We start from the raw sequence: 125,641 nt of genomic DNA, 5'->3' as shown, positions 1-125,641 counted from the left end.
GGGGGTGTCTGGCGGGGCAGCCTGATTGGATCCTGTCCAGAGCCAGGCACCTCGGCCTGACCTTAGGAGCAATGGGCGAGATGAAGGGTGTTGACCTGACCGGGCCTGGTGGACGCCCCACCAGAGGGACGGAGGGGACAGGGGCTTTGTTCTCTGTGGAGTGTCTCACATGTGGTGGCGACTATTTGGGGCCCTGGGGCAGGTTTGGAGACGTGAGGCTCAGGGCTACAACCTCTTCCTCCACTCCTGGGGTGGTGACCAGGTCCAGGGGCAGGTGGTAGACTCCCCCAGAGGGGCAGATAACAAATGCTCTCGCCCCCGCTACCTCTGCTCTCTCAGCACAAGGCCCGGAGCCCGTGTTTCTGGTCCTGGGACAGATTGAAGTCGTCCCTACCCGTGCTTGCCTCCTTCAGCTGGAGAGCACGCTCCCCGGCCTGGAGGTGGCTGGCATGAGCTTTCGTCTGAACAGGCAGCATCCCCTGCCCAGCTCGTGCCAGGCAGAACCTCCCCTGCCCCCAGCGTGCGTCTGGGGCTCCTCCCCCTGGGCCTCCCCACCTGCCTTGCCCTCTGGTTCCAGCTCCCTGGTCTTCCCTTGCCATCCATCACGACTCCTCCTCCCTGGGCCTCTGCAGCCAGGGGTCAGGGCGGCAGTGGGAGTCACAGACTCCAGCTGGGCCCTCCCCTCCCCTGCAGGCCACTAGGTCCCCGGCCCCTGCTGCCCAGGGCTTCGGCGCAGGGCAGGAGAGGCCCTCTCCTCCGGCGCTTTCCAGCTATTTGCTCCCTGCCTTTCCCAGGCCGCTGGGCTGCCTGGCTCCTGCTGAGCCAGCCGCTCGGGCTCATGGGAATTCTCAGGGCCTCTGTGAGGCCGGCTGGGGACAAGCAGCCTCCTCATTCGCACCCCTAACTCAATGCCCTCAGATGATGGGAGCCCAGCGCTGCAACTCCAAGGAGGGTGCGTGAGGGGGGAGTGGAGAGGAGGCAGGGCCACCCCCTCCCTGCTGCCCCTGGGGAATGCACACAGGCCGGAGCAGAAGCGCCTCCCCGGGTAAGCCCCCCTAGTCAGACATGGGCCCCTTAAAGCACCAGCAGGATCTGAGCAGGAGGGAGAGGAGGGCTAGCCGTTCCTGCCTGTCCGCACCGGGCTGGGGGCTGACCGAGAGGACCCAGCTGGAAGGATAGCCGCCATGCACTGAGCGCTCACGGTAGCGTCACGTGTAACCCACACAGCATCCCCGTGAGGCACGTGCCACTGGGATCCCCTTTTATAGATGATGAAACAGAGAGAGGAAGGCCACAGAGCTAGGAAGCGGCAGGCTCGGGGTTAAATGCAAGAAGGCTCCAGAAGGCCTCACACCTGGAAAGGCCATACGCAGGTGAGAAGTTCATGTGTGCAGTGCGTGAGGCGGCAGCTGGCCTGAGATGATCAGGACAGGCCTGCCCGTGGAGGGGCCCGTCCTTTGGGATGGATGAAGGGCCGCGTCCTTGGCTGAGGCACCCCCTTCCCATCACTGTTCCAGCCCAGCGTCTTGGCTCACCCACCTGGCCACGCCCATCCAGGAGCTTCCGGAGCTAGAGGAGGCATCAGACAGGACGCAGGTCAACCGAGCACGTCTCCCGTCTCGAGGCCCCTCTGACTTTCCCTGGCTGTGCGGCCACTTTCCCCATCAGAGCAGCTCCCGGGAGTCAGGGATGTCCTGGGTGACAGCTTTGGGGTCAGACAGGTCTGGGTCTGAATCCTGACTCTACCACTTAGCTGTGTGACCTTGGGCAAATGACTTCACCTCTCTCGGCCCAGCGTCCTCTGTAAAGCAGGATGACCACTGTGCTCCTTGCACGTGACTGCGGCTAGCGTGGCATCGGGTAACGCACAAGCAGAACGCCTCCTGCAGGGCCAGCCCACAGCAAGCCCTCGCTGTGTGAGTTGTGCTCATTATTTCTTGATCTCTGGGGGGCCATTAATCCCGCTACCCAGATGAGGAAGGAGAGGAAAGAGGTACCCAGGCAACTAGGCGAGCTGGAGGCTTGAAAGGGCCAGAGGTTCTGGAATCTGGCTCTTGACTTCTGCCGGAGCTGGCTGGCCCGGGGAGCTGCAGGGCTGAGGCAAGATTGCAAAAGACCAGAGGAGCCTCCTCTGAGGGCTGAGGGTCCTGGCAAGTCCCTGGCCCCCTGGGAACCCTTGCTTCCCATCAGTTAGACAGAGATGAATGAACCCTTACCAGGGAGCCCTGGCCGGTTTAGCTCAGTGGATAGAGTGTTGGCCTGTGGACCAAAGGATCCTGGGTTCGATTCTGGTCAAGGGCACATGCCCGGGTTGCAGGTTCGATCCTCAGTGGGGGGTGCAGGAGGCAGCCGATCAATGGTTCTCTCTCATCATTGATGTTTCTCTCTCTCCCTCTCTGAAATCAATAAAAATATTTTTTTTTAATTAAAAATAAAATAAACTCCTACCAGGGACATTGCTGTGCGTTCCCCATGCATACAGACGCTCTTGAGAAAGGGAACTGTGCTCGACAAATGAGAACTAAAAAGAGCTGCGTGACAGTGCTATTACCACCATCATCATCTCCTTCACCTTCTTGAAATCCATCGGCGTACAGTAACCATCACCCTCATTACCGTCTCCACTAACAGAGAGCAGTTACCACTAACCCAGTACCTGCTAGGTGTCACCCCCTGAGCTAAGCCCCTCATATGCATCCTCTCATTTGCTCCCCACAATAGGCTAAATGAGGTATGACTATTATTGTGCCCATTTTACAGATGAGGAAACTGAGGCTCAGAGCAATTAGGCTGCCTGGTCTTCCCTGCTAATCACTGGAACCAGGCTTTGTCTGAAGCAAGACCATGTGAGTAAAACATTCCTCCTGTTTGTTAAACCGCTGGACCCTACAAGCTCCTCCCAGCTCCGGGGAATGGGACAGAGCTGGGAGGGAACCTGATGTGCTGCTGTTTTCACTGTGCAGGAACCGTGGCCGGGTTTCCTCCTGGGGCTGGGGTGTGTGTGTGTGGGGGGCTGGGTCGTTTCTGCCCTCGCCTTTCCTCCTCACTGAAACCCAGTCCAGTCCTTCCCATCACATGTTGTGGCAGACAGGGCAGACAGAGTTTGGCTTGTGTGTCCCCAGAGGGACCGCATTTGCCTGTGTGTGTGTGTGTGTGTGTGTGCGCGCGCACAATCCCAGCATGTGCCCTGATTGGGAACCAAACCATAACCTGCTGGTTCATAGGCTGATGCTCAACCACTGAGCTACACCAGCCAGGCTTTGTTTGTATTTTTGAATGGAAGGATATGTGCAAAACAGGCAACACAGTCATCTATACGTGAAGGAGAGATCAGAGAGGAGGATCTAGAAATGGGACTAGACTTCTCTGAGCACCTTGCTTCCAGGGTTTGACTCTGGAACTTTGCGAAGATTTAACATAACCATTCAAGACAATTAGATGAAAATTGTGCAAAAGGGAAGGAAGTGGACAGAGATGCATTTGAACCCAGGTCTGTCCAACCAGAGTGTCTGCCCTAAGTCACATCTTTCCGTGTCTCATTATCCCTCCTACAGCGATGGAGTGGCTGGGACCGGCCTGGCCTGGCTGAGACGGGGCCTGGCCGAGGAGAGGCCGCAGGGGAGCCTGGTGGTGGTGCGGGGGCTGTGGTTTTAGTGCCTTGAGGAGTCTGTCATCAGGGGCTCTCATCATATTTCTAACAACCTGCTCCCCGGCACCCCTGAAGGGGGCTTGCTCCCAGGCACGCTGTCAGGAGAGCGGGGGCTAGGGCACCGTCTCGGGGTTCAGACAGACATGAAACTGAACCCCAGGTGTCCTTTCTAGCAGTGGGCTCTTGAACAAATGTTACATTTTTCTAACCTGGAACAATACAAGTCCCTTCTGGAGAGTGTTGCTGGACATAAATGATAGGAGCTTAGTACAGAGGCTGTTGTGATTCACAAGAGTCATTTTAAAAAAATGCAGCATCCTGCCTGGCTCAGTGGTTGAGCATCGACCTATGAACCAGGAGGTCACGGTTCATTTCCCGGTCTGGGCACATGCCCGGGTTGCGGGCTCAATCCCCTGTGTGAGGCATGCAGCAATGATTCTCTCATCATTGCTATTCCTATCTCTCCCTCTCTGAAATCAATTAAAAAGAAATATATATATATATATGTAATGCAGCACCTAGATATTGTGTCCTCTCTACCTATTGCTCCTTCAGAAGTTCAAGTCTTCCTTGCCTGGCTGACAAAGTCACCCCCTTATCCTCCCATCTAAGTACCCGCTAAGGACAGGGCTGGGTGGTGCCTCTCTTCCTGCTGCCCCAGGGCCCCTGGCGCGGCCCCTCTGCTAATCACAGCACAAGTCTGCATCGATCTCCATCGCAGGGCCACTTTGAGGATGAGCTAGTCCATCACGCGGAGACCTTTGAAAAGGGCCAACATGGCGAGGCTATTGTCAGGCAGAGCGGAAAGGGAGTTCACTGTTCTCTGTCTTCCAAGACATTCAGGCTGAGCCTGTCAGCTGGACTAACCCCCCTGAGGGCACATCTCAGCGTGTGCAGGTTGCCCTGAGCTCTGCCCACCTGCTGCGGGACCTTTTGGATCGATCTCTTTGTTTCTTTAAGGGACAGTGAGGGTGAGAAGATAAAGGGATCAGGATTCCAGACAACAGAGAGCGTCTGTTTGCGTTTCTAATAGAATTGAATACATTACACTCTCCCTCTTGGCATCAGCCTATTGACTCAAAACGCAGTTCTGAGATGATACCTTTCTGATTTTGTTGTGTGAATCTTCAAGGTCCCATGTGGGATCTCTGTAATAATAATAATAATAATAATAAACAAACACAGCAACTCATTTAGTTCATCACTGGATGTTTATTGTGCTCTTACTGTGTGTTCAGCAGTACACTAGGAGCTCAGAAGGCTCCTGAGGGAAAAAGAAACTGCCATATGTTTAGACCTACTGTATACTAGGCTCTGTGAGGCACTTCAATTGCATTGTGTCATTTAAGTCTCATGACTTGAGGAAACAGGTGAGGAAAGAGTCTCAGTTCCATAAGTTGTCCAAGGTCCTTTGTAGGAGCAGGAGTCAGAATTTCCATCCAGGGCAGTCTGACTGTACCATCTGGGTCCTTCCCACTAGATTAATGGGGAGGAGAAAAGGACACAAAGTAGCAGATTATCAAGCCTTGGCTGGTTAAGAGAGCATCAGGAGGACTTCCTGGAGGAGGCAGCCCAGAGATGCACTGTAAGGACCTGAGGCTCAGGGCTGAGGGGAAGAAGGGTCCTGGGAAGGAATGAACTGAAGGCAGATCATGGCAAACAGAAGCTGGTTTGGCACAATGGATAAAGCATCAGCCTGTGGACTGAAGGGTCCCAGGTTCGATTCTGGTCAAGGGCACATGCCCAGGTTGCAGACTTGATCCCCAGTAGGGGGCCTGCAGGAGGCAGCAAATCAATGATTCTCTCTCATCATTGATGCTTCTATCTCTCCCTCTCCCTTCCTCTCTGAAATCAATAAAAATATATTTTTTAAAAAAGATAATGGCAACAGCAGACCCTGAGGTCCATTGGGTGTGGCCTAGGGCTGAGAGGTGGGAAGCCTGGAAGAGCTGCCTGGACCTGATGCGGAGGCGGCAGCCCCCCCCCCGCCCCCCCCCACCCCGACCCCCCAATAGGAGCCAGGGTGGGATGGACGCTCAGCAATGGCTGGAGAGGATGAATCTGCAGAGCTGGCTGGAAGGAATGGGGGGGTGGCCTGGAGATAGCAGGGGCCACCCCAGGGGAGCCAAGTCCTCCTGGACGCAGAGGAGGGGGTGGCGGGGAAGCAGAGGTGGGATCTCCAGGCTGTGGTGGAGGTTGCCTTTGAGGGAGAAAGGACAGGGAAGGACGAGCTGCTTTGAAACCCTCACATCACGCCTCTGTTCACTGCTGTTCAAGGTCGTCCCTGTAGGAGTAAGTCCAAACCCCTCATCCTGTCACTTCAGGCACCTCACAATCTGGCCTCAAGCTGCCTCGCCCACTGCTCCCCGAAATAAGTCCTCTGCTCCCCACACATGGAATGACTCATTCCCTCCCAGTCTCCAAAGCGGCCCACCCCTCCACCCGGCCCGGAGCTGGTCTCCACGGGCCGCCCGCCAGCCAGACCCTCTCCGCACACGCGGGCAGGGGCCGCCTTCAGCTCTTCCAACACAGCCTGGAATCGCTCATATTTTATTGCCATTGGACTTTTGCTGTTGGTGTCTCCCTAATGGCACCGACGGTCCTGGAGGGTATTTCTTTTTACAGTTGTCCCAACTGCGGAAGTCCTCACCTGCCTGTTTCCTCATCTGCAAAATGGCGCCAATCATGTTGTCTCGTGGTGCCTGGACACAGGAACCCTCCATGATGCTTCTAGTTCTTTCCTCTAGTGTGTGCGGGGTGATGGGGCGGGGGAGTCGAGGGAAAGGAGAGGACCCCTGTAGGGATCCACCCGAGGGGCGTTTTATACATCTGCATCACACCAAGATCTTCTAAAAGGGGCGCGCGCACAAGCCACCTTTAAAAGCCACAAACAGACATCTTCAGCAAATGGAGGAATCTTGAGTTACAAATTCAGGACCGACTCCCTGGGACAGGCCACCGCCCCTCCCCACCCCCCCGCCACCGCACCTGCAGCGCAGCCCCGGCCGGCCCGTGCACAGAGCGCGGTGCTGACCTCGCATCCTTCACCACCGTTCACGACCCGAGCGCCCCCTCATCACCTCTACTTGGCAGAAGGCACCGGGGTCCTGGGAGGAGACGCGACTTTCCCGAAACGGCCAAGCTGTGGGCAGTCAGAGGCCACCGGCTGCACCCTCCAGTGGGGTCTGCACTCCTTGGGGGCGGGTGGGGGTCGGACGGGCAGGAGGGGAAGCCCGGGTCCCGGGGTTCCCTCGCTCGGCTCCGGAGCCCGGGAACGCGCGTGGGGATGGAGAGCGGATGCTCTGGGCAGCGGCCGGGGCGGGGGTACAGTCCCCCGGGGCCCTCCCATCCGCTCGGGAACCTCCCCAGGCCGCGTCCCACGGGTGCGCGCCCCTCCGCGCCCTCCCGCGCCCCGCGGGCTCTGCGGGCCTCTGCGCGCGCGCCTGGCCTGGGCTCGGGTCCCGCCCCGCCCCGCCCCGCAGCCGCTTAGCCCCGCCCACATCCCCGCCCCACCTCGCCAGGCCCCGCCCCCAGTCGGGTACCCAGGTCGGACCCGAGAGAGAGCGCCGCCGCCATCTTAGTTGGAGCCGCTGCCTCCAGCGAAGCGCTGCCTCCGAGGAGGGGAGGCGCTCGCGGCCCGAGCGCGCGGCCCAGCGTCCCGGCGGCGGCCCCCGGTCCCCGCCGCGGCTGCACGGCTCCGCGCCGCCTGAGACCCGCTCTGCGCCCCGAGCGCCTCCCTGCGCTCCCGCCGAGGGCCGGGCGCCCGAGCGATGCTGCGCCGCCCCGCGCCCGCGCCGGCCCCGGCCGCCTGGCTGCTGCTGGCCGCGCTGCTGTGCGACTGCGGCGTCTGGGCCGCGCGAGGTAAGCCGCGGAGCGGGGCGGAGCGGGGCGGGGCGGCGCGCGGGGTCGGAGTCAGGCGCGGGGCCAGCGCCGGGAGCCGGCTGGGAATGCGGGGGTCGGGGCGCGGGAGGCTGGGGGCGCGCGCTGCGGGCGCCCCCGGGAAATCGAGCTCCGTCCTGGGCGGGGCACCTGGGTCCCGCCCGCCCCCGTCGCAGCCCCGGGTGGTGGCGGCGCGGTGTGAGGGACCTGCCGCCCGGCCGGAGGGTCGGTCCACCGTGCCCGGCAGCGCCCGCTGGCTGGGCTGCGCCCCCGGGGAGATGCCGGTACGTGTGTTGTGTCTCCGATGCGCATCGGGCCGGGCGCACGCACGGGGTGGCGTGTGCTTACATAAGCGCCCACTCCTCCGCATCCCTGCCCAGGGTCCCGAGGCTGCACCGCGGACACGCATCTTCGCCCCTTTCCTCCTCCTCCTCCCCCTCCCAGGGTCCTTGCAGCGAACGAGCAGAAGCTCAGAGCCCTTGCTCCCCTCGCACCTTCCACCCAAAGGTGAGATCGTGCTGAGGTTTGGCTCAGTGCATCCTGCTCCATCCCCGACGCCTCGGTGGCACTTTAGATCGTGCAAGGGCTTCTTGGCCTCAACAGAACAAGAAAGCCCTCTGATTCCTTTAGGATCGAGATTACTTTATGGTTACTTGGCAAAAAAAAAAAAAAAAAAAAAATATTTCTTAGCTGATTATTTTGTTGTTTCAGTCTTCATCCACTTAACCTTGTCAACCTTACATGCTTTCTGATACTGACTGATCTTGCCAGCGAAAAGCTTACGCATTGCAGATCCAGGCTTCCGAGTGAGTCTTGGAATCGTAACCATTTTCCTTCGCCTTGGAACCAAGTAATCTAGGTGTAGTTTATAGGGTACTTGGATCTATTCTTCTGATTTTTTTTTTAAATAAAAATATTTGGGGCGTGGGGGAGAAGGTTGATGCAAGTCTAGGAGAAATGGTCGTATTTCAATGTAGCAAGCTTTGAAAAAATGATCATTTTCTCTTCCTTGGGACGAATACGGAGAGAACTATGGTGTTCACCATCCAAAGGGCAGAAGAGGCAGAAGCATCTTTTGTTCCACATTCTTTTCTTCACGTGGAGGATGATAAACTGCTTCTTTCATTTCATTTGTGACATTCTATTGACTATCAACTTCAGATTTTAGTATCAAATTGCTCACAGTTTGATCTTTAAAAGTTACATCAGGCTAAGTTTGAAATGTTCTTGGCCAGATTTGGGACGGAGGTCTGAAAGTCGAATATATCCAAGCAAAAATGTCAAAGTTTTGCTTCTCTTGGGACAAACACATTTTTTTAAAATATATTTTTTTATTAATTTTTTTTACAGAGAGGAAGGGAGAGAGAGAGAGTTAGACACATCGATCAGCTGCCTCCTGCACACCTCCCACTGGGGATGTGTCCGCAACCCAGGTACATGCCCCTGACGGAATGGAACCTGGGACCTTTCAGTCCACAGGCCCACGCTCTATCCACTGAGCCAAACCGGTTTCGGCAGGACAAACACATTTTTAAAATATGTGTTTGGGTTGGGTATTTGGGGAATAGTTCAAGTGCATTTAGTTTAGTCAGTGATGGCATTTCTCGTTAAAACCCATATTTTCTTTTTTGTCTTTTCACCTACATTTGCTATTCATTATTGAATCTGCAAATGGACTAGTTAAATTAGTTCTTTGGTGATATTGAGATACTTAAACAGTGTAAATTTCAGTATCAGATATCTTCATTTGAAGCACTAACAAGTCTTTTGTGAAAGATGACTTCAGACCTTTGTAACTTGCTTAACTATGTCTAAGCTTTTCTTGGTGCATTTGTAATACTTAAGAATTCTTAGTCTTCGAAGTTAAAATATTTAAACATCAGTTATTCTGCTCTGTTTGTTATTTTTTCCAGCTTGCAAGTTAGAAAATGTCTCCAGAATATTGCATGAAATGCTGATAAAACGATTTCATTTAAAAATGTTACAAATATATTTTCTATGTAAATATGCAATTCGGGGAGACATGTTCTGTGGGTTTACTTTGAAAGATAATCATTTCAAGTAATATCTGAATGTTTTACTGCTGCAAGATAGTCTGACATTAGAGACTGCTGTTGTTCATACATGGGCTACCTCTAATAAATATTAATGGGATAAAGATCCCAGAAATTGCTGGAGAGGATGTTAGGTTTTGTAATCTAAATTGCATTTTGACTATTAGTTTTATGGAGAACCCTAAATTTCACTTTAGTTGTAGTTATAGTTCTCAAAAAAACATCAAGTAAACCAAAATATTAGAAATATCTGTGGCATATCGTAGGCTGCCTTCCTTCTCTCCAGTGAGTCAATTTTGAGGAAATAGAGAAAATAGAAAGCTTCTATGAATATTTAAAAAACTCCAAATGCAAGCATGTAATGCATTTCAAAGCCAAATAAATAACATTGACTGTTATGTTCCTGTTTGTACACAGAATTCTCAGTGAGGTTTCTTCTTACTATTTGAAATGGTATCTCTCTCCCTAAACCCCTGAGCCCTCCCTTTTCTTCACAGCACTTATTCTGATGCCCTTTGTCACTTAATTTACTCTGTTTATCGTCTGCCTCATTAGAACATATGCCCCACGGTGGGAGGGAGGGTGGTCTGGTTTGTTTGCTTATGGATGTTATTTTTACCTGACAGATGAGTGTTAAATACTGAAAAAAGCATTCCAGACATAGAGTATAAAACAACTGAAATTCTGCAACGTGGATATCAGAATTCATCAGTAGATCATTTTTCAAGGACCCTTCTATTGATTGTAGTGTTGGGGATATTAGATCAAAAAAATCTGTAGCAGCTTTAGAAGGGGGGAGCTCTGTGGCTACCACTTTGAATCCATTTTTTAAAAAACCACATGCTGTAATTCTCAGCCTTTTTAGAAAATGGTTCCTTAATTTGTTACCTTGTTCTTCAGAAGGAGCTTTGAGGAAAAAGTCATTTGAATATAGACTTCAATATTATGCTTAACCTAGCATTTTTATTGCTAAATATCATTTATTCACATAGGGAACCTATAATGCTGAAAAAATAATTAGATGTTAATAATAATTCTGAATGTGTTCCAATTTAAGAGCTGTAACTGATTAACTGGAATCTTGTTAACTAGAGTCTACCCTTGGCTACATACTACTTTAAGGAGAAGCATAAAACCAAGCAGTTTCATAGGAACTCATTTTCAAAGGGAAGTTTTAGGAGCTTATATCATACATTTTCAGTTTCAGTACTATTTGATTTTTGAGCTAAAACAACACTTCAGTTTTAGATAGGAATATGACCAATACGTGAAATATTAATGAAATATGATAACATTATTTTACATTGAAATTAGAAAATCTATAATTCCATGACAGTACTTTCAGGACTTGGTTAGGTTTATTAAACCAACTTTTCATGTTTAAAATGAGGAGCCTGAGGGATGTTAAAATTTTAGGACACGAAAAAGGATTGGATTATTTTTATTATTGCTTTTTAAGGCAGGAAATGTAATTTTTAGGTGGGTTTTATTGATGAGCGTTAAAAACAAAGTAGGAGATCTGATTACCCTGGAAGGCACCCAGAGTGTAGCTCCCATGTTCTGGTTAATTGAGGTTTTAGGTCATTATGCTTTTATATAGACCTTGCTTTTTCTGTGGTCTTCGTTTGGTAAGAGCAGAGGTAATTGAAGAAATGTTATGTCTTTTTATAAATGAAATTCAGGATATTGATTTGTTATAAGATACAGAGCTTCAGGGATATGGATTCAGAAGTGGTGGGAATGATTTTATGCAATCGGTGTTCTTTTTGTGGTTGTTAATCCTCCCCCGGGGATATTTTCCATTCATTTTTTTAGAGAGAGTGAAAGGGAGGGGGAGAGGCCGAGAGAGAAACATTGATGTGAGAGAGACATCCTGCCGTAACTGGTTTGGCTCAGTGGATAGAGCGTTGGTTGCCTCTGAGGGTTGCCTCCTGCCGTAACCACCGGTTTGGCTCAGGGGATAGAGCGTCGGCCTGCGGACTGAAAGGTCCCGGGTTCGATTCCGGTCAAGGGCATGTACGTTGGTTGCGGGCACATCTCCAGTAGGGAGTGTGCAGGAGGCAGCTGATCGATGTTTCTCTCTCATCGATGTTTCTAACTCTCTATCTCTCTCCCTTCCTCTCTGTAAAAAATCAATAAAATATATTTTTTTAAAAAATGGGTTGCCTCCTGCAGGTGCCCCAACCTGGGCTGGGAATTGAGCCTGCAACCGGGGTACATGCCCTTGTCCAGAATCGAACCCAAGGCCCTTCAGTTCACTGGCCGAGGTTCTGTCCAATGAGCCACATCAGCTAGGGCTGCAATGTTGCATTCTTTTTTTCTTCTTCAATGTTGTATTCTTGCATTGTTCAAAAAACAACCCTTAAAAGTGACATTTTGACAGCAGTAGAGACTGTGCAGGCCAGAACCCTCAAACTATGACAGTTCCCTGCCCATGTGTCAGGCTGACAAACAGTGCGTAATTTTTCCATAGAGCCCCCAGCACCTAGAAATTGGAGTGTGGTGTTAACTTGTTCCTGATTTAATAGGTCCTTTCTAATGTTTTTGGAATATTTTTGTTCATTTTCTCATTTAGCTGTAGGGTGATATTATTAGATTAAATTTTTTCACTAAATCAGTTGCTAAGGTTTTTTTATTTTTAAAGTTCTAGTCAAAAGAGTCCTGGCCGGTGTGCTAAGTGGTTAGAGCATTAGCCCAGCACCGAAGGGTTGCAAGTTCGATCCATCCCCTGTCGACCTGGCCTGGTGCAGGAGGCAACCAATCGATGTGTCTCTCTCACATGGATGTTTCTCTCTCCCCCTCCATCTCTTCCTTCCTTTTATTCTCTCTCTAAAAAAAAGAAAAAAAGAAAATAAATAAAAGAAATCAATGGAAAAAATGTCCCCAGGTAAGGATTAACAAAATAATAAAAATTTCTAGGTGAAGATTCAGTAATTACAAAGTAACTGAATTTAGAACATCTTAAAAACCCATAAAACACTCTCACAGCTACCTTTCCTTCCATTCCAAAGCCCCAGTAAGAAATAGGTGGTGCGCAGCATGGTACAGGAAGAATCATGTTGTTTTAACCTTTGGTCAGGCATGAATATTATTTTACAGTCATCTGTTTTGGACCAGTTTTATTCTCTTGTGACAAGAACCTCTAGAGTCTGCTATTTTTCAATCTACCTTGATCTATAATTTCTTAAACACATTGTTTAGGACAAAAGATGTTTTTCTTTTCCTATATCTACTCTTTAAAATAAAAATTTAAACAGCTTTATTGAAACATAATTCACATACCATAAAATTCACCCTTTTAAAAATATACAATTCAGTGTGCAATCATCACCACTATCTAACTTCAGAATGTTTTCATCACCCCAAAAAGAAACCCCATAGCCCTTAACTGTCACTCTGAATTCCCCTTTCCCCCATCTCCTGGCAACTGCTAATCTGGACTTGCCTAGTCCGGACATGTCATAACACTAGAATCATACAATACACAGCCTTCTGTGGCTGGCTTCTTTCACTTGGCATGACGTTTTTAAGATTCATCCATGTTACAGCCTGGGTCAGAACTTCATTTATTTTTATGGCTGAATAATATTTGTATAGGTTTGTGTCCCTCCAAAACTTCTATGTTGAGACTGAATCCCCCTCCCTCAAGTCTTAGTACTTGGAGGTGGGGCTTTGGGGAGTTGATTAGATCATGAGGGTGGAGCCCTCCCGGATGGGATTAGTGGCCTTATAAAAGCCCCCTTGCCCTTTCCACCAAGTGAAGACACAGAGAGAAGATGGCTGTCCAAGGAACCAGAAAGTGAGCTCTCACCAGACACCACATTCCTGCACCTTGGTCTTGGGCCCAGCCTCCAGAGCGTGAGAAATAAATTTCTGTTGTTTATAAGCCATCTAGTCTGTGTTATTTTGTTACAGCAGCCCAAACAGACTAAGGCAAGGTTCCATCAGTTGGATATACAACATTTATTTTTCCATTCATCAGCTGATGAACGTTTGAGTTGTTTTCCACTCTGTGGCGTCTATGAGCAATGTTGCTGTGGACATTCGTGTACAGGTTCTTGTGTGGATATGTATTTTCAGTTCTCTCGGGTATATACCTAGGAGGGGAATTGCTGGGTCTTATGATAACTCTATGTTTAACATTTGGAGGAGCTTCCAGACTGTTTTCCACAATGGCTGCACCGTCCTAATTCAACATTTGAACTCATAATTACTCTAGGAGAGTCTTTCTAGCCAGGTACATATTTCACAGTTGTCAGAGAGTTTTTAATTCATTTTTTTCTCTAAGAGGAAGGGAGGGGGAGAGAGAAACATCGATCAGTTGCCTCCCTCACGTACCCTGACCAGGAATTGAACCTGCGACCTTTTGGTGCACCGGATGACGCTCGGCCAACCGAGCCACACCAGCCAGGGCGAGAGTTTTCTTATTAGAGGGTTAAGTCGCTGATTATTTTCCTGGTCTAGGGACAAACTGGCATTTCGTGCAACCAGCTTTTTCCTTTGCTGTTATCTTCCCTATCATTCCTTCCAGGACCTTAGACTTTGAGTTGAAGGGAGTTTTGAAAGCTCTGTCCTCTACGCGTAAGCAGCCTTCCCTGTCAGACAGACCTACCTTCCCATGTTCCTGACAGTTGATCTCTCAGCTTGGGTACTTGCTCGCACACAAAGCAACCCTTTTCTTTAAAACATTGTTTGAGCCTTTAGTCAGCTTTCCTTAGGACTAAATCTTATCAGTCCTGCGGCTCTTTGTTGTTGCCACCTGTCACTTTAAGAAAGGCCGAGCACATTAGTGGTCCACAGTCCACGCCCCCACCCAATGCTCCAACCAATGGAGCCAGCCAGCCAGGGCTGCTGCTGTGATTTTTATTTTTAATTTGCTACTTGTTACTTACCCAATCTTCACAGTATAAAACGCTTAGAAATATGTCTTTAGAATCAAAGTGAATTTTTAAAACTCAGTAAAAATGAATGTCATCTTTGTTTAATACCTGTGTAAAGTCTAACAAAGACATTCTGCGCTCTTCTTAATACTGCATAATTTTTTGTTATATAATATAGTACTTAAATTTTAAGGATCACCAAGAAAAAATTGAATGTCATAAACTTAAATTGAAGTATGTAAAATTTAAGAATGATTTGTATAAGTGGCCTTTAAAGAACATAATTCATTTCATCTTAACTGCAGAATCCAGTCACATTTAATTTTGCATATTTTAGATGTAGCTAATGATGAATGTTGGTAGCACCAGCTGCATAATACATGGGGACAAGTGCAGAATCAAAGTGCAGGGCCCCTTTGTTCAAAAATTAAGAATTTCAAAATGACAACAGCGTTGAACAAAGCATGGGGGCCCAGCACCGGGCCTGGGTGTTCACAGACTTACACTGCACAGTGTTCGCAGTCAGGATGTGGGCCTAGCCCGAGGGTCCGTCCTCTGGGCACTCTTTCCGATAAGCCAGCTGATGCACAGCCCTGGGGTCACCTCCCCGCTGGCCCCCTCCCCCCATTGGGAGAATTATTCTCTGGTGGCCTCAGGGTGGAGGCTGCACGCTCTTCTCTGTCCCTAGCCCCTGACAAAGGACAGACCACTCTGAGGTCACAGCAGACAGTGGAGGCTAATGGAGGAGCTGTCCCTTTTGATTGGGGGATTAGAGCCTTTGCCTCAAGCAGGTTATGTTTACCTTGAAAATGCCTTGACTAATTCATGCCAGTTTCCTGTTACTTACAGACTTAGTAAGAAGGATAACAGAAATAATTAAAATTCTTCAGTAATCCCTGATCTTTTTTTCTTCTTCCATGCATTTCTAATGTTTATCAGAAGAGCTAGTAAGCAACATAATGCACTGTCTTGCGTTTCATTCCTCCCCAGGCCACATTCACTTTGAGCTGCAGTGATGGAAGGAGCCGTGGGAGGACTAGAAGGTGGGCAGCAGCCCTGCGGGTATCTGAGCGCCTCAGTTACCAACGCTGTGTTAATGGCAGGCACCTGGGATACTCCCGCAGCCTGGGTGGATCTGGCTTCTGGGTTGTGTTTGTAAATATCCATTAATATCTGCCCATGATTCCTGAACAGAGCATTTTCATTTGGCAACAGTTTAAAAAGTCCATTCATAAGTGTATGGAGCCTTATTAAAAGAAGCAACTAATGAGCATTTTCTCAATATTTAAGGCCTAGGATGGAAAATTACACAAATGCTTTTTTGTATGAAATCTGACATTTTTAAACCTTTACTAACTGGAGGAACAAGTCCCAGTGAGGTAATTTCATAACATAGCTGTTCCCCCTAATGGTGACTTGTATTAATAACTGCAACATTAATATTTGATGAACTGTTTTAGATAGGTCATAAACACCAGTGATGAATACATATTTGCTTATTCAGTTGAGAAGTTTCTCAACCCCATTTTTAAAGAATTATTCTTTCTTACTATTCTTGAAAGGTTTGAGATTTTTTTACTATAAAAAAGTAATGTATGAGAAAGTATGTCTTCGGTGAATATGAATATTTTTCTTACTAAGTATATAGCATGTGGATGTCGTTTCCAGTGCTGACGGACAGAGTGGCGCCAGGGACAGTGAGAAAGCCGGTGTGGGCCATTAGGCTGGGTTTGGGTTAGGCCTGGAGGGAGAGGCCAAAAAGTTCCTGTTTGATCTAGAAACGCAGCTGAGTTGTGTAGAGGAGCAGAAAGGCATTGGGGGCAAAAGCCTTGTCTTGGAATAGAGCAGTCCTGACTGTACCTCCTCCTCTTTTGGAAACCCAAGTATAGACAGACAGGTAAACTGAGGCAAGCTGGTGCAGTGGGCAGTGGTGAACCCCGACATCTGAGAAACCCCCAGTTAGTCCCTTCTGGTCAGATCGAGAGCCTTTCTCCTGAGATGCGCAGGCACGGTTCCGTTCCCCTGCTCGGACCTGACTGCCTGGGAGGGGAGCTCACCCCGCTGAGGCTCCTTGGCCGCCTCTGCGCTGCGGCTGTTGTCTAGTGACTGTCTGTCAGCTGCCTTCACCTGGCTTTGTCTGGTGTATTGTTTCCTGGAACCCATTTCTAATTCCCAGATGACCTGAAAAAGCAATTCATATCATCTATTATGAATTCATCTTGGAACGCAAATAGTGTTCCCCTGGGAACATTGTTATAAAGTGTTTAAGCTCCAAAAGTGATTGTCAGAAACCTGTTTAACCCATAAGAAGTGAAAATTGGGCACACTTGCAGTAAACCATAGCACACATCCCGTCACAGTATTAATACTGGTGAGTATATAAACTGCCAATGAAGTGCTTGTTAACATGTGGTAAGCCTGGCTGGCATGGCGCAGTGGTTGAGCATTGACCTATGAACCAGGAGGTCACTGTTCAATTCCCTGTCCGGGCACATGCCTGGGTTGCAGGCTCGATCCCCAGTGTGGAGCTTGCAGGCTCGATCCCCAGTGTGGAGCTTGCAGGAGGCAGCTGATCAATGATTCTCTCTCATCATTGACGTTTCTCTCTCTCTCCCTTCCTCTCTGAAATCAATGATAATAATAATAAAAATGTTGTGGTAAGTAGGCCTTGAAGTAGAAGAGTGGTTTTAAAAGATTTGGGGGCATCAGCCATGGCCAGGAACTCCCTGGCTCGCACCTGGAATGGGAGGCAGTAAGAGAGAGTTTGGGGAGGAGGGTGTCAGTTGGGGAAAAAGGAGACATATGTAATACTTTAAACAATTAAAAAAGAGAGAGAGTTCAGGAAGGAAGGAGGAGTCTTGACCTGGCTTCTGAGTGACCCAGCCTGAGAGGGAAGGCGGGGAGTGGCCTGTTCATTGTGACCTTAAAAGGAAAGAAGGCCGCAGGAGGGAGGCGACCTGGGGCAGCAGGATCCTGGTGCCCAGGTGCTCGGGAGTGAGGGATGGAGGTGGTGGTGCCTGGGCAATGGGCCTTCCGAAAACTTGGGCCCCCGGCAGGCCATCCTTTCAAAGAATACTTCCTGGTGTCTTTCAAGGAATGGCTCATGGTCAAGTGTACGTAAGGTTTTTCATCAAAGAAAATTTCACTTAAGAATTGCTGTTTAAAACTGTTCATTGAGTTTCTGAAGCTCCTAAATCTGTATCACATTTGCTCCTTTGTATGGAGGTGTTTTACTAAAGCGAATGTGAGAAATGCATTTGACCCCCTCCAAAGGGTCTCGATAGGATTTCTGTGGCGTTTACTGCAAGTCACCCATGCTAATAATGGTGACCTAGGGGCTTCTAACACTCACCAGGAAGGAGCAGCGAACTGCAGGCCTCCTCTCCGAGTTGTTAGGATGCAGGGAGACGTTGCTCTCTAAGGCAGTGCTTCCCCAAGCATGTTACATGCACAGGTGTGGTTTGGTGAAAGGGGTCTGTTGGTCACCTAAGTTGAGAAATGTGTTAAACAGGTTTCATTACTGCAGGACTTGCCAGGCCGTTAGTGTATTTGTGTGGATGTTGAGGAATTGCTGAGTGGGGGTGTGGTCAACATTTAGGCAAGTAACTTGATCATGGACTCTTCCTGAGGCATCTCAGGCACCAGTGTTCCATGGGACACACTAGGAAATGCTGCTCCATGTGTCCCCCTACCTCCTTACTGTAAAAAATAAAAGTACAATTTAGAGCAAAAAGAAGTTAAGATGACCTAAAATACTGCCTCTCTCAGATATCAGTCCTAACACGTGTAAAAATCTTTCCCTTGTAAAAATTTATCTACATAGAGTTTGAAACAAAATGAATTTGTTTTATACAGAGTGTTTTATAATGTTCTCAGTGTCAGTCATTAAACATTTGTCTCGGGTATGGCGGGTATAATAATCCATTAGCGGGACGTGGTAGGATCTATAGGGTTCCCAGAGTGTTTGGTGTCGGGACCCCTGTGCTCTCAAAAGTTATTGAGGACCCTGAAGACCTTGTGTTCATGTGGGCTGGGTTAGAAATTACACTGAGAGCCTATTAAAATATTTATTATCTTATTTAAAATAGCAGTAATAAACCCATTAGATGGTAACAACATATATTTAATGAAAAATACATTTTCCAAAACAAAAAATAATTTAATAAGACTGACACTGCTTTACATTTCTACTGTTCTCTTTAACATGGGTTAGGAGAAGACAGCAGGATTCTGCATTCTACCTGTTGCTATCTGTTATTTGGTTGAAGTAGATGAAAAAAAATTGGGCCTCGCCCAGATACATGGCTGGAAAAGGGAGGGCTTTGTGAGCCCCCTAAAAGGGTCTTGTAGACCCCCAAGAGTCCTCAGACCACATCCTGATAACTGTTGCTGTTGGGCAGTAGTTGTCAGAATACAGTTGGGGGCTATATCACCCAGTGATATCATTTGCTTCTAAATGATAGCTGAAATAGCAAAGGAAAGCTTGCAAATAATTTACCTGGAAAAAAAATTAGAGTTAATTGAACTAATTCCTATATCCACGTCTGTCATTTATACTGTCACTTGCTTTCTTGAGTGAGAAGACAGGCGCGGAACAGCATGGATGGACCTAGAGATTATCACGCTGAGTGAAATAAGCCAGTCAGAAAGACAAATACCATGTGATCTCATTTAGATGTGGAATCTAATGAGCACAATAAACTGACAGACAGAATAGAAACAGAGGCATGGATGCGTGGAGCAGACGACAGATCTCAGAGGGGAGGTGTGTGTGGGGGGGACTAGATGAATGGAGGTGAAGGGATTGGCCAGAGAACATATGCATAACCCAGACACAGACACAGTGTGGTGATGGCCAGAGGGAAAGGGGCTGGGGTTTGGGGGGATGAGGGCAAAGTGGAGAGGGAATGGGGACATCTGTAGTTGTGCCAACAATAAAAATAAAGCAAAAAGAAGAAGAAGAAGACAGGCGCGGGCCTGGATTTGCTTTCAGTGTTCAGCAGACCCCTACTGCCACCAGTGAGGGCCCTAGGTGGCGGCAGTACCCTCTGTGTATGTCCGGATTATTACTTCTGGGTTCTTTTTAATTTTATTAAAGGACACATTCTTAATGGGGGAGAAGACAGGAATGGATGGAAAAGCATAAGTAGATGTTAAAATCAGGTTTATTCTTTGGTAGTATACACTTCCCATAGTAATATTTTCTGTAGCGTGAGATCTAGAAAAGAAAAAAAAAGCAAGCATGTGTATTTTTTTTTGAAAGATTACCAATTTTTTTCTTTTCTTTCCTTTTTCCCCCCGCTCAGATGATGGCCCTTTGAGACCTGGCCTGGCTGGTTTCATTGTAAAAACACTTTTTATAACTACTGCAATAAGAGAGGCCTGTACTGCCGTTCGCTTTAATTTCCTGAAAACTTGTTGGGCATTTTCTGGAATAAGTCATGCATGGGCTTGCACCTGTCCTGTTAGTCTGGGTGGGGAATGGTCGGTCGGTTTGTTTGTTTGTTTGTTTGTTTGTTTGTTTGTATCGCCCTTGTTGACCGCGGCCTAGTTCTTGGCTAGACTACATCCCACAACTCGCTTCCCCTTGCGAGGCCATCTAACCCTTTCCCTGTTTTTATGATGAAGTCCTTCCTGTGCTTGTAAAATCTGTCTTCCCACTTTTTATGATCTCTGGCTACTTATATTCATTGCATTAGAATGTTTAGCACTTTTAAACCCCTAAACTTTAAAGATCTGCTAATCTATCTTAAAAAACCAGCTTCTGAGTTATATGGCTAGCATTCTAGAAGGGATTTTATAGATCAACTAGAGGCCCGATGCACGAAATTCCTGCAAGGGGCTTGGCCCTCGCAGCTCCAGAAGGTTATTTAGCTGTCTGGTCTAATTAGCATATTATGCTTCTATTATTATAGATTGGCTCAGTAAGCCCATTTACCAGAGAGGAAAGCAATTGAAGTTGTTATTGTTGTCACTATGATATTGATATAGCTCAGAATAGGAAAAGTAGGAATACGTAGTAGAGACCAACGAGAGTGTCCTTAACCCTGTGTCTTTCTGTAATGAATAGTGTTCATCCCAGCTTCGGATCAGGGAGCTTTGGGAATCTCTAGTGCTGTTTTCTCTCTAGGGTGAGCACCGGCCTCGGCTAGCTCCTCTCTGCCAGAACCCATCCAATCAGGGGACCCCTTTCGTCTTGGAGGGCAGCATTCATTGTCAGCCGTCTGCCTCTGTGTCCCCACAGGATAAAGGCTGCGGCAGGGAGTGCAGTGGCCTGGTTAAGAACATGGACTTTGGAGCTAAACTGTCGGCACAAAGCCCAGCTCTGCTGTTAGGCAGGCTTCTTACTCTCTCCGTGCCTCAGTTTCTTCATCCTTCTTCATAAAAGGAGATTAGTACCTATCTCATAGGGTTCTTAGGGGTAAACTGATTTTGTAAGTGTTTAGAACACTATAGTAAACTGTTTGGTGTTTTATAAACTCCACTAGAGGCCCGGTGCACAAAAATTTGTGCACTGGCGGGGGGCGGGGTGTCCCTCAGCCCCACTTGTGCCCTCTCACAGTCTGGGACCCTTCGGGAGATAACAACCTGCTGGCTTAGGCCCGCTCCCAAGTGGCAGAGGGCAGGCCCAATCCCTAGGTGCAGCCCCTGGTCGGGCTCAGAGCAGGGCCGGTTGGGGAGTTGGGGCGCCGCCCCCTGTCACACTCAGGGCAGGGCTGATGGGGAGGTTGCGGCTCCACCCTGTCACACACAGAACAGGGCCCATGGGGGGGTTGGGGGACCGCACCCTGTCACACACACAGCAGGGCCGATCAGGGGGTTGGGGAGCTCCCCCCTATCAGGCACAGAGCAGGGCCGATCAGGGGGTTGGGGCGCCTTCCCCTGTCACGAACAGAGCAGGGCGGATAGGGAGGTTGTGGCCCTGCCCCCTGTCACACACAGAGCCACAGAGCAATCAGGGGGTTTGGGCGCTGATCCCGGTGCTGGGAGGCATATTATCCTTTTACTATATAGGATAGAGGCCTGGTGCACGGGTGGGGGCCGGCTGGTTTGCCCTGAAGGGTGTCCTGGATCAGGGTGGGGGTCCCGCTTGGGTGCCTGGCCAGCCTGGATGAGGGGATGATGGCTGTTCGCATCTGGTCACACCCCCTTCAGGGTGGGGGTCCCCACTGGGGTGCCTGGCCAGCCTGGATGAGGTGATGATGAATGTTTGCATCTGGTCACACCCCCTTCAGGGTGGGGGTCCTCACTGGGGTGCCTGGCCAGCCTGGGTGAGGGGCTGAGGGCCGTTTTCAGGCTGGTGGGTGACTGAAGCTCCCAACCGCTCCTTTTTTCCTTTTTTTTTTTTTTTTTATTCTTGGATTTATGGCTGTCACTGGAGCTGAGAGCCGGCTTTAGCTCAGACCTCGCTGCTGAAAGCAGGTTTCTGGCTTTGTTTACTTTCTGTATTTGAAACTTTGTTGCGACTCCAGCTCTGAGATCCCGGCTGACTGAAAACAGGTTTCTGGGGTTTTGTTTAGCTTCTATATTTGTAACAATGTTTCTTAGCAGCTCAGAGCCCAGCAGCGGCAGGCGGGGAACGTTGGAGTCCTCTGTCACTGAAGCAAGCAAGCCTCCTGTTCGTGTCAGTAGCCTGGCTGCCAGCCGCCATCTTGGCTGGCAGTTAATTTGCATATCGCCCTGATTAGCCAATGGGAAGGGTAGCGGATGTACGCTAATTACCATGTTTCTCTTTTATTAGATAGGATTCTCTGTAACTATCCCTTTTTAAAATTGAGGTAAAATTCACATTACATAAAATGAACATAAGTTTGTTGTTTTTTAAAGAATAGTTTATTGGTTTTTAAAGAGAGAAACAGTGTGAAAGCGTAACGTCGATTGGCTGCCTAGGTCTGTGTCTAGCTTCATTTTTTCCCATGTGGCTGTCCAGTTGCTCAGCACCATTTGTTGAAAGACTTTGTCCTATTGTGCTGCCTTTGCTTCTTTGTCACAGACCAGTTGACTGTATTTATGTGGGTCTATTTCCGGGCCCCCTACCAGGAATCGAGCCTGCAACGCGGGCATGTGACCTTGACCGGGAATCAAACCGGCAATCTTTGGTTCATGGGATGACACCCAACCAACTGAGCCACACCGGCCAGGCCAAAGTGAACATAGCTTTTAACAGTTCTAGGTTCATAGCAAAAAGTAGTAGAAGGTACAGAGCGATTCCCTATATCTGGTCCCCACATGCACAGGCCCCCCCACTGTTGACGTCCTGCACCATAGCGGTACGCTCATTACCACTGAGGCCCCTACCTTACAGCATCACCACCCAAAGTCCACAGTTTACACCAGGGCTCACTCTTAGTGTTGTACCTTCTGTGGGTTTGGACAGATGTATGGCATGTGTCCACCATTGTAGTATCACACAGAGCAGTTTCACTGCCCTAACAATCCTGTGCGCTCTCTGGTCATTCCTCCCTCCCCTCGAGCCCCTGCAGCCACTGATGCTTTTACTGTCTCCAGAGTGTTGTCTTGTCCAGTATGTCACGTAGTTGGAATCACAAGGTAGGTAGCTTTTCAGGTTGGCTTCATTCACTTAGTCATGTACATTAAGTTTCCTCCATGTCTTTTCATGGCTCGGTAGCTCATTTCTTTTTAGCTCTGAATAATATTCCGTTGTTTGGATGGACCACAGTTTTACCGTTCCCCCACAGAAGGGCATCTTGGTCTCTCCCAAGCTTTAGCAATATGAGTAAAGCTGCTGTACACACCCATGTGCAGGTCTTCGTGTGGGCATTTGGGTAAGTGCCAAGGAACATGCTTGCTGGGCATATGATCAGAGTGTGTTTATTTATTTATTTTTTCCTTTAATTAACCTTTAGTTTGTAAGAAACTGCTAAACTGTCCTCTAAAGTGGCTGCACCATTTTGCATTTCCACCAGCAGTGAGAGAGAGTCCCCATTGCTCCACGTCCTCACCAGCATTTGCTGTTGTCAGTGTTTTGGCTTTTGGCCATTCTCATTAGGGGTGAAATGGTATTATTATTATTGCTTTGGTTTGCATTTCCCTAATGACTTATGCTGTTGAACATCTTTCCATCTGTATATCTTCTTTGATGAAGTGTCCATATTTTTAAAATTGTGTTGGTTTTCTTATTGTTGAATTTGTATATTTTGGATGACTGTCCTTTATGCGATGTGACTTTTGCATATATTTTCTCCCAGTTTATGGCTATCTTCTCATTCTCGTGATACTGTCTTTTATAGAACATAAGTTTTAAGTTTTGATCAAGTCCATTGATTTCTTTCATAGAGTGTGCCTTTGGTGTTGTATCTACAAAGTCATTACCATATCCACGGTCATCTAGGTTTTATCCTATTAGCCTTCTTGGAATTTGGTGGTTTTGTGTTTTACACTTAGGTCTATATCCCCTTGGAGTTGATTTTTTTTTATTTTATTGATTTTTTTACAGAGAGGAAGGGAGAGGGATAGAGAGTTAGAAACATCAATGGGAGAGAAACATCGATCAGCCGCCTCCTGCACACTCCCCACTGGGAATGTGCCCGCAACCAAGGCACATGCCCTTGACCGGAATTGAACCCGGGACCCCTCACTCCACAGGCTGACGCTCTGTCCACTGAGCCAAACCGGTAAGGGCCCCTTGGAGTTGATTTTTGTGAAGGGTGCCAGGTCTGTGTCTAGCTTCATTTTTTCCCACGTGGCTGTCCAGTTGCTCAGCACCATTTGTTGAAAGACTTTGTCCTATTGTGCTGCCTTTGCTCCTTTGTCACAGACCAGTTGACTGTATTTATGCAGGTCTATTACCGAGCTCTCTGTTCTGTCCCACTGATCTGTCTGTCAGTGCCTTCACCAATGCCTTACTGTCTTGCTGGCTGTAGTTTTATATAAGTTTTGTTCTTGTCTTTCAACATGGAGCTGGCTATTCTGGGTCTTTGGCCTTCAATCCCAAAGTTTGCCAGCCTGCCTGGTTTCCTTCTCCTGTGTGCCCCCTGGTGTAGATACCACCTTTCAGATGGGCAGAGGGTTTGACAGTCAGAGTTCCACACACAGGAGCCAAGTTGGGAAGGCATGGCGCTAGCACCCCTGGTCTAAGCTTCTCGGCAGCCTCATTACACCGACGTTATTTAACGTGAACCTCCAGGTCCTCCCGTCCCATTGGTGGGGAGCCAGGCCTCTCCCCTCCTAACTTGTTGCTTCGTTCCCCATCCATCCATCCATCCATCCATCCATCCATCCATCCATCCATCCGTCTCATCCTCAGATTCAAGGTGAAGGTTGAAGAGAGTCATCCAAGTCTGAGCCTTCAAAAGGTCATCATTGATGTTTCTATCTCTCTGTCTCTCTTCCTCTCTGGAATCACTAAAGAAATATTTTAAAAAATAAAATAAAACGCCCGTCTTCTTCCCTGTCAGACCAGGTGCCGTGCGGTGCCCATTCCTTAGAGACCAGCATCTGCCAGTGGGCAGTTCTGTCTAACATTTTCCCAGGGCCTGGGGTCAGAACCCAGAGTAACTTAGGGAAGCGGGTCCTTTTCTCCTTCCTGCGGTCCTCGCAGCCCTGGATGTGGGCTCCCACGTCATCACGCCGGTTCTGCTCTCTCAAACAAACCTGCTTCCCGAGAGGCTCAGCGGCAAAGCAACAGTGAGCTCTCCTCTCCTGTGTTGATTGTAAAGACGTTACAACACTTATTTAACCACTGACATAGGGGCTCTGTGTGGAAGCAGTCGTCTTGCTGTCATTGGTATTGTAAGGATGTAGCTAGTAAAGACACAGAAACTAGCAGAGCAAGGCCAGAGTCCTGATTTTTCTGGTGCATCGTGGGTTTGTTAGACAGTCCCGTCAGCGCATGGCGGGACCTGGGTGAAGCTGTTTAGAAGTCGCACTGACGGTGAATGCCATTGAGTGCGCGTGGCCTTTCCTGACTGTGCACGATAACGCTTTCCATTGTGGGTGAAGGTCAGGAGCCCGAAAACACACAGACCTTGGAAATTACCACTGGACTATTATGTTACAGTTCAGGACAGCGCCCCGTCCTACTTCAATTCAAGACAAGTGTGACGATGATAAAGAAGAAAGGAAAGGGCAAACCTGGCCTGTATTTTCTGATAACGTTGCAAAGTGGGAAATTTCAGGAAGCCATGGCATGTATATTTTTGGCATAACTGTATTTCTGATTGACTTGCATTGTAAGAGTTAATGGATAAACAGGCGCGTACAAACCACACAGGTGCTCTGAACAGTTTCCATGCACATGATGACTGAGAGGCCTTAGAGGACTCCATTCCCAAGTGTTTTCCTTCCCCAGCTTGCAGGGCGCTGGGGTTTCTTCTCTTATTTTCTAATTTTATATTAAACTAGAGACCCGGTGCACGAAATTTGTGCATGGGGGTGTGTGTGGGGGGATGTCCTTCAGCCCAGCCTGCACCCTCTCCAATCTGGGACATCCCTCTCACAATCCAGGACTGCTGGCTCCCAACCGCTCGCCTGCCTGCCTGATCACCCCCTAACAACCCCCCTGCCAGCCTGATCACCCCCTAACCACCCCCCTGCCAGCCTGATCAACGCCTAACTGCTCTGCTGCTGGCCCAGTTGCCCCTAACTGCCCTCCCTTGTAGACCTGGTCACCCCCAACTGCCCTCCCCTGCTGGCCCAGTCACCTCTAACTTCCCTCCCTTGCCAGCCTGATCACCCCTAACTGCCTCCCCCTGCAGGCCTGGTCCCCCCCAACTGCCCTCCCCTACAGGCCTGGTTCCCCCCAACTGCTCTCCCCTGCAGGCCTGGTCGCGCCCAACTGTCCTCCCCCATCTTGTGTCCACATGGGGGCCTCTGTCTTGTGTGTTGGAGTGATGGTCAGTTTGCATATTACTCTCTTTTTTAAAAAAAATAGATTTCTTTATTGATTTCAGAGAGGAAGGGAGAAGGAGAGAGAGATAGAAACATCAATGATGAGAGAGAATCATTGATCGGCTGCCTCCTGCACACCCCCTACTGGGGATCCAGCCCACAACCCAGGCATGTGCCCTAGGCTGGAATCGAACCTGGGACCCTTCAGTCCACAGGCTGACACTCTATCCACTGAGCCAAGCCGGCTAGGGCTTTACTCTTTTATTCGATAGGATCATAGAAGTTCTTTGCAAAATGCAAGTGTGGGTACCTTAGGTCATTATCATTCTTTCTGTTGTTGTTACTCCTCACCCGAGGACATTTTTCCATTGATTTTTAGGGAGAGTGGAAGAGAGAGGGAGAGACAGAGAGAAACATTGATGTGAGAGAAACCAAGGCACGTGCCCTTGACCGAAATCAAACCCAGGACCCTTTGGTCCACAGCTGATGCTCTATCCACTGAGCCAAACTGGCTAGGGCAGATCATTATCATTCTCCCAACTCCAGTTAGGTCCTCAAAGGAGCTGGCCAGTCTTGGCAGGATTGTGGGGACCAGCAGGTGGGAGCAGGTGGTTTTGATTTGGTGCAGATGCAGAGGCCTGGCGTCTGGAGGCACGTGCTGCTGGAAGGGCAGTGGTCCTCTAGCTGAAGCTGCAGGGACCTGGAGCAGTGAGTACAGAAGGGCAGCGGAGTGACGCTGAGGATGAAGTTCGCACTTGTGAATTGCGTTAGAGAATTAATGGTCATGCATGAGATGATTTCGCTTAAGGGGGCTTCTATGCTGCAACAGAAACAAGGAGCTCATGGCCACAGCTATACCGGTTTTAAGCTGAGCTTGTGTCCTGAAGAGGGAAACCAGAGACAGGCCCCCCTGCTCTGTGGGTGCACAGAAGGCAAGGAAGCCTTGAAGAGCGACCCAAGGATGGCCGTGTCCTTACAGAGGCTTTCCAAAGGCCTCTGCTGCAGGCCCCGTGGCCGTTTGGTTTGGTCATTGCTGGCGAGGGCGGCAGATCTGAAGAATGTCCCCTCCCACCTGCCCAGCCCCAGGTCAGCCTGACCGGCTCAGACTCCAGGGTGCGGCCCAGCGGGTGGAGTTGAGGGAAGATGTCTAGAATGTCTGCCTCGCTTCCCGGTGACAGGCCACTGCTGTGGTGGGTGATGGAGGCATTCTTGGCCTCTGGTTTGGTCTTCGCTCCTCTGTTAGGATACCAGCCTGAATCACCACCTCTCCTCACCACAGAGATAAACATTCTCCATTCCATCCCTTTCTCCCCTCCCCCTTTTTACTCCTCACAAAACTGAGTTCTGAAATATGGCTCCTCAGTATTCACACATGAACAGCCACCACCTGAGGGACAGAGCTTGAGAAGCCCTCAGAGGACCCTTGGCCCTAAGCCCAGTGCCCATCCACGCTGCTCAGAGGAGATCCCCAGTTCCCCGGGATGTTGACCTGCAGACCCCATCGTTATACGCCGCCTGGGGTGCTGCAGGATTCAGGCCCAGTGCCTCTCCGTTTCCAGGGATACGGGAGCCAAGGGCAGGGTCCAGGCCCGGGCTCCAGGCAAGGCCCCGGCCAGGGAGCCAGGCTGGCTGCAGGGCATTCATGCCTGGGCCCTGAGAGAGACCCTGTGACCCCAGACCACTTCCCCCTGGCCCCTCCCAGCAGGACCCCGAACCTCAGGGAGAGTTCCTGAGTCGAAGGACTGTCTTCCTGCCCACCTCGCCTGTCACCTTTCCAAACTTCTAGAAGAGTCAGGCAGGAGCCTCTGCCATTGGAAATCTTGTAACTGGGCACGGGGCTCCCGGATCAGTGACTGCCACAGCAGTTTGTGACATTAAAGAGGAATAAATATGGGAGGTTCATGAAGCCTGGGGGACTAAAGTAGATAAGGAATACAGAAGTGACGGTTAGACGCGCCCATTATGGTTTGGGTTCATGCCTGGCCTGTTAATTTTATGGGGCAACTCTTAATATTGAGTAAAACAATTTAATTAGAAAAGTAATTGACTTCTGCACTTCACGCTGGTAAAATGTTTTCATTTGCTTACTAGAAAAGCTTGTGAAAATGATGTTAGGTTGCTTTGAAAATTAAATAACTTTTTATAAAAACCTGAGTGGTAGAAAAATGAGATAATGGTTAACTGAAGGGTAGCCTCTTTGAGTGTAAGCATTTAAGTAAGCATTTGTTTCAGACTTCTTTTAAAATTTCACATTTTTCCTGGTAATATTGAGTAAAATATGCCAACTATCCTTGATGACTTAGGATCAGGTATTAGACCTTAGACCAGTGGTTCTCAACCTTCTGGCCTTTTAAATACAGTTGCTCATGTTGTGACCCAACCATAAAATTATTTTCGTTGCTACTTCATAACTGTAATGTTGCTACTGTTATGAATCGTAACGTAAATATCTGGTATGCAGGATGGTCTTAGGCGACCCCTGTGAAAGGGTCGTTCGACCGTCAAAGGGGTCGCAACCCACAGGTTGAGAACCGCTGCCTTAGACAGTGTGTGCAGAAGTTGGTGGGTCTTCACAGCCCCTCCCGTTAGAGAACAGACCTGGGACTTGTTTAGAGAAGGAAATCCTTACGTCGTTCGTCCACCGCCCACCCAGCCATCTGTCTGTCTGTCTGTGTAGTTGCCTTTTCATCTTTCTCATAGCAGTGAAGTAAGAACGTTTGATTATGTAACCTCCTGAACAGGGTAACGGAGATGCCATCCATGAAATTAACTAGGGAGCAACCTGGAAAGCAGCCCTCTTGGAAGCGACTTTTTATTCTCAGGAAAAGCATGTGTTTCTGTCTTTCACTTGCACTTCTCCCCATTACTCAAGGGGACTCTGTCAAGTTATCTTTGTTACTTTGAAGCTTTCTGGGTCGCCAGCCTTTACAGCCCCTGGAAATGCAGCAACAATGTGGCACGTCCCACCTTCCTCCCTGGTCCGTTTCCCAGGGTGGCCAGCGGGGAAGTCTCCTCCAGGAACTGTTGAGATATCGCTGCCAACACCATGAAATACAAGTGCAACTTGAGCACCACAACGTGCAGGAAACCTAGTTTTCTAACTTGGTTCCCCGTCCCACTGAGGTGCTGGATGGAGGTGCCCGAGTTCCGAGGATCCACTGGTAGATTTCCGTGTGAAACGGTGATTTCCACCTGGACTGGTGTCCGCGGGCGTCTGAAGCCCCGAGAGGCCCCTGCCCAGTGTTTTGTGTTTTCACATGTTTTCCTGCAGAGAGGGCTCGTGGCGTTCTTTCGGTTCTCAGAGCCCAGGAAAGGTGTGCGCTTGGCTGCCGAAGGCCCTGCCCCTGCAGGCACAGACTCCGGCTGTTGTCTCAGGTTTGGGGCTGCTAGAGTTCAGCCAGCTCCCTCTCGAAAGTCACCTTTTACATTTTTAAAAGGAGTCCCATAATAGCACTTGACAAAATCTAACACCCTGATGTCGGGGATTTGTTTCAAAATAATGGAAACTGGTGGTTGGAATGGGTAAATCAAACAAGAGTGGTCCTGTTTTGATCACTGTAATGGTTGAGTCCTGGATACATGGGGTTTATTATTCTATTCTTTCTACTTTATAGCTTACATAATATAAAAAGATAAAATTGCCTGACATAAAACTTGTGTGGTCACATCCATTGGGTGGCTAATATCAAAACCCAGAAAATGACAAGTGTTGGTGAGGCTGCAGAGAAATTGGGACCCTGTGCTCTGCTGGTGGGAATGTGAAAATGGCGCAGCCGCTGTGGGAAACAATGTTGGCGGTTCCTCAAAGAATTAAAACCAGGATTACCGAATGACCCAGCAATCCCGCTTCTGGGTGCACACCCAGAAGAATTGAAACCAGGGAGGCAAACAGTGTTTGTATGCCCGTGTTCATGACATTATTCACAGTGGCCGAAAGGTACTTGGCAACCCAAGTGCCCTTGACAGATGAATGGAGAGACAAGATGTGGTCCATACATACAGTGGGGTATTATTCAGCCTTAAAAAGGTGACGCATGCTGTAGCTCGCATGGACCTTGAGGACATTATGCCAAGGACAAATACCCACTTACCAACTGTGGCTGATTAAAAGTTTCCTTTAAAAAAAAAAGCCAGGTCATTTTGTTTGCTTGCTTTTTGTTTTACACTTAACAGGATCACTGTATAACGCTACTTCTTTCTTCTGCATAAAAGAGATAAAGTTAGACCTCTCCAGGGCCTGAGCCTGTAGGGATTCCATTAGCTGTAGGTTGTATTTCGGAAGATGATGATGGGGAGGTCGTCATGGGAACGCCTCCGCAGTCTCTCTAGCTCTGGTCCTTCTGCCTTTGTGGTTTTTCCTAAAATATAGCTGCTGCTTAAGATGAACTGATCAGCACATATCTGTTGAGCATCCGTGTGGCAGGCCTAGAGTGGGCCCTTCACTCACATGACCTGCAATCCTCAAAACAGGGTTGTGCAAGGAGGTCCCGCTCCCAACGTACGATGTAGAGATAGGCACAGGTGGTTAAAGAATCTGCCCCTAATTAGAATGTCAGACACAGTTCATTTATTAACTATATCCCTGTCTTTCTTACCAGACCACACTGTTTAAAACTTTGAACAGCTTCTAACAGAATCGAGGGCGCTCGTTGGCATAGCAGAGAGGGGGTGCTCACCCCGTTGCCCTAACCACAGCTCATGCCCCTCTCCAGCTGTGCCTCCTGTGCATCAGTCATCCCAGCCTTGCTAGTCCTAGAATGAGCCACAGCCTTTTCTACCTTTGAACCTTATTTATATTTTTACTCTGTTTAAAAAACCCCCTCAACCCCCAGCTGGTTTGGCTCAGTGGATAGAGTATCGGCCTGAGGACCAAAGGGTCCCGGGTTCGATTTCAGTCAGGCACGTACCTCGGTGGCAGGCTCCTCCCCGGCCTGGGCCAGTCAAGGTACGTGCAGGAGGCAACCAATGGATGTGTTTCTCTCATATCAATGTTTTTCTCTGTCTTTCCCTATTTCTTTTCCTCTCTAAAATCACTGGGAAAATATCCTCGGGTGAGGATTAAAAATAGGTAAATACAATGCCCCCTCAGGAGACTCCTTTGAAGGATGTCCTTGGGAGGTCTCCATTGTGCTGCTGGTGGTCCCCAGGGCTGGTCTCAGATATTTCCAGCTCTCTCCTCCAGACACACACTGGAATTGCCCCTGCCCACCCTGGTGATTTGGGTGGGGCCATGGGACCCGTTCTGGCCCACGAGTTAGCAGTAAAAGTGAGTTGTATTTCATCTGTGCAGACGGGTCCGCTCCCACTAGGCACCCCTCCAGAGTGCTCAGTCTTACCCTGGCAATGGTAGGGCCACATCTGAGATGGAGGCTGCAGGTCTTACTGGCTCTGCTGACCGTCCGAGTTCCCACCGAGTGAGTTCCCGTTGCCAGTTTTTCCCACACCCCACAACCCGGTGATTATGGCCACAGCAATCCAGGCTGTGACGGCGTCGGTACGTTTGTGTTCTCTGGCAGATCGTGCCTTGCCTCCCCAGGCTCAGCACCTTGCAGTGCACTTATGCCTCGCAGATGGTCCTGGGGAAAGACTTCGGAGGGTTTTAGTGTCTGTGCAGACTTCAAGTCCATGGTGACGTGAAGCCAAAAGGACCTTTGATGTCAGGCTGGTTTTCAAGGATCAGAGATGGTCTGATCTAAATATGAATATGGGACAATGCTTAGAGAGTCCATAAGAATGGATGCCTTTTTATATTTTTATTTTGGAACTATCTGAATAATTTATGAATGTTAAAATGTTTTCTGAGGAAAATATAATCAGTTGGAGATTTTATATTTATATCATTAAAGACACTTTTCTGTGCATATTGCCTTTAACAAGGGGTCAGCTAACACATTACATTCCACTCCTTAGTGAGTCAGGAGCTAGATTTTTAAATCAAAGCCTGGCAATTTGCAGCATGCGCGCAAAGGCACCTGCCGCCACCTAGTGGCGGTGTCTCCTAATTGTATATTCTTTTGATGGACCGAGGTTAAATGTTGAATCTGCAAACAAAACATGTAACATTATCTAATATTTACTGGTGAATTGCCTACAGTCTCTTAAAACATATAGTTTTCGCATGACCGGTGTGGCTCAGTGGTTGAGCGTGGACCTATGAACCAGGAGGTCACAGTTTGGTTCCTGGTTAAGGCACATTGTGGGGCGTGTAGCAGGCAGCCGATCAGTGATTCTCTCTCATCATTGATGTTTCTATCTCTCTCTTCTCCGTTCCTCTCTGAAGTTAATTAAAAATGTTTTTAAAAAACACATATTTGTCATTATTTATTATGATGTCGTTCCTGGGTCAATACGACTAGGTGTCCTGGAATGAGAAGTGGCACGTAGCCAGTGTTTTGGGGAAGAGTGGGTTTCTCTTCGTCAATGAATTTATCAGCCGGGAGCTCTGGGGCAGGGTTGATGTCGGGGCTGCCACACACGGCTTTGCAGCCACCTTGCCGGGGATCTGTGACTTGCGTGGCCTGGACAGGGAGCCAACCTCTCTTTTGCCCACAGAGTTGGGATATACTGGGAAGGCGTAAGTTTTTATATTTAAAGTTATAAATATAAAGTTGAAGTTTATATCCTGAAGTTGACTGTTGTATTCTTTTCACTTTGGTTTTTAAATCAGTGACAATTTTATAACCACAGAAGCTAGCCAGGTCTTAGAGTAACCGTGCACACCCAGATACAGCCCACATTTACAGACGGGCTGATCGCCAGCCTTGCCATTCCCGGATGTTAATCAGTATTATGCCATTCAAAATGTCATTGGCTTTTTTATGATGTAGAATGTGAAGCCATGAATCAGGAAAAGACTTTGAGCACCGGTGACCTGTTCCTAGCCTGCTGGCTGCTAGTCTCTCCGCGTTATCTGTGGGCTCCTTTCGCATGATTACAGAAACATCAGTCACTTGTCTCCATAAATATTTTATAATGCCAATTGAATGTGATGAAATATTAAAAATATCATTTATTAAATATTTAAAAGTTCAGTCTTTGAAACTGGCCAGCTCTCTTCATTCTACTTCCAGCCTAAAGGAGCAATTTAGAAAATCTGAATTATAAAATTAGAATACTGGGAAAAATAAGAGAATTAGGAATATCACTATAAAATTATTTTTTTGCCTTGAACCATTAGTAATTTTCAGTTGCAGGCCTATCATTTAGGGTAGCAGAAATACACATTTTATGCTACTACCTTTTAATACTTTCTGCTATTTTAGATTTTCTGCACTTTGCCTAGTATTTTTACCTTCTTACTGGGTTAGAAAAATTCACTTAAAGTCTAAGGAGTTTTACGGACTCATAGATTGGAATAATCTTCAGTTTCATTTGCTTTGCTTATAATCCTATATAATAAAGAGCTAATATGCAAATAGTCATCATGCCCTCAGCCGTAACGGCTCAGACACTCAACACTGGGGAGAGAGGAATGGGGACCAGCCAGGCACAAATGAGCTCGCAAGAAAGGAATGGAGATCAGCCAGGCTGTGGCCTGGGAGAGGGACAAGCCGCCCGCTCCACGGTCCCGGGCGCCTGTGGCTGCGGCCAAGGCAAAGCCGCGTGCCCACAGTCCTCTGTGGCTGCGGCCGGCCCTGGCAACGCCGGCCCAGGTCCTGGGTGCCTGCAGCCAGCCAGAGGGAGGGAAGCCTGGGTCCCGGGTGCCTGCGACCAGCTGGAGGAGGGAATCCTGGGTTCTGGGTGCGGGGTGAGGCAGAGGCAGTTAGGGGCAATCAGGCCAGCAGGGGAGCAGTTAGGGGCGATCAGGCAGGCAGAGGTGGTTAGGGGCGATTGGGCAGGCAGGCAGGCGAGCGGTTAGGAGCCACTGGTCCCGGATTGCGAGAGGCAGTCAGACATCCCCCGAGAGGTCCCGGATTGGAGAGGGTGCAGGCCCCCCTCTCCTGTGCACAAATTTCGTGCACCGGGCCTCTAGTTTTATTAATAAAACTTGAAATATGAAAACAAATTGGAATTTACTATTGGTTTTAATGGTACATTACTAATAGTAAGTTGAATTAATAGCTTCTGTGTTTTGAAAGGAGAAATCAGTGACAAACTGGAGGTTCTTCACAATGGCCTGTTTACCTGTCACACCTGTAGCCCAGGCAGCCGTCAGCCTGCGCCGTAGCAGGTTACAGAGCAGGTTTCACGAGCTGTCTGGAGAAGTGGGAGATCCAGCCGTTAGGAGAAGCTCCAGCCGGCTGCAGAGTGGGGCTGTTTCCTGTGTTCAGAGGACCCTCCCGGGGCGAGGGCTGCCGCAGACTCGGCCTGCACAGCGTTCCCCCAGTGAGCTCGGCGCCCTCGGAGTGCTGCTGAAGGAGAAGGGCAGGTGCACCAGAACTTCTGAATTCTTCTCTCCCAAGGCTCCTGGCCCAGGGCAGCTTTTGTGTGGGGAGAGCTTTTCCAAAGGCTCCTTAAATCTCGGCCTTTCTGATCTGAGTTTGGTATTCTAGTCGGTCCCTCCATAATCTAAGCACAGCTCACCTTTCCGGACAGGTCCCTGGTTGCACGTGGATCACTAGTTTCTCTCCTCTCCTTTGCTTAGACTACCCACCTGCCAGAAACAAAAAGTAACACCTTTCAATGTTCACAACACCAAGACATACCTGCTTTTCCGTCTCAGCACCAAAACTACTTCTCTAGGAGAGAATTTCAAACCAGGACACTGACTAAAATTTTAAAAAATACAAATTTTTATTGATTTCAGAGAGGTAGGGAGAGGGAGAGAGATAGAAACCTCAATGATGAGAGAGAATCATGGATCAGCTGCCTCCTGTATGCCCCACACGGGATCGAGCCTGCAACCCGGGCATGTGCCCTGACCGGGAATTGAAACGTGACCTCCTGGTTCATAGGTCGACCATGCTGGCTGGGCCAGGACATTGATTTTATTTGTACTATATACAAGGTTCCTGACACACTCATTCATTGGCCTGGTACTTCCCGATGATGAGATGCTAGTTAGCAAACAGCAGGTCAGCCACTCCCAGAATCTGTTTTTGTCCATGTCTGAGTGGAAGAGGAGAAGGTAATGACACAGCAGCACCTTGTGGCATCGCCTTTGTCTGACACTGTCAGCCTGTCATGTGTGACGGGTTTGATCACACCGCAACCTGTGAGGTGGGTACTGTTCCTGTCCTCAGTTTACAGTTGAGGAAACAGGCCCACGGAGGCAGCCAGCTACCTGCCCCAAGGTCCCAGGCTGGCCCCGCTGCCCTCGCTGTGCCCACGGTGGCGAAGAGCAGCAGCAGAGAAGGAGACGGTGGGGCCAGAGCAGCGGGTGCTGGTGGGGCTGGACAAGGGAGCATTTGACCAGAGACCTGAAGTGAGGTGACGAGCCCTGAGACTCTGGCCGAGGACGGGAGAGGTCAAAGCTATTTTAATATCAAGACATCGACTTGCCTTCCCTCAGCCTCACGAGGGCTCGGAGGCTGCCTGGCGAGTGCGGCACGGCCGCCGGAGGCACAGCGGGGACCAGCTGGCTCCTGTGAGGCTGGACAGTGAGCGAAAGCTCGCAGGATGGAAGGGGTGCCGCTCTTCTTGGCGAGCTTTGTTTTAAAAATGCAGTTTTTATGAAAACGGTACTTATGCTAACTTATAATGGTTTTTTTAAATGCATTAATAAATATTAAAATTTATCTTGGTTTTAATTTCCAATACAGTGAATTCTGATAGGTAGGTAGTTAGATCAATTAGATAGGTAGGTAGATCCCACATAAACAAATGCTGTGAGGACCTTTTGGTGGGGCCGGTTCTCGGTGCACACATTTGAAGATACCGTTTAGATTAGATCTGTCAGGAGGGCAAGAATGCGCTTGGCCACTTGGCTCTTGTAATAAGTCCCGGTGAGAAGCATTTTGCGTGCGCAGAGTTTTAAATGCGGTAAAACGTAGAACGGATTTTCCCGTCGTAACCATTTTAAGTGTACAGTTCAGTCGTGTTAAGTATACTCGTTCATATTGTTGTGCAGCCTGTTCCAGAACTCTTCTCATCTCCCAAAACTGCAGCTCTGTACCCATTAGGCCGGTCCTGTGGGTCTGCAGTGACTGTGAAAGTGAAGCAGAGGTTTGCTGGGGCTGGACGTGGCGAGCATGAATGTTTGATGGATGCGTCATTCATTGCAGAGCTGGTAGCTTGTTTCCCTCCCACACGCCGGTCGTGCACTGCGCTGGAGGGGCTGCAGGTGAGGCCCAGGTGCTTCTCACCGGCTCGCTCTCCTGTTGCTCCATAACGGTCATCACCCGCAGCAGGAAAGCAGCATCCCCTTATGGACTGTCGTATTCGACAAAGTTAAACATTTACATTTAATTTCAGATGGTCTGGATTGATGTGCACTCACGGGACAGGGTCTGGTAGTTCATTCAACAAATAGGCACTACCTATCCTAGCTAATAAAAGAGTAATATGTAAATTAACCATCATTCCGCTACAAAGATGGTGGCGCCCATAGTGGCTGGGGCGGGACACTGGAGGCATTGCCCCGGCAACTCGAGCCCAGCATTTGTGCCCCGGCCACACAGAGGGAGGGGAGGGGCCTCGGGCCGGAGGCCAGGCTGAGGGACCCTCCCCCCCTGCACATATTTTGTGCACTGGGCCTCTAGTTGGTCATAAAGTTCCATACCCTTTTAATCAGCTCAGCTAAATTGAGGAGTTCTATGGTTAGTCATATCCTGAGATGTGATACGTTACACCTGAGATATAAGGAGAGCTGGTAACACTCAAGGTGAAAGTAGAAAGACAATGAAAGAGTTCCAGCTCTGAGGTGGAGCCCAAAATGTGCTGGTGGAGCGAGCGCTCAGGGAGGAAGTGATTGCCGTGACCCGAACAAAGCCAGGCCCAGGCAAAACAGGGGGGATCAGAACTAAAAACTGATGGAACCAGGTAAGCGCCTGCCAGACAGCACAGTTCTCCCTTAAAAACAAAAGTAGCAGTTCGGTGCCAGCCCCTCTTCCAGTTATGGCACCAACCCTCTCGGGAGGGGGCGGGGCTGGCTTACAAACTAGGAAATGAGATTGAGAGGTTACTCAAGGCCACCCAGAGGTCAGTTACACCTGCTCAAGGTCACTCAGTAAAGATAGAGGACGCTGGAATCTGATCCCACGTCAGCCTGACTCCAAAGTGGGTTATTTATTCTTAAACAGGATTATTTCAGGAATTTGCATTTTATTTTATTTTAATACCTTGGATTTATAATTTTATATTCATAAGTCTTGTCTAATTTGTGTCTTTGTAATGCTAATTTTAAATAGGTAATATATTGTCATAAAGAAATAACACTTTTCTTTGTCACTATTCTGTAATAGGCCCCAAACAGTTTGAGTTTGTCTACTGGCCATCAGTCTGTCTTCTTTAATTTGTAGAGCAGAATCTGGTTTCTTCCTGGACTCATATAGTTTCTCCATTACTCACTCTGGAATTTAGAAATTCATGACATTTGGGTCTTGATACCAAACTCTGCAACAAAAAATGCAAGTGTTGCCTTCCAGATCAATGAATCTTATTGCTCAGACATAATAGATGTGTCTTCGAAAGCAGTTGAGTTTAAAATACTCATTCTAGCCCTGGCCAGTGTGTCTCAGTGGGTTGGGTGTTGTCCTGTGCACCGGAAGGTTGCCGGCTCCATTCCTGGTCAGGGCACATGCCGGCTGTGGGCTTGATCCCCAGTAGGGGGCATGCAGGAGGAAGCCAGTCCCCATCCCCCCCTCACATCAATGTTTCTCTCGCTTCCTCCCTCGCTCTCTCAAAATCAGTTTAAAAAATCTTTTAAAAAAAAGTGATGGTGTTCTAACCTGCCTACTTCCTTTCCTTTTTAAACACAGCTAACAAGCACAAGCCCTGGCTCGAGCCCACCTATCACGGCATAGTGACAGAAAACGACAACGCGGTGCTCCTCGACCCCCCGCTGATCGCCCTGGACAAGGACGCCCCTCTGCGCTTCGCAGGTAGGAGCGCAGTTTGTTCGCTCTTGATGCACCGGGACTGGGGGCGATGCACTGGGAACGTTTCTCACCCTTTCTTAAAGTGTCCGATGGCCGAGGGTGGTTTGTGGCTCCCGGGCACCATCCTTTTTCCTGTTACTTTAAAAAGTTGGGGCACCTGACCAAAAAGCCTGTACATGTGGTTGAAAAGCACAATATTACATCACGTTATTCTAGTCCTTGTCTCGATGTCATCAGACAGATAACACCTAGGCCAGTGTGTCTCAAAAAATCGTGCACACAGCACACCGAAGGGTCGTGTTAAAATGCAGATTTGGATCCAGAGGGTCTGGGGGACCTGAGCTCCTGCCCTTCTGACCTGCTCACAGGTGCTGCGGGTCCGCCAGGGGCAAGGATCTGGGGAACTGCAGCTCAAGGTCCTCTCGCACCTCCTCGGTTTCACTTACCTGAAAAGACTTACTCGAAAACGTCAGGCAATCTTTGTAGAGGAATCCTGTGGCTCAGATTTTACTTTCAATAAATTTTTAAAGTGGAGGCATTTCATAAGGCTGTAACCTGACCACAGCGGCAGATCTGGGACCGCTTGGAGACTGGCTGTTTTGCTGACATGTAATAGCACTTTGCAGTTCAGAGCATTTCTTGCTTGAGCCGCGTGTCCATAGTAACTTCCCCGACTGACGTGAATTGTGCCGCGTCACCCTCGCCTTGCCTCAGGGTCACAGTGAATTTTAGAAGAGTAGTTGTTGCGTGGCATTTTTTTCCAGGTCCAAATTTCTCACGTTAGTGTGTGCTGTTTGCCTGGGGACCAGGAAGAAGGATTCAGTCACCTTGTATGGATCAGGGGGTGCATGGCCGTATTTCACAGTGTGTACGTTGAGGAAAGTGGATGTGTTTCTGAAGAGCTATTTAAACCAGTGGTCGCCAACCAGTGGTCCACGGACCACTGGTGGTCTGTGCGGTCCGAAAGGTTGGCGACCGCTGATTTAAACAATAAATTTGTTCTTCATTCCCTTCACGTGCCACAGCCCATGTTCGGGAAAGTAACCTGAGAACCAGCTGTGCTGTGTGTCCGCGGTGGACACAGACCTTCCCAGGAGTGTTGCTTGTTGATTGGTTTTTAGAGAGAAATCCGATTGGATGGACAGGAGAGGACGCGCTCAATGCCGTGAATCCATACACAGTGCTCGTGCAGCAGCTGAGATGATTTTCTCTGCTCCTTCCTTCCCCCAGATTTGTCATCATTTTTAGCATTGCACATCGGTGTGCTCTGGAACGAATAGATTTTGAGTGTTTGTGTGTATATACTTGTACACGCACCCCTGCAGCCACATTTAGTTATTACACATGCTCCTCTGTGTGAGTGACGGTCAGTGCTGTGTGAATAACTTGAGTAGGATTATCTAGTTTATGCTTTTGAGCAGACCTACACATTCCTGACTTTCCCTGCATCCTAAGAAGTGATTGGGCCTCTGTACTCTGCAGTGTCAGCTGTATACGGCCCTAGACCAGCGACTGGCACTAGTTGGCACTCCATAAATATTGTAGGTGGAATGACCGAGTTTGCCCAAGATCACAGCTCGTAAGTGATAGAGTCGCCTTCCCGCCAGGGGGTCCGACTCCAGCCTCCATTCGTAGGTTCACTGTGGGCTCTCACAACGTTCTCTGTAGAACATTGTAAACATCCTGGTTCGCAGTCCTACCCCATCAGGAACGTGCGGGTACCCACCAGAGATTGCTTGTCTGTCAGACTTCTGAAGTAAGTCCACGGCTGATGTTGGCACCTTAGTCACCAGAGTGCGTCGTAAATTGTCCCTCATCAGACCTTCGTATTGAATGCAGGGTCTTGCCCAGATTGTTTTCTTGGGGTGAAATAGGAGAGTAAAATCTTGGTATTTGTCAAGTAGTTCAGGAAATTAAAATAAGTTTCTTATTCAACCCCTTTTCCTTAATGTACTAAAAGCCTGAGTAGAGGCGGGTAAGAAATTGTGTTGCCCATTTTGTGTACCTGATGGGGAGCTTGAGCCCCTTACGCAGGCCACGTGGTTGCCTTTTTGACAGTGGTCCCTTCTTCACTGCCCACGTCAGAGGCTGAGTGCCCCGCCTTGTCCCCCTTTTCAGGCTCTTCCTTTCAGTAGGTGGTTTCACCCCAGCACCTTTTCCTGCTTTCCAGCCGAGTACAGAGTTTGCAAGGTTAGGCAAACAGTTGCGATAGAAATAGAATCCAAAAGAAATTTCAGGGCAAGAATGGGGATTTTATTTTTGTTGTTAGAACCAACTCAGGTGTGTGATCCTTTTCTCCATATTCTGTATACTTTATGTGACTCGTTATACTTTACGTGAGGGTGGCGATGGGGCCGACTCCTGCACTGCACTTCGCCCCCCAGCACTGCCTTTTTAACTGTGGCAGGCGATGGGCGGACGTTGTGTTTGCAGCAATGAGTTGGACATATTTGGTGAAGCCCCATGAAATTGCCATTTTTATATGTCGAAACTATCACAGTACTTGAAAAAAATGGAAAACTGGAAATAGCCTGTGGGTGAGCCTAATTACTCTAAGGCAGTAATTCGTTGAGTAGCGGATTTAAGTAAGTATCTGGATGTTAGGATGGAAACTTAAACAGTTACTGACGAGCGGGGACTCATTTTGGATACAGTTGCCTCCAGGAAAGGTTGGTATCAATAATCATTAAATATTAAGTATTTATGCCAGGTCCTTGTAGAACAAAAGAAGCATAAAAGTTGGCCCTTCTTCTCAGAGCACTGATGATTTAGGTCCCAGAAACGAGCCTGGACCAGTCACCAGAAATAAGCAGCAGCCTGGTGCCCAGCTGGAGAGTGTGGGCGCCAAGGCGGGTGGACAGGAGGGCGAGGGAGGAGGGTCAGGTTAGCAGGGATGTTGTAGTGGATGCTGCTCAGCGGGTGTCCCTTTCCCGGGGCCAGATCGGTGGGTCTTCAGTCCGTTACCCGCCTTCCCAGCCAAGTGCATGCACAGCCCAGGCGAGGCTGCCAGGCGCTCCCTCCTTGGAGAGCCACAGATGCTGAGACTGGCTGAGGTTGCGTTCCCTCTGTCCAGGCCAGATTGCTCTGGGCCTGGTCAGGCCCCCATTCCTGATCTCTCGAGCGGCCTTGGTTTCTGCTGTTTCCAGGTTCCTTTCTCTGGCTTGCAGCCAATTCTGTGAGTTCGTGACCGCTTTTCAGTGAAGCCCCTTTTGCCTGAGTCAGCTGGAATGGATTTCTGTTGCTGGCCACTAACAAAACTAACGGTTGGAGCCAGCACTCAGGGCCTCCAGGAGGAGTGCAGCATAGGCAGGTGACCTGAGAGTTGGCGGGGGGACGATGGGCTAGGCTCTGGAGACACCCTCGCTCTCAGGGCAGAAAGTGCAGTTTGGGGTTATACTCAGATTCGGAAGGAGACTCAGAAAGAATGCAAAGCCAGCCTGAAGCCCAGGTTTCTCAGAGGGACGGACGAGGAAAGTGAGGGCTGACACTGTAAACAGGATCCCTGGACGCGACTTTGGATATCAGGAAGTCAAATCTGTACCCATTGTTACAGTTTTATGTTTTGCTTTTTAAAAATTCTGCAGTAAAGTTCTTTTTGACTGTTTTAACTTTTGTTGTTGTTAATCCTCACTGGAGAATATTTTTTCATTGCTATTTTAAGAGAGTGGAAGGAAGGTAGGGGGAGAGAGAGGGAGAGAGAGAGAGAGACAGACACAGACAGAGACATTGATGAAAGAGACACATTGATTGGTTGCCTCCTGCACACACCCTGACCAGGGCTGGAGATTGAACCTGCAACCCGGGTATGCGAGTCCTTGATTGGGAATCAAACCCGAGATCCTTGGGTGTATGGTTTGATGCTCTAACAACTTAGCATACCGGCCAGGGTCCTTTTGACTGTTTGTTGTTGTTTTTAATATATCTTTCTTGATTTCAGATAGGAAGGGAGAGGGAGAGAGATAGAAACATCAGTGATGAGAGAGAATCATTGATCGGCTGCCTCCTGCACATCCCCCACCGGGGATGGAGTCCACAACCCGGGCATGTGCCCTTGACTGGAATCAAACCCGGGACCTTTCAGTCCATAGGCTGATGCTCTATCCACTGAGCCAAACCAGCTAGGGCCCTTTTGACTGTTTTAGATGATCTTAGGGGAATGAGGGGAAGAGAGATGGGAAAGGTTTGGTCCATCCAAGGCGAATATAGCTGGAAAGGTCGTCAGGAAGCCTGGTGGGGTAGGGTTTCAGGTGGACTTACCTAGCAGAGCAGGTGCACATGGTCTGAATCGAGTGGGAAAGCGCCGGACAGAAAGAGAATAGACTGATAGGTGATTCTGAGAGGCCTTCCTTGCAGAGGTTGAGCAAAGGTGAGTCTAGGAGAGAGGACCGAGAATGCAAAGGGGTGGAGATGCACCATGCTGTAACTCCGTGTAATCAATGCCAGTAACTGCATGTATGTAACTGTCCGGTTGTGTAAATAACACAACTGTGCATCAGGGATGGAGGAGAAGGGTGCCCATGACCAGGAATGGAACCTCTGACCTTCAGTGCGTGGGCCCAATAAAGCTTTGCTTACAGACACAGAAATGTGAATGTCATATTATTTTCATATAATATTTTAAAAGATAGAAACAATTGTTAGCACACAGGCTGTTCAACAATGTGGCACAGGTGGATCTGGCCCAAGGCCATGGGTTGCCTACCGCCTGGGGCAGCACATCCACATCCCTCGGCGTCTGCATTCTCCATTCGGCAGTTACTAGGCACATGCGGCTGTGGAAATGCGACCAGTACGAGGAAGAACTGAATTTTAATATTTAATTTTAACATGAATTTTAATTCAGTTTGATACAGCCCCGTGGGGCTGGTGGCTACGGCACGGGCATTGGCCAGCACAGATCTAGAGAGACACTGTGTGGATGCAGCCAGAACCACAAACAGAATTGTCCCTTATAGCTCGTTCATGAACAGCAGAAACAGGCATTGTGGTACAGTGCCCACGGGAACCAACTGGGAATAGCGAACACTGCTGGGGCCTCCTTTGTGCCAGGCTGCGTTCTGCGCACTGGACCTGGGTGTGCTCACTGGTTCCCTCTTACGCGGCAGTGAATGAATGCACCGCAGCTGGGTGTGCCCTCCTGGATGAATGGATCTTAGACCAGTGATGGCGAACCTTTTGAGCTCGGCGTGTCAGCATTTTGAAAAACCCTAACTTAACTCTGGTGCCGTGTCACATAGAGAAATTTTTTGATATTTGCAACCATAGTAAAACAAAGACATATTTTTGATATTTATTTTATATATTTAAATGCCATTTAACAAATAAAAATCAACCAAAAAATGAGTTTGCGTGTCACCTCTGACACGTGTGTCATAGGTTCGCCATCACTGTCTTAGACCCTCAGGCTGAATGAGACGGCGGGCATTCTATACCATGTGATACCATTGTTCAAACCTCAAAAACAAGCAAAATAAAACAGCACTATTCGGGGATATACAAACATATGGTACAACCATTTTTAAAAGCAAGGGGATTCAGACTGTGATGCCTTTGGGGGAGAGCAGATGCCCTGGGAGGCAACAGTGAGTGGGGGGCACAAGGCCCCTGACCTCGCTCCTGCAGTGGTCCGGGGCGAGGTAAGCAGGTATATATGGGCTGCTAGACTAGCGTTTCCCTCAGTAAAGACCGTGGCCGTTGTAGTATCACCACCGTTCATATTGAATTGGTTTCAGTTCCCACTTAAGCATATGTTCCATTCAGAGAGGTGTTTATTTGTTGCCTTAGTTGCATTAGAACAAGATTAGATTAGAAAACATTGTTATTTACTCAGCTCATAAACAAAGGATTGAACATAAAACCCATTGCTCCAGCTGACTGTTTCATTTACTCTAATGATGAACTGAATGTTATCAGACTCTACCCACAAGAACTTACATTGAAAGGGAGAAGCTGGAAACTGGAAAGAACAAATAGGTGTGCGTCTAACTGTTAGGATGTCTGACGCACCTGAAGGTGTTAGGAAGCTGTGGCTGTGCTATTTCATGGGTAATTAGTGCAATTTCAAAAATTACACAGGAGTCCCTGGTAAGTAGGATTCAAAGAGACACTTTGTTACTGAAGGTCCAGTTTTGCTCTAGCAATTTTACTGAGCTGATTGTTAAATTGTGTCAAGCTTTTCTATGTAATATGTGCATCTTTGACTTTTTTCCTTATTGTTCCGTCTTCATTCTTTCCTGTATTACTGACATGGGTTTATCTTTTCTCCCTTCAGAGAGTTTTGAGGTGACAGTCACCAAAGAAGGTGATAAAGGGTTCTTTCTATCCCTCTTTGAATATTAACCCACTAACTTTGTTTATAAAATTGGGAATCAGCCCTTAAACAGAAGAAGCTGTGATGCTTTTTTATCCCTTTTATTCTATTTTGTTTCTATTTTTAAATATATTGATGGAAACTGTATGTAACCAAACCCTTGGTTAGAAATATCTGGAAATCAGACATCCATTTGAACTATATGGATAACACTGTACATTTTTTCCTAAATTGAACTTAAGAGATTCACTTCGTAACCATTTTCTATTGGTTGTAATTTTGGAAGAGGTCCGTCTTATTTTTATGTGAAATACATTTTGTGACGTTTTACTTATACATTAGAACGTTTATATTTGTTCTCCCATGGGCAAGAATGGAAACGTAGATTTTTAACTCCTAATTAAGCTGGTAAGCCAACTTAGACGAATTTCAGTTCCCAGGCAGGCTTCCTTTTCAGGTCTGATAGGATATAGTCCGAAACAAGGGCCAGTCTCGCAGGTCTCTCCCCATGGCGGGCACTGCACCGTACTGGTAGATGCTAGCTGTTGAAATGGATGCCTGAAAAGTTGGTATTTCTACCTTTCTCATTCAGTAGTTTGCTTTGATTCCCTAATTTTAGCCAGGCTCATTGCACAGGAAGACTTGTTTCTTCTGACTTTTTTTTTTTTTACAGACTTTCTGTAATTATGGTGCTGAACCTATATCTCACGCTTCTTCCTCTCTCAACACTTGACTGTGTGTTTTAGCCTTCTCTCTGGTCCAAACCAAAATAGCTGCCCAGCTGTCCCCCGCAGCCTGGGCAGTTTCTGGTGTTATCAGGCCTTGGCAGTCTGCTAATGAGACCACTTTGCCCTGGAGCTGTCCTAAGTACTCCTGTGAAATGCCTGTCTATATTTTCTCTCTCTCTTTTGTATTCCTGCATGAATGGATGCAAAGTTAAATGAGTTGCTTGGAAAGCCAGACCTGCTTCTTTGTACTAAAGCCCAGAACTCACCCTGTCGCCAAGCACAGCGCCCTGCTTCCCCACAGACCCTCTCAACCCCTGGCTGCCATGTGGTCATGGATTTTCTTTGGCGGGGGAGGGGTCTGGCTGCAGCCGGTTTGGTTCGGTGGCAGCGATTCTAACCTGCGCTGCTTTGACTCCCCAGGTGAGATTTGTGGATTTAAAATTCACGGGCAGAATGTGCCCTTTGACGCAGTGGTGGTGGATAAGTCCACGGGCGAGGGACTGATTCGCTCAAAAGAGAAACTAGACTGTGAGCTGCAGAAAGACTACACGTTCACCATCCAGGCCTACGACTGCGGGAGGGGGCCCGATGGCAGCGCCAACGCCAAGAAGTCTCACAAGTAAGTAGCCGGGCAGGGAGCGTGAGGACAGCAGTGACCGTTACTCTCCTGCCCCAGGACTTCGGTGCTTGTGAAATAGAAGGGAGTTCCAGGTGCCCATCGGACATAGCAGTTAGAGCAGAGACCCTTGTAGACGGCTCCAGCAAGGGCCTGGACCATGGTCGTTGTAAATGAATGAATAACCTAGTAGAGAAACCAAGGCCCTACTGAGAAAACACGACAGCCCACTCTTTGCCCTAGGAAGAGGTTTGTAGGTATGTGTGTCTTTTGTCTGTAAGTTCTGAGGGCGTGAAATTCATTCGAGCTGAGGAGAGAAAGCCAGCTGGTGGGCTCTGCCCTGGGAGCGAGCATGGCCTTCCTGCCAGCCGAGGACGGCCCTCTAGTGGAGAGGGCCCTGGGCAAGACATGGAGTTAGACTCTTCTCTTCCTGGCCCCTGTGGCTCAGTGGTTGAGTGTTCCACCCAGGAACGAAGAGGTCACAGTTCAATTCCCGGTCAAGGGCATGCAGGAGGCAGCTGATCAGTGATGTTTCTATCGCTCTATCCCTATCTCTTCCGCTCTTTCTAAAAATCAATAAAAACATATAAAAATATAAAATAAAAAAAGAATCTAGTCTTTCCTCTCCACTCACCTGCCCTTGGCATTGGGCAGATTTAATGTTGTTGAGTCTCAGTTTCTGCTCAGGACGTGGATTGAGGAAAGAGGGCACGTGCTGAGGTGATGTCACATAACTGTTGTGAGGGTCAGCGTGGCGGATGGGTGGTGTAGGGGTAGAGAGGGTCTTGGTGAATAATGCGGGTGCTGACTGCAGAGCTTGTCTGGTTCAGAATATGCCCTGATCCAAAGCCCTGAGGCCCGCAGTTTTCTGCCTGGGGAGCCTGCTCTGACGATGCCTTCGTTTTCTCATCCCCAAGCTGGGGAGATGGAAGCTGGCAGCACGGGGTTCGCCAGGAAGGGCAACACTGAGGTCACCTTGAGGTCCCTCGTTTGCTAGATCAACGGCAGGTGGGGTCCCAACCACGGGTTACTAATGGTCTCTATTCCTTGGAAGCAGGACCAGCCTTGTTTTAATGCTCACCGTATCCCATCTTCCATCTGTTTCTTAGCCCTTTTTCCTTTGGCTCTAGTTGTTTCTGAATTTTGAAAAAAAAATATTTTTAACTTTGTGTTAACAGAGCTAACAGATATCTGGTATAGTTTATCTCCCTTTTGCATGCTCTGTCCCACGTCGTGAAAGAAAATCCCAGTGTTACTGCCTTTTTTGTTTTTTAAATCCTCACCCGAGGGTATGTTTTTAATGATTTTTAGAGAGAGGAAGGGGCAGAAAGAGAGAAACATCAATCGGTTGCCTCCTGTACTCACCCCGGCTGGGGATCAAACCCACAATGTTGGTATGTGTCCTGACCGGGAATCGAACCTGAAACCTTTTTGGTGTCTGGGACACTTGACCACATGAGCCGCTGGCCAGACTGTGTTGTTGCCTTCTTACCAGGTGCCTTATTCCTAGACCTGGAAGGATCAACCCAAATTCCTGTTTTAACTTTTCTGGTATCTCCAGGTTAAACTAAAAACAATGAATAGTTTACTTTTTATCTTCCTACTAGAGGCCTGATGCACAAAAATTTGTGCAAGAGTAGGCCTTCCTTCCCCCGGCTGTCGGCACCGGCTTCCCTCCGGCACTCAGACCTGGAATGACGCCCGGAAGACATCTGGTCTAATTAGCATATTACCCTTTTATTATTATAGATAAAATTGAATAAAATGTATCAGAGAAAGGAAATTTGAAAATAGGGCACAATTTGGGGGGATAATAAAACAAGCAAAGCCCACAGCTTTTCTCCTCTTCCAGAGCAACGGTCCACATTCAGGTGAACGATGTGAACGAATACGCACCTGTGTTCAAGGAGAAGTCCTACCAGGCGTCAGTCGTGGAGGGGAGGCGCTACGAGAGCATCCTGAGGGTGGAGGCTGTGGATGCCGACTGCTCCCCTCAGTTCAGCCAGATTTGCAGCTACGAAATCGTCACTCCAGACGTGCCATTCACGGTCGACAAAGATGGTGAGAACAGAGGGCAGCGTTCCTTGCCAGGGGGATGGTCCCGGCAGACTGTCCCTCCTAAGCCGATCAGCTTCAAACCCAAACTTTGTACTTCAGTGAAACTCATAGACCGGAGAGTTAGTCCATTCGGGCGGCTAGAACAAATGCCACAAAGCAGGTGGCTTAAATGACAGACATTTATGTCTCACATTCTGGAGGCTGGGGAGTCCAAGATCTAGGAGCCATTCCATTCAGGGTCTCGTGAGGGCCTGCTTCCCGGCTTACAGATGCCACCTTCTTGCTGTCCTCACTGGTGGGAGAGACAGGGCACTCTGGTCTCCTCTCTTCTCATAAGGACACTGATTCCAATATGAGGACTCCCCCCTCTGCCTCACCTAAACCTAAGCTCCTCCCAAAGGCCCCACCTCCTAACACCATGACACGGAGGGTAAGGACTTGACATGTGAACTTCGGGGAAAGAACACTCAGTCCATAGCAAAGACCTGCTGCGGGGTCTGCTTCCCAGTTAAGTTTTTACTCTGTCCCCTGGACGCCAGGTGTTCTCTGGCGGGGCCGTTCCTTTTTCAAAGTCTAATAGAAGTCCCTGCCCAGCATGTGGCTATTTTTTATCTTCTCCCTTTTCAGCCAGCGTGCATCTGAGTAAGATGGACCTTTCGTTGGGCCCAGTTTTCTGTTCTCCATTAGACTTGAATCTTCTGCCTCGTCCTGAAGGTGAAGGTTTATCCTTCATTGCCAGACTCTCAGTAACTGAACAGGTCGAGATCAGCTCATTCTAGAGTTTAACTTCTCTATGGGGTTACGGCTTCAGGGTCGTGCATGTCTCCGTCGTTAACCCGCAGGCCAGATTCTCTGCTGGAATCATGAGCACGGCAAACGCTTTGCAGACACCTGTGTTCATGGTCAAAAGCTGGCTTCTCTCGGGTGGGTGGGGTAGGAAACCTCTCTCGCTCGCTAATAATGTAAGTCTGTAACAAGTATTTAATGCAGCTTTGGTCTTGTATTTAATATTTGAAGAATCTGAATCATTTTGTCTTTTATTCTCTTATATGTAAATCTTCAAGTAAATATAAAAACAAACAAAAGTCTGTAAGAAGGGATGGAGTTGAATTGCATGGGCTCCGAGACGGTTTAGTGTAGAGCTCGGGAAGCCAGGGGAGTGTCGTGACTTTGGGTGTTTCCTGTCGGTGCTTCCGGGGCTGGGACCTCGAGTGCTGTGTGTGTCAGCAGGGTCGTGGAGGGGAGACCAGCCCGGGTGTGGGTCCTCACTGTTTCTCGCCCTGGAAGGTCACATAAAGAACACAGAGAAGCTGAAGTACGGGAAGGAGCACCAGTACAAGCTGACGGTCACAGCCTACGACTGCGGGAAGAAAAGGGCCAGCGAGGACGTGTTGGTAAAGATCAGCATCAAGCCCACCTGCACCCCCGGGTGGCAAGGTGAGCCCCATTCTCGTCTCCGCGCTCACCCCTGTTCTTAAAGTTTAGGCACAGAACCTGATGTGTGAACTTCCCCCTCTCCCTCTACCCGGCCGATGCAGGATGGGACAGCAGGGTTGAGTATGAGCCTGGCACGGGCGCCCTGGCTCTCTTCCCAAACGCCCACCTGGAGACGTGTGACGAATCGGTGGCCTCGGTGCAGGTGACAGTGGAACTGGAGACCAGCCACATAGGAAAAGGCTGTGACCGCGACACCTACTCTGAGAAGTCCCTTCACCGGCTCTGTGGTAAGGAGGCCTGCGGTCTGCAGTGAGGGCGAGAGGGACCCTACACGTGCGTGTGGGCGTGTGCGTGTGTGTGTGTGTGTGTGCGTGTGTGCGCGTGTGTGTGTGTTGCTTCACGATCATGAGCTAAAACAGACTCTAACTTTCTGACACGGCTGCTGCTGCCTCACCAGCTGATTTCCCTCCTGGTGGGCTTCAGGGGGTCCATGACCCCGTGGAAGTCTGTTCAAAACGTTATTTTATGTGCCTTTTTAAGAACCACTGATTTGAAGACAGTATTTCTCTGCCATACATAGAAAATCATCAAAATAGAAATTACACATATGTGGAGGTAGTTTTAAATGAAACGGGATGATAATTTAAGGACTGGAGAAAAAAACTACAGGTAATGCAGTAGTTTTTGGCAAACGTGAAGAAGAAAATCAAGACCAAAAGCACCCACATCTAACTACGGTCTCCACGGACCATATACCCAAGCCTGGGGTCCAGAAGTATATCCACAGATCATATACCCAGACCTGGGGTGCAGAAGTATATCCACAGATCATACACCCAGACCTGGGGTGCAGAAGTATATCCACAGATCATATACCCAGGCCTGGGGTGCAGAAGTATATCCACAGATCATATGCCCAGGCCTGGGGTGCAGAAATATATCCACAGATTATATACCCAGGCCTGGGGTGCAGAAATATATCCACAGATCATATACCCAGGCCTGGGGTGCAGAAGTATATCCACAAATCATATGCCCAGGCCTGGGGTGGAGAAGCCAGAGGCAGCAAGACTGGGGCCTGGCAGGAAGCTGGCTCCGACTCCACCGTTGGTTACGGGAAGTTTCCTGGTTTATCTCAATGGGAGGTATGGCTGCCTGTCATGGAAAATGCTGAGGAAGAAGATTTACTTGCCTGGTGAGATGATGCCAGTGACTTACATGGCCTCTTCATACCAGAAGGGTCTAGTGCAGCCGTGGGCAAACTACGGCCCGCGGGCCGGATCCGGCCCGTTTGAAATGAATAAAACTATTGAAAAAAAAGACCGTACCTTTTTATGTAATGATGTTTACTTTGAATTTATATTAGTTCACACAAACACTCCATCCATGCTTTTGTTTCGGCCCTCCGGTCCAGTTTAAGAACCCATTGTGGCCCTCGAGTCAAAAAGTTTGCCCGCCCCCAGTCTAGTGTGTTTCAGGAGCTATTCAGCATCAGCTCTGCGGGGAGCATTTTCCGTCCTCTCTCTGGCCGGCTAACAGCAGCTAGATTTAAGCAGCAGTGTTCGTGACTAACTGGAAATGGTTACATGGTGAATAAGCAAAAAGGGAAAGTGTATTGTCTGCTGGTGCACCCCAGTGATGAACATACCCAGGAGTTTTATGACTGAGTCTAAATATTCATAATCATGTACCTAATCTGTCAGTTGAGAGATCTGGAATGGGCTCTAATTTTAAACTGTGAATATTAGTATAATGTATGAAACTACCTTCTCATAGTGCCAGTTTTTATGGTATTAAATGAACACTTTCTCAGCAGGAGAGTTCAAAGGTAGGAAGAATGGTAGGGATTCCGTATCTGAGTGCTCACTGTCTGCCGGGGGTGGTATGGTTCTTACGGAGGAATTCATGGAGGTGGAGGGAGGCTCTGTCGCCCGCCCAAGGACACACTTTTAGGAGGTGGCCGACTGGGATTTGGACTGAGGTCAGTGTTACTCGAGAGACCAGGTTGTTCAGCCAGGTCACGCAGCTCCTGGGAATTGAGACGTGAGGACCAGGAGAACTTGCAAAATCTTCTGCAAATTTTTTTTTTCTTGAGCTTGGCAATACATACAATAGTTGTAAAATTTTTCATGCTTTGTTTGCTTAGTAATTCCATTTCTAGGAATTTTTTCTAAGGGAATGATCATGGAGACACGCAAAGGTGTGCATCAAGGGAAGGTTTATCCTAGGAAAACATGGGACAACCTCATCCACCAGGGAGGTCAGGTCATTGAACTAGGGCACATCCGTGCGATGACTGGGAATGTGCGCGTGCACACAGGCCTCCGTTTTTATAAAATGCACATATTCATAGAGGACTGGAAGTGCTCATATGCAAATGTTAGTTGTGGTTTACAGGTTTATTTTTCTTCCTAGCTTTTAAAAAAATATCCACGCTTAGCACTTATAAATTTTGCTTGTCATAAAAACCCTTCCTTTTGAGAAAAATGAAGTGGATCTAGCTACCGCATAGACCCTGAGACACGGGCAGTGCGTCGGTGCGGGTTGGCAAGGCGGTGCCTTTTCAGCGCTCACCCCCAGCGAACCGAGTTCCTGTGCTTTTCAGGGGCTGCGTCCGGCACTGCCGAGCTGCTCCCTTCCCCGAGCGGCTCCCTGAACTGGACCGTGGGCCTCCCCACGGACAACGGCCACGACAGCGACCAGGTCTTCGAGTTCAACGGCACTCAGGCAGTCCGCATCCCGGATGGCGTCGTCTCCGTCAACCCCAAAGAGCCCTTCACGGTGTCCGTGTGGATGAGGCACGGGCCTTTCGGCCGCAGGAAGGAGACGATTCTCTGCAGCTCCGACAAAACAGGTGAACGTGCTGGGGGGCGCGGGCCCCGTGTCCCCGCGGGGGCTGCTGGGGGGCGCGTGCTCCGTGTCCCCGCGGGGGCTGCTGGGGGGCGCGGGCCCCGTGTCCCCGCGGGGGCTGCTGGGGGAGCGCGTGCTCCGTGTCCCCGCGGGGGCTGCTGGGGGGCGCGTGCTCCGTGTCCCCGCGGGGGCTGCTGGGGGGCGCGTGCTCCGTGTCCCCGCGGGGGCTGCTGGGGGGCGCGGGCCCCGTGTCCCCGCGGGTGGGGGCCCCGTGTCCCCGCGGGGGCTGCTGGGGGAGCGCGGGCTCTGTGTCCCCGCGGGGGCTGCTGGGGGGCGCGTGCTCCGTGTCCCCGCGGGGGCTGCTGGGGGAGCGCGGGCTCCGTGTCCCCGCGGGGGCTGCTGGGGGAGCGCGGGCTCTGTGTCCCGCAGAGACTGCTGGACTCCTTCCCCCGAGGCCGGATGGTTACACCAGGGCGGCCTGTCCTAACACATCCCCCTGGCATTTGGGCATTTGATAGTAAAAACCCAAGTGTATTTGTTTCTGACCCTGCCTTAGCCCAGCTGGGGAGTTCATCGATGCTGATAAAACTGTGTCTTCAAAATCCATTAAAGAAATAGCTTTTATTTCTCCTTTGGGTCTTAAGTTGGCAATTTTACCAGTCGCATTTCTCTCTGCAGATATGAACCGGCACCATTATTCCCTCTTTGTCCACGGCTGCCGGTTTATTTTCCTTCTCCGTCAGGATCCTTCAGGAGAGAAGAAGTACAAACCTGCAGAATTCCACTGGAAGCTCACTCAGGTGAGGGAATGGGAAACGCGCCGATTCCGCTGCGGCCACCGGACCCGGGCTGGCTGCTTCCCAGCCGTGTATACTTACAGTGTTACGATTTCTGTGTCTGTGGGTCAAATCAACTCCTTTCCACTGAAAGCCTAAGTTATTTTTACATGTATGTATTTCATACATAAAACATTAATATACAAATTGTACGTGTTAAATTAAAAAAACTGTGTTATAAAGCAGCCCTTGCTAACAAATTGGGGTTGAGATCCTTGTGTTTGTTTATTCATTACTTAAGGCTTTGCCTCCCAAAAGGTGCCACGGCGCCCCAGGGCCTCAGCGGATTCAGGCGCCAAGGAACATTTAAAGTTTCCAAGGAACCAGCCATCTCCAGCTTTTCAGATGCCGCATGAACCACTAGCTTGAGGGAGTTGGCGGGTTTGCTGTCAGCTCATGTGACATTCCATTCGATAGAGTCATGCCTTTCCCAGCAGTTTCTGAGTGAGAAAGCAAGTTCAGTGGGACCTCGTCCTCGGACTTCATTCGTTCGGAGGCTGTCCAAGAAGTGATTTGTTCGAAAACCAAGCCATTTTTTTCTTTTAGAAATAATACACATGGAATTAATCCGTTCCGGACCCCCAAAAGCAAAAACACACCAAAATATTCACGGCACAATTTCTTGAGATGTTAACAGCCCGAGGTTTAATGGCAAACTGACTCACACTCACGCATCTCTCCTCTGTTTGTCGCCTGAGAGATGTATGACTGATCATACAGGTATCAGCATGAAAGGCTGTCGGGTCGAGAACTGAAGCCTTGTTCAACAGCTGAGACCTTTTTTCTGTGAACAACTTGGTTGAGAACCGAATTGCTCGAGAACCGAGGCTTGACTACTTTCAAATGCACAGTTGGTCAGCATGACCGTTGGCTAGCGTTTATCATGGTGTTAAAAATACATGCCTCGGCCCTCCGCCGTCCCAGGTCAGAAACCACTGCCTTTCTGCCCTGCTCTCGGTCAGGTCTGCGTGGTCCCCCTGTCCCCGAGGATTGCTGGGGATATTGTATGTTAAGTACAGCCTTACTCTCCGAATGCCCCAGACCCCCGCAGCACCTGTACACCGGGGTGCAGTGCTGCCATTGTGTCTGGATGAGAGGGAGGTGGACACCCAGGTGCTAACCCTCCCCCTGCCTCTCGCAGGTCTGCGATGAGGAATGGCATCACTACGTCCTCAACGTGGAAATCCCGCGGGTCACGCTCTATGTGGACGGAGTTTCCCACGAGCCCTTCTCGGTGACTGAGGAGTACCCACTTCACCCGTCCAGGATCGAGACTCAGCTCGTGGTTGGGGCTTGCTGGCAAGGTAACAGGCATGGGCACCCCCTCTCCCCAAGGCTCGGGCAGTCAGTGATTCTGTCTGCTCTGCCGGAGGAAGCAGGCTCTTCTCAGCACCTCACCCTCCTTTCCTTTATCTTTTCACCCCTTTTCCTGGGCCCAGTCTTTCTGGGGCATCACCGAGGCCGTCCACTGATGGGCGCTCCCTGCAGGTGTGCTAAGGGACACTTCCTCGGAGCCTGGGAGGGAATGTTGCACAGAGGGCGGGTGTAACTGAGGAACATTTTATAAATTCATCCGCTTGTGGAAAAGTCTATGAAAGCATGGAGGCAGCCGTCAGGCACAGAAAGGCCGTGTGCTTTGGCCGGGTGACGCTTCTGGAGCCGTTAGCGCTTGACAGCCTGGTGGGGACACCTCAAGTGCCATGTGTGAGAGAGTTCGTGGACGTCCCTGCTGGACGACCAGGGACGGCTGTGATGACAGCACCTCGGTCTGTGCTTCCTGAGTGCAGGCCGCGTGCCGATGGCTTTACATCGTCCTCTCGCTAACCCTTCCAGCGCGTCTGGTGGGAGCTGTTGGATCCCTATTTTACTGAGGAAACCGAGGCCCTGAGCAGCAGTGAGCCCGTTCCCAGCTGAGTCATCGTGGCGCTGGGGTTTGAGCCCTGAAGCCGCTGTGCCAGGGCCGAGCTCTGACCTCTGGACCAGGGGTCGCAAGCTTTCCTGTGCCTGGAGCCCTTACCGTGGCCTGGGGAAGCCTCTGGACCCTCCTCAGGTTTCCAAGGGAACCAATTAAATTGAAATGCAGTTCCCAAAGTATGAGCAGACCGGATGTGTGAAATGTTCACACTGCTGCTCCGAGACCCGGAGAGCAGCCTCCGCGGCAGCCCGATGCCCGCGTGACTTCCATTGCCGGGTTGTGGCGGTTCCTGTGGCGTCGCCGCAGTGCCACCCACCGGGAAAGAGCAGCGCTTTCTCTGGGCCAGAGTCGCCGTTGCTGCTGATACCACTGTGGTTTGTGGCTGACCATTTACAACCAAAGGAACACGGACTGTGAGAAGTTAGTGAAGAGAAGCCTGTAATTTTTCCCATTCAAGTGAGGGATCCCTCGCTCCGCCTTCGCGGTTCTTGGCCCCGATTGGCCCGTGACTCGACCGTGCGTGAGGTCCCTGCAGGCGCCTGCTAAGTGGGTCTCCTGCTTCCTCCCTCTGAAGACATTGTGCTTTGAGGTAGACATCTGTGAAAGAGCCTGATTTCTAAGACAGCTTTGTTTCTATTATGGGAATTTGAATTTCATAATTTTCCTGCAGGTCCTTTCAAATGAAAAGGAGTAAGACAGTAATGTAGCGCGAACCTCTTTGGTGAATTCCCGTATTTAATTTTGGTGACAATTTATCCATGAGGAAGTGAAACATTGAGACCAAGGAATGAGGAATAAATTATTAGGGATACGGAAATTTTTAGTTGCTGTTCTTAAATTTTCCGTTCAAATTTGCTTCCTAAAGTAAACAAAAAATTCTGAGAAATTATCTTAAAAATACAAACTCAAGGGCAAACCTAAATGTTACTTTACATTCTGGGAGCTTTGTTGGTTGGGTTAAAACATCCCCCTCATCACACCCTGCTGTCCTGGGACCCTGCTCATGTCAGTAGTTCTGCCTTCAAAATGGCCATTTTCACCTTCATCCGTTGCTTTCTACCTCGGTCCTCAACGTCCTCAGCCAGAAAAGTCTGCCTAAACTCCCAAACCAAGCACAGCTTCGTAAAGATGGAATTAATAGGGAGGAAGGTCTCCGTTGCCCCTTGCAGCGGATTTGAAACCACTTCCCTGACAAACGCCCATGGAGAGCCGGGCTGATGGCATGCCGTGGAGGAGCCACGGGAGCCCTGAGCGCTCGGGCTGTGAGCACAGGCGGCCCCACAGCCCGGCCTGGGAGCGGACGTCCTGTGCTCCGGCCCTGGGCATGCCTATCGGACCTGGACCCCTTCCAGGGGCGGTGGGTGGTCAGAGCCCAGGCCCACCGTGGGTGATGACCTGTTTCTCGGGGGAATTCCTTAACCTCTGACTCCCTCCCTGTTTGGTAAAAGTGGTTGAAAATGCCTTCTTTTCTCTGCCACTGAGAGGTTAAAGTCTAGACCGACGTGAACTTGTTTTGCGCTTTCTGAAGAGATGTACTTTTGCAAGCCCTGCGGACACCAGCCCGTGGGCGCTTATGCGGCCCTGCCGGTAGGACAGTGCGGGCCGGGGTGGTGCCGAGTCGGTGCGTCTCTGCGGTCAGTGAGCGCCTCCTTGTGGCCGCCAGCCGCCCAGGCTGAGGAGACAGCTCAGTGTACAGGCGCTTCCTCGTCTGACTTTGAATCCAACCTCCGTTTTGGCCAGGAGGGCGTGGGGAGGTGGAATAGAAGCGTACCAGGAAGCTGGGGTGGCCAATACCGCTTCTGGGAAAAGGCGACCAAGTACAGACCTGCTTCCAGGCTGAGTATGCCCCCAAGGGGGACACGGGAACTTTTCTCTCGGCATTTTGCATTCGGTAGCTTTTCAGTAGGGATTTTCAAGGTCCGCTGTGAAGAGCCTAACTGGGGTCCTCTCCTGTTTCTTTGTCTTGCTTCTCTGCAGAGTACTCAGGAGTTGAAAGTGACAATGAAACCGAGCCCGTGCCTGTGGCCCCGGCAGGTTGCTGGACTTTCCCCTCTGGTTCACTGCTTTTCATTTAAATACAGACGTCGAGTCATCGCACCTTCTGCATGAAATGCCCAATTGCATTTTGGTCCCAGTCACCATCTGAGCTGCTTTGCATTACCCCCCCCCCACCCCCACCATTGCTTCATGGGGTTCCCTTTTCTGCCTGTTCGGAGCCCAGTTACAGTGAGCAAATGACTCTAATGCAGTGCACTAATGGGATTTTTATTTTTCTCATCCAGTTTTACCCTGATGCCACTGCATGAGACTCCCTGCCGAAATCTCATAGGCCAGGTTTGGGGGTACCTCCGGGTTCTCAGGTGGCTGAACCACAAGACAGGAAAAGATTCGTTTTTAGATATTCTAACCTGACTGATACTGAATTCTGTTTTATTTTGGTTAATCCTTATCCAAGGGTATATATTGAGTGAGAGTGTAAGGGAGGGGGAGAGAAACATTGAAGTGAGAGAGATGTATCAATTGGTTGCACCCCGGTGGGCCAGAGATCGAGCTTGCAACTGAGGTATGTGCCCTTGACAGAATTCGAACCTGCCACCCTTTGGTGTGCAGGCTGATACTCTAACCACTAAGCAAACTGGCCAGGGCAATATTAAATTTTAAACATGTTTCCTAGAAATCTCAGTCCCTGGCAGTGATTTATAGTGTTGTCTAGTGTCCTTATTGGGAATGAGACCTGCTCATTGGTGTCTGAAAATTGGTGTCTTCTCTGTCAGTGGAAGAACAGGTGTAGGGGTCTGTGCTACAGTCTGTCAGGGGCCAGTTTCTGGGTTTTCGTTTTCTGTCCACCATCCTCACTTCCCAGTTATCCTCAGTAGCAGGAGACGGTCATGATGGCACTCGGCACAGCCACCTGCAAGGCCTGATCCGCGGCTTGAGTGCATCCCTTCCTCTTCCTAGTCATGCTGTGTGGGTCGCCCCCCTCAAAAAATAATGTGTATATATCCCTGAGCATGCTCAGAAAAAGCAGCCCGAGTGTGAGCCAGCTGGCTGACAAGCAGAGGCTGGAGCGAGTAGGACGTGTCACTTGTGCACCGTGGTGACAGGTGTGGGCTAGGCCACCCTTACCAGTGAGTGGCCAGATGTGTGGGACACTCATGGGGCTTCCAGGCTTCGGGTGAGGGACCCCCGAGTCCTCTTCTCTCCTGGCCACATGCATGATCACAAACGAGTTAATTTCTTCATTGCACTTCCATGTAGACTGCAAGGCTAACAGGATTTGGTCTGAACTAACCCGCATGTCCATCCATCAAGCTGCCACCACCAGTAACACTGTGTTGAGAAATGAAGCAGGGGCTCTGGGCTGCACCCCTAACCACCCGCCTTTCCCTGTGTTCCAAAGGTGGTGACCTACATATGACCCAGTTTTTCCGAGGTGACCTGGCTGGCCTGACCATCCGGTCTGGGAAGCTCACAGACAAGAAGGTGATTGACTGTCTGTACACCTGCAAAGAGGGGCTAGACCTGCAAGTCCCCGAAGACGGCGGCAGAGGCGTGAAGGTAACACTGGCATGCACCTGGCTTCTAGACCCAAGGAGGGGGCTGTTGGCAAAGGATTGATCTGTGATTGGTCTTGAGCCGTTTAAACTTGTAACATGTCTGACACAAAATGTGTGGGTTGTTCCTCTCACAACAGCCAATTCCCCAGTTCTCTGGACACCCACTCTCCTGGCGTCCAGCAACTTAATTCTGACACTTCCTGGATTTAGCTTCAGGCTTCACAGTGAGGGCTCAGCCCACTAGGCTGCCCCCACTTCAGGGCCCGTCGCAGGAATCTGCCCTTGGGTTCCCTGCACTTCTGTTGGCTGAAGTCCGGGCTTCCCACAGTCTTCACACCCTCCCCTTTTTAGGTTCAACAACTTCCTGGAACTGCTCAGAAACATAACATTTTACTTATTAGTAACAGTTTATCGTAAAGGCTACACTCAGGAAAAGCCAACCAGAAGGGATGCACACGGCAAGGAGCTTGGGCGGGCGCATGAAGCTTCCACGCCCTGCCCAGGAGTGTCGCCCTCCTGGCATCTCCCATGTTCACCAGCTGGGAGCTCCCACCCTGCTGCTCAGCGTTTTTATGGAGATTCCGTCACGTGGTTGACATTGCCCACTGGTGGGCCACTCCTTCTCCAGCCCCTCTCCTGTCCCCATAGCTCGAGGTGGGGCTGAAGTTCAACTTCTTCCGTGGTTAGCTCCTCTGGCAACCAGCCCCCATCCTGAAACCAGGGCCCCACCAAGAGTCACCTCATTAATGAAACTCTGGGGTGGTTGGGAGGGACTTGCTGTGAATAATGAAAGATTCCTGTCTCAGGAAATTCCTAGGGTCTTAGGCGCCTGTGCCAGAAACCAGGACGAAGACCAAATACGCATTCTCACACCACATACTTGTGCGCCTGAGAAGGTGCCCTGCAGGAGAGGGTCTCAGTCAGCGGAATTACAGGGTTTTTCTCTGATTTCAGCTTCTTGCAGTCAGAACCTGACTCCCCCTCTCTCCCTTTGGCACGATTTCAGGTCCAAGCCAACCCCGGCCGGTCGGTGCTGACGGTGGAGGCGGAGGACGTGGGGGAGCTGGAGAAGGCCCTGCAGCATGTGACCTACCTCAACTCGCGGCAGTTCCCCACCCCCGGCGTCCGGAGGCTCCGGCTCACCAGCACGGCCAGGTGTGTGCTGGCTTTCCCAGGGGCCTGTCTGCCCCCGGGCACTGGAGGAGAAATGTGTGCACTTCGGTTTTTAAGAACCCAGCCTCCCTCTGTAAGAAGAGACAAACCGTCCCTTGTTCCCCGAGCGTCTGAATGGCGTCTGTGGGTGACAGTTGGAAGCAGGCCTTGGGAGTGGCCGCGTCTCCTGTTCCTGTGGCAGCCCTGTGTGCCCTCCCTGTGCCTCTCAGAGCCCTGACCTTCCCTTCCCTTCCCCTCCCCTCCCCGTGCAGGTGTTTTAATGAGGCCGCCTGCGCCTTGGTCCCTCCGGTCGACGGCTCAGTGATGGTTTTGCAGCCGGAGGAGCCCAAGATCAGCCTGAGTGGCGTCCACCATTTTGCTCGAGCAGCTTCTGAATTTGAAAGCTCAGAGGGGGTTTTCCTTTTCCCTGAGCTTCGGATCATCAGCACCGTCACCAGAGAAGTGGAGCCCAACGGGGAAGGGGACGAGGACCCCACAGGTACGGCCCGTCAGCCTGGGACGGCTCATGGCCTCGTCTCAAATCTGAGCGGCCGAGACCACTGTTGGGGCCCACGCCTGGGGCCCTTGTTCTTGGGGGGTTGGGAGACTTGAATGTTTGGACGCTTCTGGACTCTGACGCGAAGGCAGAGCTCATTGCGATCTTTGGAAACCCACTTGGAAGGTCCTTTGATTTTTCTGGCTTGACGTCTGCTGGTGGGTCCCCCCTCGGGACAGGGTCCCCCATTCTGACCTTCCAGTGGCAGGTCTTCCTAACCGGACTGCTTCTGCAGTCCAAGAGTCCCTGGTGTCTGAGGAGATCGTGCACGACCTGGACACGTGTGAGGTGACCGTGGAGGGCGAGGAGCTGAACCCCGAGCAGGAGAGCCTGGAGGTGGACATGGCCCGCCTGCAGCATAAGGGCATAGAAGTGAGCCGCTCCGACCTGGGCGTGGTCTTCACAGGTGAGAGGCCCTGCCCTCCTCTCAGGGCCCCAGAGTTCCTGGAGGGCATTTCCTGGGGCAGGCAAGGGCGCGAGCACTCCCTGCCTCATGCCCCGTCCTGACTGTGGTCGAGGCCAGGCTCGTGTCACGTCCTCAGGAGGGTGACGCCCTGCACACTCTGGGTCCCCTCCCACAGTTGGAAAGCCAGTGACCGCTGGCTCAGCAGCCCGGTGCCTGGCTCCAGCCGGGCTTTGCCTGCGGCCCTGGCCCTGCCGTGCTCCCAGCTCAGCCACCGCCCTGTCTCGCTCCCCTGCAGGCGTGGACACCATGGCCAGCTACGAGGAGGCGCTGCACCTCCTGCGCTATCGGAACTGGAACTCCAGGTCCTTGCTCGACCGGAAGTTCAAGCTCGTCTGCTCCGAGCTCAATGGCCGCTACATTAGCAATGAGTTTCAGGTGGAGGTGAGTGCAGGCTCCCCTGGAGAAGGGCCCCATGCGTGGCCCTGGGGTTGGCAAATGCTGATGTTTAGAGCAACTGTGGCAGCAACTCCTGGGTCTGTCCCAGGGGTGTAGCCTTTTCCAGCCTGGAGGCTGCTGCTGGTCAGACACGCGTGGGGGCGTGGGACAGGTCATGGGGTGCCTCAGCCCGAGAGCCTGGAGCCTCTGGAGGGAGCTGGTCGAGCTGAGAGCAGGCGCAGGGAGTGGGGCCAGGGCTGTTTGAGGTGTGACCTGCGTTAGGAAGAGCAGCACCGGGAGTGAGGCTGTTTGCAGTTGGTGAGGCGCTGCTGTGAGGAGATCCTCGCTCAGGTGAGGCTGCTGGCGCGGAGCCGGCCCAGGGCCTGCTATGGTGACTCGGTAGCCAGAGGGCCTCTCCCTGCTGGGTCTCTGGGGCCTCCTCAGCTACCCTCTGTCCCTCAGGCTTCTGTGGGAAACATACTTCTGGAATCCCGCATCCACGTGACCTCCTGGCAGCAGGAGGCTAAGCTCACAGCAGACCAGTGGATGGGAGCTTTGAGCCAGAGGGTCACGCTTTAAAAGGAAATGAGCGGTTGCGACCTGCACTCTCCTGCACGCGGCTGTGGTTTCGGGGACGAGGGAGAGCCCGGCCAGCGCTTCTCAGACGCCCTGTGGCTCTTCCCCAGTCGGATTCTTCTAGAAAGTGCTGCCAGGATGAGTTACTTGAAGTGATACATTCCTGGGGGTGACAGTGTCACCTTGCCACAGAGCGTCTAAGTGTTTGCCTTGGTTTCTCCTGTCCTTTTCCCGCCTGCTCACCAGCACCGTCCGGGGAGCTTTGGGGGCCGCTGGTGTCCCCCTTTGGGGGACATGTCCGTCTGAGCGCATGTCCGTCTCGCACACTCAGCTGCCTCTGTCTGCCGCAGGTGAACGTGATCCACACGGCCAGCCCCATGGAGCACGCCAGCCACATGGCCGCCCAGCCGCAGTTCGTCCACCCTGAGCATCGCTCCTTCGTCGATCTCTCGGGTCACAACCTGGCCAACCCCCATCCGTTCGCAGGTAGGACTGTGGGCCCCTCCCCGCTCCCGCCAAGAGCCCAGCTCCTGCTCAGAGCAGCCTGGCCGCCAGGTGCTGTGGTCCAGGTCACACAAGGAGCCTGAAGCACCAACCGAGGACAGGCTCGGGCGTGGCTGTGGGCGGTGCTGAGCTTTTCCCGTTTCCTGTTGTCCCACGGGGTCCAGGGAAGCGTCCAGCGTCTGTGCGGGGGAGGTGGTGGGCACGGTGCCCCGGTGGGGTTCATGGCCAGGACCCGTCCGTCCATCCCATTGCAGTGGTCCCCAGCACGGCCACCGTGGTGATCGTGGTGTGCGTCAGCTTCCTCGTGTTCATGATCATCCTGGGCGTGTTCCGGATCCGGGCTGCACACCAGCGCACCATGCGGGACCAGGACACCGGCAAGGAGAGCGAGATGGACTGGGACGACTCCGCCCTGACCATCACCGTGAACCCCATGGAGGTGGGCGCGGCAGGCGGCCAGGGTCAGAGCGGGGCTCACCTCAGAGAGGCCTGTTTGAGGCCGTGCCACCAGCAGGAGTGGAGACCAAAGCTTTGTTTTCCATTTCGTCTTTGACGAGACGACTCCGAGCACAGCCCAGCCTGTCTGGCTGCGGAGTGTGGCGCGGAGCCTTCCTCTGCGGGGCCGGGACAGGAACAAGCTGGGTAGTTGGGCTGTGAGCTGGGGCGGAGTTGGGGACCAGACTCACTGGGCCGTCTCTTTGTCAGACGTACGAGGACCAGCACAGTGAGGAGGAGGAGGAGGAGGAAGAGGAAGAGGAGAGTGAGGATGGCGAGGAGGAGGACGACGTCACCAGCGCCGAGTCGGAGAGCAGCGAGGAGGAGGAGGAAGGGGGGGAGCACGGGGACCAGCAGCCGGCGAACAGGCAGCAGCAGCTGGAGTGGGACGACTCCACCCTCAGCTACTGAGCGCGCCCTCCTCCCGCCTCCCCGAAGTCTGCTGTCGGCTGCGCCCTGCCCAGGCCCACCGTGTACAGTCGTCCGGCCAGCAGGTCTGCAGACCCTCCCCTCGCGACCGTCACCCCCGCTTGGTGTGCAGGACCCAGGCTCCCTCCCTGCCCTCTGCCTGGACCTCTGCTGTGTGAGGAGCTGACACCCACTCCCTCCTGTCATCTCGCTCCGCGTGGCCCCTCGCGCCTCCAGAAACGCTAAACCTGGACTCGGTGACAAAGGGTTAAAACTGCTCACTCCCACTGGGTCATCCTTTTGTTCTTTTTTTTTTAATTTTTTCCAAACTAGTGCATGTACAAAATGGCCGAATGGGGGTTCATATGTAGATGAACTTTTTAATATTTTGTAAATAAATTGGGATTCCTCGTGTCCTTCGTGCTAGTATAACCCAGGGTTGGAACGCAAGGTGAGGTGTGAAACCCTGAGCGCAGGAGACCCCTCGGGATCCTGCTCCCCAGACAAGAGCGGGTCTGCCCCCTCGGGCACTGGGCACCGGACTGTCCTGCCGCAGGTCTCGCTCCTGTGTGGGCCAGGGTGGAGGGGACCCTCTGGGGGCTGGAAAGGCCAGGTTCTGTCTTTGGGAGCCCACCCGTTTCCCATGCAGCAGCAGGTGAGCGCTGGGTCCCGGCCTCTGCACACAGCTCTTTGTGCAGGAACCCGGACTCCTGTGTGCAGCCTGGGGCTCATGCTTAGCTGTTGGTTACGTACATGAGGCGTGTGGGTAATGGGAGGGGCACACCGTCTGCTCTTGGTCTGCAGACGGCAGCAGGCCCGAGTGACCCACACTCAGAGTCTGGGGACACACTCACTGACAGGCGCCCAGTGGCCGTCAGAGCGACCTCCGCGCTGCCCCCACCCCAGCGGCCTGAGCTCCGCTCTCCTCCCAGAGCCCACCCGCTCCCAGGAGTGTGGGGCCCGCTGCTGTGCTTGGCGGAGAAAGGAAAGGGGGCAAAAGGCATGAGTAAACCCACAGCACTTTGTTCTTAATTTACGTGTAAAACTTCAGATTTCTAAAACGGGGGTGGGGTGGGGGGCGTAATTTTGAATACTGTTCTGTGACCCTAACTGCTAGTTTCGAGGACACTGTGTTGTGTGTCTGTGGCCGTCCCTCCATGTGCTGTCACTGTAGCTGCTCTTAGGCCGTGGACAGACGCCAGCGGAGATAAGCCGTCCTGGCTGTCTTAGCCGCGTGTACGTTGAAAAGAGGTCGGAAGTGTCTGCACTACAATAAAGCTCTGGTTCTAACTCCAGCAGGCGAGCTGTGGTCTTTCCTGCACCCCGGTTCCTCTCCGCGCCAACAACATGCCACGAAAAGGCTTTTATTTCTTCAGCTGCTTGTACCTCTCCTCCGAGGGCTCACATGCTGCTCCTCAGCTGCACCGTCATGCTGATCACTTCCCCCCACAGAACACAAAAGCGTTTAAAAAAATAGGTACTATTCTCCTCACAGGCGCACAGGCCGCGCGCCCGGCCAGAAGCTGCTGTGCACAGTGAGCTGCCCACACCAGGGAGCACGCTGCTCCTTCACCTAAATACAGACCCGCGGCTTCTCCTCGGTCCGGAGCGGCCGGGGGTCTGAGAGGCAGCACCTGCTGGGAGCAGTGTGGCTGGTGGTGTCCGTGGGCACGGACTGCTCCTGGGCTGGGGAGAGGCAGCGACCTCGGGCTCTGCTGAGCCTTGCAAGGCCTCGGCGGGATCCGCAGTGCAGCCTGCTGCTAGCTCGCTAGGGTGGCTGCCGGCTCCTGGAGGCCTGGGTTCCGGCCTGCCTCAGGCTACGAAGACCTCACGGAAAGGCCCACCACACCCCTAACTCACCGCAGGGACCTGACTGCTCGGCAGGTTCTCAAAGGTGAGATTCCGGAAGAGACCCGTCCTTCCCTGAAGCCTGCTTTAGGAAGCTCGCAGGGAACGGCACGACGTCCTCTGACCTGCTTTCCCTTGATCCACCACCAGAATGAGCTAATCGAGCTTGTTTAATGCGCCTGGACCAGCATATATTATACTTTATGGGGCTGAGGTTCCCTCCCTCAGAGGGTCAGTGAGTAGTTTGGCTATTGTTTTCTTACCCGCAAACAAAACCACTTTACAGCAGAGATGAGAGGATTCCCGTACCCAAGAGTCACTTTAAAAGTGGAAAGCAAGCATCCCTGAATCTAGGGGTACCAGGCTTCCTCGGGGAGCTGCCAAGGATCAGGCGACGGAGAGCACGAGGTGGAGGGGCGAGCGGGCGGCTGGGCGCCCTGGCCAGCAGCAGGCACCAGGTAACTCGGGCTCCAGAACCCGTGCCGCCCGGCAGCCGTGGGAGAAGGCAGCTCCCGGGGGGTGAGTCTGCTGGGTCCAGGCCCGCCAGCTGGAAGACGGGGTGCGGTCCCCCACAAGGTGCCACCTCCAGGTGCTGCCTCACAGTGTCTTCTCATCAGAGCCCAGGGCTCCGGCCGGCTGCAGGACGGCGCCCTCCCCTGCACAAGGGTGCACGTCCGCTATGGCTGTTTAGTTCCTGAAACATTTCAAGTCATTAATAAATAACCAGTGTAAACAAAGGCAGTGAGTTCGTGCCCACCGGGCAGTTCAGGCTCCCAGGCCCGGGCGGCCAACGGTGCCGGCTCCCAGGACGCGTGGCTCGCTCCTGCCCGGGCCGGGCCGGCGGGGTAGCGAGCGGACGGGCTGCTATTGCCGGTTGTCTTTGGACACGTTGTGGGCCAGCCAGTTCACTTTGGTCTTCCAGCTCTCCCGCAGCGCCTCGTTGAACTTCACCCGGAAGTGCTTCAGCGCCTCCTCCTCCGTTTTCCCCAGCGCCAGCGAGTCCTGAGGCAGAACCGCGGAGCGCTGAGCCTGGGCCTGCTCAGCGAGGCCCCCCCCTCCTGCCTCCCCTGCCTCCCCTGCCTCCCCTCTCTGGGTATCTCCAGCTCCCTCCAAGGAGATCTGTGTGAAGAGAGTGAGGGGGTGGCCCCCAGCATCTCCCTTGGGAAGAGCTCTTTATGCTGATCCCAAACTAGACAGGCCCCTAGACCAGTGGTTCTCAACCTGTGGGTCGTGACCCCTTTAGGGGTCGAATGACCCTTTCACAGGGGTCGCCTAAGACCATCGGAAAACACATATGTAATTACATATTGTTTTTGTGATTAATCACTATGCTTTAATTATGTTCAATTTGTAACAATGGAAATACATCCTGCATATCAGATATTTACATGACGATTCATAACAGTAGCAAAATTACAGTTATGAAGTAGCAACGAAAATAATGTTATGGTTGGGGTCACCACAACATGAGGAACTGTATTCAAGAGTCGCGGCATTAGGAAGGTTGAGAACCACTGCCCAAACCCAGCCTCAAAACAAGATGCCCACTGGCAACAGGGCCCGGCTCCCTCCGCCGCATCCACCAGACCCGCTGCTGAGAAACACAATCAGGAGGGCCCCGCGGGGCCCACCGCTCTCATGGCCGGTCCCTGGGTCACACTGCGGGGAGACAGGCCTGGGGCGTGGGGCACTGCTGTCGCCTGGCCGGCGGCCTGCCCTGGCCTTTACCTTGAGATACTGGATGTCTTTGGAGCAGCTGAGCTCTGGCAGGCCTGCCGCCCGCATCAGGGCGAAGAGGTGGAGGAAGAGCAGCCCGTGGCGCCTCAGGATGGTGTAGGCTCTCTCGCAGTAGCCACGGAACCTGCGCGGGAGGCGGGAGGCGGCCCTGGGTCCTCCTGGCGACTCCCACCCAGACCCGTTGCCTGGAAACAGCCCCAGACGCAGTCCCCACCCCCAGCCTGGCTCCGCCTACAGGACCCTCCAGGGGTGGGCAGAGAGCCCCTCTCGCACCCTGTCTGGGGCCCACGGGCATTTGGGGGTGGGGGTGTCTGAGGCACCCTCACCTTTCAAACTTCTCACTGTTGTTAGTCTTCCCCTGCTGAATCACATGGACAAAGTCATAGGTGAGGATGAATGGGACTCGCTCACGGTTGATTCCAAACTTGGTCTTGAAATTCCCCAGAAAGTGGCCAAAATCAATGTGGAACAGCTGAGGGGCGGAAGGGAAGGGCACAGGCTGAGAAGGAGCCAGAAAGGCCGGGGCAGGGGCCAGAAGGCGGGTGCTGCCCACAGGTCAGCCCCCCGCTGCCCCTACCTGCCCGTTCTCGCGGATCATGATGTTGTCGCTGTGCCGGTCGCCGATGCCCAGCACGTACGTGGCCACACAGTAGCCAGCGCAGGAGAGGGTGAACTCCTCGATGGCCCTGTCCAGGGCCTCCCTGGGGAGGAGGAGGAGGGGAGATTGGAAACCACGGCCTAGCCCTGCAGCTCCCGAGTCTTCCCTGCTGCAGTGAGGAGCGAGGCAGGAGGTGGCACCGGGGCCCAGACATGCCACCCTCCAGGCCCAGCGAGCACCCCGATGGCAGCAGCTGCAGGAGTGGTCCCGGCGGAGCCATTCGGCTGAGCCAGGTCAAGTGGCAGCTTTCTGAGCCCACAATCAATGAAGGCTGTTCTGCATCCCCAAGTTGAGGGTGGTTGTTACACAGCAATGGGTAACTGATACATGGGGGCACGGAGACCCCCCCTACCCCAACACAGACCCGGACGGTCCCTGGCTGAGCCGAACGCCACGGAGACGTCACAGGCCTGTCCCTTCACCTTTGCCTCCGGAACCTCGCCTCCCGGGGAGGAGAGGACACTGGTCCCCCCGGCCTGAGACCTACCCAGGGTTCTTGGACTTGAGCCAGTTGAGCAGGGCGTCCTTGTTGAAAGCGGCCGTGGCTGCCATGTTGCTCTTGTTGAGCTGGATGTTGGCGATGGTGTCCGAGCGAAGCACCACCTCGATGAGGCCCGTGCGGTCCCCGGTGGAGAGGCAGCCGTAGGGGGTCATCCTAGCCGGGCGGGAGGAGGGCGGGCAATGGTCAAGGGCGGTCCCGGGGCGGCCTGACCACCGAGGAGCTCACCACAACCAAAACAGGCACAGGAGATGCTCCTCGAGTGGTTGGAAATGAGGCGAAGCAGCAGCAGCTGGGAGGAGCCCACGACTCCTGGGCCCGGGGAGGGCTGCTGGATGGGTCGGCACAGCAACAAGATGCAGGCCGTCGGCACCCGGCTGAGCTCCTTTGCTCAGAGAGGAAGGCACGGGGCCGGGAGGCGGGTGGGCAAGAAGCCAGGGATGTGCGGGCACAGCACGTACACGGCCACCCAGTAGCCAGCGCCGGCGAGACGGAGGCTGAGCGCCAGGCCGGCCTTCTCCACCCTCAGCCTGTGGCCCTATCACCCCTCTGGCCCAAGTTGAAACTGGTCCCGATCTTCTCAGAACAGCCATTTCTCCGGAGGCGGTTATGTCAGCGCTGACAGGGAACCCCTCCAAAGGGACAGGGCCCCAGCCTGGCGCAGGCACAGACGGATGAGGGGGCTCCTCACCTCAGGTCCAGCCCCTCCTGCTTCCACAGGATGTCCATGAGCTGGATCATCTGCAGCGTCAGCATGTCCTGGCGGAGGTCTGTGCCGCCGGCCCCGGGAGAAGAAGCATGAGTTTCTGGAGGGTTCCGCACTCCCAGCCATGCCTAGGCCCCAGCGTTCCCGGACTTCTGCTCGGCTCACCCTCCAGGGACCCCGGGGCAGTGCAGGTGGGGAGGCCCGGCCGCTCACCGTCCCCGTTCTTAAAGATGATGCCCACGCTGCCGTCGCCGCCCGCCTCCTCGTTGCTGTACATGACCCACAGCGGCTTCATCTTGGAATCCATGAAGGTGCACTGCTCCACACTGCGGGAGAGGGCGGTCAGCAGGGCCCCTCGAGAGCCCTGGGGGGGCGGGGGGAGGCCTGCGCTGGGGCTCACCAGACTTCCGCCAGCAGGATCCTGGGGTCCAGCGGGGACTGCAGGTGGGACAGGGCCTCCAGGTAGGTCTCCTGGCGCATGCACAGGTGCATCAGCTCCTTGGTCTGCGGCTTGGGGCTCTTCTGGGAGCTCACTTTGACAAAGTCGTTCAGGGCCTTCAGCTTGCTCAGCGCCTCCCCCTGGCCGGAGAAGGGAGGGCGGCGTGAGCAGGCCGGAGGAGCAGGCCCGGAGCCGCGGGCCGCCCCGGTGATGCCAAAGGGGCCTGGCTGACCCTGCCCAAGAGCGGAGCCCGGCCTCACCTGCTTCATCAGCACCTTCATGTGGTGGGTGCTGCCCCTGCAGTAGGCCTCCATGATGAGGCCGAAGCGTAGGGCCACCGAGGGCACGTGCATCTCGGAGCTGCAGGGGGGAGAAGGGGCTCAGCCTCCCCGGGCAGGGCCACACAGCCCTCCCAGCCCGTCAGGACACCCAGGCCGCGGCCACGCGAGGCCAGCAGGCAGGAGGCCCTCCTCCCCGTGGCCTTCCAGCTACCGGAGGTGCCAGAAGAGGAAGTGGCCGATCTTGCGGTTGGCCAGCGCCCGGTCCAGCAGGAATTTCGTCAGCTCGCAGTCCAGGTAGGACTCGTACTTGAGCACCTGCACCAGCTGCAGCAGGTACTGGAACAGCTCGTCGTCCCTGCAGGGAAGCGAGGCCGCTGGGCCTGGGGCTCCGTGGCTCGGGCGGGACTGGGGTCTGCAGGCCCCAGGGAGGGTCAGTCCCCACCCTCCCGGGGGGCGGGGGGAGGGGGGACCGGAGCCGGGGGGACTCACGTCAGCTTTCGCAGGGACTTGATGGCGAAGGAGCCCACGTGGCGGTCGGGGAAGCTGGAGTCCAGCAGCTCCAGGGCGCTCAGGACGGGCAGCTCCGGCCAGGAGCAGAGCAGGTAGAGCATCTGGGGGGGCGGGCGGTCAGCGGGGCCGTGCCGCTCCAGGCCGCCTCCCCCCTCCAGCCTCCCCTGCGCCCACCTGGGCCACGTCCTCGTGCCTGTTCCACTTGGTGACCAGCAGCAGCCGGGCCAGCGCCTCGGGCCAGCGCTCCTGCACCTCGTGGCGCATCTTCCACACCAGGTCCTTCTCGTGCTCGTACAGCTCCCCGGACCCGCGCCGTTCCAGGATCTCCCGGAGCTGCAGCTGCTGCGGGGCGGGGGGGAGGCTGCAGCTGGCCACGCCCGCTCGGTGCCCGGCCCCGCACCCCACCGCCCGCGGCCCCGCTCACCTCCTCCTCCGTGGCGCGCCCGTGCTCCCCGTGCCGCCCCAGCTCCAGGATCTGCAACAAATGGCCCTGCTCTCAGCGGTGGCCCGGGGCCCGGCCAGCCCGCAGGGCCCAGGGCAGGTGACAGCACTGCTGACCTGTGGGCCATGACTCCCCAGGTGGGGACTGTCCTGTGCGCTGGAGGGAGGTTAGCAGCAGCCCTGGCCTCCACCCACCAGAAGCCAGGGGCCTCTCTCCCACTGGTTGGGACACTGAACGTCACACAGGAGGAGTTACACGGCGAGCCCTAGCCGGTTTGGCTCAATGATGAGAACATCAGCTGTGGACTGAACGGTCCTGGATTCGATTCCGGTCAAGAGCATATGCCCGGGTTGCGGGCTCCCCCAGTGCCGGAGGTGCAGGAGGCAGCTGACCAATGATTCTCTCTCACCATTGATGTTTCTATCTCCTTCTCTCTGAAATCAATAAAAATATATTAAAAAATAAAAACTTTTTTAAAAAGACTGTCTTTGGCTCTCCCTGGGGCAGAGTGGCCCCTTGAGAAACACTGTTGAGGGCGCAGGGACCATGCCCGGGGCGTCCCAGAGCAGTCAGGGAGGCCACCTAACAGCCCACAGCCTCTGCAGGGCAGGTCCGGACCCCAGGCGGCCAGGCCCCCACTGACCTTGTCCAGGGCGGGGTAGTACACGGGGTGGGGCGCCACCTCGGGGAGACAGATGACCAGGGCGGCAGCACTCTCGGTGTTGGGGTTGCTGCACACGGTTCCTGTGGGGTTCAGCAGCTCCCCTTTCTCGTCTGGACACGGGGACAGGAGGAGTTACATGGGGAACACCCCCATCGGGGCAACCCCACACACGCCTCCCCCTGCCTGGCCTGGGCCAACCTGGGACGGAGGGCCACATGTACAGGCAGCGCTCGCCCGTCTTGAGCTGGTCCTTGTAGTCGAACAGGGTGAGGTTGGCCCAGGCGATGGGGCAGTCCTGCGGAGAGGGGGCGGCTCAGGCCCGGCGGCCTCCCTCGCCGGCCAGGTCCCTGCACTCAGACTCCCTGTGAGGGTGGCTCCCTTCTGCTCCCCACTCCCAGCTGCCGGAGGAACCCCTAAACGCGCCACATCAGCCCCGGAAAGCTGGCCCGGCTCAGCGGCGGGGAGTCAGCACGGCTCAGCGGCCAGTCGCCTCCTGGGGCCGTGACTCAAGAGCCCAACCACCGCCCCCGCCTGGCTGAGCCGGCCGCCCGCTCCGCGTCCTTCCCCCCGGGCCGGGGCCTCCGGGCTCCCGCAGGACCAGAGGCCCCGCCGTTCTGCGTCACCTGCTGGCAAGCCCGGGACCCAGACCCCTGGCGCCAGGGGCAGTGGCCAGGGTGGGAGGCTGGGGAGGCGGGTCCCCAGGCTGGGTGACTCGGGGTGCAGGACGGACAGGGCCCGGCCTCCCGGGCGCCCCACCCACCGCCTTCTTGGACTTCTTCTTGGTGGAGCGAGCCTTCTTGGCCTTCTCGATGACGGCGTACAGCGCGAAGCAGAGCCGGGCCATGCGCGGCAGGTCGCACACGTTGATGTCGAACTCCAGGCGCTGCTTCCACACGGGCTCCGAGCACACGCTCACCTCCGAGCTGGACACCGTCTTGCACAGCGTCTCGTTGCCGTGGAAGAGCCCGGCCTGCACCACCAGCTGGGAGGTGGGGAGAGGTGGCAGGTGGCACAGGCCCGGCCCCTCTCCCCACCCAGGTTCTCCCACCCGCCTCAGGCCAGACCTCCTCCCAAGGTGTCCTCATGGGTCTGAGGGGGGGGGGGGGTGCGGTGAAGGGAAGGGTGCCGTGGGCTGTGCATGGGGGACTGGTCTCAGCTCCCAGTGACTGTGGGACCCCAGATCATGTTGCTTCCTGCTCTGGCCTCAGTTTCCCCAGCTGGACTCGGGAACTCCAGGGACCTTGAGCTCTAACACCTGAGGGCTCCCTCCGGGGCTAAGTCCCAGGAGCCCCTGCGGCTGGGGAAGGAGGCCCGAGGCTGGGGAAGGCGGCCGAGGCTGGGGAAGGCGGCCTGAGGCTGGGGAAGGAGGCCCGCCGAGGCCGGGGAAGGGTTGAACGCCTCATGAACGCCTGCCTCCTCCAGCTCTGCTGTGGCAGAAAGCTGCCTGCATCCAACCTCCACAATTTCGCCAGGGGGACCCAGGCCTGCCTGCTTATGAAATCACCCCAAAAAGTGCTCCCCAAAGAGACCCACCCTCTGGGGACCCGGGTTCCACATTCTGCAAATGGGACAATAAAGCCTGCATAGCAGGCTGTCCGGAGGACGAGGAGGACAAGGAGCTGGTGTGGGGGCCTGGCCCCAGGGTCCAGGCGGGCGTTGTACACCCCACCCCCTCCCATCCCCCCTGGGAGCCCCAAAAGGCCCAGCCCAGCTGGAGTGGCTCCCCTTCCAACGCCTGCCACCTCCCCAGCTGCGGTTTCCACATCCCGGGGCTGGGCCTGGCCCCACAGCCTCCACCAAAGCCAAGTACCCAGAACTCGCGGGGCCCAGTTTCTCCGAATCGGCCTCTGGCCACGGCCTGCTCCCCTCCCCCCTTCCTGTTTTGAAGCAGCTCACAACCACCCTGGGCCGGGATGCTGGGTAATGTGGTCAGGTGGCTTTCATGTGACCCCCCCTCTTCCTCCGCCGCCCCTCCAGGCCACAGCCACCTTGTTTGTGCAAAAAACACCCGCTCCCCTCCGCCCCCCACCGCAGCCCAGGAGCCCCTACCTTCATCCGCTCGTCGGCGTTCACTTTGCTGCCCTGGATCAGCTCCACGCAGAAGGGCTGCTCCAGGGCCCACAGGGACACGGAGGAGGGCTGGGGAGGGGAAGCGGGGCCTCAGAGGAGGGTCCAGAGGCTTGGGGGCCATGGGGGGGGGGCAAGTGTTGCAGGATTGAGGTGAGGCCCAGGCACCTATCCCACCTCCATCCTTAACCAGAAAACCTGCCGTGTAGGCAGCCAGGGGCCCAGCACCCTGAGCTCTGCAGGCACGGAGCTCTGCCTCCCGGGCAGGAAGCAGGGGCAGCGCCAGGAGGGCAGCCCGGAGCCAGGCCTGGCGGCTGCCCCAGGAACCACCCGGCACAGGGTCGCGTTGGCTGCCCAAGCTCAAAGCCCCAACTCAACACTGGCCAGCAAGGGGCGTAAGAGATGAGGGCCCCTGGCTCCTCTGCCAGCCGGGGGTGCTCCCGATAGGCCCAGGGCTGGACACCCCGTGGGGGGAGGTGGGGAAGGGGGGAGGGGAAAAGGGGAAGCAAGTGGCGGGCCCAGCTCACCTTCTTCATGGGAATGGGGGGCGGCTTGGTGCGCGATTTTTGGACCTGGGGGGCCGGGTTGCTCTGCTCGTCCCGCATGGCGAGGATGGAGGAGGAGTGGACCATGGTCAGGTGGGGGGTCAGCCCGCTGTGCAGGCAGCTGCAGATGTACTGCGATGGGACGGGGCAGAGTGAGCGGCCGGCGAGCAGGTCTAGCCGCTCCCTGGACAACTGGCTACCCGGGACCTTCTCACGCCGACCACTGCCCATCCCAGCCCTTCCAGCCTCTCCCGCAGCCTCTTCCTGCGCCCGCCCACCTCCCGAAGACAGAGCCTTCCTGTGTTCACAGGGAGGGTCAGCCCAGCAAGGGGACACTCTCGCTGTGACCCCCAAAGGCCTGGCTCATCCAGCTCAAAGAGGGCCCAAGCACCAGCTCCCCCACCCCCCAGGCCTCTGCCCAGGCCTCTGTCCACGCCTCTGCCCAGGCGCGGGACCAGGAGCCCAGGCCTCGGCTCACCTGGAACTGGCAGAGCGGGTAGCTGCCGTACAGGTACTCCTGCTTCCCGTTCACCTGCAGCGTGTAGTCCTCGGGCTGCTCCACCAGGGGCTGCCGGAACACCGTGGCCTTCTTCCGCAGGGCGCAGGCCATCAGCGCCAGGGGCACGTCCTTGGTGGACACCTGGAAGGTGAAGCTCTCCTAGGGGGAGGGGGAGGGGTCAGCCCTCCGCCCTGTGAAGGGACCACAGGGCCCTGGGGCACAGGCGTGGGGTTGCCCATTTGCCCTCCCCGCCCCTCAAATGTAAGCTCCATAGAGCAGGGTCTGATGGAGGCACATGGCCAACTGCCAGGAAATACGCGTTGAATGAACAGACAGACCAAGGACGAAGGCCACGTGGCCGTTCTGTCTTGTCGAACTGCCTGGGGGGATGTTCGGCCGAGCCCCGGGCATGCGTGGATACCCCACAAATACCCAGTATCTGACCCTACAGAGAGGAGAGGGAATGTGGGGGGCTGGGGAGGCTCACAGGGACAGCGTCCCCCACGGACACAGCGGCCCGGATGCAGCACCAGTGGGGCCACCCCTCACCTCACTGCCCTCGAACTTGACGTTGACCAGGAGGGCCCGGTTGGGGACCCGCAGGGTGCCGGCACCCCAGGTCCGCGCCGAGGGCTCCAGCTGCAGGGGGAAGCTGTACTGCAGCCAGGCCTCCCAGCCCAGCTGCTGCCGCCGCGCGGCCGCCTCCTCACAGAACTGGCGCATCTTGACTCGAAAGTCATTCACCTCCGGGTCCCGCAAAGAATCAAACTCGTGCAGGCCTGAGGCAGGGGGGAGCCCGGGTCAGCAGGGGCCGGGGCCGGGCCCGGGGGCAGGCAGCCGGCAGCACGGGGCGGCCCCTGGCCCGGGTACCTTTGCCAATGAGGAGGCTGATCTGCGAGTTGATGAGCTTCTTGACCCTGTCGCCCTCGCGGGCCACCAGGCGCAGGACAGGCAGGAAGGGCTGGATGTCGCACAGCCGCCGCTGCTCGTCCTCCAGCTCCTGCTGCTCCGCCGTCTGGTTGACGCAGGTGAACACGTAGGCCTCGGGGTCGCTGAGCATGTGGAAGAGCGGCTCGTACTGGGCTCGGTGCCACAGCGCCTGGGAGGGACGGTCAGCGGTCAGGGCCAGCCCTCCGGCCGAGGCGGGCGGGGCCCCAGGGTGGAGGCTGATCTCAGTCGGGGTGTCCCTTGCAAGAAGGCAAGGGCGCCCGGCCGGCGTGGCTCAGCGGTTGAGCGTTGACCTGGGAACCAGGAGGTCACGGTTCGATTCCCGGTCAGGGCATGTGTGCGGGTCGCGGGCTCGATCCCCAGTAGGGGGCGTGCAGGAGGCAGCCGATCAATGATTCTTTCTCATCACTGATGTTTCTATCTCTCTCTCCCTCCTTTCCTCTCCGAAATGAATAAAAATATATTTTAAAATGAAAATTAAATAAAAAGACAATGGCAAGATCCCAAGACCGCCACCCTCTCCAGACCCCGGAGCACTGACCACGGGGTCACCGGGAATCCCCGCCACCACTCCTCTGGGCGCTCTTACATCCCCGGACATGACCTCCAGGCACCCCCCGTTAATCGTTCTGGGGCTCATCACCCCGACTTGTAAATGCTGGCAAACAATTCAGGAAAGTGTAAGGCACTGGGGGGTGGGGGGGGAGCATGAACCCCTCTGTGGGCGGTGTGCCCTCCGGGCCAGGTGTCCCAGGGATTGCTGGGGAGCCTTCTCACAGTCAGGGTTTAGTGCAAAGGTGTTCACCACTGAGTCCCGGGGAAGACAAAAACGGAGAAACCAGCCTCAGTTTCCCCCATGAGGGATGGGTAATTGTGGCCATGAACCCAAAGGGATCACACAGGGGCGGGACCCAGAATCCAGGGGCTCCTGGGCAACAGAGCACTCCAAGAGGCATCAGGAAGAGGGAAAATGGAATCTGTAGGTCAAGCAGATGGAATTCAAACCCAGTTCACAAAAATGACAATGAACATAGTGCCCTGGCAGGTGTGCTCTGGGTAGAGCATCGATCCACGCACCGAAGGGTCACAGGTTCGATTCCCGGGCCAGGGCACTACCTGGGTTGCAGGTTCGATCCCTATCCCTGGCCCTGGTCGGGCGCGTGCAGGAGGCAACCAATGGATGTTTCTCTCTCTCTCTCCCCCTTCCTCCTTCCCGCCTTCTCTTCTATGCTCTCTAAAAACGAATGGGAAAAATATCCTTGGGTGAGGAGTAACAAAAACTAAATAATAAACATATGATAACCCTTCGGCTGTGCCCTGGTTTCTTTTTTATATACAGTACAGGATTGTTTGTTGTGATAAATTCTGATTAAAAACTTTTATATCCTTTCAGAGTTAAAATGTAACATCTTTTCCATTTTGTTAACTTTAGGTAAATATTACTTTAAGGTTAATCTTACTTTTTGCTTTCAGAGCGATACATGCATGTTAATTCAAATTCCAACACTGTGACCATAAAACACGTGGGTCCCAGCAGTCTCACCTCACAGCCCAATTCCACTGCCATTTCTTCATGTGGTTATTTATGCCACAGGCCAGACAGTAAATATTCTAGGCGCTGCTGGCGGCCATACAGTAATCGCTGCAACTACCAACTCTGCCTTGTAAGGCGAAGGCGTCCCTGAACTCTATGTAAATGAATGGGCGTGGCTGTCTGCCAGTAACCTAGTGGTTTGCAGAACCCTGATTTATATCATTCATATGTTTATTGTTTATTTTTTTGTTACTCCTCACCCAAGGACTACACGCTGCACGTGAACAGGAAGCAATGGTGCAATATTACTTCTGAAATAGAAAAAAAGAAATTTTGTATTTAAAGAAATCTCCCAGGAAGGGAAGATTAAAAACAAAAACATAAAAAAACATCTCAAGGATGGTCCATTGCACCATTGCTTCTCTCCTTTTTTTTTCTGCTCCCAAGTATTGCTTTTAGAATCCTCAGTTAAGGTCTTGCCCTGTAGCATGACACATTACATTTCCCACTTTGTAAGTGGAACAAGCCAGTCACTACCAAATACCATCCAGATGTCTAATGTTCTGACTCATCATTTACCCTGAAAATTATTCAACAAAAACCCCCAAAGAATGATTTTCAAAGATGTGTTACTAGGACCACAGCCCTAAAGACAAAAGACCAGCAAAAGCCTTACGTGGCCGTGGATGGAGCGTGGTTCCAGAAACACCAGCGAGGTCATGAAGAGAATGAAGGGCCAGGTGGGAACGCAGCCTGAGCTCTCACAGGCACCATGCAGGGGGCAGCTGAGCTAGGAATGCTAGGCAGACGCTATCTGCAAGTTTCTAAACAATTCCTGGATGGTACTGACACCATTTACAATCCTATCCGAGGCTCTTAAACCTGAGAAATTGCGCGTGTGAGTGTGGGTGTCTGTCTTTCCAAGTTCCAAACTCTAAGGACTAGTTTCAAGGTCAAGTCCTAGCTGGTCTGCCTCAGTGGATAGAGCCTCGGCCCTTGGACTGAAGGGTCCTGGGTTCGATTCCCGTCAAGGACACATACCTCGGTAGCAGGCTGGATGCCGGTGCCAGTAGGGGCACGTTCAAGAGGCAACTAGTCAATGTGAAGCATCCATGTTTCTCCCTCCCCCCCACCCCCCAACTCTCTCTAAAAATCAATGGAAACATATCCTCGGGTGAGGATGAACACACAAAATCAATCAATAAGGTCAAGATGGTACCTTCTTGATGGCGCTGAGGTTGGCATTGCGGGACACGGGGAAGTTCAGGTAGACCCCCGTGGGCAGCAGGAAGTCCACCGCCACGCTCTGGCTCTCCTCGTTGGCCCAGAATTCCATGGGGCAGTCCACCCCCGGGGGCATCCTGCTTCCTCACTTCTCGGACGCCAGCTGTCCTGAAAAGGGAGAGAAGGCAGGGTGAGCCCGCAGGCGCCGCGGAGGCCTTCGAGAGGACCCTTCGGAAAACAGGATTCAGGACCTTTGGCCGCGGGAGGCTCAGGATGGAGCCTGGGCCCCCAAAGCCGGCCGCCCCCTCTCAGCACAAGCGGGCACTCCAGCCACGTCCCCCTCAGCAGTGGCCCAAGTTCAAGGCACCAACAGACCAGCTTCAAATCATTTTTTCTCAGGATCACGGGCGGGGGAGACCGGCCACGGCCACCAACTGGAAAAGGAGGGAAGTGGCGGGCACCGAAGGCTACGGCTCTGAGACGGTCTAACCCGAAACCAAGTGGCTTAAAACTGGCTTTGGGTCGTAGAACAATCTGTTGAAACGTCTCAGTCATCCCAGTCCCCTCAGTCACACCCACTCCCCGGTGACAAAACGTTACAGGCTCAGGCGAAGGTCTCCGAGTGCCCCAACGCGTCAGGCTGCCACCACTTGCATCCTGATTAATAATACTGCCCGTGGATGTTTTTTGTGTTTTTTTTGTGTGTTTTTTTTTGTTTTAGACTTGTATGATACTAATATGTAGCCACAAACAATTCCTAATGTGTTTGCATGCTTTAAAACTTGGCGGATACATGTAGCTCTAGTTCATTCCTTTTGACTCTCGTGGTATTTGACTTTGTAAATAAACCACATGTTATTTACCCCTTCTCTCGTGGATGAACCTCAAGGTTTGTTTCTACTCTAGGTATTACAAAAGCAACGCTACAATGTATATTCTTTTTCTATTCTTTTTTAAAATATGTTTTTATTGATTTCAGAGAGGAAGGGAGTGGGAGAGAGAGAGAGAGAGAGATATCAATGGTGAGAGAGAATCATTGATCGGCTGCCCCCTGCACACCCCACACTGGGGATTGAGCCTGCAACCCGGGCCTGCGCCCTGACCCGGAACTGAGCCATGACCTCCTGGCTCATAGGTCACCGCTCAGCAGCCAAGCCGGGGGTGGGCTACAATGTATATTCTTGCTCGCATCTCCTTGTGTGCATGTCAGAGTCCGATGAGTGTTGTCCGAGAGAAATATAAAGTGAGAAAGGTGTAATGTCAAAGTTACCAGTAGCCACATTTAAAAAAGTAATTAAAAGACAGGTAAAATTAAATTGAGTAATGCATTGTACTTGATCGAGTATATCCAAAATATGGTCATGTTGATGTCATCAAGATAGAAAAATTACTAAGCAGCTATTTTACTTTTCCCCCTCTTATTTTCAAATCCGTTATGTAATTTATACTTGCGGTGCACACTACAATTCAGACAATAGATTTTCATCAGAAATCTTCATCTCGCCCTGGTAGGTTTGGCTCAGTGGATAGAGTGTCGGCCTGCGGACTGAAGGGTCCCAGGTTCGATTCCCGTCCAGGGCATGTACCTTGGTTGCAGGCTCCTCCCCAGCCAGGGCTCTGGTCGGGGTGCCTGCAGGAGGCAACCAATCGATGTGTTTCTCGCACATCGACATTGTTCTCTGTCTCTCCCTCTCTCTTCTACTCTCCCTACAAACCAATGAAAAGATATCCTCGGGTGAGGAGTCACACACACACAAAAAAGAAATATTCACCTCTAAGTCGATTTCGTACAATTGGCAGGTGAAAAAGTCAGCTCACAGACTCAAATTGTTCTAAAGATACTTCAGAAAGTTTTCAAATAAAGGAATTCAAGTACCGATTCTTACATTTAAATGAATTAAAATTAAATAAAATGCTTAAAAACCCGCTACCTGAGTCATTCTTTCAGAGTTCAGGGCTCACAAACTCCGCGTGGCCGGCTGGTGGCCACACCGGACAGCGCAGCCCGGGGCACACACGCCGAGTGGAACCTCCAGGTCACAGGCCTCACCTGGGGCAGGTACAGCCACGGCATTCACGTCACCAGAGTGAAGAGGTGACGTCCACTAGCAAGAGCAACACTTTTCCTTCCTCACCGGCACCGGTATCGTCGAGCTTACTCATTCCTGCCGACCGGAGGGGCCTCAGATGCTCCCGTCATTATAATTTGCATCTCCCTGACTTTCCATAAAAGGTGTATCTTCTCCAAAGAGCCTGCTTACAATCGTGGCCCACGTGTCTGTGGAGTTATTTGTCCTTTTCTTATGAGCTTCTGGAGTTTCTCTAGATTGAAGTCTTTTGTTCATTAAATGAGTTGGAAATATCTCCAAGTCACCTTTTTATTTCGTTTATAGAGGGGTTTTTTCTTTTGATAAGAATTTCTTAATGTGGATGCAGACAATTTTTCAACCTTTTCCTTTATGTTTTATGATTTTTATTCTTTAGAAGAATACTTCCCTAACCTAAAGTCACATCTTTTTAGATTTAAATGACTTGTAAAAATCGTTGAAAGGAACCCTAGTGGGTTTGGCTCAAGTGGATAGAGCACCAGCCTGTGGACTGAAGGGTCCCGGGTTCGATTCCGGTCAAGGGCATGCACCTCGGCTGCAGGCTCATCCCTGGCCCAGGTTGGGGCACATGTGGGAGGCAACCCATTGATGTGTCCCTCTCACATCAATGTTTCTCTCTCTATCTCTCCCCCTCCTTTCGACTCTCTCTTAAAAAAAAAAGAAAAAGAAAAAGTTGAAAGGAAATGTTTAGTGGGAGACAGACATTCTGGTGGCTCTGCCAGAGGGGCCCAGGCCCGGCCTTTGGTGGGACGCAGACCTGCTCTGAGCAGCTCAATGTGCACATCGCCCTCCACTACCAGGACACAACCTGCCGAGATCCCCGTCCTCTGATTGTAAGACCACATCCTACTTTGGGTTCCTCTTTCTGAGAATGGCCAGGCCAAAAGGCTTTCTTTTCTTTTTTTTAAGAAAGAACCTAAAAAAAAAAAAAAAAAAAAAAAAAGGTTGTTTTTTTTTTTATTGATTTCTTAGAGAGGGAGAGAGAGAGGAACATTGATGGGAGAGGGAAATATCAATCAGCAGCTCCCGACAAGCCCCCACTGGGATGCAGCCTGAAGCCCGGGCATGTTCCCTGACCAGGAATCCAACCGGCAACCCTTCAGTGCATGAGGCGATGCCCAACCACTGGGCCGCACGGCCAGGGCATGCTTTCCTTTTGATTCAAAATGCTGGGGCTCGTCAGGAATGCTGGAGAACCACTTACAATGCTCCATGGGCTTCCCCGAGCTTGGGGAGTCAGGAGCACCTCCGGCCACTCATTCCTAAAACCATGACCAAAGGGACGGACGGGGCCCCGAGACACAGGCACGCCCAGTCCCCTGCCTCTTCCCACATGGAAACGAAGCTTTCCACTACACTCACCCAGCGGGAATGCAGGGAAGTTCTCTGCTGTAAAAACTCATTCCTGCCCTGGCCTGGTGGCTCAGGTGGTTGGCGTGTCGAAAGGTTGTGGGTTCAATTCCCAGTCAGGGCGCATACCTAGGTTGCGGGTTTGATCCCTGGTTGGGGCCTGTACAGAAGGCAACTGCTCAATGTTTCTCTCTCACATCAATGATTCTCTCTCTCTCTCTCTCACCTTTATTCTCTCTAAAATAAATAAAAAGCATATCACTGGTTGAGAATTCAAAACAACAACAAAAACCTCATTCCTACCAGGAGAAGACTCAGTCTGGCATGGGCAGCACATGATCCAATGCCCGACACGGGGCAGGAGAAAGTGGGGGCTCTGGACCCAGGACCCAGGACCCCGGGTGCAGCTGCTGATGAGCCCAACCATCTGAAGCCGACGCCCCGCTCTGCAGATGGCACGGGGCACAGACGCCAGCCGAGGCCGGGGCTGCAGAACCGCCCTGAGAATGCAAACTGGCACAGCCACTTCGGCAAACTGACAGCATCCGCGATGCCCTCGGACCCAGCGGTTCCACTCCTGGGCAAACACCTGACAGAAAGGCCAGCCTGCGAGCCGAAGAGGAGTCCGAGAGCGCCTGCAGCAGCGCTATTCCTGATAGCCCCCCCACCCTCCTGGAAAGTGCCCGAAGGCGCAGCAGCAGGGAGTGGAGAGATAAACTGTATCCCCTCCCACCGGGATGTGACGGAGCAGTGAGCATGGTCTCCAAACACACAATATAAATGCGTCGCACAAGCATGAAGCTGAAAGAAGTCAGGCCCGGAGGAGTACGTGCTCGTGATTTCAGTCACACAGAGAGCAGGCACGGGCAGACTACCCTCTGTTGGCAGAGAAGATGGGGCTCACCCCTAGGGGAGAGCCACTACCCCGGGGGGCAGGGGAGTGAGGGCGTCTGGGTGCTGGGAATTTTGGGGGTTTCTTGATCTGAAAGCTGGGGACTTTTCACAGACTCAACACATCCTCAGTCCAAGGGGTTCAGATGGGCTGACTTCAATCCTGGCCTGAGACCCAGGCCCAGCCCATCGGAGCCCCGAATTCCACCACCACCACCACCACCACCCCACCCTGGCCCCGGTCATGGGGAGTGGAAGCCAGAATGAGACTTAGGCCCCGCCAATCACTGCACGTCATCTTCACAGTGATTCCAGGATGTGCATGGGATTATCAAATCCGTGCAGTGGGTTTTGACCTCTGGATTTCTTTGGGGACTTCCTCCTGGGGTAGCAGAAAAACAGAATATGTACCTAAAGCTGCTGGTGACCATCTGCTGCCCTTAAGGGGTGGAACCTGAGGAGAGGCCAACATGGAAAGCAGAGCTCAGGGTGGAGAGTCCACGCAGGGGCCCAAGGACAGCCTCTGAGTTCCTGGATCCAGCCATGCCTGAAGCAGGCTCTAGCCCTGCATGTTTCAGTTCTATCAGCCAAGGGTCCCGGTTTTGATTCTGGTCAAGGGCACATGCCTGGGTTGCAGGCTTGATCCCCAGTAGGGGGCGTGCAGGAGGCAGCCAATCAATGATTCTCTCTCATCACTGATGTTTCTATCTCCCTCTCCCTTCTTCTCTGAAATCAATAAAAATATATATATATATTTTTTTAAAAAGATACACTTAGGAGCTGGGTGGGTCAGATGGGGGACAGTGAGGGAGGAGGTAGGATGACAGCCAGGTTCGGGCTTGGGAGATTGGCTGGGGGGGGGGGGGGGCAGAAATTTCCCAAGATGGGGAAGCGTAAGGGAGAACTAGGTTTGGGGGGCAATAAAACAGCAAGAGCCGCATCTCAGACACAATGAATCTGAGCTGCTAACTGAACGTCCCAGGGAAGACAGCCAAAGGGTGAGGCCAGGCTGGAGCTCAGGGGCGAGGTCGTTAGGGTCACGGGCTATAATCTGGGGGCGGTGGTGACACACAGATGTGGAGCCACGGGAACAGATGAAATACAGAGGGTTTGAAAGGGGTAGGACCACCCTCAAGGCACTCGGGGCCCAGCAAAGATGAACCAGGAGTGACTGATCCTCCCTCACCCTGAGTCATCCAGACTGTTCAGGCAGGCGTGTGTCTGTCCACATCTGAACCGTTAGTAAAATATCAAAGACAACTGGACAGGGAGGAGCTCAGTTCCCTTCCTTCACCTTCCACTTCCGGCCAGCACCACGCACAGAAACAGCCACCTGGCCGCAGGGTGGTCCCGGCTGCGGGTCTCCGTCCCAGGACCCACCATCCATCCCCTGGCCAGCTGTTCTCAGCGAGACACACTTTCTCTGGCCAGTGCCGCCCAGAGAACAGTTTCTCCAGCTGAGAACGTGCGACTCCCTCCAAATATTCCAATAGAAGTGCCCCCTCCTCCCCAGCCAGCAGCTCCCGGCCTGGATTTATTTCTAAGGAGGAGGGCAGGCCACGGATGCAGGAGCCCAGCGTCGCAGGCGCCCCCTCCAGGCTGGGAATGGGGTTGCAGCCCATCTGCTAGTCCCCTGGGCTGGCAGACCTGCTAAGAAATGCCTTTCATTCCTTTTGAAACTCCAGGGACCTGGGGCTCTGAGCTGGCATCTCCTGAGTCATCGCAAATGTGGCTGCCGCTCCAACCAGGAGCCGCTGCCGGCCTTTGTGAACGTACAGCGACAGGCTGCTTGGTGCTGCAGCCAGCAGGCGTGCGAGGGGCCAGGCCGCGGGGGAAGAGAAATGTGCCCCACTTCCCTGAGCCGTACACATCCTCCTCCCTGAGCGCCCTCGGCCGCCATGGGCCTCCAGAAGGTACCCTGGAGCAAGCATGTCAAACTCGTGGCCCACAGGCCGCATGCCTTGTCTGTTTGGCCCGTGTTAGCCGCTGAGTTTGACATGGTCCCCACCAATCTGTCTACAGCGAGAGATGCTCGTCAACCCCGAGACAAAACCTCTGCCCAACGCCTGATTTCGGAGCTGAAGTTACAACCCCAGAAGCCCAAGAGAAGGAGCCTCAGAAACTCCTAGAAGGTGGTTAGACACATCGTCCAAGTATCTACCATCAACACGGCTGGGAGGATCCAAGACCAGCAGGCACCGTGATGAGGGGTAGGGCCCCCCCGCCACCCCCCGCCCCTCCCCCCAACCCCCCCCCCCCAGCCTTCCGCGCTGTCCTGACGGAGGGAGTCCCCACTGGGCCGCTTGACCTGGGGTTACTTCCAGGTCCTTCTCAGCCTCAACAGTCCTTCTAGCCTCGCTGGTTTGGCTCAGTGGCTAGAGCGTCGGCCTGCGGACTGAAGAGTCCCAGGTTCGATTCTGGTCAGGGCACATGCATCCCCAGTGGGCTCGATCCCCAGTAGGGGGTGAGCAGGAGGCAGCCGATCAATGATTCTCTCTCATCACTGATGTTTCCATCTCTCTCTCCCTCTCCCTTCCTCTCTGACATCAATAAAAATTTACATATTTTTAAAAGTCCTTCTAACCAAGTGTTCTGTCCCCCGCAGAGAAGGAAATGGACACTCTTCCTGTCGCCTGGCTTCTGTGGGAGCCAGATGCCAGTGGGCGCCTCAGAAACGGAGTCGAAGGTCTTTACCCAGAGCACCCACTGGCCGGCCAGCTCCTGCACATCCACCTTGAAGAAGCTTCTAGAAACCAGCCCCTGCTCTGGCTGCGAGGAAAACCCTCCTGGAGACCCCGGGAAAGAGGCCGGAAGGGCCTCTCTCTGTCCCAGGAGGCCAAGTCCTGCTCATTCATTCATTCAGCAAATACTGATGTGAGCACCAGGGGAGGGGAGGGGAGGGGCAGCACCACCCGCTCTCACGGGGTTTTAGTCCAACGGGGAAACAAAACGAGGAGAGGACAGCGGAGAGACAGGCCGGTTTCCGAGAGTAAAAGCGTCGAAATGGAATAAAAACGAGCTTGCAGGGAGGGTCTCTTGTCAGGGAAGGGTCCTCACGGGAGACTGTGGGAACTGAGGCTCAAATGAGGAGAAGGATCCAGAAAAGCTCTATGAAACAGGTTGGGCCCTGGAGTCGAGGCCTGGAGGCGAGCTGGCTGGCGGGGAGGGCGCGAGCCTGCAGGGGGAGCCGCGTGAGGAGCCCGGGCCTGTCCCCAACGCAGGGGGGGGGTCACTGGTGTCGCGCAGGAGACTGACACGGCCTGATTTACACTTTACACTGAAGACACTGGCTGCTGTGAGGCAGAGGAAGGGAGGGAGGCAGGAATGGAAGTGGGAAAGGCATTCAGCCCCAGGGCACAGGTCAGGCTAGAGCAGCGGTTCTCAACCTGTGGGTCGCGACCCCTTTGGGGGTCGAACGACCCTTCCACGGGGGTCGCCTAAGGCCATTGGAAAACACATATATAATTACAAATTGTTTTTGTGATTCATCACTATGCTTTAATTATGTTCAATGTGTAACAATGAAAATACATCCTGCATATCAGATATTTACATGACGATTCATAACAGTAGCAACGTTACAGTGATGAAGTAGCAACGAAAATAATGTTATGGTTGGGGGTCACCACAGCATGAGGAACTGTATTAAAGGGTCGCGGCATTAGGAAGGCTGAGAACCCCTGGACTAGATGGATGGGACGGGGAACAGCTGGGCCCTCCAGGCCACCAAACGCCCCATCCTCCGCCTCGGCTGAGGGGCGGGCACTTGGGCCTTGAACTTTCCTGTCCTTCAGAACCTTCTTGACAAAGAACTTGAGCTACAACCAGAAGGACAAGTGGACGGTCCAGGGCCCCCAACAGGTAGTCTCAGGATAGATGTGCTGTTTTTCCAAAATACGAAACCTTTCACGGGAGCACGTCAGTGTGTCCCCCGGGGAGGCCCCGTCTCCCAGCTTCCTCCCTGCCTGGTGGCCCTCAGGACAGAACGATGCCCCCACCAAAGCGTCAGCCACAGCAAGAGGGAGGCGGGCAAGGCTGGCCAGCGCAGGCCGCGCCTCTGCTTCCCTCTAAGGCGAAGCCTGTCCGGGTGGTCAGCTGGGGTGGGGACCCGTCCAACAGGGAAAGAAGGGAAGGGAACCTCCAGGAGCCGAGGCCGGGCACGCAGGACGTCCCAAGGCCGGGACCAGGAAGGCAGGGCTTGTCTGAAGGCAGGGCTTGTCTGGAGCTCCTGCCACAGGAGGAACGAGCGGGGGAGGGCCGGGTGCGGATGGAGGAGACGGAGCGCGGTCACCCGCAGACGGCAGCCCCGCGTCCGCCTGGGAAGGAAGCGGAGGCCGAGCTGCCGGCTTTCCTTGTCTGCCCACTTCTGCCTCCCTGTCATTTTTTAAATGTTCTTCTTCCTTTTCTTTGTTAAACTTTATCTTATTTATTGCTCAGAGAGAGGCTGATTTGGTTGTTCCACTTACTTAGGCATTTGTTGGTGGATTCTCGTACGTGTCTTGACGGGGGATTGAACCAGCAACCTTGGTGGGTGGGGATGACACTGACCAGGGGCGCTGCCTGGCGAGGGCTCTGGTGTGCCTTCCTTTTTAAATGTTTACCCGCCCTCATTTTAAATGTGTCTCCCTGGAGGCCATAGTTTTCTTTTCTTCTTCTTCTTCTTTTTGTTAATCTTCACCCGAGGGTATTTTTTTCCATTGATTTTTAAATATATCTTATTGATTTTTTACAGAGAGGAAGGGAGAGGGATAGGGAAGTTAGAAACATCGATGAGAGAGACACATCGACCAGCTGCCTCCTGCACACCCCCTACTGGGGATGTGCCCGCAACCAAGGTACTTGCCCTTGACCGGAATCGAACCTGGGACCCTTGAGTCCGCAGGCCGACGCTCTATCCACTGAGCCAAACCGGTTAGGGCTCCATTGATTTTTAGAGAGAGAGGAAGGGCGGGGGAGAGACAGACAGAGAGAGAGAAACATCGATGTGAGGGAGACACATCCATTGGTTGCCTCCTACATGCCCCGACCTGGGGTTGGGGATCGAGCCTGCAACCCAGGTATATGCCCTTGACCAGAATCAAACCAGGGACTCTTCAGTCCATGAACCAATGCTCTAACCACTGAGCAACCGGGCAGGGCAGGGCCATAGTTTTCAACAGGACAGTAACTTTTTTTTTAAATTTAAGAACAGTAACTTATAATTTGAATAATTAAAAGGGAAAAAGTATCTTCAATTGGGGGAAAGCAAGACAGACATCAAAAGTGAGAGGTGTGGATCTGGAAATTTTGGTCTACTATATGGAAAAAAAATAAGACTTCTGGCCCCTGCTGCTGTCAGAAAATGTAAACCGTGACCTGCAAATTTCTACCCCAACTATCTCCCTGATGCTCAGTCCCAGGCCCACCGGGAAGGGGCTGCACCCCAGGGGATCCCTCGACACTGCACACCCAAGTCAGTAGGAAAGCCCACGGTCTCAGGCCAGGAAGTGTGGGGAATTCAGGAACTGTCTTAAGGAAGCAATTCAAGGGCTAAAAAAACTACACGCACTAAGGTACTCATTGTGGTATTGTTTGTAAAAGTGATAAGTCTAAAGTAATAGGGAAATGACTAAGTCAACGACCACTCGCTAACTTAACGGAGTGGGTGTGGTCACCAGGCACTGAATGACACCACACACACACCCATCCATCCATCCTGGCAACACGCCTGTGGGCAAAACAGTGCAGGAAGCATCGAGAAAATGAACCTGAACCGGCTGGACTATGGGTGCATGTGGATGTCACAATATGACTTCTCAATGTTAACATCTATGAAAGTTAAGCAAGCAGATGATTGTTAAAATCACTTACAACTAGCCCTGGCTGGGTGGCTCAGTGGATTGGAGCATCAGCCCATATACCAAAAGGCTATGGGTTGAATTCCCGGTCAGGGCACATACCTGGGTTGGGGGTTTGATTCCCATTCCTGGCTTATACAGGAGGTGGCCGTTTGACTTCTCTCTCTCTCTGTCTGTCTCTCCCTCTCATTCTCTCCCTCTTTCCTGTCTCTAAAGATCAGTAAAGTGCATATCCTTGGGTGAGGATTAAAAAAAAAAAAGAATTGCTTAAAACTAAAATGCTTGCAGAAAAAAAAAAAATTAGCAGTCCCCTGACCTCCACAAGCAGACGTACCACTCCCAATTTCAGTTGTTTCTTTGGATACTTGTCTCTACGTTTCCAAACAATAGGTTGGCACTGATATTTCTGGGTTTTCAACTTTGAACTTCTTGCCCTACGGTAAGTTTGTGCTTCCCTACAAGTACACACACGCACACATCCTCCTCTCGTCCGTCTTCTGAATATAGTGATGGGATCGTTTTTCGTTAGTCAAACATCAGCGCTTACTATGTAAACATTGTTCAAAGCCAGGCCACTCCGTATGCTATGATTTTATTTCCTTTCTGGTTCACCTTTTTGTTATTCCTGTAGTTGATAGTTGCCTCACTTTTCATTTTCTTTGTTTTCTATGTATGGCTATGTAGTCCCCCCCAAACTCTCCCTCAGAGCTATAAAACTCCTTCAAATGCAGCAAGTATGTCAGATGCGCCACCAGCTCCCTTCTTCTTGGAGCTACTCCTCCTGGGCCCTCGGCGACCATGCTCCGAGGGGGCTGCGGTGCCGGGACTTCTCTGCACCATCACAGGCACTCCCTTCCCCGCCTGGGCCCTGCACCAGTCGCGGGACTTGGCTGCAAGTAAAGAAGCCACCGCTCCCTGGTGAGCTAAGGAGAGGAGCTGGTGGATTAGGACGGATGGCGCACTGGGAGGAGGTCACCGTTCTGCTGGAGGGTGTGAGAAGGATGAGTGGTGCGTACATTGGGAACAAAGCAAACCAAAAGATGAGGCGACTATCAAGTCCGGGAAAAACGAACAGCCGGACAAGACGAGAACTATAACTGCGGCCCACGGTGCGAACCCCGCACTGAATGTCTGTCGGCGTTTCTGCTGCTGCCACTGAGTGCTGGGTGTCAGTGTGCACGCCTGCCGCTTCTGCGCCAAGACCGTGACCTTGTCGCCCATCACTGCTGCAGGGACACAGTCCACCCGTCCTCCCTCTCTTCTGTGTCAAGTCTGACATCGGTGCATCTCGTCAGTGGAGCCCAGGCCACAGGTCCCGGCTACGGGGGAGGCTTGGGAGGGAGCGGCTCTCAGGTCCCATGGTGGGGTGTCCGTTCCTTTTTTCTCACCACTCCCGAGACCCGGCGAGATAACAGCTGAGACACAGACGGCCCCTCGGCAGCGGCGCCGCATGGGAACAAGGGACAATTGCAGACTGTGCTACCTGTTCCTCTTTCTTGGTCTACGTTCTCCTCTGACTGGAGCACACCCTCCAGGATCTTCCTTGAACAGAGCCACAAAGGGGGCGGAGGGGCGTGTCACGTTTGTGAAAATTCGTGCCTAAAAGGTACCTGTGTTATTTTGCTTGGGATGCACTGGCAGGGCTCTGGGCTGGGAATGAATTTCCCCTGGAAACTCGGAGGAGCGGCTCCACTGTGCTGCGGCTTCTGTGCTGCTGGTGTCCAGTCCAATGCCGGCCTGTTCTCTGACCTTCCCTGCGTGCCCGCTATTATCTCTGTTGGCTTTTGTAACGTTTCTCTATCTCTGGCGCCTTGAGCGTTCATAACGATGTCCTGCGGCACATCTCATTCCCTCACGCACTGCTTCTTTTATTATTCATTGTGCTGAGCACGACTCAGAGACGCTTAACGGGGACTCCTCCAGTTCCAGAATTTTCTCCTGTAGTTTCTTGGATAACTCCCCCTGCTCCGTTTCTCTCCCCGCGTTTCCTTGAGGTCCTAGGGGATGGATGCTGGGCCTCCCAAGCGGATTCTCTCATTTTCTTACCTTTCCTAGGAATTTATTTTTCAATCTTCCAGCTCTATCCCATGGAAATTTTTACTACTGCGATCACAGTTTCATATCCAATAGCTTATTACGGTTTTATGAATGTTCCCTTTTTTAAAACAACCATGTCTCTGACTTCCGAATCCCTTCTTTCTGTGTGTGTGGGGGTCTCTGGATTTGTGTGCGATGACCCGCTGCCGCTGAAATCGCAGAGCGAGGCACCCCAAGCTGTTTGTGCACAGGCAGGGCTAGTTGCCAGTAGGTGTCACTGCGAAGTGACGAAGTAGCAGCCTAGCTTTTCAACAGGGTCCCCCCCAATGTTAGTATCCGAGGGTCATTTTTCTCATGAGGTCAATTTTCTCAGAAAGGAGGTCTTCAAGCCCTGCCTGGAGGGTGGGGCTGAGCCAGGCTGCACGGGTCCGGGAGCCAACCAGGAGAGGGTGTCCCTGAATCCTCCCGTTCTCAGGACAGTGGGTGCCTCCTCAGCCTCCCCAGCTCGCCCCCCCGCCCCCCCCAGGCCAATGCCGCATGCAGGAAACCCGGCGGGAGATGGAGCCCCCTGGTTATATGGGCTGAGCAAGGCGTCTGTGGCTCTAAACACACTTTCAACCCACCTTCTTGCTTCCCAGCACCCTCTACTCCAGGTCGGGAACACTCTGTAGCCCCTATTCTTGAGCCTGGGGGTGGGGGTGGGGGGTCCTATGGACACATCAGCCTGTTCCCCCACAACACAGGACATTTGGTGCTCTCTCTCGGCCTCTCCCCCCCCCCCCACCTGTTTAGTATCTGTCAACGTTTTTACTCACATCCCTCCTCCTCTCTCATCCTGTTCTTTTTCTTACAGGTTTATACCTTTACTCTCGTTCTAGTGGGCTTTTGAAACAGAGCAGAAACAAACATATACATTCAATCAGTTATGCTCGTGTGGAAGTCTGCAACAATACTTAACAATAAATAAAAATCAAGTTTCCAAAGATACACACAGAAGACTAGTGGGTGGGGGAGGGTAATCCCACAAGAAAACAGTGGTTGGTGCCAGGTGGGGGGAATGACGGGAGAGTTATGCTTGCATTTTTTTTTCATTTTGCAAATTTTTGACAGTAACTGGGTATTCTTATCAATAAAAACATTGAGGGTTAAAAAATTATTATGAAAAGGCATCTAATGAAACAAGTATCAAGGTGCGTAGGAGAAACTCGAATCAAGGAATTCTGGGCCAGTCTCCTGGCCTATGACACAGTGGCTACGTTTACCTCAACTTTATGGGTTAAAATTCTGCTAAATATTTTGATCTTTAAAAAGAGATCCACATGTAACAACAAAAAAAATTTGGAAAGTACCAATGAAGATCTAGAGAAAATGAGGTTAGGGGGGGCCTCCAAGGATGATACCACGCCATAACCCGCACCCTTTCCATCCTGAAATGACAGTAGCTGTTCAAGCATCTGGGTAAGGAGGAATGAGCTGTCTGTCCACAGGATACATACGTACCCACAGAGCCTGCAAAGGGGACTGCAGCCTATGGACCTGGGAGCTCCCTGACCAGACCCAGCTACTCCCGGACGCCAGAGTGGGGTGCCCAGCCAACGTCAGTCTCCGGCCTGTTTCTTCCCTGGCACAATGAAAGGACTGCATTCATCCTCCAAGCTAATGTTCTAGAAGCTCCAAGGAGCATCCTATTACTGATACAGTGACTGCCAACTCTCTAGAGAAACAGAATGTCCCCGGTTAAGGACTCCTTGAGAAGCAAGATACCGAGTTATCAAAATTCAGCCAGTTCCTTTGGAAGAATGCTTACTTTCTCTCTTCCCAAATAAGCCAGCCCAATTCTACCAGGACGGGGGCAAGTCAGACACCAAACACTGCAGCTGAACCACGGGCTCCAGGGTTCCCCGGAGCTCCCACCCCTTCCTGTCCCAGCAGCAGCATCCTCTCTTGGGAAGCTGGCTAAGGTCTAGCTCACTTCCCGCGTACGGGCTCTTCACACCAACTCGGCCATCCTCTTCCTCTCAGCTCTAGTCCTCCCGAACGGTTCTCCTGGGGCTTTGTGGTCGGGGAGGGCGGAGGGTTACATTCCATGTCAACTCATCCACAAAAGAACGTCTCTTCTCCCAGCATCCCACTGGTCTCCTTTGCCCACCTACCTCTCTGGACCGGTCCAAGAAAGACCAGCGGCAAAGGCCCCTCTGCCTGGCAGCTCAAAGATGCGTTGGAACCAGTGAGCGTCATTCCGTCCTTGCTTGACTCTGAGGGCTCCTTATCTGTCTGGTGGGTGGGGGGGAAGGAAAGAAAAAAATGTAAGAGTCTCAGAAACCTTCCGTGCATTCTCTTGCAAAACTTTAGCTTCAACGGGACTGCTTCACCCCGGCTCCCTTTCTGCAAACCAATCGCATCCTGCTGGGTGGGCCTTTTCCACCCTCGGGGCAGTGCAAACCCCAGCTCCCTTCGGGGAGCTGAGGTCCCCTTGCATGAGGTCCCCATGCAAGACCCCAATTGCATGCAAGACCCCAAGGGCGCCCGCGGGACACCCCGACTCCCGGCCCCACCCCCCGGAGGCACAAAAGGGCTGCCAGGAGATTGCGAGAGAAGGAGAGCGCCAAGCAGCCCACGCGAGCGCGCGGCCCCCGCCTCGGCCTCCCCAGCCCCCACGCCCCTGGACCCCGCTATCCCCGCGCGGTCCCCGCTATCCCCGCCGCTGCGATCGCCCCCGGCACTGAGCAAAGCACAGAAGCACTTCCAGGGCCCGGAGCAGACACACACATACACTCAGATGACTCAGACCGTTTTTCGAGTTGTTTGCTGGTTTTGTTTGGCTTTTGAAAGCAGAGTAAGCGATCTGAGCCAAGCCTGGGTTGGAGTTCCATTCAATCGCTGCAGACAGCAGGTTCCTGAACTTGAGGTCCCCATGCAAGACCCCAATTGCATCCTAAATAGGACCCAGGCCAGCTCCCGGAGATGGGGAGGGGGCCCACCCACTGCATCTGTGGGCCACTCCTGGGAATAATCTGTCCCCAGAGAGGGAGTAAGATCTGCCTCTTACCTAACCCCAGACCCTGGGCACAGCGACCTCCACAGCGGGGAACCTCCTGCCTGGACCCCACAGGCATGGCTGGCAGCAAGAACCCTGAACACTGGCTTCCGGGTGAGACAAGAAGCCCCGTGCTAGGAGGCTGTTGGGAAAGGCATCCCTTCCAAGAATGCATTTCCCAAGGACAAGCTGAAACTCCCTGCTGCCAGCCTCGGGGAGGGAAAGATACGCCCCCCCCCCTCCCAGCAGCCTGGGGCCGTGGGCGGGGATGGTCCCCTCACTCGGCATCCAGGGGACGATGGCAAAGGCTTCCCACGGCACTGTCACCAAGGAGGTCAGCGCCAAGAGCTAAGGGAGAAATAACTTCCATTGATGATCGATGGAGTTAACAAGAGGACGGAAAAACAAAACAAAACAAAACAAAACCCAGCAGCTCAGCCACAGGGAAATGAGACCCGATCGCAGAGAACGCACTTTCTCGCACCGAGGGACAACAAAGCGGCGAGCGTGATGGAGCCCAGAGAGGGAAGAGTTGGAGGAGGCGAGAAGGGATGCGCCGTCCTCAGGAATTCAGGTCAGGAAGTGCGGGGCCGGCCGGGGCAGGATCCACCCGCGGGCGGGAGGAGGCTCTTCCCGGGAGAAAGGTGGGTCTCCGGCTCTGGCGCTCACGCCCGCCAGGACCTCCGAGCCTGGGTCTGCCGCCCTCCGGCCCTTCGGGTTCAAGGGCAAAGCTTGGGAGGCGAGGCGAGGCGAGGCGAGGCGCGGACAGAGTCGGATGCTCGGTCCCGAATCGGGGGCAGGGGGAGGGGAGGACGCGTAGCGATGGCTGGGTCCCTGGCAAGTAAACAGCCTGCCCTGCCCGGCGGAGGCCCTGCGCACCCCACCAAGGGCGCCCGCGGGACACCCCGACTCCCGGCCCCACCCCCCGGAGGCACAAAAGGGCTGCCAGGAGATTGCGAGAGAAGGAGAGCGCCAAGCAGCCCACGCGAGCGCGCGGCCCCCGCCTCGGCCTCCCCAGCCCCCACGCCCCTGGACCCCGCTATCCCCGCGCGGACAAAGCCTGGCGCCGGGCGGGGCGGGGCGTGCGGGGGGGGCACCGAGACCCCTCGAGCGCGCGCACAGGTGGGCACCGTTACCGGGTGTCGGTGCCGGGGGCGGGGCCCGGTCTCCCTGGAGACGGTTGCCCAGGGGACGCGGCGGGCTGGTCCCCGAGCGGCGGGTGAGACTGAGCCTCTGGCGGCCGCGCGGAGCCCGCGGGGGCCTGAGGGCAGGGCCGCGGCGCGGAGCCGGCGAGCGGGGCAACGGCGGAGGGGCGCGGCCCGGGGCGGGGCCGGGACAACGGGAGGGCGCGGGCGCGGGCGGGGCCAGGGGCGGGGCGCCGGGCGGGGCGGGGGCGGGGCCAGAGCAGCCGCCGCGCGGGCACCGTCGCCAAATTCTCGCGGCGCCAGGCAGGCGGAGCGCTGGAGCGCAGGCGGGAGCCGGGCGCGGAGCGGTCGCGGGCGGCAAACCCTCCCCGACCCCGGCGGCACCCGCACGACCCGCGGGGCCGGATCCTGGAGCCTCCGCGCCGCCGCCGACCCGGGAGGCAGGCGCACGCTGCGCTCCTCCCGTCTCCGCCTGCAACAAGGAAGAGGGTGCCAAGTGCCATTTGCGAAACGAGCGAGGGCTGGTCGTGCGCCAAACCGCTCTTCGCTCGCGGGCTCCCAGGGAACCACCAGAAGGGGCGGGGCCTGTCCCGGGTCCAGAGCCGGGGTCACCCGAGTCACTGGCCCTCCCGGGCTCTGGGCGCCAATCCAGCGCGCGGGCTGTTCCCCGGCCTCCGGGCCTCCCTTCCCGCCGGAGCTCCCCTTACAGCGGATTTAGGAAATAAATGGGTTTCCCGGACTTTCACTAACGCATCTTTCATTACAATGAGTGGCTCGTGCGTGCGCCGCTGCGATCGCCCCCGGCACCTACACAGGCACGGCCGCTCTTCCCGGGCATCACCCGGCGGGTGGGCACGGGTCTCCCTGGGGTTGTGAGAAAACCGAGCCTCCGAGGACCGGAGCTTGGCCTCACGCCCAGGTCACAGGCAGGCACGCCCGCGCGCAGTGCCGCCGCCTCCCAGCGGCCCAGCCTGGACCCACGCGCGCCTCGCCCTGCGGCGTCCCCCGCCCCCTTAGAAGGTGCTTTCGCGTCACAGCCACGTGGAGCGCGGGGAGGGGAGTGTTAGGGTCAGAGTCGCCACAGCGGATCCCATCGCGCGGAGCAGCCGCGAGTGGAGGAGAGGGGTGCGAGGCCCCATGGCTCTGCGTCTCCGCCGCTGTCGGGGGTCCCAGGAGCGGCGCCCCAGCAGGGCCCGCCATCCCGCCCGCCCCAGCGTCCGCGGCCCCAGGTCGCCGAGAGCAGGCGGGGCGGGCAAGGAGCAAACTCAGCCAGAAGCCTGGGAGCAGGGGACCAGGTGGCGGGGTCGTGGGGGTCCCGCTACCCTCTTCGACTTCTGCGTCTCCCCCCGCCCCCGCCCCCATACACACACAGTAAACTTGTCCGGGCCAGCGTCCCAGCACCCCAGGCATCCCGAGGAGGAAAAAAAATGGGCGGGTGAGGGGGACTGTCAGGACGGGAGGAGGCCACTCCCCTCCGTATCGTCCCCAGAAGCCACACACTCACACTGAAACACACGCTCATTCACACTCACTCAGAGGCCAGACACACACAGATGCCAAAGGCACACAGAGATGCCAAAGGCACACACACATGCTTCCACTAAGACACAACCCGCACACACAATTATGTAAACCGACACAATGTCACAGGCACCAAGGCCACACACACGCTCGTGGGCATCCACACGCGGCCCCTCGCTTGTCCACCCACCTACCCACGCAGCGGGGCGGGGCTGTGCGCTTGGCAGACCGGCTCTGGAGAAGGCGGGGCCTGGGCCACTAGCTGGGACCGCCCAGCCAGACCCGGGGTCCAACCGGAGCTCAGCGCAGGCTTCCCCACCCACCCCTTCCCCCTCGCCCTGGTCCCCAGCCTGGGGAGGGGAGCGGTGCGGCAGCAGGCAGCCCAGTGGCACGTGGGCTGGGGCCCCTGACTCAGTGGGTGGAGGAATGAATGCCTAGGCCCCCTGCTGAGCCGCCCTTGACCCACAGGGTGGGGTCCCTCAGGATGAGGACTAAGCCACTGGAATTCACTGCCGGACCCAGGACGGGAGGAGAGAAGCTGAGAGTCTGACAGCCACCCTGACTGGCAAGGGGTGGTATGGATAATGGCCTACAGTGCCAGGCCGCTGGAAAGATCTTCCAAGAGCCAGCATGGCTTGGTGGTTCCGCCCCTCCCCAGCCAGCCATGGGGGCCCCCTCTCCCTAGGAACCCCACCCCACAGACTTCCCTTTCTCTCCAGCGGGGTCTGCAGGGAAGCCAAGTTCACAGCCAAGGTCCGCAGCAGCCATGGCGCCCCGTGGCCTGCCTGGCTTGAGGTTCACATTGGGGGTCGCAGGTACTGGTTCCTCTGGAGCCCAGAGGAAAACCCAAGATGCTCTGAAATGGCAAAAGCCACAACAATTCATCCGGCCTGTAGGACAACGATATCCTGGAACCGCAAGCCACGTTCCAGAGACGCACCACGGCAGCTGTTTGGGAGAGAATGAAGCGACTCGTTCGGACACCAAGTCTGTATAGTGCCTGGTGCTGCCTCCGTGTTTGGGACACAGACTCCAAGAGATGGACTGACTTAACAGCACACAGCTAGTCAGGGGCAGGGGTAGGAGAAAACCCCGAGTCTCCTGACTCCTCATTTGGGGCTCAGGGACATGCAGTCCTCTCTAAGATACAGATCAGGATAAGAATAAATTACAGCAGCCCCTCCCCCCTTTATCCGCCAGGCATACGTTCCAACATCCCCATGGATGCCTGAAACCGCAGGTAGTACCAAGCCCTATATATAGAGCTTGTGTGTGTGTGTTTTTTTTTTTTGCTGTACATACAAACGTATGATAACGTTTCATTTACAAGTTAGGCACAGTAAGAGACTAACAACAGTAACTAATAATCACATAGGACAAGTACAGCAGTATACTGTGACACATTGTAGGAATGTGGTCTCTCAAAATATCTTGTACTGGACTCCCTTCTTCTTGAGACGATGTGGGGAGACGATGCCTCCGTGATGAGATGAAGTGGGGTGAGTGAGACACTAGCAAGTAAAGTGAGCCACCTGAACGCCCGCGGGGCCAGAGGACAGCAGTCGGTCTGATAGCCCAGGCCGCCAGGAAGCGGCTCCCAGACTTGACTGCAAATGTGTGTTGATTCATGACAAGCCCGTGCAAATAGCTGATTTTTTTAAATGTTGTGGATTATACATAAGCTCTTGTCTGTTTGATGAGAAATGTGGGTTCAGCTAACTCTGTGTCCTCAAACAGGGGCCTCCACCTCTCTTCCTGCTCCCAGTGCCATGCCTTTCAAACAGGAAACCAACCACGGGGGCACATCCCCATTATCTGGAAGAAATGCTAGCTATTTAAGACCATCACCACCTCTTATCACTGCAGAGGCCATTAGGAGAGCTAGCGAAGACTCATATCCTATATAATAAAGAGGCGATATGCAAATTGACTCTCACTCCGTCACACCGTCACAAGATGGCTGTGCCCACAGCAGAAGAGGGGTTCCCGTAACGAGCTGTAACAAGCGATCAGCAAGGACCTGAGGCTGTGTGGCGCCAGGCTGGGGCGGGGTGGGCGGCCTGGGGCTTCGCTCCCCGCCTAGTGGGGCTTGACGGGGGCCCTCGCGCCCGGCGCCAGGCTGGGGGAGCTCTGGCCGCACCCCCCACCCGGGGGACCTGAGGCCACGCCCTCCACCCAATGGGGCCAGCCGGGTCTGGATCTCGCCCAACGGGGGTAGAGCTGGCCAGGTCTGGGTCTAGCGCAATTTCAAGGTGCACGTGGGTGGGCCGGGACTTGACTCTGGGTCCCGCAGTGTGCCCCAGACTCTGACAGGAGGAAGATTTTCATATACATTTTATTAATTTTCTTTAATCTCTGACACTTCTATTATAGAGAAGAGGCAAATAGCAATATTAAAATATTTCCTCTAATTAATTCCCTTTTAATGTGCACGAATTTCGTGCACCGGGCCACTAGTATAATATAGAAATGGGAGAAACTGTGAGGACTTCATCAATGGAGAAATGAAACCAAACCAGCAAACAAAAAAAACCCAAAACATCAACCAGTTATTTTATCCTTTTTTTACAGCGGTTGATTGATTCGTCGGTAGAGAAATGAAACCAAACACAGAAATATCAACCTGCCAGCCAGTTTATCTCTATCTTTTCTTCATGCCAAAACAGATTTAGTTATGTGGTGACCATGTTTGCAGCGAAGATGCTTATGGGAGGGTACCCAGACCCAGCGTGGATACAGCGGACAAAGGGGCGAGCCACACCCCAGGTGGCGTGGGGTTGCATCATGCTACAACTTAAAACCTGTGCACTGTTTATTTCCGGAACTTCCCATTTCATGCTTGCAGACTGAAGCTGACTGCGGGTCATCGAACCCGTGGATAAGGTGGGCCGGGACTACTGTAGTCTGCTGGATAAATAAATTCGTTTCACCACTGTGAGAACATGGGGTGAAGAGAAGAGTTACGTTCCCACCCCTCGACCTGCTACGGCCAAACACAGCGGATCCTCTCTTTTAAGTTCCCCAAGCCCGAGGCAGGAAGCCAGATGCGCTCGCTCCAACCCGTCAGAGCCCTTGCCACGTCCCACAAGTAAGAGGGAAGTTTATTTTCTCTGCTAATCACTCCTCCCCCCTCTCCTGACACTCCCAGGTAACCTCACTCCGAGGACATGTCAGCTGCTCCCGGCTGCTCACCAACGCCCCAACCACCAACCAACCTTCCTGGACTAGATCGACTCTTCCTATTCAAATTTTTTTTTTATATTTTATTAATTTTTTACAGAGAGGAAGGGAGAGGGAGAGGGATAGTTAGAAACATCGATGAGAGAGAAACATCAATTCAGCTGCCTCCTGCACACTCCCTACTGGGGATGTGCCCGCAACCAAGGTACATGCCCTTGACCAGAATCGAACCCGGGACCCTTGAGTCCGCAGGCTGACGCTCTATCCACTGAGCCAAACCAGTCAGGGCTTCCTATCCAAATTTGACACTCTGCATTGTGGGGGGTCGGAATGTGTCACCCCCAAATACAGCACATCGGCATATTGTCGTTATTGTAAATAGGCTTTTGTTGATTTTAGATAGCCATGAGGGGAGAGAGAGTGAAACATCGATGGGAAAGAGAACCATTGATCGGCTGCCCCCCACACGCCCCCTACTGGAGATCGAACCTGAAATTTGGGCCTGAGCCCTAACCCGAAATCCAACTGGTCACCCCTCGGTGCATGGGACAATGTCCCATCAACTGAGTCCAACCAATAGGGCCAGCATGCTGTTCTGAATTAAAAGTAGTCGACAGCCAGCCAGTGCGAGGAGGGCACTCTGAGCCTCCTGGGTCCCGGGAAGCCGGAGGCAAATGTCCCCTGTGAAGGTGCCCACCAGAGACAGGGAAACGCAGGCGAAGGGCCAAGCGACGGCATAAGCATACATGTCACTTCCGCTTTCCTACCTCGAGCCCCACCCCCTTAGGTCTTACCAGCCCTTCGCACCTTTACTGTTTCTTTGTCCAAAAAACACAAAAGCTTCTTTCTTATTCTGGCCACTCCTTTGAGACTCCTATCTTTGTGGGGCTCCCGTACTTTCATGCGTAATTAAATTCTTTTTTTCTCCTGTTAATCTGTCTTTTTTATTTTTTAAACATATTTTTATTGATTTCAGAGAGGAAGGAAGAGGGAGAGAGAGAAACATCAATGATGAGAGAGAATCATTGATCGGCTGCCTTCTGCACACCCCCACTGAGGATCAAGCCGGCAACCCTGGTATGTGCCCTTGACCTGAGCCGAACCCAGGACCCTTCAGTCCGCAGGCTGGCGCTCTACCCACTGAGCCAAATCAGCCAGAGCAATCTTTCTTTTTATTGCGGGAGGACCGCAGTCAAGGACCTAACGGGGTAGAGGGAAAATTATTATTCCTCCGTTACAGAATTTGTAGGTGTGGTCAGACAAGACGCTGAGTGGGGACAGAACTAGTAAAGGAAGAGAAAAATAAGACGAAACCAAGAACAACAACAACACACCAGTTACGTGTTTGTTTTTCATTCTATTCGGGGAAACAGGAAGACTCGGCAAAATCATCCTCTTCCAAGGGAGAGACGGTTTCCATGGTTACGCACACAACGCCCTCCTGACCTTTTATACTCCGGGACCAGGATAGGGGAGCCTAACGCCAGGAGAGTCTGGCCTCGTTATCCTGCCACCTGCACATATTTTCATTAATCTTTGAGACTCTCACCCCCAGTTGACTCAAAAAGTGGCTCATCTGTAGTTAAAAAGCGAAGTTAATTACGATCCAGAACTTCTCCCTCTCTCTCTCCCTCCCCACCCCTCTCTCTCTCACCAATTCCCCTAGCTTAGACCCAAAGCCTGACTTAATCAAGGTTTCCGGCATTTGTGACCTGGGAGGGAGCAGAGAAAAAAGAAAGATGCTCCTGTTCGCATTGCTCATTCTTTCAAGCGTCAACCCCAGGGCCTTCGTGGCTGCAGGCACTCTCCCAGGAAAGGCTGGGGTGGAAGCCCAGGAGTTATTTTATTTTATTTTTTTATTTTTTTGAGAGAAGGAGAGGGAGAGAGGGAAACATGGCAGCAGAGGGAGCAGCTCCTGACATTTTCTGGCCCAAACGACATGGACAGCAGTCATCATCTGCATTTATCGTGGAGGTTTTAAAACCTGGCAGCAAATCCTTTAACCCTCCGCCACTGAGAGTGCCACCCATGTCCCTCCCCTGAAATCTGGTGGCCTTGCGACTTCTCTGACCAAGAGAGAGAACAGCAGAAATGACACTGAGCGACTTGAGAGGTCAGGTCATAAAAAGCCACGCAGCTTCCGCCTTGGTTTGGAGCCAAGCTCTCGGGGCTCCGCCCATCAGGGAAGAAGAGTGACCACCGGCAGCGGCCACCCCGTGACGAAGCCCAGCCAGCAGGAGCCGCCCGGTGTAGGCGCTCAGGATGGACCGTCCCAGCGGAGCCCGACCCCTGAGCCATCCCTGCCCAGGCAGCTGGACTTGCAGGAAGAAATCTCTTCAGTGGTTCTCAACCGTGGCTGCACATGAGAATCACCTGGGAATCTTGTTAAAATCCTGATTTCTGGGCCTCATCCCCCAGAAATTCTGTCTCTTTGTTACTAATGTTACTAATGTGGCCCCACACCGTCACAAAGAAACAGAATTTCCGGGGGATGAGGCCCAGAAATCAGGATTTCAAAAAGATTCCCAGGTGATTCTCATGTCCAGCCAAGGTTGAGAACCACGGCTCTAGATGCTTCCAGCCCGTTATTGGCAGCCCTTTGGGAGTCTTCCCAGCTGACCCTGGACATCCCGGGGCAGAGCACACTGTCCTGCCAAGGCCCTGTCTCCGCTCCTGGGCCGCAGAATCTGTGACCGTAATCACAGGGCAGTTGCCTCACGCCCCTAAGACGGACGGGGCTGTTTACACAGCAATAAATCCCTGGAACTTTGATTATCTCATTAAAGACCGAACAGTCCCCTGAGACGGTTATTTTCACCATCTCCACAAGGAAACTGAGGCCAGGACTTCCCCAAAGCTACACGGTAAGTGGCAGAGACAGGGAGCGGATCCGCTTTTAGCCACCGAAAACCGCTTCTAACAACGAAGCTTCAGGGCACAAGGCTCGGTTTTTGATGCACGATTTATGGCCATTTCATCCAGACCCCAGCCCGTCCCCTGAGACAGTCTCAGGCACCACCCACGAGAGGAGGGATCTCCAGTGACTCCTGGTGGAGAGCGTGACGCAGTGCGTGTGCGAAGGGTCAAGTCCCTTGGAATGAGGCCTGGGGCCTGTTCTAGTCAACATCCTTCCTTTTTTCTCTTTTAAAATATATTTTTATTGATTTCAGAGAGGAAGGGAGAGAGAAAGAGGGATAGAAACATCGATGCGAGAGAATCATGGATCAGCTGCCTCCTCCACGCCCCTCCCTGGGAATCGAGCCCGCAACCCGGGCAGGTGCCCTGACCGGGAATCAAACCGTGACCTCCTGGTTCCTAGGCCGATGCTCAACCACTGAGCCCCCCTGGCCAGGGTTAGTCAACATCCTTCTTGACAACACGAATGGAAGGAGACCCCAAAACTGGCTCATCCACTTGGTAGAAATGCAAACAGAACTCACAGGTACCTGGAGAAACCATCCGTAAAAATTATTCTACCAGAAGTGGGTGAGTCTGGGGGAACCACATACAGGGCTACATGTAACTACATGCTAACTTCCCCGATTACCGAGTGGGGGAAGGGGGAGCAGAGAGGTCCCAGCTGACCCGAGCCCCATCCCTTTCTGAACGGTTCTGCTGGGTGCCAGCGGCACAAGGGCCGTTCTCTGTAGGAAATTATATCGTCACGTGCCCCTTCCTTTATTCAAACTTCTGTGCAGCCACATAATCGCAGGATTGGTCTGTGTGACCAAAATATGGCAGAGGGATGGCAGGTCACCTTCAATATTAGGTTATGAACGACCACGGGGCCCCGGTCTTGGGCACTAACTCTCTCTCTGTCACCGTCACCCTGAGGTAAGCCTGCAGCCATGCTGTAAGGACTCCCACGCTGCCCGAGGAGGCCCACGGGGAGGCGTCTGGCCAGCAGCAGAGGAGTCGCCGAGGCCGCAGCAAAGCCTTGCTTCCCCAGCTGCCCCCAGATTCCCGACCCGCACAAACTGTAGGGTGACGAGTGTCCGTTGTGTAAGTTCAGGGGCAATTTGTTACACAGCAGCAGGTGACGCACGCACCACCGTGGCTGCTGTGTGGCCCAGCAGCTGCTCAGGCGGCCTACAGCAGAGGCTCTGTCCGTACTGGTGACGGATCAACGGTCAGTACAAACCCTCCACTGTACTTGTATGAGTCAGACATGTTCCTAAAGAAACACGTGGCTGCGTGACAGGAGCCAGCCCCCAAAGACCACATCCTGCAGGATCCCTTTGATGTGAGATGTCCAGAGACAGAAAGTAGGGTGGTGGTTGCCAGGGGCCTGGGGGGGGGGGGGGGGGAGACAGCGTTTCTTTCCGAGGTGATGCAAATGGTCTAGAGCCGATTAGAGCAATGGTCGCACAACTCTGTGAATACACTGAACACCATTGCGTTGTGCGCGCTGAGTGAATGTTATGGCACATGAATTCTATTTCAATAAAGCTTATGATATTCAGTGAGGAGGAGGAGGAGGGGCTCGGGCAGGTCACGGTCCGGAGCGGGGAGGGCAGTGGCACCCGGGGAGGCTGGCCATCCGCAGGGCTGGGGGAAGCTGTGGTGCTTAAAGTGGGGGCCTCTCCATGCTTGGGGCACCGGGCACCGTGGTGTGGGGTGCTCAGCACCCGCCCCTGTCATTGGCAGAAGGCGGTTTGCACGCTAACTTTCCAGGAGGCCCTGCCTGGTCTCAAGCCGCCTGGAGCCCCACCTGGGGGCCTGGACGTGGCTCTGCCTCGCCATCGTCCGCAGGCGATTCCACCGCCATCACCTGCACCATCACCTGCACCAGCTCTCACCGGTGGGCTTCCCACCCGCCCACGCCGAGGCCCTGCATGCAGAAGGGGGGCCACAAAACCCCAGGCTGGCCCTGGCCGTGGGCTCAATGGTTAGAGCACTGGCCCGTGCACCGAAGGACCACGTGTTCGATTCCTGGTCAAAGGCATGTACCTGAGTGGAAGATTTGACCCCCGCCCAGGTCAGGCATGTGCGCAGGCATATGCGGGAGGCAGCCAACTGATGTGTGTCTCTCACATCGATGTTTCTCTCTCTCTCTCTCCCTCCCTCCCTTCCTTCTACTCTCTCTAAAAATCAGTGTAAAAATATCCTCAGGTGAGGATTAACAAAAAACAAACAGCCCTAACCGGTTTGGCTCAGTGGATAGAGCATCAGCCTACGGACCAAAAGATCCCAGGTTCGATTCCAGTCAAGGGCATGTACCTTGGTTGCGGGCACATCCCCAGTCGGGGGCGTGCAGGAGGCAGCTGATCGATGTTTCTCTCTCATCGATGTTTCTAACTCTCTATCCCTCTCTCTTCCTCTCTGTAAAAAATCAATAAAATATATTTAAAAACAAACAAACCGCAGGCTGCAACTGTCCCACAGGACGCTGGCCTGGGCAGGGAGCCTCCCACAGAGGCCAGCCGCCGAGTGATGCAGGGACGTCGGTCCTTGCTGAGTGCCCCCAGCGAATGTCGGACGAAGAGCGCACCTGCGCCTGGTCCTTAGGAGGTGGCCAAGACCGAAAATGGAAACCGCTTCAAAGCAGACCGCGAGCAAGGCAGGGGGCGGCGTGTCTCCCGGAGGCCTCGTGGGTTGGGTCGGAATCCTCAGTCCCTCTCCTGCCTCTGACGTTGGTTTTGAAGTCGGAATCTCAATGCAGAGAAGCCAGCGGTGGGACCCCAACAGCCCCTCAGTGCACCCTAACAGCCTGGGACGAACCCAGGAACCGGCAGAACTATATGCAAGAATGTTCTCACATACAGAACGTCTCTCAGGGAGAGAGGCTGTGATTTTCAGCAGCTCTTCAAAAGGACTTGCACTCTGAGAAAGCTTAGGAACCATGGGTGGTGGGAGGCAGGGTCCTAGGGTGGGGGGAAAAATGGGGTTGCAAGGCCCAATTCCAACATGGCAGGAGTTCCCCACCAACAACAAACAATTCCCAGACACCAGCAGGCAGCCCAAGAATTCAACTCAATTTTGGTAAAACCTACCCAGAGGTGACATCGTGTTCCCCAGGTGAAGGTTCAGCCCTGCAAGGCTGACCTACACACTCACACACACTCACACTCTCACTCTCACACACACCCACTCATACACACACTCATACACACACTCTCGCACTCTCACACACTCATACACACTCACACTCACACACACTCACACTCTCACACACTCACACACACACACACTCGCACTCTCACACACACTCATACACACTCACACACACACACTCTCTCACACACACACACGCTTGCACTCACACACACCCACTCACACTCACACACACTCATACACACACTCACACACTCACACTCATACACACACTCTCGCACTCTCACACACTCACACTCATACACACTCACACACACACTCATACACACACTCACACTCTCATACACACACACTCACACACACTCTCTCACACACGCTTGCACTCACACACACCCACTCCCACTAACACACACACTCATACACACACACACTCACACACTCACACACACACTCACACACACATACACACAGTGACAGTGGCAATGGGTCCCCCTCACAAGGGTCTCGGCTGCTTGTCAGTTTGCTCCGTCCTCCTGGGGTCGGCTCTGCAGCTGGCCGCCCACCTGGCTCTCAGCCCCGCCCCTCCATGTCCCCCACCCCGCGGCCAGGGGCTTGCTTACACCGCCTCCTCCTCTCCTGCTCTCACGAGACCCCAGGTCTGCAGACGACCTGTAAGCAACGGACGACACGGAGTCCCCTGGACGCCTCTCCGTCACCCATTATCTGCCAGTCTGTCCTTGGCAGGTGCCCCGTGCCAGCTCCTCCCGCTCCCTGCGGGCCTTGGGAGGAGGTGAGTCGGCCCCAGGACAAGGGCCTCCGCATCATCTATCGGCGGGTCTATCGGTGAGCACCCGCCACGGCCAGCAGGATTCAGGTGCATATGTCCGTCTTCTCACCTAACCCTCACAGCGAGCCCCCACGCAGGCCTGCTGTTCACCAAGGGGGAGCAAGGGGCTCGGGGAGGTCCCAGCTGCACGGCCCGTCGATGGGAGAGGCCGGTGTGAACCCAGAGTGACCCCTGAGCCCGCGCCAACCATTGCACCACACTGTCTCTCCTGGGACCGTGCAGAGGAGCCAGATTCGGGCCCTTGGCCAAGGCGACACCCGAGTCCTGTTGCCCTGATTGTGTCACCCGCCAGCTCAAGGGCCCTTGGGTCGTTTTTCCCGTAAAAATTTCAAGCGTTGGGCAAGGAGGCAATTGAGATTTCAGAGGCCAGGCCTGCTTCCTCCGGACAGAGGGGGGGAGAGGCACCCCGCTGGGCAGACTGCAACTGCCCCCCCCCACCCCATCCCAGCCTCTCCCTGCAGAGGAACGGAGCCCAGCAAGCCAACTGCAGCCAGAGGCGAAGGGCCAGCAGGAGAGGGAGGGTGTCCTGGGACAGAGGGGACGGGAGGACGGAGCTGGGAAGCCCCTACACAGCCAACGGACACCTCTCCCACCTGAGCCGGCCCCAGGCCCGTCCACGCTTCCTCCTGGGGACCAGGGACCACATTTGGGTCCAGCCACAGGACAGTGGGGAGGAGCAGGCCTGCCACTTGCGAGCTGGGTCACACCTGGGTAAGTTACTAAACCTTTCTGTGCCTCAGTTTCCCCTTCCATAAAACGGGGATCTCAGTAACACTCATCACAGACTGTTGTCTTTCCAAAGCGCCGGACATTGCCTAGCACACAGTGGGTGCTGTGAAAGTGTGTGTCATGGTTATTACTATTATTAGACCAAAAAAACAAAAACAAGCTAGATGAACGCGGGTGGCGAATGTGAGCTGCCTGACACAAAGCTCCCAAGTGCACATGCAGCTACCGGAGCCTCAGAAGAAGAAACTGGTCCAACGCCTCCCTCCAGGGGCCCGCGTGCTCACGCTCAGAGCGAGGGGCTGTGCCGTTTATTAATATATTTGTATTGATTTCAGAGAGGAAGGGAGAGAGAGATAGAAGCATCAATGATGAGAGAGAATCATCCATCAGCTGCCTCTTGCACGCCCCCCACGGGGGATCGAGCCTGGAACCCAGGCATGTGCTCTGACCGGGAATGGAACCCTGACCTCCTGGTTCATAGGTCAATGCTCCACCACTGAGCCACACCGGCCGGGCGAGGGCCGTGCCGTTTGGATGGGAGTTCTGGGTTGACCGCCTCTGGCCCAGGCTCTGTCACTCCGACCTCTTAGCTGCCCTCTCACTAGAATCGGGGGGAATCCCCCCCATTCCCTCTTCAAATCACCCTGACGGTGGCCTCGGCGTGCTGGCCCGGGCCGCCGGCCACTCGCGGCTGCCAGGCCCCTGCGGGCCAACAGGAGGCAGCATGCTGGTTCCCTAAGTGCCCGCCGGCTGCTCACCTTCGCGATTACACAGGGCAGTAGGCGGCGCGTGGATGAAACGCGGGCGTGGAAAGCAAGAGCGGTTTCCACGAAAACAAAGCCGGACGCTTTGGAAACTCAGTAAGGACAAGTTCCTTATCAACAAACTTCCTGTTGCATCAGCCTGGGCGCGGCAACCGTAAGAGACTGGGGGAATGACAAAAATGCAGGAGTGTCCACGCAACGCGCCTCGTGCGGGAACCACGGCCAGGCCTCCCTCGCAGGCCCGTGCCTTGCACCAGCAGAGCGGGGAACCAAGGGCCATGGACACGCTTCAAGCTCAAATACAATGTTTAGACTTGAGGTGTAGCGTTTTAACAGTCTCTACCTCAACCGGAGTTGCAGCTAACGTGGTCGGATCATTCCTTATGCTATTTTGCCCAATTCCTTGTTTTTCGAGCCGTGGTTGGCGACACTGAGCTGGAGTAGCGGAGGCCACAGAAAAAACATATCTGTCTCCCAGAGCACCCATCTAGCACCAGAGTCAGGGGGAACTGTTCCTCGCAGAAAAACAAACAGGGACCAGAATGTAAAATCAACGTCAGTTACAAACAGAACTGGAAGCTTCAAAGCAAGGTCATGGCTGGGATGGGCGGCTGCAGGCGAGGGCTGGAGCCGTGGGGGGGAAAATTGGAGAGACACAGTCCCTGAGGGTCAAGGTCACTGCCAGCCTTGGGCCATCTCCCAAGCACTTTCCCACAAGCCTAGGAAGAGCGTCTGGGGTAGCTGCCTCTGAGCAGCCCGCCCACCCGGGGCCCTCCCATCTCGCTGCTGCAGCTCACAGGTGACAGGGCCCAGCCAGGGTCCACGGCCATGGCCAAGGTCACTTGACACGCCTCCCTGGCGAGCTGCTCTGACCTGCCAGTCTTGGCCAGGTGAGCGAGTCCAGGGGCTGCTCCTGCCGCCCTTGGGGAAGGAAGAAAACGGCTGGAAAAGACCTCACCGCCACAGTGCTCAGCGCCTGTCCCCCAGCGCCTTCCCACCTCGAAGGGTTAGAAAAGCTGGAACCACGGAACACGGGAGAGGAGCAGGCTGGTGACAAAGGACAAAGCCATTCCCACCTCTACCTGTAAAACGGGAGCCCTGCTGACATTAAACGGGAGCCCTGCTGACAATGGCTCAATGCCTTCCACATGGATGGTTCGTGGAGGGGCCAATCAGAGCATGGATGGTCTGAGCCGGTTTGGCTCAGTGGATAGAGCGTCCGCCCGCAGACTAAAGGGTCCCGGGTTCAATTCTGGCCAAGGGCATGGACCACAGCTGCAGGCTCGATCCCTGGCCCTGGTCAGGGCACGTGTGGGAGGCAACCAATTGATGTATCTTTCTCATATGGATGTTTTTCTCTTTGTGTCTCTCCCTCTCCCTTCACTCTCTCTAAAAATCAATGGGAAGCATCTTCGGGCAAGGATTTAACAAAAAGATCATGGGTGAGTAAATTTTACCTTGCAGTGCAAACCTCAAAGACTTAAGACAAAGATACCTGTTCATATCAAACTCATTCGCTCCTGCAATTCGCTTTGCGTGTGCTGCAAAGACTCAGGCATCCAATGGTGAAAAGAGCCACTTTTGGGGTGCCCATTGCGTAGCACGGTTCTCCCTTCTTCCTAACCTTTACGGCAATCCCCTGTCAGCCCGATTTTCAGATGAAGCCGTGGAGGCTCAGAGGGGAAAGGCCACGCGTCGAAGTTACCTACGGGTTAAGTGTCAGAGCCAAGGCCTGAACTTCCGTCTAATTCTACAGCTCTTGCGTTTGGCGCCAGCATTAAGCTTTCTTTCTGTTCGTTCTTAAAACTGTGCCTTGCCCTGACCGGTTTGGCTCAGTGGATAGAGCATCGGCCTGCGGACTGAAGGGTCCCAGGTTCGATTCCGGTCAAGGGCATGTACCTTGGTTTCGGGCACATCCCCAGTCGGGAGTGTGCAGGAGGCAGCTGGTCGATGTTTCTCTCTCATCGATGCTTCTGACTCTATCCCTCTCCCTTCCTCTCTGTAAAAAATCAATAAAATACATTTTTTAAAAAAACACAAAAACTGTGCCTTGCACGGTGCTTCCTGCCGGAATCAGAGCCACGCACGTCTTCAGAAACCACCGTCTTCGATCTGCTGCTGCACCTACTGGTCATTGAAAAACAGACCTCATCACTGGTTTCCAAATGACAGCAACGGGCCGTATTATTCAAATCTCCATCACAGCACACGACCGGGAAAAGGGACCATGGCCGGCAGCCCGGCGCCTGCCCGGGAACCATCAGAAACAGGACGTGTGGTTTCGCTCAGCCCTTCGTTGGCTCAGAACACGAGAAACATTTTCAAAGGAGGTTTTCCCCCAGCAAGGGGGAAAGTTGGGCTTTTTTGGTGTTTTCCCCCACTAGACCCTGGTTTTATTTAAGTCCAAGATCCTGGGCCATTAGAGTTAATAGTTAAATTGCTTATGACTTCATAGATTAAGTTATTTATGTATGAAACAGCAGGAAAAAATATTGAGGAATTATGTTTACAGAGGACTTCTTTAGTATGTTACGTTTCTTAAATGTAAACATATATTTTTAATGCATACTTAAGTAAGATTTAAAGAAACCAAAGTAATGATACAATCATAGTGTTGTGCATGTATTCAGTGACAAAAATAAAACCATTTTGGTGGTATTGGGGGGAAAAAAAAGACCAAGATCCTGGTTTTTTGGTTTTTGTGTTTTTTTTTTCATCAAGATCCTAGTTTTATTAGCTTCCTCCTCAGACACAGGTCAGCGGCAAAGGAGAAAGGGGTGCGTTAAGCAGGGATGGAAATCGCGGCGTACCTGGTGCAGGCCCCTCACCTGAGGCTCCCGGAACCCGGGAGAGAGGGAATCAGAGGCCACATGGCCCTCAGGAGCTGCAGAAGCGGGCTCCGTGGGCAGGAACCCAAGCTGGTGCCCAAACCCGGGGGTCCTGCCCATGAACGCCTGCCTCAGTTTCCCAAACTGCATGAAGGAGGCTCTGCATGGCAACAGTGAGACAGTCATCATGAGTAAGTCCTTATGTCTCAGTGCCACATAACAGAGGCTGCAGGACCTGGGGGTGGGGGTGGGGGAATAGCCCTGCAGAGGGCTCCTCTTCGTCCCTCAGTGAGGAAGCAGCACCCAGCACAGGTTCACTGCCTGCCTCGGGGAGGCTCACACCCAAACCCAGCCAGACAGCCGAGGGCGCGGTGCAAACCGGCAGCTCCTTCCAGGATCGGCTCCCTCTGCAGCACAAGCGTCCAACCCTGTGCTTAGCCTAAACCCCTTTGGCTGGAGCGTGAAGCATCCCACTTGTTCAAACAAGACGAAGCTCGAGGGTGGATGGAGACTGGGGGATTGAATTCTGATATTTCCAATAGCAGCGAACATCAACTAAGTGCTAGGGACTGTTCATTATCTAGTTTATCTCATTTAATTCTTTTTTTAAAAATATATTTCTTTATTGATTTCAGAGAGGAAGGGAGAAGGAGAGATAGAAACATCAATGATGAGAGAGAATCATTGATTGGCTGCCTCCTGCACACCCCACACTGGGGATTGAGCCCGCAACCCAGGCATGTGCCCTTGGCCAGAATCGAACCCAGGACCCTTCAGTCCACAGGCCGATGCTCTATCCACTGAGCCAAGCCGGCTAGGGCTATCTCATTTAATTCTTTTTTTTAAATATATTTCTTTATTGATTTTTTACAGAGAGGAAGGGAGAGGGATAGAGAGTTAGAAACATCGATGAGAGAGAAACATCGATCAGCTGCCTCCTGCACATCTCCTACTGGGGATGTGCCCGCAACCCAGGTACATGCCCTTGACCGGAATTGAACCCAGGACTTTTCAGTCTGCAGGCCGATGCTCTATCCACTGAGCCAAACCGGTTTCGGCATCATTTAATTCTTAAGACAACCTCAGGAATGGGTCCATCAGCTTCATTTACAGAAGCGGACACTGAGGATCAGAGCAGGTGAGGATTCTACTGAAGGTCACACAGCAAGGACGTGGAGAGGCCGCAGTTTGGATCCCAATCCAGCCAATTCCAGAGTTCAAGGGTTTAACGGCTACAAACCCCATGACCTTGACCGGAATCGAACCTGGGACCCTTCAGTCCGCAGGCTGATGCTCTATCCACTGAGCCAAACCAGTTAGGGCAAAACTCTTCTTTTTTTTCAACATCATTCAACGCTGGCACAAGGGTCATGAAACGATTATGTGCCCCTGGGATAAATTGGTCCCGTCTTTCTTGGAAAACCATTTAGCTCTAAGAGCTTAACTATGTTCAGTGCCTTCGATGCCATCATTTTTGACTATGAAAAAAGTCACATGCCTGAAAACGTCCATTACAGTATTTTGAGAGTGGTGTGTGTGTGTGTGTGTGTGTGTGTGTGTGAGCAAACAAATGTTCCCAGTGGAGGAGGCTGGAAGAAATGACGCTGTCCTGCCTTGGGACACGTATCCTGCCACTAAAAGAGGTGGCTAGTTATGAAGCAACGTGGGAAGTGTTAATGAGGCGATGTTATGCAAAAACGCAAACTACGTGACTGGGACTAAGAAGTACACGCTGCCGTAAACGGTTTCGGGGTGTAAAGCCCGGCATAGGGAACAGAGTCAATAGTCCTGCAATAACTACGGAAGGTGGCAGGTGGCTACCGGATTTATCGGGGCGATCACTGCGCAAGGTACCTAAGCGTCTATCGCTAGACTGTACACCTGAAACAAGTATAATATTATGTGTCAACGATACTTTGAGAATAAATGGAAAAAAGGCAAACTACAAAAGCATATGCGGGTCAGCTTTAGCTCAAGCGGCTACTTCGGCTTCTGCTTGTTGCGGACACATAACCCTACCTTGCAAAAGCATATGCCCCCTCGCTTCTCAGAAAATAAAACCTAGAATGACCACACGATCCAGCAAGTTCACGTCCAGGTGCGTGCGCAAAAGAATTCACCGCAGGAAAGGACCAGATGTTTGCCCATCTGTGTTCACAGCAGCATTGCTCACAAGAGCCAAAAAAAAAAAAAAATGGAAGCAACCCAGTGTCCGTTGACACAGGGATGGATAAAGGAAAGGTGGGCCATCCATGCAATGGAATATTACTCAGCCTGAAAAAGGAAGGACGCTCTGACACATGCTACAACATGGATGACCCTGAGGCCATTATGTTAAGTGAAATAAATGAGTCACAAAAGGAAAAACGCTGCGAGATCCCACTTATGGAGCGTGGCCAGGAGCACCCCCACCTCCCCATCCTGCCCCTCCTACAAGCGCCGATGATGGGGGCAGAGCTCCCAAATCCCTCCCAGCACCACCCACCCCATCCTACAGCCGTGGTCCCCCCAGGGAGGATGTGGGGACACAGCAGCAAACTGAGCCCTGTGCCCACCTCTCCTGGCCCGCTCAACACGGGACACGCTAAAATGGGAGGAGCCCTGGAGAGAAGAGGGGAACCCTGGGCTGGGAGGCGCCCTGAGCCCAGAAGAGGCCGTCCTTGAAGGGGGGTGTAGGGGGGACAGGAAGGGAGAGAACTAGGAACCAGGGACAGGGACGGGGAAGGGGCAGTGTTCTGTGGTGAAGACTTGGACTGTGGGCTGTAGTGAGGGGGCAGGCAGGGCGGGGGGTGATGGATGAGATGTGCTTTTCTGCTAATGGGAGGAGCCTGGAGAGAAGAGGGGACCCTGGGAGCCGGGAGGCTGCTGAGTGCAGGGCGGGGAAGGGAAGCAGCAGGGAGGAGAGGAGACGACGGGACAGCAGAGGCCTCTGGGGACCCCACTTCCTTGCCCAAGGTCCCGGGGGAGGCAGCCCAGGCCGGAGGCAGGGAGTCGGTTCCTTGCAAACATGACTGTGCACAGCAGCTTCCCAGAAAGCACCAGAGAAACACCCCGGCCGTGCAGTGGGCGAACCGTGGCTCCGGAAAGGTATGTCCCTGCCTCCATCCCTCGGAACTACCTGGGAAAGGTCTTTGCACGTGGAATTACGTGAAGGATCTGGAGATGAGTTCATCCCAGACTATCCGGGTGGGACCCACATCCGAAGACAAGTGTCCTTAACAAGAGGCAGAGAGGAGGCAGGGACACAGGAGAGGCCTGTCGAAGAGGAGGGCACCTGGAGCCACAGAGACCGGAGGCCAGACCCCTCCCTAGGCGCCAGGGGGGAGCAGGCCTGCTCACACCTTGACTTTGAAGACTTTGAACTCGTGGCCTCCAGGGCGGTGAGAGAATAAGTGGCAGCTGTTTTAAGCCGGGACATTGTGGGTGGTTTGTTACAGGGGCCATGGGAGGGGACTCCAGCAGCCAGGGACAGAGCATCCCAGGCAGGCAGCCTGCGCCTCTTCCTTCTGGGGGGCCACCCCACCCCACCCAACCCCACCCTGCCCTGCCCCGCCACCCTCCTGGTCGTTGTCTGAGTGGAAGGCAATTCCCCCAACGTGTGTGAACCAGGAGCAGAGAGAAACAGCACTTCAGAGCCGCCACACCCAGGATCCAACCGCTCTCCCTCTGCCCCGGAAAGCACCCATCTCCAGGAGAAGCCCTGGTCACGTCTGGGGGGCTCTCACACACAGGGAGCCAGGGCCCCTGGAGGGCCCCTCCCACCCCCCTCAGGCCCCGGGCGTGTGTGGCCTCAGGGAGGGGGCAGTGACCATCCCTGGGGGACAAGCCACAGAAAGGCAGTGTTTGTCTGCAAGGAGGGAGCGGGCAGGGAGGTTCCCGGGTTTAATTTTGTTTTTTTGTCTTGAAACTGTCAGTGCTTCTGCTATGATTGCGGGGATTTCCACCAACCGAGTGAGAGAAAATTCCGTTTCCACGCGAACGGCCAGGACAGGAGGAGGAGCTCGGCGCCTCCGTCACTTGAATACGAGAGCGTTCCTCTCCCTCCCGCCTGCCCGGTGGCCTCCCTCCTCCCAGGCCAGTCCCCAGAGGTCCCTGGTGCTGGGACAGGGACAGGCGTCCACCTGCAGGAGCCCTGCCGGGAAGCGTGTGTGCCTCCCGGGGAGGGGCTGAGCAGGCGTTTCTAAGGAACTTTCCAGAAGGAAGCATTCGAAGGGCCCAAGCCCCACAGTCAGGCCGCAGGAGCAGCTGGCCGCCCGGAGGGAGGGAACTGCTCTCTAAACAAAAATGGTTTTGAAAAATCAGCGGCCAAAGGGGAATTGCTTCAGAAGTTGCACATTCACTTCTCCCTTTAACTGTGCAATTGAAGAAAAACAAGATGAAGCAGGAACTGGCCCCTCGCTCCCCGCTTACAGCCGCACCAGCTCCCCCAACACAACAGCGCTGGGCTGCTGGGCTGCCGGGTGCGGGCGCTCCGGGTCTGAGGCTGGCCTCATTCTGGTCTCCGCTCCGTGTAGCTCGCGTGTCCCGTGAACCGCGCCCCCGGGGCAGGCCCTGCAGGCCGGCCTGGCTCTCGGCACAGCCCCGGCTCCCAGTGGGACCTCAGTGAGCACTCGCTAAACCCAGTGAAGCGAGAGACAGGAAGGCGCCCACAGCATCCAGCTTTACACCCTGGCCGCGAACCGACAAACCGAGGCGGGGCCTGGGACTGCAGACATGCAGCTTGTCCTGCTGGACGCGGGCATCGGCGTGCCCAGGGGCCCCCTGGGGCACTTGCCCTAATTCTAGAAACATCTGTATTCTCAGAGGAGCCTGCATGGCTTCTAAACACGGGCAGAGGAGGGGTGGGGAGTGGGGCTTGGAAGGTTGTCTTTAGAGCAGGCAAATGCCAACCAGGTTTTAAGAGTCCCCCCTACACCCCCCACGCCCCGCGCCCCGCACCTTCCATTATCACTTGGAGACGCCTGTGAAACACCAAAAAGGCCTGGACCCGGGTGGGCTGCCCTAGGCCGCAGTCCTGAAGGAGAGCCATGAGCCCAGCAGGGCGGGGACATGCGGAGGGGCCAGCGGTTTCTGCTCAGAGGCCAGAGGAGGAAGGCCCGCTCCTGCTTCCTTGAGTTTGGGACCAGCTTCCTGAATGGGAAGCATCTCCTTCCCCACTCACCACACCATGGGGCGGGTGGCTCATGGTAGCGCTGGGTTTACAGCCAGCACCCAGGTGGGTGCATTAAAAGCTCCGAAGGGACACCCCCAGCCTCGCCCTCCCCACACCCCCATCCCCGCGCCTGAGAGCTTTCAGGAAACCTGCTCCGAATCTGCAGGCCACAGCGCCTCCAGGTGACAGGCTGCGGCCTCTGGACCAGCCGGGATTGGGGAGCTGCCTGTGAGCCGCGTGGGTGCGCAGGTGAGCTCAGCCTCTGCGCCCTCGATGTCTCCACTGGGACCTGAGGCCGCAGCACCCGGCTCTCAGGGGTAACGGAGGACCCATGTGGACACGATCCACTCCGCGGGGAAGGTCCCCGTGGCACCGGCCACCTGACCAGACCCCAGGCGGACGCTGCCGGGCCCTGCGGTGCCCAGCTCTCTGGAAGCGCGCAGGGGGTCAGTCCTGGCTTCGGGTCCCTCTGGGCAGTGACCCCTCCACCGGAGACTTCAGAGCGAGGACTCCCCGCGCGCCCAGAAACACACCCGCGCCCCACATTCCACGCGCGGCTGTGCGGGGCCTTTCTGCGGGCGGCGCCCGTGGGGGGAAGCCCCACTTGATGGTCTGGGAGGCGCCAGCCCCGCGGCCCCCCTGCCAGGGGCACCTGAACGAGTGCCGAGGGCTCGTAGGCAGGTCCTTGCCGCGCCCGACCTGGCACACGGGCCATCCCAGGGCGCCCCCAGCCGACCCCCCAGCCCTACCCCCGTCCGTTCCCGCCTCAGGACCCCCGCCTCCCCGGCGAGCGGAGCACCGGGGCGCAGCGCCTCCCCGATGGGTCCCCACGAAAGATCCCTGTTCCCCTCGAGTTAAAATAAAATGCAGAGGAGGAAGCCTAAATAAAAACAGGAAACTCGCTCAAAAAAAAAAAAAAGCCTCATTTAGACGGAATTACGGGTAAGAGTATTGAAAAGAAGAAGAAAAAACGGGTCCGGAAATGCAAAGCTGGAGGCGGTTTTGCCGCCGAAACCCGGGCTCCGCCGCAGAGCGGGGGCGACCTCCGCGCGGCGGCGTAAACACGCGGCGGCCGCCGACCCGGACCGGCCGCAGGTCCACGCGCGGAGCCGGCGCCCCGCACACCCGGCCCCGGCCGCGAGCGCTGCGCAGGGCCAGGCGCCGGGAGGGTGTTCGCGCCCTCTGCCCGCGCCGCTGGTGGGAACGCACCCCGCACCCGCCACGGCCGGGCGCCCCCTGGTCCGGCTCAGGGAGGGCGCCCTCGACGGAGGGCGTCCCCTCTCCCGCGCTTCCGAGGGCGCACGCGAGGGCCCCCCTCCGCTGGGCGCGCAGCCCGGACCGGCCACCCGGCCGGGGCCCCTCCGTCCGCTCCGCGCGGCGCTCGGTGCAGGCGCAGGGGAGCTGTTTGCGCCCCCCTGGGCCAGTGCATCACCGGAGGCGGCCCGGTCCCCAAGCTCAGCCTCGGTCGAGGTCCCAACAGCCCGCCCGAGGGGCGCCCCTTGCCGGGCTCGCTGGGTCCGGGGGTGCGCATTGGAGCGGGGCGCATCGGCCGGGCGCGCGGGAGACCCCTCGCTGGCCCCATGGCTCCGCGAGGCTCCCCGCGGCCCCGTGTCCTCCCCGCCCCCCCAGATGCAGCCGGAGGCCAGCGCTTACCTGCCCCGCGCAGCGGACGAGCTGGGGCGGCTCGGGCGACGGCTGCCTGGAGCCAGGGCGCTGGGCGCGAGTGAGCCTCGAGGGAGGGAGGCGGGGCGCGGTGGGGGCGCCCCGCCTGCTGACAGCCCGCACACTCCACTTCCCACTTTGTTTCCTTTTTACTTGCAACAGGAAAAACAACAGGTCCTCCTGCTGCCTCATCTGCTCCCCCGCCCTCCCCACTTCCCCCCACTCCCCCCACCCCGTCTTCGGCTGGAGGGCATCACCCCAGGTGCCTCTGGAAGCTGCACTTGTCCTTCAAAACAAGTCCATATGCACACAAAGGAAAACAGCCAGTAAAGGTCCCAGGAGCCCGTACCCCCCTTCTACCCCCCCACCCCCGCCCCATTCACACACCCAAAGAACCTAAACAGCGCCAGAGAGAAGCCTGGGGAAGTGGGTGTGAGGGAGGGTAAGCCAGGCCAGGGGCAGGCTAAATGCTGTCTCCCCAGCCCAGCCCTGGGGGAAAGTGGTGGGCTCCCAGCTTCCAGGGTGCAGAGGGATGGGGCTAGTCACCCCTCAGATTGTACCAGTGGCTTCAGATCCCGTAGGACAGTGGTTCTCAACCTTCCTAATGCTGCGACCCTTTAATGCAGTTCTTCATGTTGTGGTGACCCCCAACCATAACACTATTTTCGTTGCTACTTCATAACTAATTTTGCTACTATTATGAATCGTCATGTAAATATCTGATATGCAGGATGTATTTTCATTGTTACAAATTGAACATAATTAAAGCATAGTGATTCATCACAAAAGCAATATGTGATTATATATGTGTTTTCCAATGGTCTTAGGCGACCCCTGTGAAAGGGTCATTCGACCCCCAAAGGGGTCGCGACCCACAGGTTGAGAACCACTGCCTTAGACAGACAAAGACACTGAGCTGGGAGGGAGGCTTTCCCACCCACACCTGGCTCCCCAGGACCAGCGTGGGCCCGGCACCGGCTGCAGCAAGGGGAGGGGCAGCGACTGTTCTGCTTTTAGCCAGGAAAGCAGAGAGAGCTTGGGCACGACGAGTGGGTTCTGAACTGGTCCGTTTCCCCAGATCCAGGCTGCGGGCTCTCTACTCCCCACTGGACGCCTGTGGAAGAGCCAGGAGGGACAGCGGTCCCTCTGGGGAAGAATGTTGGGTCTGTCGCCAGGAGGGCACCCGAACATCCTCCCCAGGGCACATCTGAGGCTAGCAGCCTCCCCCAACCCAGGCCTGGCCACTGGTCCTGGTCCTCGGCAGATATAGCCCCCACCCCCCCCCCCTCCAGGGAGATCCTGCCAAAACCGGAAGAGAAATGAACATTTTCAGAGGAAAAATCTGATGGCAGGTAAGAATTCCCTGGGGTTTCCTAATGTTATGGAATATGGAATTTATGAAATTGGCGCGGTGGCAGTCGGACACTCTGAGGTTCAGGAAGGAGCCTTTATTTAGAGCAGCGCTGCTGGTCCAGGGGACCCTAAGATCCAGGTCCGCTAGAGAGTGCAGTAGAAAGCAGGTTCCTGGGACTCACTCAGATTGGTAGCCCCCAAAATGTCTTATGCTCCCATCGCTGACACCTGGCCTCGCCCTGCTTTTGCGAGGTTGCAGTTTAAACACTCGTCCCTGGCTCTCAGTGATCTTTGTAAGAACCAGTGCGACGAAGATGCTTCTGCATCACCCAAAGCAACTCTCCATTGAAGACGATTTGCCGACAGCCCTTCAAATCGCGCTCTGTAACGTGTGACAACTCAGCAAGGCAGAGCTCGTCACCCCCACTTTATGGATGAGAACACTGAGGCTGGAAAGGGTGAATCATTTGGGGGAGGGCACACAGTAAGCCTCGAGCTGCTTCCAGATCCTCGCTCCTTTGAAAGTTTCACTTTCCTGAAAACTTGAGGCACTTCAGTTTTTGAAACCACACTCTCAGGCCCGGGGGGCCCAGGGAACTCGAGGCTCACTGCAATGTCAAGCACAGTCCTCACTGTCCCCCACGTTCCTGACAGACTTGCCTTCTGCCTGCCCCTGTGGTTTCTGTTCTCATTTGATTTTTTTAAATAATTTTTTTTATTGATTTCAGAGAGGAAGGGAGAGGGAGAGAGAGAAACATCAATGATTAGGGAGAGGCATCGATTGGCTGCCTCCCGCAGACCACTGTCAGAGATCGAGCCCGCAACCTGGGCATGTGCCCTTGACCGGAATCGAACCCGGGACCCTTCAGTCTGCAGGCCGACACTCTGTCCACTGAGCCAAACCAGCCAGGGCCTCGCTTTATTTTTAGCTGTTGTCCTGTTGCTTTGGAGGAAGCTACTTCAAGTTCCCTTTGAATTGTAAGTGAAAGGGCCTGGGCTGTGGTGGAGCATTTGCAGCCATCCCAGGAGAAAAGTAGCATCTTAGCTGCCAGGCAGTCACCCAGTGTCACCTGCATGAGCTCCTGGCAGGGAATCCTTTGGCCCCATTTTATGGAAGGAAAGGAGGAGGGCGCAGGCTCAGACGCACAGACGGACAGACGGCAGGCTGCAGGCCACTCAGAGGAGCATGCACGCCCTCCGCTTCCTTCTTCCCTGCCCCCCGCCCCCCGCCCGCTCCTGCAGAACTTCCCCCTCCCAAAGCCAGCGAGCCTCGAGCTTGCAGATGCAGCAGCAGCTCTGCCTTCTTCAACCTTGAGCGGCTTCACCACTGACACCCACGCATGCCCACAAGCAGGGTTATCTCAGGGCAGCCGGAGCCAGGCTGAGCACCCGGGCACCGGAGGGCAAGTGTGAGGAGCCGGGGCCCAGGCACCTGCCTCCGTGCCCCGTCCTGGCAGGGAGCCCGCTTCGCTGCGGCTCTTTCCTTCCAGGCAGAGCAGACGTTATCCAGCGCTAACCCTCGTCGCTGTGCCTGGGCCAAGAAGGTGTGGCGAAGCCCAGGGCGAAGAGCGCCTGTCCTGGAGCCAAAGTGCCCGGCACTGACTTTGCGGGGCTGTGTGACCTCGGGCTTGTGTCTCAACCTCTCTGTGCTTCCATTTCTTCATCTGAGAACCGGGGGCACTGATGATGGCTCTCACTTTTGGAATCGTTTCTGAGATTGAAGAGTCCCTGGCACACAGTGAACCCCCAGAAAATGTTAGTTACTGAGTTTTTTTTCTAGAACAAAGTCTGTGTGCTTTGCAGGAATGGATGTTTTCACTCCAGAACAGCATTTTCCAGTAGCAGCAACAGCAGGTTGTGGCTGGCATATTAGCACATCAGTGCACTGAAAATCCCTTCCGCGGGTCAAGTTTATGAAAATGGAGAATGGGAAGCATCCGTTTACATTCTGTGCAATAAGAGTGCACCCCTCTCTGAGGCATCAGGCGGGATGTCAAGGGCATTTCTCTTGTTAGATTGGTTTTGAGAGAGAGAGTTGCTGTTCCACTTATGTATGCATCCTCCATTGGCTGATTCTTCTCTGTGCCCGGACCGAGGATGGGACCCGAAACCTTGGCGTATGGGGATGATGCTCTAACCAGCTGAGCTACTGGCCAGGCCTCAAATGCATTTCTTTTTCTGGTTTTTTGTTTTGTTTTTTTTTTAAATCCTCACCTGAGGATATGTTTCCATTGATTTGAGAGAGAGAGAGAGAGAGAGAGAGAGAGAGAGAGAGAGAGAGAGAGATTGACCAGTTGCCTCCCAAATGCACCCGGACTGAAGAATCAAACCCACAACCTGGGCATGTGCCCTGACCAGGAATCGAACCTGCGACCGTTTGGTGCACAGGAGGAGCCGCCGGGCCAGGGCTCAAATGCGTTTCTTACTGCAGGTCCCAGGCAACACAACTAGAAAACGGCTGCCCTGGACAACATAAGGGGGGTGGCCATCAAGGGGGCGTGGGCAGGTAGAGGTTCCAGGAAAAGTCTGACTGTGAGGATACAAAGTCAGCGTTCAGGAAACACCCGACCAGTAAGGCGTCCACCTGAAATAATACAAAGTAATCGTGGCTGCAAACTGCAACTGAAAAATAATTTAAATTTAAAAAAAGGGAAAAGGTCAAAACGGGAAGGATAAAGTTCATCAAATAAAAGAGGGAAGAGCTATTAGACAAGAGAGAGAGGAAGGAAGGAAAAGGAAAGAAACCGCTGGCTTTTAAACAAATCCTCTCAGGTTGTCCGAGTCCAGGGCCGGGGGAGCGGACGGTGGGGGAGCCGGGGGTCAGGAGGCTGACCCAGCCTCGGGCCTCTTACCCTGGGGGTGACGGGGAGCCCGGGGGTCAGGAGGCTGACCCAGCCTCGGGCCTCTTACCCTGGGGGTGACCCAGGCTTCGCAACATTGACTCCTCCCGCAAGCTGCGCTGCTACAGCTCTGGGCTGAGGGGAGCAGCCTTGTATCAGCCAGAGGCCCGCCCTCCCCTCCCGCAGCCGATGCTCGGGTGGGAAAAGAAACTATGAAAATAAAGACAAGATACAGTGTCATAAAGCGGTAAGTGCTGCCCAGAAACATCAGGCGCTTAGAAGGGGAGAGAGAGGTGGGGGCGGGGCCATGGGTACACCTGACATAATACAAAGTAAGAGTGACCATAAACTGCAATTGAAAAATTGCCCCAAAGCAGCGACACAGATCTCACGAAGATGGGGGGCCCCGTCCGAGGGACACGGTAGGGACGTGAACAAGTTTCCGATGGCCAAATCTGGGACAAACTGAGCAGCCAAAGAAAGTACAAGGTATAGAATAAACGTCTGTGAGTCCAGACTGACATCTATAATAATAAAAGTATAATATGCTAATTAGACCGGACGGCCACGGAACAACCCTCTGGACGACCTTCTGGTTGAAGCCGGGTGCCGGGGCTGCGAGGGCAGAGCCCCTTGCACGAATGTTGTGCATTGGGTCTCTAGTAAAGAAATAAGGCCCGTGGACACAGACAATGGGGTGGTGAGGGCCTGGGGGGTGGGGGGGTGGCACGGCTGGAAGAGGTTAATGGGGGGAAAAGGAGGGCCTATGTAATACTTTCAACAATAAAGACTAAAAGGAAAAAAATCTTTAAAAAAAAAGAAATAATGGAATTGCCTCAGCCAGTCTGGCTCAGTGGATAGAGCATTGGCCTGCAGACTAAAGGGTCCTGGGTTCAATTCTGGTCAAGGCCGTGTACCTTGGTTGCAGGCTCCTCCCCTGCCTGGGCCCTGGTGGGGGGTGGGGGTTGCAGGAGGCAACCAATCGATGTGTTTTTCTCACATCGATATTTCTCTGTCTCTCTCTCCCTCCCTTCCACTCTCTCTAAAAATCAATGGAAAAATATCCTCGGGTGATGATTTAAAAAAAAAAAAAGGAAAGAAATAATTGAATAGCCAGGCCAGGGTGGCTCAGTAGTTGAGCGTCAACCTATGACCAGAAAGTCACAGTTCCATTCCCACCCAGGGCACATGCCTGGGGGTCAGGCTCGATGCCCAGTAGGGGCCGTGCAGGAGGCAGCCGATCGATGCTTCGCTCTCCTTATTGATGTTTCTAACTCCCTCTCCCTTCTCTGAAATCAATAAAAATATTTTTTAAAGAATAATAAAATTTAAAAAATATTTTTTTAAAAAGAAATGATGAAATAAATAGATAAGGAGGGGGACTAGTCTATGCAGAAGAATTCCAAATAAGTGGTCAAATCCTTGCCTGCCCTCGGGGGAGAGAAGCTGTAAGTCCCCACTCCCGTGCCCAGGGACCCCTCCCAGGGGACAGTGTGAAAGGGGGACAGCCAGGTGACCAGTCCACATCCTCAGGATAACGCATGTCGACGGCAGGCACCCTCCCCACAAGGGATGAGAATGACATTTTGGTTCTGTGGGCTTCCTTCCAAGAACCCTTGAACACGAGTCTGGTCGCGAGAGAACACCCACACCCACAACCAGAATGGGGGACAGTCTGCAAAACTCCCGGGCCAGTTCTCCTCCAAACTGTGGAGATATCGCAGACAAGGAAAGCCTGGGAATGGTCGCAGCCCAGCGGAGCCCAAGGAGACCAGAGGACTGGATGTCATGGGGGGGGGGGGGGGGGGGGGGTGTCGGCGTCCTGGGTGGGCTCCTGGAACGGAAACGGGGTGTTAGGGAAAAGCTACGGCGACCTGAATGAAGCATGGACTTTACTTAGTAATGATGCATCAATATTGGTTCATCGGGGTGACACGTGGGCCCCAGCCACGCAGGAAGTTAGCGATATGAGAAATTAGGTGCGGGAATGCTGCACTCTCTTTGCAACTCCTCTGTCCATCTGAAAACGATTCTGAAAGGAGAAGTTTCTTTAAAGAAACAAATCAGAATGGTTGGGGTTTGGGGTGGGGAGGCAGGACCAGGCCAATCCCTGGGGGCCAGGAAGGATGCATCATGGCAAAGCCTGGAATGGGGGTGGGGATGGGGGGCGGGGGAGTCGGAGAGTGACACAGGGGGAGAAAGTGAGTCGGCCAGGCTTTGGTCTCCGGCCCTGAGAGTCTGCCCTTGGGCTCTGATGGGGCGGGGGTGGGGATGGGGGTATATTTGAACCTTCTCCTCTGGGGACCCTGAGACCCAGCTCTGCCCCCACACCTTCCAGTCCACCCCCTCCTCTACACAACGGGGTGTGTTACTCCACCTTCGGTTGTGGGACTAAAAAGAGCCAGTGGACAGGTGGGGGTTCCTGAACCCCATCACCGCTGTGGCCTTCCTACGACAGGAGGCTGTGGGTCTATTGGACAAGCAACAGCAGTGAATGGGCTCATGAGCCCCCATGTGTCACCTCAACGTTCTGGGGGGCCTGCCTTCTCCCCCGGGCCCCAGCTGTCCGGAGAACGTCACAGTCCATGCGGTTGACGGAATAGTGCCAGCCTTGGACAATGGCGATTCTGGGGGCCCAAGCATCATGGGAACAGGCCCGTCCTCGCGGGGTGAGGCTGGTGCAGAGCTGCGCTGCTGGGTCACACTGCGTGTTGCCTACGGCGGGGAGGGCGTAGTCGGCAGGGACGTGGTGCGTGAAAGCTGAGGGAGGAGGGTCACGGATGTTTTTCTTCCCATTTTCCTTTCTGTTCTCAGCCAACCGGAGCTCCCATGGGGAAATGCCAGAAGGCGAGAGCCCGGGGCTCCTGGGCGATGCCAGTCCCGCCTGTAGGACCCGCTCCTGGGCTGATGCCAGTCCCGCCTGTAGGACCCGCTCCTGGGCTGATGCCAGTCCCGCCTGTAGGACCCGCTCCTGGGCTGATGCCAGTCCCGCCTGTAGGACCCGCTCCTGGGCACGCCGGGGCTGCACCTGCCGCCTTCTCTGGCTGCGTAAGCCGGCCTTTGAGCCTGTTGCGCCAGGGTGTCACCTGGCCCCAGGCGAGCCAATCAGCGATCTCCCCGGGAATATGGAATCAGAAGCAAGACCCAACCTGTGAACCAGGAGGTCACGGTTCGATTCCCAGTCAGGGCACAGGCTCCATCCCCAGTGTGGGGCGTGCAGGAGGCATCCGATCAATGCTTCTCTCTCGTCCTTGATTTTCTCTCTCTCTCTCCCTTCCTTCCTCTCTAAAATCAATAAAAATGTGTTCTGAAGAAGAGGAGGAGGAGGAGGAGGAGGAGGAGGAGGAGGAGCAAGGAGGAGAAGAAGGGAACGGTGACTCTTCGGGTACCTGGGGGCTGTGAGGCATCCGTCTGTGAAAAGGCTGAAAGAAGCAGGGCGCTGCTGTGCAGAGGGAGGCAGAGAGCTCGTGCAGCAGAGCAGAGAGGGGGAGGGTCCTGGTGGGAGAGAGATTCCGGAGGGCTGCAGCTCCCTGTCCTTGTATCTTTTTGCGGGCCCCCTGCGTTCTTGCCCTGGGCTGCTGATGAAAAGTCCCTCATCTCCTTTGGCCACATTCCCACATTCTGCTTAAAATCGGCATCACTCTCCTAGGGCGGCTGTGACCAATCCGAGTGGCTTAAAATGCAGACGTGCATGTTCCCGGTTCCAGAGCAGGAAGTCCTCCCCACAGCCGGGCGGGGGTCCTCCCGAAAGCCATCGGCTGCAGCCGCTCTCTTACCTCGGTGGCCGCCTGCAGTCCTCAGGATTCAGTGCCTTGGCGATGCGTCCCTCTCAGCCCCGCCCCCCCTCCAACGGCCTTTTCCCGCGTGTCTGTGTCTTGGTCCAAACGTCCCTCTTCTTACAAGGACACGCCAGCCCAGGGTGACCTCATAGTAACCCATTCGATCTGCAAAGACCCCATTTCCAATTCAGCTCGCATTCTGAGACTCTAGGTGAGCATGGGTTTTGGGAGACAATGTTCAACCCAGCACAACCCCCCTGGGTGGGTCTAAGGCAGGGATTCTCAACCTTCTGGCCCTTTAAATACAGTTCCTCATGTTGTGACCCAACCATAAAATTATTTTCGTTGCTACTTCATAACTGTAATGTTGCTACTGTTATGAATCGTCATGTAAATATCTGTGAAAGGGTCTTTTGACCGCCAGAGGGGTCGCGACCCACAGGTTGAGAACCGCTGGTCTATGCTATTTGAAACAAACTAATCCCAAGTAATACATAAATTGGTATCAGAAGTGGGTGTTGAAAGAGACAGTTTTTCAAAGGAGGTATTCAAGCGATGTCTTGAGGCAGAGCACGGGGCACCCAAGACTCCTTATTCTCGGCGGGGGCACTGGCAACAGAGCAGTTCAACTCCCTTCCGTGGCCTCATGGGACTCAGAACAGGCACTGCCGAGGCCGGGGCTTGAAGAAGCTGGGCAGCTGAAGTCCAGGCTCTGGGTACGCGAGCTGCTTCCAGCAGCCTCAGAAGGTGGGCGAGCCAGGCTTCCGCCCAGCCCTGCTCCAGGTCAGGAAAACGCG

General features: G+C 53.7%; 2 protein-coding genes and 2 long non-coding RNA genes across 22 annotated transcripts; 2 read left to right on the top strand and 2 right to left on the bottom strand.

Moving 5' to 3' along the window:
- Positions 1-4,841: 4,841 nt before the first annotated feature.
- LOC118677593 lies at positions 4,842-7,337 on the bottom strand. Of its 3 annotated transcripts, XR_004974426.1 has the most exons (4): positions 7,203-7,337; positions 6,638-6,791; positions 6,300-6,524; positions 4,842-5,125 (listed from the first exon to the last, which is right to left on the bottom strand). It is a non-coding gene; the product is annotated as an uncharacterized LOC118677593 (long non-coding RNA). The 3 variants fall into 3 exon arrangements; XR_004974425.1 differs by lacking the exon at positions 7,203-7,337 and having other exon boundaries at positions 6,638-7,096; XR_004974427.1 differs by lacking the exon at positions 7,203-7,337 and having other exon boundaries at positions 6,730-7,095.
- Positions 7,338-7,387: 50 nt separating this feature from the next.
- CLSTN1 (calsyntenin 1) lies at positions 7,388-63,545 on the top strand. 10 transcript variants are annotated; one of them, XM_036352788.1, is made up of 19 exons: positions 7,388-7,510; positions 38,171-38,293; positions 44,562-44,591; positions 45,749-45,947; positions 47,797-48,005; positions 49,290-49,439; positions 49,541-49,726; positions 52,045-52,293; positions 52,968-53,089; positions 54,267-54,429; positions 57,018-57,074; positions 58,441-58,598; positions 59,604-59,752; positions 60,022-60,248; positions 60,541-60,711; positions 61,007-61,152; positions 62,073-62,208; positions 62,481-62,665; positions 62,932-63,545. In XM_036352788.1, the coding sequence occupies exons 1-19, from the start codon at positions 7,420-7,422 to the stop codon at positions 63,130-63,132; spliced, it is 2,952 nt and encodes a 983-aa protein (XP_036208681.1). In that variant the 5' UTR covers positions 7,388-7,419; the 3' UTR covers positions 63,133-63,545. The 10 variants fall into 10 exon arrangements, with proteins under 10 accessions (XP_036208681.1, XP_036208678.1, XP_036208680.1 ...); XM_036352785.1 differs by having other exon boundaries at positions 60,508-60,711; XM_036352787.1 differs by having other exon boundaries at positions 57,018-57,095.
- Positions 63,546-64,169: 624 nt separating this feature from the next.
- Positions 64,170-116,963, bottom strand: PIK3CD (phosphatidylinositol-4,5-bisphosphate 3-kinase catalytic subunit delta). Of its 8 annotated transcripts, none has more exons than XM_036352775.1 (24): positions 116,864-116,963; positions 92,107-92,227; positions 77,726-77,898; positions 74,895-75,123; positions 74,574-74,803; positions 74,004-74,183; positions 73,508-73,657; positions 72,963-73,052; positions 71,674-71,895; positions 71,112-71,208; positions 70,893-71,023; positions 70,232-70,282; positions 69,982-70,149; positions 69,787-69,908; positions 69,509-69,652; positions 69,277-69,376; positions 68,978-69,156; positions 68,743-68,903; positions 68,563-68,641; positions 67,860-68,027; positions 67,292-67,415; positions 67,041-67,186; positions 66,706-66,838; positions 64,170-65,979 (listed from the first exon to the last, which is right to left on the bottom strand). In XM_036352775.1, exons 3-24 carry the CDS (start codon positions 77,864-77,866, stop codon positions 65,842-65,844), a joined length of 3,183 nt encoding a protein of 1,060 aa, XP_036208668.1. In that variant the 5' UTR covers positions 77,867-77,898; positions 92,107-92,227; positions 116,864-116,963; the 3' UTR covers positions 64,170-65,841. The 8 variants fall into 8 exon arrangements, with proteins under 8 accessions (XP_036208668.1, XP_036208667.1, XP_036208674.1 ...); XM_036352774.1 differs by lacking the exon at positions 116,864-116,963 and adding an exon at positions 94,127-94,291; XM_036352781.1 differs by lacking the exon at positions 116,864-116,963 and adding an exon at positions 94,127-94,291 and having other exon boundaries at positions 67,041-67,075.
- On the top strand, positions 93,240-98,594 carry LOC118677594. The gene is made up of 2 exons (XR_004974428.1): positions 93,240-93,564; positions 98,228-98,594. It is a non-coding gene; the product is annotated as an uncharacterized LOC118677594 (long non-coding RNA).
- Positions 116,964-125,641: the final 8,678 nt, after the last annotated feature.

The sequence above is a fragment of the Myotis myotis genome, unplaced genomic scaffold, assembly GCF_014108235.1.
Source record: "Myotis myotis isolate mMyoMyo1 unplaced genomic scaffold, mMyoMyo1.p scaffold_m19_p_2, whole genome shotgun sequence".
In the NCBI taxonomy this organism is placed as follows: Eukaryota; Metazoa; Chordata; class Mammalia; order Chiroptera; family Vespertilionidae; genus Myotis; species Myotis myotis.
Note: the sequence above shows the minus strand (reverse complement) of the source record. Positions and strands in the feature narration are given on the sequence as shown.

Coding starts and splice junctions, on each gene's coding strand:
- PIK3CD (XM_036352775.1), bottom strand. CDS start 77,866: ATGCCCCCGGGGGTGGACTGCCCCATGGAATTCTGGGCCAACGAGGAG. Junction 69,157..69,276: donor TGAAGGTGCTGATGAAGCAG/GTGAGGCCGGGC, acceptor TTCTCCGGCCAG/GGGGAGGCGCTGAGCAAGCT. Junction 68,904..68,977: donor ATCCTGCTGGCGGAAGTCTG/GTGAGCCCCAGC, acceptor CCTCTCCCGCAG/TGTGGAGCAGTGCACCTTCA.
- CLSTN1 (XM_036352783.1), top strand. CDS start 7,420: ATGCTGCGCCGCCCCGCGCCCGCGCCGGCCCCGGCCGCCTGGCTGCTG. Junction 49,440..49,540: donor CTGCACCCCCGGGTGGCAAG/GTGAGCCCCATT, acceptor CGGCCGATGCAG/GATGGGACAGCAGGGTTGAG. Junction 62,666..62,931: donor TCACCGTGAACCCCATGGAG/GTGGGCGCGGCA, acceptor TCTCTTTGTCAG/ACGTACGAGGACCAGCACAG.